This window comes from Ptychodera flava, chromosome 6 (assembly GCF_041260155.1).
Source record: "Ptychodera flava strain L36383 chromosome 6, AS_Pfla_20210202, whole genome shotgun sequence".
Taxonomy (NCBI): Eukaryota; Metazoa; Hemichordata; class Enteropneusta; family Ptychoderidae; genus Ptychodera; species Ptychodera flava.
The window spans coordinates 15494319-15607579 of NC_091933.1; the positions used below are offsets into that span (position 1 = coordinate 15494319).

The 113261-nt window shown below is 38.1% G+C and overlaps 2 protein-coding genes across 8 annotated transcripts; both read right to left on the reverse strand.

Annotated features, from left to right (window-relative positions):
• Positions 1-18299: 18299 nt before the first annotated feature.
• Positions 18300-19100, reverse strand: LOC139134214 (uncharacterized). The gene has a single exon (XM_070701127.1). The coding sequence runs from the start codon at positions 19098-19100 to the stop codon at positions 18300-18302; it is 801 nt and encodes a 266-aa protein (XP_070557228.1).
• Positions 19101-45794: 26694 nt separating this feature from the next.
• LOC139134953 (calcium-dependent secretion activator 1-like) lies at positions 45795-110430 on the reverse strand. 7 transcript variants are annotated; one of them, XM_070702061.1, is made up of 28 exons: positions 109508-110408; positions 82213-82293; positions 80612-80766; positions 79873-79966; positions 78941-79062; positions 78329-78440; positions 76516-76652; positions 76122-76188; positions 75737-75845; positions 75007-75207; positions 74368-74504; positions 73732-73919; positions 73433-73534; positions 73027-73090; positions 72297-72420; positions 70340-70363; positions 68759-68868; positions 68305-68322; positions 63232-63255; positions 61652-61808; positions 60802-60943; positions 59922-60077; positions 58749-58899; positions 58301-58375; positions 57598-57681; positions 56998-57105; positions 55866-55970; positions 45795-50100 (listed from the first exon to the last, which is right to left on the reverse strand). In XM_070702061.1, the coding sequence occupies exons 1-28, from the start codon at positions 110291-110293 to the stop codon at positions 49939-49941; spliced, it is 3795 nt and encodes a 1264-aa protein (XP_070558162.1). In that variant the 5' UTR covers positions 110294-110408; the 3' UTR covers positions 45795-49938. The 7 variants fall into 7 exon arrangements, with proteins under 7 accessions (XP_070558162.1, XP_070558165.1, XP_070558163.1 ...); XM_070702064.1 differs by lacking the exon at positions 70340-70363; XM_070702062.1 differs by lacking the exon at positions 68305-68322.
• Between the last annotated feature and the right edge of the window lie 2831 nt (positions 110431-113261).

A 113261-nucleotide genomic window follows, 5' to 3' on the forward strand; every position in this document is an offset into this window, starting at 1 on the left:
TGTCCAAAGGGTTGGAAGGATTTAGGAAAACAAGCACAGATTCCTTTCTCTCTGAGTATTTATCAGCAAAAGATTTCAAAGAAATAGTCGAATTATCAGAATGCATCAATGACAAACTTTCTCACGCTTTTCAAGAAGATTCATCAAACATGTGGTGTATTTTAAAATCATGTATGAAACGCAATAATGTTACTTCAAATAGTATTACTCTTAATGAATGGTATGATTATTTTAAGAATTTGTATATAGAGTGCATGAATACTGATTGTAGTGATGTTAATTTTCTTCAAACCGTAGAGGGCGCTTTATCAAATGTTGATCCCTAACACTATGCAGATGAAGTTTTAAACAGTCCGATTACTGAAGATGAAATATTGTCAAGTTTAAAAAGGCTTAAATCAGGAAAAGCACCAGGAATAGATGGAATTCCTGGAGAATTTCATAAATTTCCATCTGCTGTTATCACTCCGTTTCTCCTTGTTTTATTTAATTTCATTTTTGAATCGGGAAAAATTTCCAATTGAGTGGGCTATTGGTGTAGTTATCCCACTATTTTAAAAAGGAGATAAAAATGATTTAAATAACCATAAGGGGATTTCACTGCTGAATATTTTTGGGAAGATTTTTACTTCATTCTGAATGAGAGGTTATCTCTGTGGGTTGACATAAATAATGTAAGGTCTGATTGCCAAGCAGGCTTTCGCAAAAACCACAGTACCATCGACAACATTTTTACCCTTCACGGAATGATTGAAAAGTGCCTTTGTGTTCCAGGTGGCAAACTTTATTGTCTTTTTGTAGATTTCTCGAAAGCTTCAATAGGGTAGATCATTCATTGCTGCTGTATAAACTTTCACTTCTCGGCGTTGCAGGCAAAATGTTTGCCATTTTACAATCCATGTATTCAGATGTGAAATCATGTGTTAAATCAGGATCAAGTAGATCAGATTACTTTGATTGTCCCGTTGGAATCAGACAGGGCTGTATGTTGAGTCCAATTTTGTTTACATTTTTCATTGAAGAGTTAAATGTTATGCTTGTTAACTCAGGTAATATAGGAATTCAACTGACGCAAGACATTTATAATTTATTTGCTTTATTATATGCTGATGATATCGCCATTTTTGCTGATACAATTGTGAATTTACAGCGGTTAATAGATATTTTAGATTTGTTTTGTAAAAAATGGTCGATGAAAGTTAACATCCAGAAAACCAAAGTTATGGTGTTTCGTAAAGGTGGCCATAGTGCCTGCCTAGAGAAATGGTTTTTAAACGGTCATTCTATTGAAGTAGTAAGTTATTACAAATATTTGGGGTTATTACTTTCATCCAGAAATACTTGGGGTAAAGCCGTAGCTACACTAGCTGACCAAGCAAACAAGGCATTGACTGTCTTGTATAGTGCCAGTAAACGGCTTAATGGGTTTCATTTCAAATACACATTAAGTTGTTTGACTGGATGATTTTACCAATTTTGCTTAACGGATCTGAAATATGGGGGCACCAGTATTTTGGAAAAATGGAAAAATTCAACGAAAGTGGTGTTGAGCTTTTCTTGGGTTGCCATCCAGTGCAGTAAGTTAGGCAGTAGCCTAATCGGAGAATGTGGCCGGTTACCTGTTTTTGTTTCTAGTCTTCAACGTTGTATAAAATATTGGTTAAAGTTAATTGAGTTACCCGCAAATAGATTGCCCAGTCAAGCTTATGCAATGCTACGAAACTTAGATTCACTTGGCAGACAAACTTGGGCATCGTCAGTAAAAAACACATTCTCTATTCGTATGGGTTTGGGTATGTTTGGCTAACACAAGAAGTTGGGGACAAAGATGTTTTTCTTCAACAATTTATGTTCAGAGTCTGTGATGTAGTCAAACAACAGTGGTGGGAAAATCTTTCAAAAAAGCCAAAAATGCGTACATATGTGTATTTTAAAAGTGCCTTGGAGCCAGAGAGATATTTATTGATGAAATGTAATTTTAAAGTACGTCAAACCTTTTCATGTTTTCGTTGTTCGTGCCTTCCTCTAAGCATAGAAGAAGGTAGACGAGATGGTATCGAATGTAAGAGTAGATTTTGTAAAGTTTGTAGAATGAATAGGGTTGAAGATGAATTTCATTTCTTGCTTGAATGTCCTGTTTACGCTGAGTTACGCAGTTAATACATTCCTCAAGAATTTTTGTTCAGCCAAACTTATGTAAATTTTATCGTCTTTTAAGGAAAAAAGACGAAACTTACCCAGTAATTTATGTTTATATAGTTACAAAGGTTTTCAGTTACGACAGCAATTCGTATGATTTTTGTTTGTTTATTTAAATTTTGCCAACCAATTTCGTTAAGTACTGTAACTTCTCTGTATGGAGGCCTAGAAATGCAAATAAATAGTAGTATGTTCTAAATATAGAATTCCTGCTTCCACAAATTCCTGGTAAAAACACAGAATGTTTGCCAATCAAAATGTCATTATTGTTCCACAGAAGAGTTCTTAGGGAATTCAAATTATTTTCACTTTGTGGTGTTTTCAAAATCAACTCTTCCCGTGCTTTAAGATGTTGTAAAAGAAACCTGTGATTTTCAATCGTAGTAAATCAACTTGAAAATAACATTCCAGTAACAACTTTAAACGTCCAAATGGCTTCAGTACTCTAGTAAAAAACAGTTTTCCATGGGTGGTTATTTTGTTCAATAAATACCTTCTGTGTGTACGACAATCTTACCTGGACCTTTCCAAAGATATTGAAATAACATTCTGTTAATTTCTTTCAGCTTATTTTTAGGAATCTAAGTTATGCTCATAATATACTGAAATTTGGATAGAAAAACATTGTTTATACTTTTCTCATAGACAACCATGTATAGCGAATTGACATTGTCGATGAAATCAAAGCATCAACTTTTCTGTGCACACAAGCACTTTTTACCTGCCACTTCAACTTTAGTATTATTAATTTCCTACACTGCATCATTACTATTCCACTCTTACCAGCTTATGGGGTATAAATTTCATAGCTTATTCGATATGCAAAAGCATGCAGTTCATATGGTGATTTGCGGAGAGACATGGCAATCTCTCTATTCAAACGGGTTTTTTGGCAGGTATCACAAGCTCGTAGATAAGTAGGACATCGCTCTTCGACAAATGATCACTGATGGCATCAGTGAAATTGGTCATTAGTTAGTGAACACTACCTATTTGACTTATGGATTTATATATAGCGGGTATCACATGTGGGACGAAACACCTGACATCACTTCTTGGTCTTTGCGAGAGATCCATGACTTTCTCTCACGAACTGGACTTTGTTGTGATTACCGGTGCTTTGCTGTCTGTTCTGTGCAGTTTTTATTGTCTATGTTTATGATAATTGACTATGTATTAGAATTTTGCCCAAGTGTTATTGGATTATGGATGGGTATGATTGTGATTATTTTTCAAGCTAAATTCATTTACATGAATTATCAAACATATATAAATGTACAGATATAGCTTCTTTTTATGGGGAAAATGTTAATAGTTCCATAGACTCCAATGTATTATGATTTGATAATTTTGAACGAAGCATTATATCGGCCACATTTTACCATTTTACCAACTTTTAGTTGCGCAAAAATGGTGATCCTCCCCAAAAAGGCATGCGTGAAATTTCGCGACCCTTCAAAAATTGCTTGAAACACGATTGCAAATAAATCACGACCCACCTGTAATTTCTGGCCCATCCCTTTGACCAGGGGGGAGGGATTTCACAATTGTAGCAAGTCTGAATGGGGGCTTACGCATTGGGAGTTTATTGTTGGGACCATTTGAAAAAAACGTCAGAACTTTTTTGGATTTGCCCACCCTGCCCCCTCCAGAGGTGTTTGTGAAAGCAGCTTAAAGCTTTCTACAGGCCATTTCCTCGTAAATAGACATGTATTCACCAATGCACTCCTTCAGTTTCTCCGGGAGTTCTGTCACATCGACGTCAGAGTCGGACGAATGTACAAAACAGGAACTGTGACGGCCTTACCATACACGTGCTTGAACGCAGGAGATTTCGTATGTTCTGGAAAGATTTCGGTGTTTCCCGAATTCCAGTTGAGGAAGTATTCCCCGAACAGCAACCCCGTCGCCTCGCAGTACTTGTTTATAATCTCCCTAGGTGAATTGACCAAATCTTGCGAATCTATCACGATTGGTCGTTGATGGAGTTCCTCAGTGACGTACTTGTAGAGTTGGAGCAGGGGTACCATGTTATTGATGGCAATACAGGCGTCACCTAAGATATCGTTATCATTTTCTGTTGGAAAAAACGCCTTCGTAGTCTTGAATGCAGAGAGAAGTGCAGCTTTCGGATTCCGAACAATAAATGTGTGGATATAACCGCGGGATATACTTATAATGAGCTCTGCCCCCAAGAGCGTGTGCACAATCTTTAACAAATACGGCACTTTTATCAGGGTATAATTTTTCAAGCTCGACTTTGATGTCTATATACCTATTTCCTGGTAAAGGAGGGCCCCTCATAAACCTCTTGTGGCACTGACGTTCCTCGCCTAAAAAATAAGCACGAGCAAATGGTTCATGGATAATGTGGATGCTCTTATCTGACGCAATTGCCAGTTCGAATGCAGTCGATCTTGACCTTGGATGACACCATAAGGCAACGCGAGTGACACCTGTCTCCGACATCTTTCAGCGAGAAAAGAAGGCGATCGGACGAAGTTCTCAACAAAATGCTTTCAGTTCGTCAATGCAGTCCCAGCGCACTGGTACAGATTTCTTGTCTCCGGGCAACAAGGTTCTTCTGGAAACAACAAAGCAAAGAACCGTGATGCGGGAGTTCGTTCTCCACAATGTCTCAAAATACCTGCGGAAATAGATGTAATCAAAGGCGAACTGAAAGAATGGAAGAAACCATACCTAAAATGAACGAAATGCATCACAACTATAAAAAAGGTAGTTCAATTCGTCACTGGGTCTCAGTAAACAAGAACTCAAAGGCAATATCTGTAAACCGACAATTTCATCTCTGTAGAGGTAAGACTGATCAAACTTTGTAAAACTTTGTAAAACTTGAAATGCATTCAAAAATGCATTCAAACTTAACGTATCCAAATGAATGGTGAGTCTTGTAGTCTTACGAACTTAACAGAGGAACACGACAGTAAAGGGAAACTTACCTTTGAGAACAACGCCTAATTGTACACCCTATGTTATTTGTGGAGTGAATGGATGAAATGGAATGGCGATGCAAAGGTTCCCTAGGAGAGTGGAAATGGAGAAAAGAAGGCCCCCGGGAATGGAAATAATTTACAAGCAAATTACAGTTATTTAACGAAAAAGGAGGAGTGTTGGATGATGAATTGGTGTGCGACTAAATGACGATTTCCGGGTGCGGAGAGAGAGAGAGAGAGAGAGAGAGAGAGAGAGAGAGAGAGAGAGAGAGACTTAAGGATGTACGATCGGAAAAAGTAAAAGTAATGTCAATTTTTTCAAATGGGGATTTTTGAATACCTACATATGTGAATAGTCCAAAGTGGGAAAAAAACATGGGGTCACCGCGCTTGTTTTTTTACAAAATGACATTAAAATTCACGGTTTTTCACAAAATCACTAAAAATCAATAAAACAGGTCATCATTTCATATTTATATCATGATTGCATTTTTAACGTTTACACTGTAAAAGAATAAAGAAATTATAAACCTAAGCTAGTGTGAAGATTTTACTTACATTTAAATTGATTAAAAAGTCATATTTATTTTTTAACCAAAATTGCAACATATATGCCCCAAATTTTAGGAATGGGAGAGGGTAATTTATTAATTATTGATAGTTTCTACTAATGTCAATTTTCTCAAACTTTGCCAAATACTAGCTCTTTTTGTGAATTTTTTAAAACCACATTTTGTTTAGTAGGTCACCGAGCTCGATTTTTCACAATTTTGCAAAATCTAACTAGGATTTACAGGTTCTAGCGATAAACCGTACTCTCTCGAGTTTGTCGCGCGAGGGCGCTCTTCAATTGCTGCTGACCTGCAGTGGCTACCTGGGGCTACTGCAGTGGCCTTGTCCTGGCATGGTTATGATTCAAGCCTACCTGTAAACTTTAATGAGAGGGAAATGACAGAACAAAGCAAAGACTTTTAGGTTCTTCTACTTTTTAGAGTCAATAGGGCCTATATAATACAGCATACCAATCGCGTAATATTTATTGCCGTGACGCTTATCGGTGGGGATTAGGTTGACTTCGATGCAGTCTAAGTAGACTAAGTTGTCACACACTATGTGGAGCCAGGAGCTGAGGCCGTGAACTTGACGTTTCTCCAATACACGATGACAATCGTAAAGGCAAGCCCGCAACTGACACAAGTGTCAAGATTTTCGGCTAGTTCACTCAAATCGACAATGCAACGGCCATTCTTCCATTCTCGGTAGGTCTAGTGTACTAGCGACACTATCGTTGGAATTAGGCCTAGGCCTATAACCACGACCTGCTCTTGTATAGCGAATCAGACGTCACACTTCTGACTTACGCTGTACAGGCTACGGTCATGTTGCATTTTTTTTTTATCTCTTTGCTGAATTCTCGTTCCTTCCAGCGTGTTTTGAGGGCACGCTGAACATTTTCTCTGACGTGATTTTCCTTTACCTGCAGACGACATTTTGAACAACGCAAAAAACGTTCGGAACGTCACTATGCGCGCATGGTTACTATTTCTGCGCGGAAATCGGCGCAGTACGCTTATATTTTTCCGATCGTACATCCTTAAAATTAGTGGAATTACTATCCATCTATACGGATGTTGGGTTTTTTAGATAGTTCCTTTGCGGGTGCTCTTGGTTTATACGTCCCTACAGATACCTCAGATTTGAAAGTGAAAGGCTTGGAGTGAGTGGTCGTGTTGATTGCACTCTGGGACAAAGGCAGGTTTGTGTTTGCGAATTGTGAATAAAACATATACACTCACATGGCATAATATTAGATAGTCCTTGAAACAGCGCATGTGCGGCACGAGACCTTCCCGCCTCATATCACTCAGACCATCCACAATAAGCCTTTTTATGCGATCACTTTTATCAAACATCCTTTTTTCTTTGGAAAACAATAAGTAATCTTCTTGCAATTCAACTTCAGGTCGAAATTTAACTCAACGAATCATGTAAATTGATAGATGATTTCAGGGTGTTGAAAACATGGTCGAGATAGAAACACTGACAAAACATCAAACTGTCATAACCGTAGACTGATTAAAAGACCTTGGATTGGTTTGCGTTTGGTCACATGAACATTTTCAGCGAACGGGAACCATTCTTACCAATTCGACTAAGCTGTATAACACTAACCGCTCCACAGAGTATGCACTCAGCTGAAATCATGGTATTGTATCGATGTATTAGAGTCATATCCAAGAAAGTTGATTCACATCAAAAACGTCGATTGGAAAAATACGCGAGTCTGTCCCATTGTGTCAGTCTTTAATCGAAATATTTTTATCGCCGATTACTAAAATTAACGCCCTTTGTTCCTTATTCTGTCAGTCGATCCCAATATTTTCATGCAATAGTCTGAGCTAAATTTGATTGATATATGCGGGCCTCAATGCAGTGATCACTAGCTCTCGACCAACGTACGCTGACCTGTTCCCGATACACAAATACATGTCATTGACTGGGTGACAGTCAGGAGTGGAGGAATTGTGGGCTGGGTGTTCAGCGAAACAGGATGTTATTCAGAAAGATAAAACGATGTTTCTTAAGTGTCCGTGCGGCCTTGCCAAGTAATACAGACTGAAGCATGATAGGACACACTTAATTTTCTCTTTTGGAGGCTGGGGAAACATTCAATAAGAGGAAATCGAACGTTGTACTTTAATCAATTTGTGTTTATTAAGTTTGAGGGGAACTTTCAACTCAACAAAATTTCTACAACTTAATTGATAGCTGCATTATTCACCACAAGTTTATACCGAGGCATTGCGGAATAAGTGTGAAAGCAAAATCTCTGCTAAGATTTAATATTTTTGTGTGAACAACCTTATATTGATACTTACATCGATAAACGATAAAAATTAAAGGTAATGAACAAATGAAAAATCCTGCAAAGAAGAGTTGACAGACGGGTATCCAGGTTCATGGTATATAGCCGACATGCATTTGAAAGTAATAAACAAGCACAGAAAAATGAACATTAATGCAACAAAGCTGCATTTTCTCGGTGAAATTTTCATCGTTAGTAAATAAAATGTTAAATGTCTTCATTCAATCTATGAAAAGAACATTTTTAGGAACTAACCACGAAAACAGACTATGATGACGACACCAGTCAACCTTACAACCTGTCGATGACACATACCCAGTGTAGCCTCATTTATTTATTTATTTATTTATTTCCATGTTTATCTATATGTGTATATATGTATTTATTATGAATTTATGTATGTATGTATGTATGTATGTATGTATGTATGTATATATGTATGTATGTATGTATGTATGTATATATGTATTTATTATGAATTTTCATTTGTTCATTTATTATTTTTTTATTTTATTTATTTATTTATTTATTATTTATTTATTTATTTATTTATTCATTATTTATTTATTACATAGTTATAAAGAGCAACTGAATCTATGCGTATTGCATTCTGCTATTGATAAGATTACAGTGCGATGGGGGTGTACACGTAAGCAAAGAAGACGAGACAATTTTATAAATATAGGTGCATCCGCCACAATACCAACTCCCAAAAAAGATGGAGGCTGAAGGCAAGGATAACGAAAACGGCATTCTAATTCTTCAAGAAGGAAAAGAAACTACTCAAACAACGCAGGCAAATCCACCTTCGAAGGAAGGTCGACCGATCTCTTCAGAGCTGATTTTGGAAACATCGAGATATATGCATTAGAGTATCTTTATTGTAGTGACGTGTAAAGGGCCTAGGGGGAATTGAGAAAAACTTCGATGGCTAATCTTAACCGTGTAAGCACAGACGAACGCAAGTCGTGTTAAAAACAAATAAAAAAATTAGTTCCTATAATTGTGATAGATGTTTGTTGAGGCAATTTAGAAACACAGGAGGTGCTTTTAAAATATACTATGAGAGAATGATACAGTATAGAAGTGGTAACTTTGTTAGCCCTTTTGTAAAGCGTATGGTCAAGGGGGCTGCCGGAACGGAGAGAGTGTCCCTTCCAAGATTACCTAAAAACGGATTGCACCGGGTTTATTCATCTAGCTATTATGTCAGCTATAGAACATGTCATCTTCTGACAATCACAAAGATTTTCATGCAATCGTGAACTTGAAAAAGAAATTACACTGAGATTAATCGTCGAAAGTTGTTCTTCCTTAAGCCTCCCGATAGACTATACTACCGACACTTCGAGCCCCTGTGCTGTAGAGTACAGTTTGGTACGATTGACTTGTAACGGAAGTGTCTAAACAGAATTGCTAAATGAGTCTTGGGATTCCATTTTGTAATTACTACTACGCGGCAGTCCCAATTACGATGTCTCTAGTAATTTTTTGCTCACGTGTTCACACACGTGTTCATATATCGCAGCGATGTCTGTCTGTCTGTGTGTCTATGTGTCTGTGTGTCTGTCTGTGTGCTCGATATCTCAAAAACGGCTGATCCGATCAGAATCAAATCTGGTACATAGATTTAGTTTGCAAATGGCAAGAACTGATCAGTTTTTGATGGATGTGGCTTGCTTACTTTTTGCTCATTTACATAATTAATGATTTTAGAAAAGACGGATATATATTGACAACGACTGCACACAATTTCATGAGATTTGCTACAGATGTTGATCACGTCAAGATATATCGGCTGTGAAAGATATTAAGGGGTGGCATAAAAGATAATGGATAATTTGCATATTAAATAAACTTTCCTAATTAGGGATATATATCTGATTTGACTTGATCAAAATTGACAAAACTTGGTATGTATATTGAAGTTACTATCATTTAACATTATTGAAAGTCATTAATCGTTTTTACGTCATCAAACTCTTAATTTGCATATTTAATGAACTTTTGAAATTAGGGGTATTTATTTTGAATTGACTTGACCAAAGTTGATGAAACTTGCTATGTACATTAAAGATACTATAATATAACATTGTTGAAAGTCATTAAGCATTTTTACTTCAGCCAAATTCTTATTTGCATATTTAATAAACTTTACTAATTAGATATATATCTGAAATGACTTGACCCAAGTTGATGAAACTTGCTATGTACATTGAAGATACTATGATATAACATTATTGAAATTGAAAATCATTAAGTAGTTTTACTTCAGCAATTCTTTATTCACATAATTAATGAACTTCACTAATTAGGGATATATATCTGAATTTACTTGACCGAAGTTGATGAATCTTGCTACATGTATTGACGATACTATAAAACAACATTATTGAAAGTCATTAAACCTTTTTACTTCAGCCAATCCTAGTTTGCATATTTAACGAATTCTTCCTAATTAGGGATATTTATCTGTATTGACCAGACCAAATTTGACGAAACTTGCTATGTACATTAAGATACTGCACATGTTGATTTGTTGAATTTGGAGGACACATTTTCCAACAGTGTATAGGAATTCCTATGGGCACTAACTGTGCTCCCTTACTTGCCGACTTATTTCTGTTCTCATACGAGGCAGAATTTATTCAATATTATATATGCATGTGTATATATTATATCAGAATTTAACATTCATGCTGTAAGTGCGACTATTTTTCGCCTACCAACTTTCACTATTGTACACATTTGGGATAAAAATAGTGCATTTTACGTTGAGGCAACACTAAATAGCACGACTCGAGAAAATACGCAAGTGTGAAATCTGCTATATCAATTATCGAAATGCTCTGCATCATAGTCGACATAGCATCCACGACACTCAAACCTAAAACGACTGTTTGTTTTTTGTTTTTTCAAAGTACGGCAAACTGCCTGTCCTCTATCCGCAACCTCAACACACGCTTTCATGGTGACAGTGAATCCACACTCGATAATAGTACCGGAGTATGGTCTTTGACAACTCGTATTGAACGTTTATCATTGTTAAAATGGTTCTGAGAAAGTGTGGACCGCTGAACGTTCTGGTATGAACGTGTTAGCTCAGTTTGAAAATAATTGTCTTCTAAATTGACCTTCTCTTTCAGGGGTTTGTAATGGACATTGTCATACCAGTCAAGATTTCATCTAAAGGACTTAAGGACATAATCATTTCTAATATTTATGAATCTACAAACCAATTGCTTCAAGTTCTTATTATAAATGTGCTAATAGTTATATAGTTTGATGATTTTTTTGCGATTTTTGTTTTTGTCCTACATGTCAATGAAAAGAGAGGTCTTCATCCCCTTCGAGTTAACAAACATTGGTATCAACCATTTTATGCCTGACATAATGGAGACTTTTGACGAGTCGTGTACTCTGTATCCTTGAAGTCAGCTACTTCACCGAATGTGCCGATGATAGTTTACAGTTTTCTACTGGCCATTTCCTCATAAATAGGCATGTATTCACGAATGCACTGTTTCAGTTTCTCCGGAAGTTCTGTCACATCGACGTCAGAGTCGGACGAATGTACAAAACAGGAACTGTCGACGGCCTTTCCGAACATGTGCTTGAATGCAGGAGTCTTCGTATGTTCTGGAAAGATTTCGGTGTTTCCCGGTTCCCAGTTGAGGAAGGATTCCCTAAACAGCAACCCTGTCGCTTCGCAGTACTTGTTTATAATCTCTCTCGGTGAATTGACCAAATCTTGCGAATCTATCACGATTGGTCGTTGATGGAGTTCTTCGGTGACGTACTTGTAGAGTTCAAAGAAGGGTACCATGTTACAGACATCGATACAGGCGTCAACTAATATGTCGCGATTATTTTCTGTTGGGAACATCTTCTTGGCAGTTCTAAATGCGGAAAGTACTGCAGCTTTTGGATTCCGAACAATAAATGTGTGGATATAACCGCGCGGGATATATTTATAATGAGCTCTGCCCCCAAGAGCGTGCGCACCATCTTTTACAAATACAGCACTTTTATCGGGATATAATTTTTCCAGTATCACTCTTATATCCTTGTACCTATATCCTGGTAAAGGAGGGCCCCTTATATACTTCTCGTGGCACAGACGTTCCTCGCCTGCAAAATAAGCACGAGCAAATGGTTCATGGATAATCTGGATGCTTTTGTCGGACGCAATTGCCAGTTCGAATGCAGTCGATCTTGACCCTGGATGACACCATAAGACAACGCGAGTAACGCCACTATCTGACATATTATTGCGAGGAGAGAAGGCGACCTTCTGGAAGTAACAAAGCAAAGAATCGCGAGAAAGTGGCGTTTTTATTTTTAACTGCGGACAATAAAATCGAAACGACGTAGGATGTTCGCCTGTACAGCAGTTGTTTCTCTCAAATGTTTCAAATTACCTGCTCAAAAAGATGTCATAAAAGGGGACTATATCCTGGAGCTCAAACCTCTAAATTTGATAAAATCCAGACGTTTCGGCGGCTCAGTGGTTGCCTTCTCCAGAGTGATATCTAGGAATAGGGTAAAAACAATCAATCAAAAGAGTAAAAACAGATGTGGCTACACAATGTTTTTACAAGGTGAAACCATAAAGACACAAAATTAAAAGAATGAAAGGTACCATAGCCAAGAGTAACGCAATGTTGAGTGGAATTACCGGAAACAAGAAATATGGAAAATGCAATTCGGAATGTGTAGTATGGCGCCTTAAAAAGTCAAACTTTGTAATTTTGGAAATTTGAAAACACTCACTGTTTTCCGATGTATTAACATACACAGCCGGTTGATCTCACGATCTTTCAGCTAGGCTTGCCAACGTCGCCATCTACGACTTTCTCAGTCTTCTCACAAGACGGCACAGTGGTCTTTGATAAGACAGGACTTTTGTGTTTGTGTTCACAAGCAACATCCGATTTAGCGTTGGATGATCTAAAGATAAAAATATTTCACAACAAACAGTCTCAGCAATTGCTATGAATACTGATAGTTTTCGCTGATGCCGCAGGGACAATTTTGAGCACAGTCGCACAATTAAAGTTTATCAAGATCACAAAATAGCGATCATCGGCAGCGTTTTAAAAATGTGACTCTCTCTAAAAACAATAGCAGAATCACCAGTTTAATTTTTTAACTTGTTCATTTAAATTTGCAGTTATAACGGCGACAACTTTTGCAAACCCGCAGGGAAGAAAAGGTCGTTTTTGACCCACAGATGTTCTGATCATTGATTGACTTGAAAAAGTTTCAAATATGGACACGGCATAATGACTGCAGTTATAGCGGTTCCACCTATAAATGAAATGCATACTTTCAAGATCACTATGTCTGAGCTTTCCGAATCTGTAGTATAAAAACGGGAGACAGATTTTCTAACATCTTAAAGTTGCACAAGCACACTATAATATGACCGCTTGATAAACAATGATCCAACACTGACTAGGCAGAGAGAGTAATGATTTGTGTCACAATATACTTGAAAGTGTATGTTGTATAATGAAGTTTCATTACTTGAATAACATTTAAGGGCCGGTTGACCGAAATGGCACACTTTATTTAGGTGAGGACATCCCTCAGTACAGAAGAAATGGGGAGGGGTGGTTTACAAGCATTCATGACCTGTGATGTACAGTGATGCAATGGATTTTTTTGAAATGCATATCAAATTTTGAGTATTCCATGTGAATAGAAAACTTAAAGTAAATAAAGGAATTTTTTTCAAGTTTACTTTTGTCTACGTGTTTTCCCCCATTTATGTGTCATGTCTACACTCATAAAATAATATACTGTGTACCAGAAGAAATCGTTGAAAATAGTGTCAATGACACTGTGCTCCCATTTTATAGTAATACTCAGTACTAGTACACACATGACACTGCAGTCCTACAGAATAATTACTAAGAAAATTCCACTGCAAGCCTGAGTGCAAATTACTCTTATACCCCAGCAATATAAAATGCTCCACCGCGTAATGACCTTTGCACCTACTTTGAAATTGATGGGATAGACAGTTTCAAAGAAGAGTTTGGACCAAAAATGGCAAAATTGCCCCAAAATACAAATATGCAAATTTCACCATGATTTCAATGGATCCTATTTTTGTCATCCATAGGAGTCTGTAAACTATATTTTATATCTTAAAACAATAGGAACATTGGTTTTAGATAAGTTTTTAAAAAATGGAAAAAATAAAGAGAAAAATCATTAAAAACAGAAAACAGCCACGACTAAACTCGTGTGGCCTACGGCACTTAATAACCTAGTATGACAATGATTAGATGGGCTGTTCCTGAGTCCTTGATTTTTGACTATTTACATTGTACGTCATTTGAACGTTTGAGATTGCTGACATGTTCATTCAAACAACGACACATCTTCACATATCAAAAATCAGCTTGACACATGGAGCTGTTCTCAAGATTTTGCTGTGGACGGACATAAATACATACATGTACATACATATATATGGTACATACATACATACCTACATACATACATACATACATACATACATACATACATACATACATACATACATACATACATACATACATACATACATACATACAGACAGACAGACTGACTGACTGACAGACTGACAGACAGACTGACTGACAGACAGACAGACATCTCACATACAGACATTTTTCAACCATATAACCTCCCAGTTGCCATATATGTATGCCAAATTGGAGCTAAAAACGGGAATGTGGCGCTAAGCATTACATAATTTGTGCTAACGTTTTTCAAATCAAATTTATAAATTTAATTAAAATTTTGAAAGGCTAGGGAGAGCATAGCATGACACAACAAAATAAATGTTCGGTACTCTGATAAAATACCCTAAAAAGTGTATATTACACTGTCCTGAGAAAACAATGTAAATTACTGCACCCTCAGAAACAACTTACACTATACCTGTACAAACTGAATTATGTGAGATACATGTATCTTTATTACAAATCAACTAGTATAGGCTCTGATAAAACAGTACTCAGTAATAAAATAACAAACTGCATGTACAGATAAAACAAAATACTTTTAAACATATACAAAAACAACAGGGAACAAAAATATATACTTTGTCGACTTTGAACGTTATTATATCTTCAGGTATACCTTACAAGCAATTAAAAAATGGAAATTTCAGTTTCCTGATAACAGGAAAACACGTCAAAACCATGCTCACTGTCTTCAAGTAAACAGGTAAAAGCCGAAATATTTTATGACAATTAAGTGAACTGAGCGGTGGTAATACACAACCAAACCAAACAAACAAAACTAAACAATATCGGTAAAAGTGAAAACCATTCTAGTAACACAAGATGCTTGAACATGTGCAAACACAAACAGAAAACAATAAGTTCACACTGAAGACATAGGCAACAAATGACAAATGGTGCCAGCTACGCTGGTTTTGACCTCAGCCATGCCGATATTCGAACTCTTCAAGAAGGGAAAGAAACTACTCCAACAACGCAGGCAAATCCGTCTTCGAAGGAAGGTCGACCGATCTCTTCGGAGCTGATTTTGGAGACATCGAGATATATGCATTAGAGTATCTCCATTGTAGTGACATGTAAAGGGGGGAATTGAGAAAAACTTCGATGGCTAATCCTAACCATGGAAGGCACAGGAAAAGGCAAGTGGGGTTAAAAACAGTTTTAAAAAATGGTTCCTATAGGCCTAATTGTGATAGATGTTTGTGGAGGCAATTTAGAAACACAGGAGGTGCTTTGAAAATATACTATGAGAGAATGATACAGTATAGAAGTAGTATGTTATTACAGTATATTTTTATTTATCCTGTTGGAAAGAATTTGCTCAAAGGGGCTGCCGGAACAGAGAGTGTCCAATCCAGATTACCTGATAACGGATTGCACCGATTTATTGATCTAGCTATTATGCCAGCTATAGAACATGTCATTTTCTGACAATCATAAAGATTGCCATGTAATCGTGGACTTTAAAACAGAAGTGACACTGAAATTTGTACTACCTTTAGCCTCCCGATAGACTACACTAGCGACATTTCGCACTCCTGTGCTGTAGAGTAGATTATGGTACAGATTGGTACGATTGACGTGTCATGGCAGTGTCTAAACAGAATAGTTACATTGTAAATGTGTCTTGGGATTCCATTTCGTAATTACTACTAGGCGGGAATAAGAGATTCTCACATTCCTGGCCGCTGGGAGTGCGGGATCGACAGTGTGGGATAAATCGATCCCACACTCTCAGAAACCGTCCCACACTCTGCAGTAAATATTACACGAGCTCTGATTGGATGATAAACAGTCTGTTTTGTTCCACGCGCAAAATGTTATCCAATGGCACGACGAGTAACAGACGGACCAGAACTACAAAGTAAGCAGGTCAAAGTACAGTGGCAGACGACAGAGTTGTCACGAGTTTTGATAATATTGTACGTGTCCAATATGAATTTAACGCATTTTGTGGTCATGTGAGAAAAAGAATCTCACACACCAAGGACCTGGGATCAGATTTCTCACACTCGTTGGGGATATTTTGTCTCACACTCGCCTGCGGCTCGTGTGAGACAAAATATCCCCAACTCGTGTGAGAAATCTGATCCCAGGTCCTTGGGGGTGCGAGATTCTATTATTCTCACAAAATGCGTTAAATTCATATTGGACACGTACAATATTATCAAAACTCGTGACAACTCTGTCGTCTGCCACTGTACTTTGACCTGCTTACTTTGTAGTTCTAGTCAATGTGTTACTCGTCGTACCATTGGATAACATTTTGCGCGTGGAACAAAACAGACTGTTTATCATCCAATCAGAATTCGTGTAATATTTACTGCAGAGTGTGGGACGGTTTCTGAAAGTGTGGGATCGATTTTTCCCACACTGTCGATTCCGCACTCCCATCGGCCAGGAATGTGAGAATTTCAATTCTGATGTCTACAGCAATTTTGTAATATTTTAGTGTAACTATATCTTGTAAATTTATCAATGCTTTCAGATTTAATTTGTAAATCCCATTTAACTGAATTCTTCTATACTTCATCAAGGGAATACATTTTTACTTTTACTTTAAACTTTCGATAATGTTGTGCAGAGTATTGCTTTGTTCACAAACAGTGCCGAAATGAACCGCCCTTCTACTAAGTGTTAATAATTATGTGCTGATAAATATCGCCTATATTGCAGATGATACATGCATGATTTTGGTGGCATCCTGGCACCTATTCAAAACGCTTCGATCTGTTCAATGTACCGACAGTTTTGTCGGTCTTGTACTCATTTTGTCTCTTACGTCATTCTCCGAATTTTACAATGAAGTTTAGGTAAACCTTTTCTTTTTCAACCTGTATACAAAGCTGTCATTTCGTATGGTGGATGAGAACTGAAACAACAACTTAACATTTTTATTCGACATCAAAGGCTTTATGGTGATCACTCAACACCGCCATGTTGAAATAGAAACTGGATAGTCGGATCGTATTTCACAACACTTTAGCGTAAAGAATTTTGATAAAACTTAGACACTCTGTACAAACATTCATGCTGTAAGTGAGACTGCTTTTCGCCAACCAACTTTCACTATTGTACACATTTTGGATAAAAATAGTGCATTTTACGTTGAGGCAACACTAAATAGCACAACTCGGTGAATATGCGAGTGTGAAATCTGTCATTTCAATTTTTAAAATGCTCTGCATCATAGTCGACATAGCATCCACGACACTCTTTTTCAAAGTACGGCAAACTGCCTGTCCTCTATCCGCAACCTCAACACACGCTTTCATGGTGACAGTGAATCCACACTCGATAACAATACCGGAGTATGGTCTTTGACTACTCGTATTGAACGTTTATTAAAATGATTGTTAAAATGGTTCTGAAAAAGTGTAGACCTCTAAACGTTCTGGTATGAACGTGTTAGCACAGTTTGAAAATAATTGTCTTCCAAATTGACCTTCTCTTTCATGGGTTTGTAATGGACATTGTTATACCAGTCAAGATTTTATCTAAAGGACGTAAGGACATAAGATCTACAAACAATTGCTTCAAGTTCTTATTATAAATGTGCTTATAGTTATATAGTTTGATGATTTTTTTGCGATTTTTCGTTTTTGTCCTACATGTCAATGAAAAGAGAGGTCTTCATCCCCTTCGAGTAAACAAACATTGGTATCAACCATTTTATACCTGACATAATGGAGACTTTTGACGAGTCGTGCACTCTGTATCCTTGAAGTCCACTACTTCACGGAATGTGCCGATGATAGTCTACAGTTTTCTACTGGCCATTTCCTCGTAAATAGGCATGTATTCACGAATGCACTGTTTCAGTTTCTCCGGGAGTTCTGTCACATCGATGTCAGAGTCGAACGAATGCACAAAACAGGAACTGTCGACGGCCTTTCCGAACACGTGCTTGAATGCAGGAGTCTTCGTATGTTCTGGAAAGATTTCGGTGTTTCCCGGTTCCCAGTTGAGGAAGGATTCCCTAAACAGCAACCCTGTCGCTTCGCAGTACTTGGTTATAATCTCTCTCGGTGAATTGACCAAATCTTGCGAATCTATCACGATTGGTCGTTGATGGAGTTCTTCGGTGACGTACTTGTAGAGTTCAAAGAAGGGTACCATGTTACAGACATCGATACAGGCGTCAACTAATATGTCGCGATTATTTTCTGTTGGGAACATCTTCTTGGCAGTTCTAAATGCGGAAAGTACTGCAGCTTTTGGATTCCGAACAATAAATGTGTGGATATAACCGTGCGGGATATATTTATAATGAGCTCTGCCCCCAAGAGCGTACGCACCATCTTTTACAAATACGGCACTTTTATCGGGGTATGATTTTTCCAGTATCACTCTTATGTCCTTGTACCTATATCCTGGTAAAGGAGGGCCCCTTATATACTTCTCGTGGCACAGACGTTCCTCGCCTGCAAAATAAGCACGAGCAAATGGTTCATGGATAATCTGGATGCTTTTGTCGGACGCAATTGCCAGTTCGAATGCAGTCGATCTTGACCCTGGATGACACCATAAGACAACGCGAGTAACGCCACTATCTGACATATTATTGCGAGGAGAGAAGGCGACCTTCTGGAAGCAACAAAGCAAAGAAATGCGAGAAGGTTGCGTTTCTATTTTTACTGCGAACAATAAAATCTAAACGACGTAGGATGTTCGCCTGTACTGCAGTTCTTTCTCTCAAATGTCTCCTGTCTGAAATTACCTGCTCAAATAGATGTAATAAAGGGGACTATATCCTGGAGCTCAAACCTCTAAATTTGATAAAATCCAGACGTTTCGGCGGGTCAGTGGTTGCCTTCTCCAGAGTGATATCTAGGAATAGGGTAAAAACAATCAATCAAAAGAGTAAAAACAGATGTGACTACACGATGTTTTTACAAAGTGAAACCATACAAGACATAAAACTAAAAGAGAGAAAGATACCATAGCCAAAGTAACGCAATGTTGAGTGGAATTATCGGAAACAAGGAATATGGGAAATGAAATACAGAATGTGTAGTATGGCGCCTTAAAAAGTCAAACTTTGTAATTTTGGAAATTTGAAAACACTCGCTGTTTTCCGATGTATTAACATACACAGCCGTTTGATCTCGCGATCTCGCAGCTAGGCTTGCCAACGTCGCCATCTACGACTTTCTCAGTCTTCTCACAAGACGGTACAGTGGTCTTTGATAATACAGGACTTTTGTGTTTGTGTTCACCAGTAACGTCCCAATGGATGGTAGCAGCGGACTAAGGGAAGCGGACAGTTACAGATAATGTTGGTCGATAGTATCCTCAGCTGGGAAAGAAAGTCGGGGTAAAACGGCAACTGATATGAAATCTTAGGAAATAAGGATACCGCCGAGAAGAGATCAAAGACGTACCGCAAAGTCAAAGTGGTCGTTTGTGCATGGAGGCGAGATTCAATGGTATTAAAGTTTAATAGCCTGAAATTTTAGTTGGACGCCTGTCTCATACATATGCATCCATGCGAACACACACAACACTATAGCTCTGCATGGCAGGGCTATGTTACCGGCGTTATACGGCCTCCCACCACATAACGCCGGTAGCCTAACACACAGCCCTGCCATGCAGAGCTAACACAACACCAGCAAACCCTACCAATGGCATGTACCTTGACGTAATGGTGGGGCAACTGGCTCACTGACAATTGATCGTACTATATGGAGAAAAATCATGCGGCATGTAAAATACTGATTTCAAGAGTTTACGATCATAATGATACTTTTCATGAATTGACATAGTGGAAGTTTGGAAGTTTAGTTTCGCAAGTACACACACCCTCGTCAAAACCATGCTGTGAAAGGTTTGAAATAAGTTCGCACAGGTCTTGTGCTAGCTGTGGAAACGTAGCTATCTGTTGGCGGGGTAGCGTGCGTCGCTATGCGGGTCATCAAAAGGTCAACCCAGCCATGGATAGCTGCGGGCCAACTAGGAGCGAAAATGGGTCTATTACGACACAACTTAGGGACTGGTCAGTTTCTTCAGCCTGGGGGGGGGGGCCGTGGGTTCATGGGGGGTCACCCTGTTTTTGACTTGGTGATAGGGGGGGTCACCATGTTTTTGAAATGCCCAATAGGGGGGGTCAGTGTGTTTTTGAATTTTGACACAGGCTCATTATTGCCTAAAATGCTAGTGTAAGCCAAAATTTCATCATTCAGTTGTATATTTCGGCGCGCCCTTCGGGCGCGTAACTTTAATAATCAGTCGTATTTTTCAGCACGCCAACTTTAAAATATCAAGCATACTTACATCAGAGATATCTGTATGTTCAATATTTTTCAGTGTGCTCTTCAAGCTCATTACTTTAATATATCAGACATTTTTTAGCATGCCCTTCAGGTGCATGACTTTAATATACAAGGCATATATATCAGAGATATCAGGATGTTTCATATTTTTCGGCGCGCCCTTCGGGCGCCATGCTATAATAAATCAGAGATATCTTGATGTTTGCTAAGTGAAAGTGTACCATTATGAAATCTGCATTTCATATGAAAAGGATGACAAATTCCTGATACTTTTCTGTTCTCTCTATGAGAATTCAGTATGAGAAAGCAACATGCACAAATATTTCACAATATATATTTGATACAGTGACTTATTTTAGAGATAGAAAAATGACAAGATATCTTTCCTTCTCATTGAGGCAATTATTTTCCTTTGTGTCACAGGTTTTCTATAGAAAGATGCTTTTTATGAACAAAATAACAAGTTAAAAAAAGGCAGTTTTTGTCATTATTAGCTGTTATGGTTTCAATGTTACAAGAAAAGGTCTTCTCAGACACTGTACACATCAGATTTGGCTAAAAAAGCTCTCTATGGCTCCTCAGGAGATTTATTGGATGGTTGGCAAGCCTTAACACCTATCATAGTTTTTGATTCACTGCTTTTTCCTCTTGATATTAATGATTGATATCCATTTCTGTACAACAGTTCAGGACATCTGGTTAAGCATAGAAAGTGTGAAATACATTCACAGCTCATTCAAAATACAGCTCATTCAAAATATACTGTATTCAAACTTTAAGATTGACACTTTGAAATTCCTATCTTACAACTGACATGTCAACAATTTCATTAAAACATAGAATGACTATTTAAAATATAAATATATGTAAAATGTAAAATATAATATATATATATATATATATATATATATATATATATATATATATATATATATATATATATATATATATATATATATATATATATATATATGTCCACCTTTTGTTTTACCTATGTTGCGCGCCAGGGGGGGGGTCACCCTGTTTTCAAAAAAATGGAATGGGGGGGGTCAACCTGTTTTCAAAATTTGGAATAGGGGGGTCAGCCACTTTTTGACGACGGCAAAAAATAATCCACCGCCCCCCCCCCCAAGGGCCGAAGAAACTGACCAGTCCCTTATGTCGGAACTTTGATAAACCAAAGTGAGTGTTATTCAATAAAATGACCTATACCTGCCTGAACTCTAATTATTGCTCATTCCCTAACTCCTTTTGTGAACAAAATCTCTGGTTCGTTTACGTAATTCGGCTAATTTTCGGAGGAGTACTCAAGATTTTCACTCTGACCAGTCGTCACGCTATTCACGTTCCAATGCGCGACGTCCTTAGGGAGCATTCTTTATTTACGGGGAGGGGGGTTGGTGGAATTTGAGCGACAAATGAAACGTAAAAAGCGACCCCCTCCAAATCAAATTTCTAAAATTTGACCCCCCCTCAATTCATCAATTGTAAAATGGACCCTCCCCCCCCCCCCCCCCCCCCCATGAAAAAAAAAATTCATCAGATTTGATTCATTAACCCTTCGCACCCTGTGGCCCCGGGCTGAAAAAGTTTCCTCACATACTAGAGAATCAACATTTTTTGTGAAATGCCAAAATCAAATTTTTTGCACACACATGAACTTGTAATCGCTCTAGTCTAATCAAGTACACTAATATCAATAATCAAGAGTACATAAATATACAGATTTACCTAGTTTTATATTGGAAAAAAATTATTCATAGTTTCCATATAGACAAGATAGTGAATCAACATTTCGGTGACATTCCAAAATCAAATTTCTTGCACAAACATCCACTTGTTACCACCCTAGTCTAATCAAGTAAATTAATATCAATAATCAAGCGTACATAAATACACAGATTTAACTAGTTTTATATTGGAAAAAAATTATTCATAGTTTCCTCTGACAAGATAGTGAATTAACAATTCGGTGAAATTCCAAAATCAAATTTCTTGCCCACACATGCACTGATAACTACCCTAGTCTTATCAAGTACATTAATATCAATAATCAAGAGTCTAAAAATACACAGATTTAGCTAGTTTTGTATTTAAAAGAAATTATTCATAGCTTCTCATAGATTATGTATGGAGGACCTGTGTATTTTCTATTTTGCCTGGGAGTTCTTGTGTGTTATCACTGTATACCTAGGGAGTCCAAGACGGGAACTTTCCAGAGAGTGTTTTACGTTGCATGCTGCACTGGCACTGGAAGGTTTGAGTGTCAGCGTGTGCTTTTTAAGTCAGATATTTCTCTATTTTGAGTCTTACTCAAGTCAGCAGATATGTAAAGAAACCGATGAGTGGCAGAGATCGAATTTTATGCGGATCGGACTGTTTATTTAAACCCTACGCCATCCTCTACTTTAGTCGATGGAACGAACATTGCTCACACAAGTGAAAGCCGTGCTGTATATTTGCAATATACGCACTGCACGCTGAGATGATAATATCACCACAAGTTGAAAGCTGATCTTTCTGCAGCAAATTGTGTGTTAACTGTGAACTTTATTCCGTTTATGAGTTCAGTCAGATGTCTGAGATTGTCATGAGAACATTATTTATGACCGTTCCACTGAACTTTTGTCGACGCGTGGATAGCAGAGGAAGACTTCAGATTAGTTCGGCATGTCCCGACCGGAAGTGTAAACAAAGATCTAAGATGGCTGCTCCCATGGTAGCTGAACTGGACGCTGCTTAGCAGTGAATTGCGTGTGTTGTCGCCGACTTTCATGTGCAGACATTACACGGGACTTACAATTGTGCTCATCATCGAACATTAGTTAAAGTCGCGTGTGAACTATTTGTGTTTCCCAGCCGCGTGGTGGTAAAGTCTGAGGTACCTCTGCGGTAACGTTAAGTTTTCCATAGAAATTGTTAAGCATTTAGCAGTTTAGAAAGGGTTTGAACAGAGTTTTTGTTCTGAAAGTGTGACTCCTGCCGTCGGAGGACGATCAGTACAGTTACTGTTACCATGGAGTAATATTTATAGTTTTGAAGTACGGTTTTACTATTTTATATGTAGACCCCGATATTTGACACAATATAGTAATATACAGAAGTTGTTTGTTACATTATGACTGTGTGTTGGTTCCTCATTTCATGCCCCATGCTGTGTAGCCCTGCGTACAGGTGTGTGCACGTGTGTTCCCAGCATTATATGGCCTCTACCAAAGCCCTGCAATGGTCTTTGAACAGACTTGAGGTCTCTGCGGCCTGGATCTGGACCGCAATGAAGACTAAACGGTCTTTTTGGCCGAAATTCTGCTCTATTGGGGCAAAATCCCAGAAAAGATGCGATTGACTTCTCCTAACGTCCAAAGCCACTCATTTTCTGAAACATAACATACTCGACAAGTTGTTTACCCATGGAGACCCCCATTTGAATCTCGCTGCAGAGACCCCAGTTATCTCCACAGACCGTTGCAGGGCTGTGGTGGAGGCCGTATATGCCAGGAACACACAGACCTGTACTCAGGACTACATGCTTTGTTGCTGCTCTAGAGAGGTTAACGCCAGTCTCGGACTTGTTGCCCCTGCTAGAGAAATAAATTTGGCTGAGCTTCGGTCGGTTATTATCTGCTGTCTCGAAACATCGGTTACACAAGCAACATTGCGGTGAAATTCCAAAGTCAATTTTGTTCTCCATAACTCAATACAAACCTTTGTAAAATTTGACCCCCCCCCCTTCAATCATTGATTGTAAAATTTGACCCCCCCCCTCTAAAAGCGGTTTTGTAAAAGTCAACCCCCCCTGATTTCCACCAATCTCCCCTCCCCGTAAATAACGAATGCTCCCTTATTAGCATATCAATAAAAGTCAAAGTACGCTGCTGAAGTGAAAATCTTAAGTGCTCCTTTGAAAATCAGCCGAATTATTGAATTACACTCACTTTGGTATATTTTGCCGTTCAAAGTTCCAACATAAGTTTTGTCGTCGTAATAGACCCATTTTCGCTCGCAGTTGGCCCACAACTATCCGTGGTGGGGTTGACCTTTGATGACCTGCATAGCAACGCACGCTACCCCGCCAACAGATAGCTGGTTTCCACAGCTAACCAGGTGCCAACTTAGCACCATCATAAAGGGGAAATAAGTAAGTTCGAAAGTTGGCACATGCCCCCGCCTACTTAGCTGTGTTAAAGGTTGGAAGTAAGTAAGTTCGCATGTTGGCACAGGGTCCCCACCGACGTATAGCTGTGTGAAAGGTTGGGAGTCGGTAAGTTCGCAAGTTAATATGTCACCCCTTGAATTCACAGCTTTGTAGAGCCATCAAAATTTTATTTGAGCGTTGAAAGCTTTAGGTAAGGACTGAAAGTTGACTGGCGAGGCCTGAAACCTTTACATTCTGCATATTATTAGCATATCATTGAGTTTTTTCAAATTGACCAAAGCTGCGGTACATGTATGCTTCACATTCCGGATTCCATTTTCCATGTTGCCGGTAATTCCACTCTACGAAAAAACTTTATGTATCCAAATGAAGGGTGGGTCTTGCGAACTTTACAGAGGAACAAGACAGAAATGGGAAACCTACCTTTGAAAACAACGCCTGATTGTATACCTTACTGTTGTTTACAATGCTGTTGTTACTTCCGTATTCGTATGCGTTTTCGTATGCGTATTGGTATGGAGTCACTGACTGAAATTGGTATTTTCAGCCCAGGTTTCAGCCGTGAAATGTACAGAATTACAAAAAGTTTAAATATTATGAAAATATAGTTCATTATGTCATCTGCCAAATTTGTTAAATTTACATAAGTTTCCTTATGTAGACTTTAAAGAATTTTGTTTACCTCATATTTAAAACCGGTAGGGACCTGGTATTCTCACATTCCTGGCCACTGGGAGTGTGGGGATGTGAGTGTGGGATCGACGCTGTGGGAAAAATTGATCCCACACTCGAGTGTGGGATGGATGAAACAGTTAAACAATGTTTCCAGTGTGGATTTAACGCATTTTGTGGTCATGTAAGAAAGAGAATCTCACACACCAAGGACCTTTGATCAGATTTCTCACATGAGTTGGGGATATTTCGGCGAGTGTGAAACAAAATATCCCCAACTCGTGTGAAGAAATTTTAATCTGATCCCAGGTCCTTGTGGGTGTGAGATTCTATCAAGGTATGTGCAAAGGAGCTGCCCTGGTGGGTGTGAGGCACTGCAAAGCGGTGACAGTGGAAAGCCATGATGAACGGGGACAGGACAACCATCCAAATGAAAAAAAAATGTGAAAAATACTTGAATAGTAGTTGCTTTTGTGTTTGTTTGTGTTGGTTAGGGTTAGGGTTAGGGTAAGGGTTCAAAAATAGTAGTTGTTAGCTCTCTTTTTTTCACACTGTAGGAATTGTTATCAATTTCAGGAACAAAATATAAAGTTCATGAGTTGAAAACTGGCTACTAAAACGTCCAAACTGAGGAAAGCCTCGCATGCCCATGGAAGTTCCAAAATTTGATGCTTTGCATTGTGCTTGTTATTTTACTGATCTAGCGTGGCTGGGATAGTATAGCCATCCATAAATACAGAAGGAGTGAGAAATTCAGATTGAACTTATCTTGAATTTACAATTTTGCAATAATGAATGAACAGTGAACATTATGCAACATTATACTTATTTTAGTAAATTATGACAGAGCTACACTGGAGCGGGTAACAAAAGACCATTGAATTTAATATGGTTCTGGTTTTTAGGAATACCAAATAATAATAATCATATGTGCTTGCCCACAATAGTCAAGTAATGCAATGCTGCAAGTTGCAGTTGCGTATTCCTTTCAATAAAAAAAATCAAGTCCGGACATACATTTATGCTCAAATTAAATTTGATATCACAAGGAGGGGAAATGACCTGTAGAATTGTGTAAGAATTAAAGATTCCTGTTCTGTTACCAAAGTGTCAAAACTGCAGTACAATGAATAAATTGTTTTATACAGGAAAGTTTCGTCAACATATTTTTCATTGTCTCCCATCTTTTATATATGTTTTATGTCACACACTTAGCATATTTGCATAGGGATAGCCATATTTGGCAATCCTACCTATTTAGACTTCCAGGAGTTTTCCCAGTCAGTGCTGGACAACATTTTTATACTAGCTTCTCATCAGCTATCTTACGTTTGAAAATGACAAATAACACGATTGAACTAATTTGGGATAATTGGATTTTCATATTTTTAAAATTTCTCAAATGTGTTAGGTGCCAGATAGTTGAATGTTGCTATATTACAAATTACTCATAAAACAAGTTCTGTAATGTATAAAGAAAGCAGATGAGATTACATTTGTAGATTAAATCGACATTACTTTACCATCCAATTATCCCAAATTAGTTCCAATTTAGTTAAATGCTAAATGCTACCACTATAACGGGATTTTATACTTGTAGGTGACAAATACATATTCCATGTACAATACAATACAATACTTAACAAAACTTCATCGCTCAAAAATGTGGTAAAGCGAAAATTACAAAGTTCCAAGTTAAGACAAAGTTGTATGTGCTGCGACTGGGGGAGAAATTATCAGAAATACATTTCACACGACGTAGTTTATCTTTCAGAATAAAGATATGAGTATTAGTAACGTAGAAACAGACGGACCGATGATTTCGTGCATTACTGAACATTCTTTGTCGTTATGATGATCACTTTTATACAGATAAAGATAGATGGATAGATAGATAACAATATTTATAGAGCGCCTAGTATCCATCAGGAATGCTCACTGGCGCTGAACAGAATTAATCAAAATAAGCTCTCTTAAATAGGTAGGTTTTGCGTTTAGACTTAGAGTTTTCCGATATCAGTTTTATACAAACAAATTACCTTTAAACTCGTCAAATTGGGCGGGTCAGTTAAATTTCCATTATCGGTACTATTAAACGATGTAAACAGAATTGTGAAGTTGATTGTTGTGATAGAAGTTAACACGAAAACGAATACGAATACGAAAATGATGTTTGTTTAAAAAGTCTCTCCTCCAAAGACGACTGGCCGTTTGTTTTTAAAATCTTTTTCTAATGATAGTAACGACATTTTTCGACTTAGGGTCTAAAAAAGATTGGATTTTTTTCAACTTACATTCTCAAAATATGGTGTTATACATATTATCATAAAAGTAATTTAAGTTCTATTAAGACAGAACTTTTATATAAGGTTCGAAATTTGGACGAAAATTAAAAAAAATTGTCAGTGACTCCAATACAAATACGAAAACGAATACAAAAATAACTTCAGCATCGCAATTGTTTTTGTTGAGGGATGCAAAGGTTCCCTAGGAGAATGAAAACTGAGAAAAGAAGGCCCTCCGGGAGTGGAAACAAGCAAATTCCAGTTATTTGACGAAAAAGGAAGAGTTTGGGAATTCGACCGACTCAATGATAAATTAAGAGTACGGGAGAGAGAGAGAGAGAGAGAGAGAGAGAGAGAGAGAGAGAGAGAGAGAGAGAGAGAGAGAGAGAGAGAGAGAGAGAGAGAGAGAGGCTTCTTTCCTATTAATCATGCCGTGGTGGATGAGTTGATAGAGGGTTAAATGTGAGTGTATGTTTTTTATCCCCCATTTGCAACTACCAACCTACCTTTGTCCCAGAACGTAATTACTACTAATACAATCATACACTACTATTCACTTTCAAATCGGAGGCATCTGGAGAAGGGTCCGCTGACCTCCCTCCGAGCTCAGACATTATCTCCGTCCTGTGGCGGAGCAGGTCAAAAATTTGCATAGTTCATTGCGCATGCGAGGTAGACATTAGCAACATGACGATCTATGTAAGACGCAGTCTTGGCAATCTGACAAGCCAATTAAAACTGTGTGGGGACTCTTGTACTAACACAAATAAATGTTAGTCACTGTCCAATCGGCCCGGTCTACGATTTCCGGCCAAACAGTCTACAAAAAGTCAGAAGCCATCTCGTCGCCAGTCATTGGCAACACCCGATAGAGGACGCTACGGACTGAGATAGATTTAAAATTTCTTATCAAGGACATAGTTTTAACGATAGTGCTGTTTGCTTCGAGCTGGGACATTTTAAAAGTTTCGTCATATGCACAGCGTGTTGGATATTGCATTTTGTTGGAAACTCAGCGTTTTTTCTTAAATGTTGACTATAGATGGAGACTCCAGCATATTGGACGATACTACGGACTAATCTTGATTGGTTATTTCTTGACGTGGACGGAATTTTAATCTTCCTCCAGTTTGCTCCGAGCTGAGACATTTTGATAATTAAGACACATAGCGTGTCGGATATTCCGGCAAAGTGATGACATTTTTCGTAAGCATGGACTTAAGATATTATTAATATTATTAATCTTTATTTAAACTCGATAACTCCATAGATGAAACACCTCTTTTCATGGAGGTCGAATAGACAAAAGAAAATCATATTACAGCACCAACTTGAAAACACGAAAAACACAGAAGTATAAATATAAAAAAAACTAATATGAAGAAGCATCAGACAAGTAAATAGAATACCGAAAGTTGTTACAAGATTTCTTAAAGCTATGATTGATTTGGGGAGATTGTTATATTCATCCACACCCGCAACAGACAAAGTGTTTTGATAAAGAAGTGTACGTGCTTTGGGAACTTTAAGGAGGTTCTGATTGGAAGAACGAAGTGATCTGGAAGGGATATAATTATTGAACATACTGGCTACATAATCAGGGGTTAGATTGTGAGTTGCTCTGTAAATTTGGGCCAAGATATAGTCCTTAGATTATTGTAGATGCAACCAAACGTGAGTGGTTGGTCATTTTTTGGCGTGGACGGAGTTTTAACGTTAGTGCAGTATGCTCTGAGCTGAAACATTATAACCGTTTCGTCATATACACAGCGTATAGGATCATGCACATTGCTGCCAGTGATTGACTTTTCGTATCCATGGCCTTAAGATAGAGTTATGAGCTTATAGGAGGATACAACGAACTGAGATAGATTTTAAATTTCAAAGCCTGGATGTAGTTTTCATCTGCATTTTGCTCCGAGTTGAGACATTTTAAAAGTCTCGTCATATAGGCCTACACAGCGTATTGGATATTGCAGTTTGTTAGAAACTTAGCGTTTTTTCTTTAAAATATTGACTATAGATAGAGTGTCGAGCAAAATGGAGGATGCTACGAACTGAGATAGATTTGAATTTTCTTATCATGGAAATATTTTTAACGTTAGTGCAGTTTGCTCCGAGCTGAGACATTTTAAAAGTTTCGTCATATACACAGCGTATTGGATATTGGGGTCTGTTGGAAACTCGGCGTTTTTTCTTAAATGTTGACTATAGATGGAGACTCGAGCATATTGGAGGATGCGACGGACTGAGATTGATTGGTAATTTCTTGACATGGACGGAGTTTTACATTAGTGCAGTTTGCTCCGAGCTGAGACATTTTGATAATTTATGTATTACACATAGCATGTCGGATATTGTGGCAAAGTGATTAAATTTTTCGTAAGCATGGACTTTAGATATAGTCCTGAGATTATTGTGGATGCAACCGAAGGTGCATTGGGTGATTTGTCAATTTTTTTGGCCTGGACGGAGTTTTAACAGTTTTAACGTTAGTGCAGTATGCTCCGAGCTGAGACATTATAACCGTTTCGTCATATACACAGCGTATTGGATCTTGCACATTGCTGCAATAATGGTTGACTTTTCGTATCACTGGCCTTTAGAGAGAGTTGTGAGCTTATTAGAGGATATAACGGACTCAGATAGATTTTAAATTTCGAAGCCTGGAAGTAGTTTTATCTGCAGTTTGCTCCGACTCAGGAGCTGAGACATTTTAAACTCGTCCTAGACCTATACAGTGTATGGATTTTGCAGTTTGTTGGAAACTTAGCATTTTTCTTAAATGTTGACTATAGATAGGGTGCCAAGCATATTGGATGGTGCTACTTACTGACTCGGAGATAGATTAGTAATTTCTTAACATGGATGGAGTTTTAACGTTGGTGCAGTTTGTTCCGAGATGAGACATTTTGACCGTTTCGTATATGCATAGCGTATTGCATGTTGTAGATTACTGCAAATAATTGACTTTTCGTATCCGTGGACTTTAGATAGTCCTGAATTTATTGTTTTTGTACTATTCATATCGTGTCGGATATTGCAGATTGCTGCAAATTGAATGACTTTTCGTATTCGTGGAATTTCATAGAGTCCGGAGTTTATTAAATGATGCTGCAGACCGAGATAGAATGGTAATTTCGTAGCCTGTACGGAGTTTTAACGTTACTGCAATTTTGCTCCGAGCTGAGACATTTTGACCGTTCCTCATATACACTGCGTATTGCATGTTGCAGATTGCTGCAAACAATTGACTTTTCGTATCCGTGGACTTTCGATAGAGTCCTGAATTTATTGTAGATGCAACGGACTGAGATAGACTGGTCATTTCTTAGCCTGGACAGAGTTTTAACGTAAGTGCATTTTGCTCCGAGCTGAGACTTTAATAATTTTTGTACCTATACATAGTGTGTCGGATATTGCAGATTGCTGCAAAGTGAAAGATTTTTCGTAACGGTGGACATAAAATAGAGTCCTGAGTATATTAGAGAATGCTACGGACTGGGATATATTAGTAATTCCCTAACCCGGACAGAGTTTTAATGTTAGCGCAGTTTGCTCCGAGCTGAGACTTTGATAATTTTGTACCTACACATAGTGTGTCGGATATTGCAGATGGCTGCAAAGTGAATGACTTTTCGTATCTGTGGATTTTGATAGAGTCCTGAGTGTATTGGAGGATGCTACAGACTGAGATAGAATGGTAATTTCGTAGTCTGCAATTTGCTCCGTGCTGAGACATTCTGACCGTTTCCTCGTACACATTGAGTATTGCATATTACAGATTGCTGCAAACTATTGACTTTACGTATCCATGGACTGTAGATAGAGTTTTGAGTTTATTGTGTATGCAAAGGACTGAAATAGATTTGAAATTTGTTAACATTGTCAGAGTTTTTACCTTAGTGCAGTTTGCTCCGAGCTGAGACAATTGATAATTTTGTACTATACACACAGGGTACTCAGGAGCCATTAATGTTAATAAAGAAATATGAAAAATATTATTATTAATAAAGAAATATTACAAAATATGAAATTAATATTAATAATGAAAATATGAAAATTGTAATCATCGTCATCATCATCATCATCATCATCATCATTCAGCATCATTGGCAGTGTTGAATTCTAAACAAAGTTCGCCCGCCTCAACTAAAGTACGAGTTATAATAAGGAAGAGTACTGCATATTGAAGAATGATTGGAATTTAGATGATTTCGTCCTTTCTTAACAAAATAGGAGTTTAACGTTATAGTGCAGGTTACTCAGTTCTTAGACAATTAGATAATTTTGTTACACGCATAGCTGGTGCGGTCAGATAGTACAGATTGCTGCAAACTATTTTCGTGTCACAACTACACGCTACTGTAATCTTTTCAATTCATGGAGGGTATTCTTGTGTCAACTTTTTTATCTCATAATTCGACGAGCAGCATCGGAAAGTTGTATCTATATTTGCGTCACACTACTACCTTGTACAATAGAGAGAATGAAATGAAAGCCGTGGAGGAGTTTTTTTTTAATCTTCGAACACTTCCTTGACAAGTGTTCACAAAATAACTTCGGAAATTGCGAAAGTGACCTCTATTCGCAAATACTGTTAACTTTTAGAAATCTCGTGATGTTTTCGTTGTAAATATTTGCTTAATTGCCATGGAGATAATTTTGACCCTCTTATCAAAATTGAAAATTAAGCTTGTGAACTTCATAATGTGTCTGTCTGCCGAGCTTTAATAAAATATTAAAACTTTTTACAGCGGAAAATATGTGTTTAGCAACACCTCTAATATGGCTTTCAGCTGGCGTTTCCTGTCCTGTCAAAATGTTAGTCTTTTTCGTTTTATGTAAGCTTTGGAAACCACAAAATAATAATAATAATAATAATAATAATAATAATAATAATAATAATAATAATACAGGAAATCAGTACGGAAGAATTTCCTCTCTGCCTTTTGACCGTAACGTACAACTTTTAAAATATCACTGATTAGGTATTTGGTTGTAGGAAAATAAATAAATTCCTTTCAGGGGAAAGTTTTCTATTTGGCGACAGGGTTTTTCCTCAGCTTCCTAAAGGGTTGGTAAAGTAAAACAGAATTACAGTCAACTCGCACTTTTTCCAACCCGCCCAGAACCAACTCGCCCGATTCAAACTCGCCCGATACCACCTCGCCCGATTCCAACTCGCCCGATACCAACTCGCCCGTTGTTTTGAGATAGGGTGTTGTAGATTCCATGTACGCTAACCCGATGGCCCGAGGCCAGCTATTTTCATGTCATGCCAGGCCAGTAACTCGTGAAAGACGGTCCTGCTGTTCCTAAAGAAGTGAGCCAGTACGCAGTAACTATCCCTATACGTAAAGAAGCCGAACGAAATTTATTCTTTCAAGAGATTTGCAAAACGTGAAATTCGCAAATAAAAAGTTTTCCGTGTTGGCACATATTTCAAGCCGCACCTGAGCTTCTCTATGTTATAAATATGCGTACCAGTTGCTGCGAAAACGAGCCCTGCCACTCCTTGACATGTTCTTCCACTCCAATGACCAAGCTACCCGAGTGACAAAGGCTACGGATTCGCAGCAAGCGTACCAGTAACTCTGCATGGCAGGGCTGTGTGTTACCGGCGTTATACGGCCTCCGTACAGCCCCGCCATGCAGAGCTAGCGTACCAGGTACCATGGAGGTGTACCTCCATGCAGCCTGCAGGTAGTCATATAATATCGGGCGAGTTGGAATCGGGCGAGTTGGTTCTGGGCGGGTTGGAAAAAGTGCGAGTTGACTGGTACCCAGTAAAACAAGTTCTTTTACAAGGTAAAGCGAAAAAATCTTGTAGATTATATTGGCAATGTCTACTTAGCATGTGCAATGAACTATGCAAATTGTAGGACCTGCTCCGTCACAGAACGGAGATAATGCCTGAGCTCGGAGGGAGGTCAGCGGATACTTATGGGAGGGGATCTGTGGGCAAACTCATAAACCTAGGCCTAGTCGAGCCTAGCCTGGCCGAACCCTGTAAGTTGGCAGTTAAAGACAGACTCACCTCCTCCCTCACGCAGCGTCCACAAAACCCCCAATCTTTAACACTGTCACACTGAGCAACAACAGGTGCATACATATATTAGGGAGCCGTCATTTTGTACGCCCGGGGGGTCGGAGGAATGTGAGGGGGTCACTCAAATATTGAAAACTTCAAGGGGGTTGCTCAAAATGTTGAGAGGAAGAAGGGGTTTACCCAATTTTTGTGCGAAATAAATTGAAACACCTCTCAGATTACACCAGACTGCACCATTACACACATCAATTTCTCAATTTTTTCACAGAATCTAGGACAAAACTGAACTGTTGTGAATTCATCCTTTTTTAACCAAAGAAGCATATATTTTCGTTGACTTCAGTGCATAATCTAGCAGGGTACATCAGGATTTGATAGGTCTTTACGAATGCTATATTTTTGTAAATTTTACAAATATATGTATTGCTCTTTAACTTTTCTAAGTGGGGGTCAGTCAAAATTCTGAGTTAGAGAGGGGGTTACTCATATTCACCATGGTTGGCGGGACGGGGGGGGGGGAATGTTACCCGAATTTCGGAGTTTCCGATGAAATTCCTCCGACCCCCAGGACGTAAATAATGATGGCTCCCTCATAAGCAGCTCAGTTGCGCTCGGATTTCAACCGACCTGCCTTTGACTTCACTGCTCTAATAGTCTAATTACTGGCCAGGTTAAAGGTGGCGCAAGGTCTAATTATTCTGCCAGAGAAAGTATCAGAGTATCGCGTTTGGCCTCGCGAATCAAGGCTGTAGAATTGTGAATGGGGTCATCTTCAAAGAGGGAGTGCCACTACAGCTTGTAGTACAAGATGACGGAAAATCATACAAGTAATCCTCGCGTTAAGAGCTCAGGACGCTCAAACTAGACATTCACACTGGTCGATGATGGGGCACTGGTCGGTGCCTGCGTCTTCGAGAAATCGCGCTGTAATATAAGCTTAGATCCGATGTCATGAAACAATTGATTTGCTGCTCTGTTCCTAATCGTGAGTCCGTGTTCGCGTCCTTAGCGAATGGTTCTGTCGGCATTTTTCCAGTACACAGACGTGTTTGCGACGTGAAGGCAGCGATCTCAATATATGTTATCAATCCAGGGAGAAACTGAGCGTTTTCATCGTAGTACAATACATTTGGATATTCACGAAACCGTGAAGGTTGCGGACACTGAGTCTGATCACTAGGAATCAATAAATGCGTGTAGATATATGTTAGTGTTCAGTCTGTGCTATCTGCAGGCGTACGTAATGCAATGGCCAACTGGAAATTAATAGTCTAAAATATGATAATTTTTTCATAATTATTAAAATAATAAATCGTAATTATGAAATATTGATATCACATAACCGAGTTCGTATTTCATCCAGGTTGCGCTTCCTTTATGAGGAGGAGAACTCGATAAAAACGCTCTATGTGTATGAGTTGTGTATGACATAAGCGGCCGGCCGGCGCGCATGCCCGGCCAGGCCGTCCTATATACTAGGAGTATATAAAAAGGGAAGGTGGCCAGCTTACACAGTAAATTCTCTCTACACGGCTTTGAAAACTGTCTATTTTACTTGCTCCTACCGTTTAAATCGCTGTATCTACTCTGCATTGCTGATGGTTGATAAGCTGGCCATCAAATCTGCCTTGTTTGGCCTTTCGTAATTGTCGCCTTGTGAAACTATCGCTCTCCAAATGGTGTGAAAAGTCCGAAAATGCAGTTTCTCAGAGGCTTGATCCCTGGTTCATAGCAACATCAGTCAAACTCACCTGGAGTTCGTTGCCGTTGACTTATTATCAGGGACCGTGTTATCATAAATCATAAAGGCTGACATCACAGACCTCCTAACCAATGAGTGCTTACCAACCCGGCTCTGACTAATGACCTTGACGGCTGTATTCTGAGGTCAACGATAGGGAATTGCACCAAAGTCCGTCCCCAGGTGTCTTGTCTCAGGACAAGGTTCTTCTTGCTATGGTTTATTTTATTTTAATACGTTTGACTACGATATATATTGCCAATAAAGATTTATACTACTAACCTTCTTTGCAGGTTTGGTGTCTTTGTCTTATGTTAGCGCTGGTTTTGTAACGATTTCGTTTTTCGTAATTGTCCTTTGACAATCTTTAGCGAAGTTTTGTCACAGTGTTGCGTCTATTATCTGACCAGTTTGATTGCCTAATTCGCAAGGCAAGCAAGGGTAGTAATTTAGTCTATTATCTGATGATTGATTGTGCCTTATTTGTCATGATAAGTAAGGGTAAATTACTAATCTGTGGACGCTGTCACCAGATTATCACCGGATTAACTTTGACAAAGTCAACAACGAGCGCACCAGCAAGTTATAACAGGAGCCCTCCTGTTATACCTTGCTGGTGCGTTCAACAACGTACTAGTTCAAGAAATCCTACATGGCCATGGGTCATTTAAAGTCGTTAGAACAATATACTGTGGTTCAACTACACTAACAAGTGTTGCCGCAATAGAATGTATGAAGAAAGGGCTAAAATGAATAGGTATAATTCACGGCAAAAGGGGGTGCTGCTTGACTAACTAACAAAGGTTGTTGTAGAATGAGTGAAGTTGGGTGCCAAATGATAAAAGACCTCACAGGACAATAAAATTTGCATAGAGTGTATATGTCTTTCACATTTTCAGAAATGGAATGTTTTTCACTAGCTAGTCCAGTGTTCAACATTTGTCCAGATCATGTACCAGACGGCAGGGCTGGTAACGTTCAAAAGTTACCTGTCCTTCCACAAAATTGCCAGCCCCGATTTTTTTTTATCTTTTCGCCTTAGCCTCGGATCATAAAGTTTCTATTATTTTGCAAATTACACGGTAACGTTATACTTTGCAAATCAATTACTGAAATACAGAAACTGCGGGCGATCAAGTCATTTTGAAATCTACGCCAGACACAAAAAATTTCAAAAGTCACTGCTATCAGCAGCATCCAAATCAGAAAAATTGGAATCGTAGTCCGAGTCAGCGCCTATAGCAGCTGCATAGATAGTAGCAGAACTGTTGTTTGTGGGGAAAGAAAATCTACAGACTTCCCTTCCACCACATCTAGCAGTTCTGCAACAGTCCGTTCCTCCATCGCCTGCGCCATGTCTTAGGCCTTTCTCCGGTACCTCTCCATGAAACTGGGCTTTCTATGGTGGTAGGCTTAATTCCAATGACAGATATTCGATTGCAGGAGCTGGGTAAAACACAGAAATTGAGGAAGAATGCATCTAAATCATAATTAACATAGACATAGTTGAGCTCTTGAGTCTATTCTGGTACTAGGTCTTGGTAACTTTCATCTGTGAAAATCCCCTTTCACACGCCAAACGACCAATAGAGCAAATGTACATTTGTGTATCACGAAGTGGCTAGGGTCAGATTGACCGGAATTCTCATACAGTAGTAATTTGGATGAACGAGAATTCAAGCTTTGAAAAGAAAAGCATACGGTGAAAAATCAAACCAAAAGCAATACATTCTGACAAAAAACATTGAATGTTGTATTTTTAATATCAATATTATTCCATCAATTGATTTTTCTGACAAGTCCCTGAAATGCTTAGCTTGGCTGATCGCCGGGGTCGCCGCGATGGTAGTCCATGTACCGTACAGGCATGCACCTCCATGGTACAAGTAAGCCTGACCTATTTTCAACCTCATGATGCCCTTAAACGTAGACGATGGGACAAGTTGCTGTGTAGTCTCTGATGCTCGTCGCAGACTTCAAGTCGGAACTAGTCTGACCACCGGGCTGGTAAGATAGAATTTTTACCAGCCCGACGTCATTTTTACCTGCCCCGGGCAGGCGGGCAGGCAGTATTCGATCCCTGGTTGATCACTGGTCTCTTGGCCTTAAGTGCTAATGGTATTCTTGCAGTAAATGGAGCGAAACGAACAGTCTATTGACAGTTATTTCAGTCTTTCAAAGATACCCTCTGACGTCACTTTTGTTCATTCTGTGGGAACTAGTGAACACCTATTACCTACTGTGGACGAAACTCCGCGCCGTGTTAAAAAAATCGCCGCGCTGTGTTAAAAGCTCCGCGCTGTGTTAATTTGTGTCCGCGCTGCGTAAAAATCGCCGCGCTGTCTGGAATTTCTCTCTACTGTTTGAAATTTCTCCGCACTTTTCAAATTTCTCAGCGAAGAGACAATTCTCTCTTCTGTTTAACATTTAACATTTTATTAGTACTCAACATACACTATTAGAGAGTGTTGTAAGGTACAGTACTCTTAGTACAAAGCGGGAAAATTTTGCTAAGCTAAATACCAGACAAAATTATTCAGAGATACGAAATTTATTCTTTCAAGAGATTTGCAAAACGTGAAATTCGCAAATAAAAACTGAACAGACTGATCGGTACTGCATCTAGGCGAAAGACCTTACCTCACCTTTTCTCGCGAGAGTAGTGGCGCTATTCAATATGCTCCCCATTTGCTTTCGGTTCGTGATCTCCTTGTGGCCATAAAAGAGTTATTGTTTAGCGTATGTCGAGGTAAAATGGATTTCCAGGACACCACGACATTGCACTTTTATATGACATCGGACATTTAGCAACTAGACAACACAGTATCGAAATTAGAATTGTTTGGTCAGATATGTGAGTTGGTGAAATCTCCAATATAAGATATTTACCCACAGTTTTAGACAAGTCTAGGCTCGTATAATTTAAGTTAGTCGGACTACGGAAATCAGGCTTGGCCAGACAGCGGGGCCAGATCTGTAAGGTATAGTGAAATCCCAGATATACATCTAATATTTACCCGCAATCTGACAAGTATGGTATCGTCGAGTATCGAAATAAGAGTCGGATTGAGGAAGTCGGGCTTGTCAAGATCTGTGAGGTGGTAAAATCTCTGATATATATTGGATGTTTACCCGTGATTTGAAAGTCAAGAATCGACCAGACGACATTAGAGTCCCGAAATCGCCGATGAACATCGACAATTTTATATATACCAGACGTGCCCGAGACACAAAGCAAATTATTCCAGTATCGATATTAGAGTCCCAATTTCCAGTAAATATGAAGTAAATATCTGTGATTTCACAGATCCGGCGTGTCGAGACGCAAGGCAAAGTCCTTATAGAATTGTCTAGTATCGATTATTAGAGTCCCAAAAATCGCCAATATGTTACATGTAACAGTGTTGTCCTTAGAAGCCGGGTGCCGGGTAAATAACCCGCCTGTTGTGTATTTTTTTCCCCGGCTACTTTTCACATATTCATTAAATTATTTTCATAGACCCATTAATTTCGAGATCGCACTGCTAGCTGTTTGACGGCACACGTACGATTAGAGGTTTCGCCTTTTTGGCCTTTCCCCACTTTGAACTGCACAAACACAAAACAGTTTCTAAATACCTTTGTGGCTTGTTGAGCCCGATCTTTTACTTGTTAAATAGTGTGATTGGCTGATGGACAACTATGGTGTTGTCTTTGTTACGAACATCGTGATTGGTTTGATTAGTATGAAGGTCATCTTAAATCATCTTTAACGATGGCGACAAAAGGAAATGTGGCGTCGGCCACTGGCACCTTGCCGATGGAATATTTTTTCCCTAAGAAAGCCCGTTCAAAAGCTATACTTGATTTAGTTTATGTATGACAACCGTCAATTTCGCTGAATTTGTCAGAGAGAGGCGCCGGAAAGATGCGATGTTGATTGCCGATTCGAAGTTCACGAGACTGGCAAGCTAGTTTTCCGTCCCCGCGCTGGCTGCCAACGTCACTATACGAGTATGATAATCTTCTCAAAAGATCAAGTTATTCTAAGAGCAATACCGACGCATTTTCTAGATTTAAAAAAATGAGCTAGAACTGATTGGAATTATCACAGTAAAGAAATAATGGGAACATCTGATAAATATATATCAATTAAGTTTCAAGGAGTGGGACAAAACTTATAAGATTAAGCTTTTATCCGACATTCATTTTTTGACCTGGTCCCTGTAAGTTAATTAACTCTTTTCTGATTGAGTTGAATATCATAGAAAGCAACGTTAATTAACATAGACAGTTATACAGGTAGGCCAGATGGTGAGTACTTATTAGTATTTACTTAACGTATATTGTACTTATCATATATTCTTTCTGATTATAATTTTAGCATTTTTTGAATGAGTCCAGTGTTCTGATTTAGTTATTTGTACATTTCTCTCAAACATTAGATGACATAGTTCTATCAAGCATTAAACAGCCTGATTCCTCTTCTAATGTCAAATGTCACCTAAGATGCCACCAGAGAATACCATTTCCACTCCAAAATTTCATGTTTCACCTTGCGAGAGGGGGGCAACCCCCTTTCGCGCTCTTCCCTCCTCGTTCGCTACGTTCACTCGCCGCTCAGTTGCTTCGCTCCCTCGCAGTCCAGCCGTCTACTTTCTTAAATTACTTGGCTACTTTTAGATACAAGGACAACACTGTATGTATCAGCTTGAGGTAAAATATCGGCAATTTCGCAAATCTGGTGTGCTGCAACAGAAGGCAAATCATTCTTGTGTCATCTAATATCGATATTAGACCCAATAATAGATTATTATGTATGACAGAAATATTTTGGACGCTAATCTTCGAAACGAGGAAGTAAATGTCCGATATTTAAACATTGTGCAAAATCGCGCCTTCATTGTGATTTGAACTTGATGGCCATTTGCCTTGGTCGCCTGTAAAGATTACATTTTTGTGATTCGTCTTTTAACGTGGGTTTCGACACTTCGGTATTTTTTCTCTTCATCACTTGCCCAAATTTTTTACAGTATTCCCTTTCTTGGATTTGATGATAGTCATCTTCCCTCAAAGAGGAGAGGCCAGAATCATTTTGAAAGAGTGAACTATTGTAGTGACTCGATTTGCGTGTGATCTCCTGTGTTTAGTGCCAAAATTTATCCATTCCTGATCGGAGTTCTTGACTCTTAGCTTTTTCGTGTTGAGACATATTTCAACTTCAAGCCCTAGCTTGTGCTCGTTAGAAATATTAGTTGTAAAAGCTGTTTTAAGAAATACAAACGTTTATGTGTTTGTGTTTAACCTTTCACTGATTTCATATGTTTTTGGCACTGAGATCAGTTGCCCAAACTTTTGGTTTTGAATGTCATCATCATTTGCTTTCCTTTCATTAAATTAAAAGGCACAAAAAAGTTTGATGTTAGGATGTTGAAGTGGTGTCTTTTTATTTTTTTAATAAAATGTTCTAGGCCCCCTGAGAGCGGTTCAGGGCAAGTGACTTTTTAAAGTTGCTGGCACGCTTGGCCAGTAGAGATTTTGCGTGAGTTTCACACACTGAGATGTTCAACATGCAGGTCAATGTCACAAAATTAGCTGTGTTGATTTGAGAATAGCTCAGCCTTTGTTGAATATTTAAACAATATGCAGAAAAATCCTTTCGGATTGCTTGCTGTTAGGGAGCGTTCCGTTATTATGGCCGGGGTGGGCCGTCAAAATCCAGGGGAGGTCACCTCAAATTTGAAAACTGCAAAAGGGGGGGGGGGGTCGTGTATTTTTCAAACAGCTTAGAGGGGGGGGGGGTCACTTAATTTTCTTAAGTATCCGTCCCGTCAAAAAGCAGTTTCAGTGTTCAGAAATATTCTGGGAGATGAAAATGATTCGTTGCATTATTTCATTCTCTGAAGTTATTCAACTGTAAATCTGAACAAAAGTATAATTATCTGCCACATGAACATCTTGAATTGACAACTCTGAAGCTTGTCTTATTGTAAATCAAGCTCACTGCAGTCAGACTGCACTGAGGGCAATGAACAGTTATTTCTGTCAAATCCCTTTGAGGAGTAATTTCAAAATTATAGCAAGTCAGAAGGGGAAATCTGACTATTAACACCTTATGGGTTTGTAAGGAAGGTCATTTGAAAAAATCTAGGCGGTTCTTTTTTTATTCTATGGCACCATATCCCCCCGAGGTGTTTGTGTGTGCAGCTTTACTCAACCAATATGGGGGTCATGAAATTTTTGTCATCTTGAAAGGGGGTCATCAATTTTTTGGTACAATGGGTAGGGGGTTTCACTTATTTTGACTGGTGCACAGGAAGAATTTGCCGGCCCACCCCGGCCATAATAACTGAACGCTCCCTTAGCACTTTGGTTTCCAAGCATTCCAAGAAATTTGCTGTTTTATATGAACTTGTTAAAGGTACAGGTTTTTTATCGACTTTGTCTCTGAGCAAATTGACTAACTATGCACAGATTTCAAAGGAGAATGCACGACATTCACATAATAAGTCAATGTCAACAACCACCAATGCAACAACCAGGGATTAAAGACTGCCCCTTCTAGTATAAGTTTTTAAATGGAAAAAGTCCCTCCCCCTTTTACCTCTTCCTGAAGTACACAGCGCGGACATTTTTGAACAGCGCGGCGATTTTTACACAGCGCGGACATTATTTCAACACAGCGCGGCGATTTTTGAACAGCGCGGACATTTTTTTAACACAGCGCGGCGATTTTTACACAGCGCGGACACAAATTTAACACAGCGCGGCGATTTTTACACAGCGCGGATACAAATTTAACACAGCGCGGAGCTTTTAGCACAGCGCGGCGATTTTTTTAACACAGCGCGGAGAATTGTCGTTTTCGTCCACGGTAATTACTTGGTCATAAAGGCAAGGCCCATAGCGCGAGAAGGGTCCGTTTATTACTCATAGGGTTCGTGTGTTACACCATAGGGGCCTCAGGCTTATGATGATGGTGATTAAAATATTTAAAAAATGAAGAAAAATAAAAATATATTTGGATTCAGTAAAATTGTTGTTGTTGTTGTTGATATTATTATTACTGTTGTTGTTGTTGATAGTATTTGCAGAAAGGAACAAAGTATGCGCTGCAAAATTCAAGACAGCCTGACTATACACAATCATGCGCTGCAAAATTCAATACAGCCTATACACAAGGGGTGTCTCTTCATTTTCACACACTTTTTTCCATCGCCAAAAATGCACCTAGCAAGCATCGAATGTGGTAAAATTCTACGTAGGGTCAAAGCACATTAGTCCTTCTCAATCATACTCAAACATTTTTTACCTCTTACCTTGTCGACAAATCAGTAGGTTTTTCAGCGCACCTTGTCGTCTCTTACATTCCAGATTTAAAAGACCACGCGTTAGATAAGTCACGTGGGCGCATTTCAAATCGAACCAATAGCAGAGCTGAGCCCGTACTGAACGAATGGGCCCAGCGTGAAAACCCAGAAGTGAAGCAAGTTTCTCACATCTTTAAAAAGAACTTTCTCTCTGTAGGTGACACTGCCTGCGTGTGTCCGCACACGTCCAGTTCACCCATAGCGAGTGAAGGTTTTTAACATCGCTGAACATGCATACAATCCCTCATCCCTTTCCATGACATGGTAAGGCTGCGTTCACAATTAACGATTGGGGTAGGAGGGTGGGGGCGGGAGGAATCGCGATTGAAATCTTTATTTTTTCAGATCACCCCTCAATACCCTCTAAAAGAATTTCAAATCCCCCCTCTTTAGGATCAAAATTTTTCAAGTCCCCACACCATCACAAGCCCGTATATCAGGAAAGGGTGTGCTCATAGAAAAAATAAACAGGTATCGCGCCGTTCCGCTCGCAGATGTTCAACACTACCTGTTCTTAACAGTTTGTAAAGTCCCATTCCTAAATTCTTAAATCGATTAATTTTTATACTTTTTGGATTTGTCGGTCTAAGCCAACTTGATTTAATCCAACTCTGGCCAGGTCAATTGCTCCTGCTGAAGAGCACATAAAATGACGATCATGAGAGAGTAGGCAAATTGTGAATTCTGGCTAATTGCCATATTATAAAAAACTGAGCACAGTGACCTACCAAAATTTTGTTTCAAAAGCACAAGACATATATGGATTAGATGCTATTCAAAATTAACAATACTGGGAGGTTAAATTATTCCATCAAATAAATGTTTTAATACCTGAAATTTTGGGAATAATAATGGCAAATTTGGTTAAAATATAAATAATTCCATCTAGTTACATATTTTCTCATTTAGTCTTTACTGTTCAAAATTTTTGTATTATTTAATGATGAGAATGTGAAAATTTATTACCTCTTCAAATCTATGCACTCGCGATATGCTGTGAACTGGTCAAAATCTGGTGGTATACCGTCGCTGGGAGTGCTTTATTGCTTAAATATACAATCATAAATGTGGATGTAAAAGCAACAAAAAGGGGCTGATATCGCCATGTGTAGTAATGAAAACAATTGATGTAAAAAGTGTGACTGGTTTTTTAAATAAAGGAATAATGATGAACATGGCACATATATGAATACTTGAAGCAAATTTCAGAACATGCTGTAGATATTTTTTGTGGTTTGGATGGTTGAACTAGTGCACAAAAAATTTGAAGCCCATTCGAGAAGCGTTTCAGAGAAGCTGTGAATATGCTAGATAAAAGAACTTTTTGAATTATTAATAAATGTCAAGGGTATCAGACAAGAAATTCTGAGAAACATGTGAAAACAAAAATTTTGACCATAAATGGCAAATTTTCCAAAATTTCAACAAATCTAAAATACTTCACCCCTATGGACCTACTTGCATACCAAATATCAAAGCTGTCTGATCTGCAATTTTGAAGATCTTAAAGGTGTCATAAGTTCAATATATCATATTTAGTTCATCTGTAGGAACCTTTATACCAAATATCAAAGTTATCAGATGAGTCTTTTTTGAGAAATGTTTTTTGACCATAAATGGCAAAAATTGTCCAAAAATCTTAATTTGAATATATAATATCATATTTTGATCATCCCTATGAACCTGTATACCAAATATCAAAGCTGTCAGACAAGCGATTTTGATGAAATAAATTTTTGACCAAAAATGAGAGAAAATTTCATTAAAAATACAAATTTGCATATTTCATCACAATTTGAACAAATCTAAGTTGGGTCATCCCTATGAACCTGTATACCAAATATCAAAGCTGTCAGACAAGCGATTTTGATGAAATAAATTTTTGACCAAAAATGAGAGAAAATTTCATTAAAAATACAAATTTGCATACTTCATCACAATTTGAACAAATCTAAGTTGGGTCATCTCTAGGGAACTATAAACCGAATATCAAAGTTATCTGACCAGCGGCTATGAAGAAGATTTTTTACCAAACACGCCTGTTTTTTGAGCTAATTTGCATATTTTCAACAATATCAAAAAAACAAGAAAACAAGTTTCTCATAATCATATTTTGCACCTAATCAAGAAATATCAAATCTGTAAGTACTGCGGTTCTAGATATATTTGATTGGACATACATACATACATACATACAGACTGACACCGGACGGATACCCATCCCAATAGCTTCTATACACCATAGTCTATAGTAGCTAAAAATGGGTATTCATTTTTCATTGAATTACCTACAAAAACTTGGAATCCGAATATGTCAAAAGTAAAAGTGAACCAAACAATTTTTAAGTCCCCCCACAGGCAGAGCAAAAGTTTCAAGTCCCCCCTCTACTCCCCCTGGAATTCCTCCAGCCCCGTTTTCTGTGAACGCAGCCTAATACCTTCAAATTCTGGGTATTTAGTACACATTGACAGTTCCCTCTCACTACATTTCTTTCTGAAATTTAATGGTCATATCTGAACTCTCAAACATCGTATTCATTCCAAAACATTTCACTTCTGCTCTGAAATATCACACAATTCATTTGTCCGGAGCAATGACATTTTCAACCAGTAGTTTTCGGTAGTTGTGTTGTGTGTAAAAGTTACTATAACACAACAAAGGGTGCACTAGGGGCCCTGGGAGGAGTGATCTGGAGAAATAAGACGAGAAATGAACCAGTCGCATTTGTTTCTCTATGACATTTATTTAATATTGCACATAGTAAATAATGCATCATATCCACTTTGTCTAGTTGTGATATCACATGCAACATGCTGCCGATCAGAATTAAAGATGAAAGTCAATATTGGTAAAATATTGACCTGGGGGTATAGATATGATGAAAAACCAAAACAACAGTGAGTCATCAGTCAGTAATTCTTCAATTATTGAGTTATAATGCATATCTTTCAACTGAGATAGAAAACTGACCAATATGGAATAGGTAATACAATTTTTTTCAATACCCTAACTCTGGCTTTATACAACATGAAAGGACGCTAAGGACACCCATCATCGGATTCAGGGTCAACCATAGGGAGAGATACCTGCCCCTCAGAAAGAAAGAGAAAAAAACCCTGACACACCCTATGGGTGAAATGGTACGTGCGGTTTTTCAGACTACCGTAGGTACTGGCTGACTAAACGAGTCAAGTACACTGCTGAACTGTGAAACGCAAAGCTGGAATCCAAGAGGTTCGTGTAGAATTAGCTTCCTGAGGAAATATTCCTTGGTTCATTCCTTGGGGAAGGTTTAAACACTAGGAGATCGCATTCCAAGAAAAAACATACTGCTTGTATTCCTACTTAACCTCTTAAATGTACTAATATATATTGCTACTTGATAGACTATTTGAAGTCGACCTATGACCTATCACCTCTGATTTTCATGATCTGCAGTGCCTATCTAGTTGTTGTCAACTGAAGATACACACACTTGATTGGATTAAAAGCAATGCACAGTGTGCAGAAAGTCCTTACACTGATCATCAAGACTTACAACTAATAATAAAGCATTGGGACAGACAATATACTGCGCTCAGAAACGATGAATCAGTGGGCAAAAAAACTGATCATGCATAAATTATACATCTCAAAGTTCTCACTCTGTTCATCTACAAAACAATAGAAATTTCCAGTGAATCAAGAATCTATCTTCCCGTATGAATAATCACAAAAAAACAGTAGAGATTGCATATCTATGAAATGGCTATACAATTCTGAAGAAATCAAAGAACTCGAGCAAAGACAAGAGTTCCAGAGGGCGCCCTTTGTCAGCCCTCTGGAACTAATAAAACACACCCTACATAAAAGCAAGCTCACATAAGTCACTTTTTTGTTAAAATTATGTCTGCAATGTACAGTAAAGCGGTTTCACACTTAATCAATTATTCTGTTGCACAGGTTATAACTCAACCTCAAAATTGCATTCCTTTTTATTTCTATTTTCACAAACACTGAAAACAGCACTCTCATTATCTTGATATATACTTTTTTTACAGAAAACATGATTTCATTCATTCTGTACAGATTTTGAAATACAATTTTATATTTAACAAATGTTCAATTTTGATATCTAGGTTAAAATTGTCAAAGTACAAGCAATGCTAGCCATAGCTGTCACACACAACACACAATGTTTGAGATGTCCCTAAGACTTATGCAGAACCACCATTCAAAGGAACAAAAGAAATAACATTTGTAAATTGAGCTCATCCGTACATACTGCTTGATTCTTGCTACAGTTTTAATATGCAACGAAGTTTCCTAACACCCATGTAAACATCTGTATGCTATTGGTTGGCTACTGAATGGTCATTTGCAATTGGATAAGACCCTACCAAATAACCTTTGAACTGAATTGATCTGTGAGATGATTGGCCAGCCACAACGCCGCCACCAACTTAACCCTTCCACCACTGTGGTTTGGCCGCGACCCATTGCTATCAACTGTGGACTTTGGACCTGCTTACTGGGAAGTAGGGGGTGAACAGGTTAGAAAAAGCACAGCCATTCACCGATGACTGAACTCGTGATATCAGTGTGCCTTCAACTAAACTCTAGTTAATAAGCTGGGATGCACATGTTGGTTTCATACTCACAGGCTAGATTCTTCATGAAAACTAGCTAATCAATGTAGACAGACCTTAGAATCGTGAAAAGTGGTTGGAAAAGACACCTTAAATAAACTATCTGACAGATATCATCCATTTCACAAGAAGACCTTGCTAAACTGAAGTAGTCAGATTTACACTCTTCACTAACACTCCCTTCAAATGTCTACATTTTACTGTAATATTAAAGATACACTAGCAGAGAGAAGGTACTGCCTAGGTTTGGGGTCAGGCCATTGCCTAAAATTCTGAAAGCAAGGAAGGAGGGAAGAAAGGAATCTGATGGAGCCAGCCAAATTCTATCACTTCAACCTATGAAAAGGACAAAAACGAGCTGACACTGTCCCTGTCAGTCATCCCTGCAGCCATGTTTATCACAGACATTGAAATCTACTACATGCTACCATCTACTTTCATTGAGATTTTTTTTAAAAACACAAATGCTATGGAGACCCCTTGCTTTCTGTTACACGGTGAACATACCAAAAATAACATTGTTTTTCAATTTATCCGTAGTTCAGTGTGCCTGGTATTTAAGACTTACACTTTCCCAATTACAGCCGTAAAAAATGTGATACAAATGCTGATGACATGTCAGTGCTGTCAAAGAAACACCCTAGTTTGTAAAATTTTCTGCGGTAAATGAAGCAAATGTTTTTTTTTATCCAACCTTTCAAAATCTTGTTGAAACATCATGTACGGAGATCCCACAATTATTTTAGATCAAGGGTCAGTTTTTAGGCTGCCTTGTCAAACATGGATGCCAATTGCTTTGGAACTCTTCAACATGCACATTACAAGAGACATGACACTGAATTTTTCACCAAAGATTTGAAAGTTTAGATCACTCCTTTCTGGCTTTACTCTCACAATTTTAATCAAATAAATTTCTTCCTTAATTCTAGGAATAAGTCTGGGTGTTTTTTACAAACTCAATGTGATGATTAATGATGGATTTCCTTCAAGACCAGAATCAAAACGGCATTCTACTTCTGTGGATTGAACGCAGAAATCTCCTCTTTGCAAAACATCGGAAATTCACATGAAATCATAAAGTGGATCACGGATTTCACTGACACGACTGACGATTACCCATGATGCCCTTGTTGACCTTTAACCTCTGAGTGGACATTCTCATCGTCCTTGCCATTAGGAGTATGGTAAGACAATGCTACTTGTGTGTTCATGAATATGAATGAAGTATGCCTGTGTCGTGCTCATCGAGAATTGTAAAGGCCCCATGTACCAAATCAAAACGTGATCTACGGTCTTCCCAATTACCTTCTAATATACAGCATGCTTTTTGCATAACAATTATATCTACACGATTGTGTGAATGTCGATCTACACTGAAATCTACCCTACATGTGAAAGGCCTTGGATGGCACGTGTTCAAATACCATGATAAAGATGTCACATGTTCTACTATCCACAGAAGCCTGGGTGGAAACTAGGTACCTGTACATGTTATGAATAGACCTAATATATGTTTTGTTGAAAAACACAGGCCTGTAGACTTGCTACATGCGACATTGTAAAAATGCCGGGTCAGTCTAACTCAATGATAGTCTTCACCATTGGCATAAATGACTGACTGATTCTCCCAACCCAGTCTATTTGCAACCGACCAGAAAACTGAAACAAAAATCACCCTCTCCTTCAAAAAAGAAATGCACAGAGAGGACTTTGCTTAGCTGATCATGCCTGTGCTACATGGTCAATGTCATTGTGTCTTGGATAGGATAAAACCTCCTGTGTATTCTTCTGAGAGAGACTTTCACATTTTGTAAAGGATGGTCATACATGATTTTGTTTTTTCACATGATTTGTACGCACGATTCCCTGACCCCAATAGTTACAACGACTACACATGAATGTTGATTCTACGGTAAAAATTATAACATGCAAATCCCCTATACTACTAAAGATTACAGCTTGCATTTTCTCTTGATTAAATCCGTCAGCTAGTACATGAATTTATTTTCTCCGACGAGATGACTTGACAACAATGCATAATCTTACATCTATCTACAAAATCCATAAATAAGTACTCTTATTGTTGCCAAGCTTTCCAGAAAGTATCTTGTCACTAAACAATATACAGATTCTTTCCACAATGTGTTGGTGCAGAGTTTTGCATTTTCTTGTCCTTTTTTCGATCTCCTTCCACACAAAAGACTGACTGGCCCATGATAGCGAGCACGTTCTGTGCACCTCACTGTTCACTGTCACTGTCATTGTCAATGTGCATACGATCCAGATTGTGTGTCACTGAGGCTGTGGCTTCTTCCACTTGAAGTCTGTTCTTGACGGTCTGGTAAGTTTTGCTGTTCAGTTTGTCCATCACCCCGTGAAGTTCAAAGTCAGTGTACATTTTCTGAGAGGGAGAAAACACAACAAAAAGCAAATTTACAGAACTTGTACAATCAAGCTTGGAATGGATGTCTATAATTCAGAGCTCTCAATGGAAAAAAAATCTTACAGGAGTTCACAATGAACATCCATAGCAATTTTGACTGGTAGCCACAACTGGCACACTGTACCGTTTGTTCTTATTCATCAGTTTTGGTGTAGAATGCGCCGGGGACAGATTTGAAGTTTATACACTAATTTCTGCTATGTAGAAATACTGTAGAATGCGCCGGGGACAGATTTGTAGTTTATACCTTAACTAATTTCTGCTACGTAGAAATACTCACCCAGTTACTATCGGGATATAACCCTTGGGGCTCCATTTATGCAAGATTAAAAACTTGAACTTCCTGTCTAGACTTCCTGTGACGTAGGTCACCAGACTCCCTAAGTTACTCAGTTATACTCTGTAAGCGACTGTCCACCCTCGTTAGAGTACGCCAGTTAGGAAGTGACAATTTCCCCAAACTACTAGAAGAACCGCCAGGTGCAAAACAACCAGAAAAACGGTTAACCAGGTATTGAGGGGGTGCAATACACCCATTAACCACAAAATCAGCGTAACACACTCCCCCAGGTTATACAAAACACCAAGTGGTGTTGGGAATCACGTGTATGGTGTAGCTCCGCCCACAAACTCCTTTACTAATTATGTAGATTGTACATTGGGTTTGTCATTAGTTAGTCGTGTCATTCATTGATTCTAATGATTATTCATACTACACTGTATATATGGACCTGTGATAGTAGTAATAAAGGATAGGATTTGAACTTGGTCATACTAAGACACAATACAAAGCTGTCTCCGGCCTATTCTGTCTCTCTCTAAACCGAACCTATCCCCAAGTGTGTACCCCACAAGTGGGGAGGCGGGTGGGTGTGCTGGGTGAGTATTTCTACATAGCAGTTATTAGTTTAGGTATAAACTACAATTCTGCTTATTTGAAATACTCACCCAGTTACTATCAGGAAAAACACAGAATCCAACAGACCTTAGGAGGCTTTATTAGCCTCTTTGGCAAATTCAGCGAGCTTGCCAGCGAATAGAGCCTTAGGATCCAAGGGCACGACACGGGCCCTGGCTTTAAGCTCGTCATTTAATTGGACCGAAGGGCGATTTAGAAACGCATCACGCTCCAATAACTGTAGCATAGCATGACTACGAACGGAAAACTCGAGTCCATGCACGAGGGTGTTTCCAACGGCTCGAGTCAAATCCAAAAATTGGTCTTGGTGATCAGTGGAATCGGCAATACGTACAAATTGAGCAACGAGCCAGTCCAAATGAGAGAGCGTCCTTACTGTCGCGTTGACAGACTGACCCACTACTTGCAATAAAGCGCGGTCAATCGTGACAGATTTAAACGAGCCAGCTTGATTATCCACCTTACCGGCGTCTGCATCCAACTTAGGGAGGCCAGCTGTGAATAATGAGTCATGCGTCTTATGTCTTTTATTGCGCATGAGGTGGGACGCTGCCGGTAACTTACCAATAGGTAATGGCAGAGTGTTAGCATTGTTTCCCGCAATCTCGTTCTGAACTTTCGTTATTGCAGTTTTAAGCGCGAGAGAGTTAGGCAAAGAACGAGGTTTGGTCTGTTTCTCTGTTGGGTTGACATACGACAACACGTGAGATTCAGGCCGAGGTGGCGGGGGAGGTGGAGGACACTCCTCCCCAAATGTCTTATAGATATACCCGTAACAACGACGGAAATAACTGTCTGATGTCTTTTCAACGGTATCCTCGACATAACACTGCGATTCCTCTGCGTGCCCTTCCCCTTGAGTTGACCTAGCATCGCTGGCAACTGATTGGGATGCGGCTGCGCCGGACTCGTGACCATCCAATTCGCCATCCTCAGAGGGAGCGTGGACGGACACACTGTCAAGGTCGACGCCAATATTGCGAGAGTGCGTCGTTGGCGGTAAGCCATCCTCATCGCTTGACGCTTGGGTCGAATGGCGCTTATGAGCGTCATGAGATTGAGACTTGCTCTTTCTTGCAACAGTGGGCACCACCTGAGAACCGGTTCTAACCGCTGAAGGTTGCCCCACTGTGCTAGGCCGCCCTGTATGCGTCGACCTGGTGGGCCCGTCACAAGGGGCACCAGGACGACTCACGTTAGCATGGGACGTATGCACGCGTTTAACACCACGACGTCCCTTGCCAGCGGAAACCGACTTATGCGTCGAGCAAGAGGCAGTCCGTTGGCCTGTCGAAGACGAGCGGTTCTGCACTGGTGTAGGCCCCGCGGGGCAAGTGCGTTCAACAGGAAGCCCTGTACCCACGCTAGGGCCCGGTTGTTGAAACCCTGGCTGTGTAACATTCATCCCGACTGGGTGATGGTACGGTAGCTGTTGCCCAGGGACAACTGGGTTAAAGTAATTCCAACCTGGAGGCTGGTAATATGTGCCCGGTTGGAAAAAGGGGGGATAATTTCCATATGGCTGAAAAGTGCCGGTTTGTTGGAAATTCCCTTGGCAAGGGCCTTGATTTTGACCATTAGGGGCAAACATCCAACCTTGGTACTGTGTAGAATATTGGTTGATGTTAGGATGGCCCATCTGATCCCTCGGTTGGGCACAGTATGATTGGCCTGCCCCACCCTGTTGTGGTAAAAGTCCTTGGTTCACTTGAGTAACGTACATATGACCAGGGACCCCACCTACTGTAGCCTGGTTGAAATTAGGATGACCTAATTGTGGTCCAACTGGTGCTATCCCGCTCTGTTGCCGGATTGGTCCTTGGACAACCTGGTTAGTATGCATAAGTCCAGGACCCCCAGCACCGGAAGCGGCTTGCCCAGAGACAGGCTGTGTGGTCTCGCTTGGCGCGAAAACAGCCTGGCTAGAACCCGCGGTAGAAATCAATTGCGTTGTTTCACCGGGATTAACCATGCCTTCGGTAACATTCAATGACGAACGGACATCACTTACCTGTTGTGGGTCGGACAAAGCCTCCGTTGTCTTAGGAGGTCGTCCACCCTGAACGGAGCTAATTTCTGTGTTGGTGTCACCAGCCGTATGAGCACGGTGCATTCCAACCAAAACTCGCGATATAGAAACTGACGGGTCAGCCCCGGGGATGTCCGGGGTGACATCGTCGAGCGAGGGGGCGAAATTAGACCATTCATCCTGTGTCCAAGTCAAACAAATGTCACAAGGTTGACTCCTTGTGCAGTCTGGACAACGGAAACACAAATCATGTCCGTCCTGCAGTGAGAACTGCTGCTTACAATCACGGTCCCTCTTTGGTGGAGGGACTGTGTTACAATCACACGTTCGATAGGAGAAAGCCATGACAGAAATCGGAACGAGTGTGACGCAAGGAACAATAAAGAATTTTCAAGGAACACTGAAAATAGGAACGCTAGAAAACATAGACTGTACAACCACTCGGACGTGAAATAAATGCCGATGAAACAGTACAGTACAGAGTGTCTAAGCTATATACGGAACACGTGGCGTAACACAATAGCCCAAAGGCGGACACGTGAAAAACGTTCAAGAACTCGTTGAAAAGCAAAATTAGCAGAAAAGGCTAACGGAAAACAACGAATAAGGTACCCCAAAGGCAAATTGTCACTTCGCTGTCGATCCTGAGCGGAATATTGCAGCCACGGCGAAGACAAAACTTGCGGGATGCGTACGGAGCTGTCGTAGATAGTCGTGCAAGAGTAACTTAGGGAGTCCGGTGACTACGTCACAGGAAATCTAGGCAGGAAGTTCAAGTTTTTAATCTTGCATAAATACAGCCCCAAGGGTTATTTCCCGATAGTAACTGGGTGAGTATTTCAAATAAGCAGAAAATCAGTCTCTCAATTTTTTTACAATTCATTTATATTTCTGATCTACAACTTGTGTTGGCTGATTTTGAAGCTCTTGGAGAAAGTAACTTTCCCTATCTTATTTCTGTGATTTCAAAAAATTGTATTTTTTTCCCATAGAGTTAACACAAGGATAGTAGCCGTTTTGAATATCAAATATCCATAACTTTAGGGTAATTTGTTTCTCTGGTATGAAAATTTGTATGATGACCCCTGACTTTTATTTGTTGACTGCAAAGGAGGATTGTATAAAGTTTTGCTTGGGACAGTTTGTGAAAAAGTTGGGGTCTTTCACTATCAAGGCACATACTACACTAAATAATTGAGTAAAAGCATTGTAGAAACAATATACATGACTCGCAGGAATTCAAGTGAACCCACATGCTTTATAATAATTATAATAATATTTTTTATTGCTTGCTTGTAAATATAGGATTTACATCACATTTGTGGCAATAAAAGTGTGATACAAAAATAAGTTAAAATTTTCTTCAATAAAGATAAAGTATTACAGTATAATAATAGTAGCTAATAATAAATATAACTAGGTATTTCTTTGTTTATATAAAGTAAAAATATAATCTGCAAGTTGTTCATTAAAAGATAAATCTTGTTTTGTTAGTAGAGAAATAAGCTGATTTTCAGTATTGTCATTTGGGAAATTGATTTTACTGAAAAAGTTCTTTCTTTGGACTTTGTATTTCTGACAGACTAATAAAAAGTGTGTTTCATCTTCAATACTGTTGGTGTTACACTGATTGCAGTATCTTTCAGTAATTGGGGTTTTTGGAACAGTGTGTCTCCCTTTTTCAATTGCTAGATCATGATTGCTAATGCGAAGTTTGGTGAGTAATTTTCTTTTCTCACCTTGTAACTGTGTTAAGTAGGGTTCTAATCTAAAATTACGTTTTATTTTGGCATACATTCTTAGTTTACTATTTTCATCAGTGATCAAATTTTTCCAAAAGACTTCATCATTGTTTGTTAAATTTGTTTTCATTAATCCAGTTATAACTTTGTGGTGTTTAAGTGATGGAGCTTTATCAAGGAGAAAGTCCATTCCATTGTCTTTAATTAAAGCACTTAATTACCATTTGCTCCAGAAAAGCTTCTTTAGCAAGATTACAATGTGGCAGTTGTACGATATGAAGCCAGTGTTTAACAATGTTAAGTTTTATCTCAAGTAGAAGTGGGAATTGTCCTAGTTCACCCCTCACACAGCGGCATTACAAGCTTGTCTATTACACTGTAAAATGTTCTTACAAAATTTGAGATGAATTATAAGATGCTCTTCATTGAAAACATAATTCAGCCATTTCTTCATACAGCCATGGTTTAGTCTAATGAAATTACACGGCACACTGTAATTGATTTTTTTTAAGTTTTTTTTTTGATTGAATCCTTTACCAAACAGGTGGAAGTGAAGGTCAACTTACAGGGTGAGGTGTCCACTCACTGCCCATTAACCAATGAGGCAGTGAGGATTGTGAAAGTGCACTGATGAGTGGTCAAACACCATGTTGAAGTCTTTTGACTCACTGCCTTCAAATAGTGCACCCACTTACTCTATCTGTACCTGCACTTCCAACTCCACCATCCAGCCATCGCACATCTATAGCTTTACACTGTGCACCACAATGCCTCAACAGCGCCTCCACATATTATACCCAATCACATTACAGCAGAATATCTTTGTACAATGGAACATGCTTGTCGAAGGCCAGTTTAAAAACATGAAATCAGAATCTCACATCTGAGTCTTCCAGTGATAATTTGAACAAGTCCACATTGCTACTAGTCCACATTGCTACTAGATAGTTCACCACATATTCGAATTTGCGGAGCTAACCTGCTGGCTTTGATTGTGATATCTACAGAGGAGGACATAAGTCAATGAACTCACTTTGAAAATCTTGAGTATTGTGTTAAGTTGATGGATGTGCAGTTGAAGATCAAGTCTGTCTGACAGCCAATCACAAAGCAGATTCATGTTCTGGGTGTACCATTCCTAGAATCCAATTTGAAAATTAGTATAAATTTGTAACATTTCAATTAGTAGGGATAATTGTGCATCACTGTCTCCGATGAGGCATTATTGTACATGTACACAGAGATGGTACAAGACCACCTACAATGACACTCACTACAGGCTCTGTGTCTCTGTATTACATGAATCACATGTATGCTCTGAAATCGGAAAGAAAGAGACTTTCTGAAATTATTCCAAGAGGCCAATCAGCGGATGCTTAGACTGGAGATATCACATTGGCACCCGAAACACCATAATTCTCTGATACAAATGAATGACAGGGCATATAAAAGTCACATGATCCTTGAAACTGTCCTCAGTTAAATGTTGATATCTTCAAGCATTTGAACAAAAGGACTGTAAGGTTCCTTTGTACGACCTGGTTTGGAAAACGAATCGTTAAACATTCTTGGATGTTAAGGTGACAAATTTTTAAACAGCAACACTTTGGTACAATCCACTGCACCTTTCTTTGAGCTATATTACACCTATTAACTCTGTGTGACACAGGAGAAGTACAGGATTTCTGAATTTCCCGTTTGGGTTATAGTAAAAATTTATATTCTTTAACCTGAGTGGACAGTATTGCTGGTGGATATTTACTTGTCCCCGAGTCTGTCTGATAGCTCAGTAAAAAGCTTCGTGCTTTTCCGATTACTATATGTGTGTGTACTGTGTCTGTGTGTCGTCTGCTCCACGCACACCGTGTTGCTCGGTCGCGCACAGAATTGCAACATCTAAGTCGGTTACTGTGACCAACTCTTTTGGGTTGGAAGCAGTGGCCGACTGGTTTTGTGTGAGGCCTATCAGCTAGGCGATGTTGCCGTGAGTGTGTGGGGGTTCGAATCCCGTTTGGGTTATAGTAAAAATTTATTTTAATCAATGCATCGAGTGTGATGGTGAATGCATGGATGTCCATAGAGTGGCTGTACCTTTGCGCTTGACAGAATGATAATGGAAGGGTTGAATATTTTTTCCCTTGACCAAGAAGGATAATATTACTTACATCGTACAGCGCGGAAACAAACTGTTCATCGTGGACTCTCTCTCGGATTTCATCTAGGTTGTTACGAATGAACATGACGTAGTTGTCGGCCGACTCCATGCCTGGACTCTGTGTGGTGGAGATTGGAACAGAATTTGTGAACACTGGGAATATCATTGAAGCGAGGTTACGCATTACAGATTATGCTTCTGATCCATGGATACATGGGTGTCAGCAATGACAATACATGTACATGTATATCGTGACATAGAGACCAGCTCAAAGTATTTGCAGATAAATTTAAGAAATGACATATAGATTAGCATTGCAAAAACTTTGTAGACAAACACATTTGTCTATGACAAACCGATCAATTACATTACTTTTATCAAAGTCAAAGCTATAAACTGAGAATAAGAATATTTGTGTATATTATATTCTCTATTGGCATAACCTATCCATACACAAACATCGTTTCACACAAAGCCATACCTAGTGATCTTCTTGAACCATAGCATAAACTTTTTCCTTTTTGCATACCCTGTTCAATACTGCAGAACCTGGGATTACTGACTGCGTTTTGTGTTTTGAAATGCAAAGCTGTGTCTACACTGCACTTACCGTGAAAGACAGAATGGACGCCATGAATGTGCCTTCATCGTACCTGGCAAGTTTGTTGAGTATGCCACGGAGAACATTGACCAGCTGTGTGTCCGTGTATGTGTGTGTGTGTGTGTGTGTGTGTGTGTGTGTGTGTGTGTGTGTGTTTGTAGGGTACATAAAGATGGAAGATTACTTAAAGACTTCACAGAAAATTCCCAGACAGCCAGTACTATAAACATCAAAAGATAGGACAAAGATTTGAAAGTACGCATTTTTACAAAGCCAAAATAATGCACATTAGGACAAAACCGGGCTGCTTTTCACAAATGTAAGTACATACACGCAGTCACAGGCAAGACAAATTGCAATCATCAAATCAAACTTCTGGATGATTAATTTTGAGCTACCTCAGAGGCTGGGGTATGAAAATTAGGTGGAATAAATTTTTATAAAAAGGACCAGTAATTAATTTACGAACAAATTATGAGGCTTATTCCTTTCATCGCCATGATTTTGCCCAAACCCATTGTCACCAACGGTATGTGTGGACCTGTTTGGTGAACTGGTTTACCATGTAACTTTTCTGCAAACAGTCCATTTCATAATAAATTGACCAGGCTGTGTTCAGACTCACGGACAACAAGATGAAGTGGAAAATCAAATGCATGTCACATAATCAGCAAACACAGATTGTATGATAACAGATGTGGACTTTGCCTACCTTGTTGACAATTTCTTTGACAACTTTGGAAAATGCAGACTGTATGACATCGTCCATTGTAGTGTGGTATTGCCGCTGTGTGTCAAGATGAAAAGATAGAGAAAGTTAACAAGAAGAAAGTTTTCTACATTTCTATACCTCATCCAGTTGCCATGGTTACATCATGGTGGAGAAAAAACTCCTCCAGTGAACAGTTGGGGAGAATTCACATTTTTATCAATCTGTCGATGCATAATGAAGTGAAATACTTTACATAATGAGTAATTTGCATATGAATAATTTACATAATGAAGTGTAATTGGTGTACATCAATATATTCTTTTCTCACATGCTGTCTGTTACTACAACACTATGGTGTGCATAAATGCAATAAAGGTTCCATTTTGGTAAAGCAGAGGTGAAAACTGTCATAATTAAACGAGACATGAAAGAAGCTTGACTGGCTTACCCCTTCAAGATCAGCTGAGGGTGGACAGAGTTTCATGCACTGTTGCTTTGCATCGCTGACAACATTGATCATGACACACATCTCACTGGGCACTCGGTAATCCGTCGTAGCACGACCTTTCTTGATGTACACTTCAAATGACTTCAGAGTCCTGTCAGTGAAAGACAATAGACATTTAGACTCTGGCTTAATGAATTTTTAATAGTACAAGATTGTTTCTTTAGAGAAGAATTAAATCATTTTTATACCAAAAGTGACAGAACAGTGATTAAGACAGCTGTGCAATCAATGTTGATCAATTAAAGTGTCTGCATGCAATTAAGATGAATAATCCCTGGGACTCATAAGACTACACAGTATATAATGTGTTTATACAATGTAACCACATACAAGATTACGTATTGTACTTCACTGCCCAATCTTTAACAAGTCAATGGGACTGCTTTAAGTATAACCATATACAGACTTTTTCTGACATGTACTGATTAAGGTAGAATGCACCTCGGGGATACATATATGGACTCTCAAACTTTTACAATTCTTTTCTGATCTACCACTTGTGGGGGTTCATTTTAAAGCTCTTGGCGTAAGAACACTTTTCATTTTCATAATTTTTTGAAATTCGAAAATTTTATTTTTCTCCTCAGAGTTGACATACGGATGGCAGGGATTTTGAATTTTAATTATCCGTAAATCTTGGGTTATTTGATTCTCTAGTACGAAAATTTGCACGGTGACCCCTGATTTTTATGCTTGATTTTGATAGAGAATGGTTGAAAGATTCCTTTAAGGCAGGTTTGAGCAAAACTTTCAAGTCTTTCACTTTCAAGGCGCATACTACCTTGAAAGAATGTAGACCAACATCAAACAGCACTGTTCTCCTCAGTGCTTTTACATCATTGGAAGAAATTAGTTATATAATAATACAGTGGGGTATGACACCTGCCAACCGAACAGAAAACGTTTTTGTTTGCCTTTTTTGCAGTTTGGCTACCTGTTGTATCAATAATATGTCAGGGGTTAACGGTATACTGTCACCTGTTCCAATTTTGCCACAGTTACCATGGAAAGAGAAAATCTAACCAATCACAAATTTTTAGCCGGTGGCTGCTTTTTGACCATATATGGGCATATTTAGATTACAGGTGACAGTGTACCTTTAACATGACCTACCTATTGACACATGACTCAATCATATCAGCTGCCATCAGTTTCAGCCTGTGGTCCAAATGTTTGGCAAACACTTCCTCTGGCCAGTGGAGGTCACGGATGAATGTTTGTAAGGCGTCCAATTTCCAAAAAAGATCCTCTGACGTGGCTGTTCCATTCCTAGGAAAACAATGAGGACATCGCTAGATCACACTTTGTGATTGAAAATGCCATTAGACTACCCACATCAATGATATCATTTGATCACATTTAGTGATTGAAAATGTCATTAGACTACCCACATCAATGACATCATTTGATCACATTTAGTGATTGAAAATGTCATTAGACTACCAATATCAACAACATCATTAGACTACACTACCTACTTATACCTCGATGACATTATAATGTCATAGCATTGCAGTAACACTAGTGTTTGATATCACTTATCATTGAATCACACTTTATCACCGGCACTATGTCAGTGATGGAACTCATCAAATAAATGTCATTATCCCAACACCAACCACACTAATGTTGATATCACTCACCCAAACCAAAGTATTGGGATCTATCATTGGACCACACAATATCAATGACAACATTGTTGATCTATACCACTTAATGACACTGTCATTTGGGAACACCGAGTGCCCACATCATAACTGAATCAAACTTTGTCAGAGATACTGTAGAGCCACGTCATATAAATGACACTACCATAAGATTGCATCACATTAATGGAACAACATGTCAAAATATCTCAATGAAACTATCATTGGGCAATACTGTATCAATGATACTAACCACAAATTATACCATTGATACGTAAATATCTATCAATGAAACTATCACTGGGTAACTCTAGTGAGAGACAAAGACTGTTTTTTAGCAGACTTACTCTTTGGGCTCCCACCGCTCTTTTTCAAATCCCCTGTGAATGGACTGAGCCACTGAGGATTCCATCAAATCCACATAGCGGATCACATGAGGGGCAAACACCTCCCGCAGGTGATTATGGAATCTTCCACCATTCAAATTATCTGCAAAGAGAGTAAACATGAAAAGTAAATTAATTTCTTCTTTAATCTGCCACTGGGACAGATATTCAGACAATCAAAATTTTTACAATTCTCTTTCAGTCTACCACTTGTGGTAGTTCATTTTGAAACTCATGGAGTGAGTAAGTTTTTCATTATCTTAGATTTTTGGAAATTGAAATTTTCATTTTTTCCCGTATAGTAAACATGGGTATAGTGGCCATTTTGAACTTCAAATATTGGTAATTTTTAGGTAATTTGTTTCTCCAGTACCATAATTTGCACAGTGACCTCTGATTTTTATGCTTGATTTCCAAGGGGAATGGTTACAAGTTTATTTGAGGAAAAGTTTGGGCAAAAGTTCAAGTCTTTTAATTTTGATGGTCGTACTACCTTGACAAGTTAACATATCTGCCTATTTAAACTGTATGAGAAATTTCAAAAATGATATATTAATGGATGTTTATTGTTTTAGCAACCATTGATAACATGAGTTTTAAATCTACAAAGTTGTCAGCAACACCGGGTTCAGTATTTCTGGTGAAAAAATGTGAAATAGCTAACATGTAATAAGTATAACCACTGTTCATGCAAAATTGCAATGTGTCAATAATACAATGCATATTTCTATTGCTAAGCAGGAAAGTGTATTGCTCGGAAGAATTCGGCATGCGATACAAAGACATGTGACAGGAAAGAAGCAGTGCTTACTGTCATTCCGGAGGTAATCATTGAGAAGCTGGAAAAGCGGGAAACTATTCCAAGTATCCGGAGGTTGCATTTCCAATACTGCATCCATGTCGACGGCGAACAGCGACCAGAAGATTTCTGAATGCTCTACTAGCAAGTCACTGAACCATGCAAAGGCCTGTGTATGCAAATTACCATGTACAAGAAAAGGGACAGGGAAAGAAGAATGATAAACAAAAGAAGATTACTTATTGGCCTGGTGGTGGCAGTTTCAGTTTCTCTTCTGCTAGAGGCAAAAGACAAAGAAGTTAGAGGATATTAAAATAATTTGCAAATACAATTGGCATCTAACAATACACATGCAAGCCTGTTCTCCATTACGATAAATTTCTATGCAGGACAGACTTTAAGTTTTTATAATCTCTTTTTTCACATGTTAATAAATCGTCTTTTATGTACTCTTGCGTACATCATTTTTGCTACATGCTAATTGAACCTAATAAACTTCACATTTCTTCCAAGTTCCCACTTTTCACTTGCACTGAAAATGCAGGTAATTACAGGAAATTATCATACAAACCCGTAAAGGTGGATATCTACATTAATGATAACTTTACAGTTGATGAAAACGGAAAAAATTATTTTTGCACATATAATTATTTATTTACTTCGGGTACATTTTCCAAAGCCCTTTCATTGTAGCCAGTAATCCATCGCCTTTTTTCGTGTTTTTCCATCGCAAACTTTGTGAAAAATGCGGAATTTAGAAATTTCCACAAACAGTACCAGAAGAATGTTTCTTTTATAGATGTAATCATGTTTCCTCTTTTACCAAGACATTATGTGACATTTACGTCACACCAAAAAACTATCTACTTGATAATTCAAACAGGCAATGTAAGGGCTTTGATGTGCTTCTTCTCTTATCACCATTATGTTTTAAAAATTTCTGCTAAAAGCTCTAAATCTTCAACAGTTAATCAAATTACACATCTTTCATTACTAAACAAAGAAAGTTGAAATTGCCAAGTGTTGGCATATGCAGATATGTACGTACAGTGGGTGTGTTTTAGTAAAAAAATGAAATAAAAGAGTCAGTGGTGAGAGTGAGTCATTTTTAGTACAAAATCCAATTCTTGAACCTTCTCACCCCCATCTCCCTATGATGTGGAATCACCCATAGGTGAGTGAACGACTGGATTGCATGAAACATTGAAGGGATTATGGGGGTGACTAGGTTTGTGTATAAATATCGAAGAGTAGAAGAGTGCCTTAAATCCTCCAAAACTAGGTGAAGATTGCATGCCTTGGGTTTTGACAAAAACACACAACATGCCATAAAAAGCAGTCTGCATGCCTGTAGAAAATCTGCCGGTCAAAAATTGCAAATCGAAATGAAAAAATACCAAAAAAAAGTCTTCCATAAAAAAAGACAAGAAAATAAAAACTGCATGCTAGCATTGAACTAAAGATAAAAAATTATGAAAAAAAAATCAACATCCAAACTTGTTTCACTCAAGAAACTATTCAAGAAAAATTATAAAAATGATGTGAGAAAAAACAATCTCCTTGGCAACTGGCAAAAGTTGGGAAACGGATACCTGTAGGTCATTGTCTTCATTGCGCTGCATAGAAAAATTTGGGCCACACAAGAAGATAAAACAGAGGAAGGAAGAGAGAAGACACAAAATGAATGGTTGATGAGCTAAGGTGTCTGAACTCCCTAGGTGACCATTTATTACTTGTTTCCATAAACGAAATCCATCAAGTGGGGGTATACTGATATATACCTGGTTCATAAGCAAATGTAGATCAAAAATAGTCCCGTTTTCATACTTAACAGACTTGATTATGAGTTGATCAAAAGTTTACTTGATTCTGCAGGGATTCAAGTTTGAAAAGAAGGGCTAAATTGTTGTGGTCTTGCTAACAAAAAGTGCAATGGAAATTCATGGAAATCATGTATTTATAAAAAAAGAGAGGTAATGGCCTCCAGAAGAATCAGAGAGAAAAAAAAACAGTGCACTAGGGAGTCCTGAACACCACATTTGATGAAACAGGGAGTTCATACAAAGCATGAAAACAGAAGCAAGCTCATATCAGTCTATGGATCAAGTAATCATTTGCATGAATCACTGACCATGAAGAACAAATAGTGTGAGATGTTCCAGGCTATAAACAAAGTGAATTTACACTGTTGTTATCAAGTGTTTCCTTTACTTTCCAGCTATGCTGGAGCATCAACTCCGATCTAGACACATCAATGCATGGTGTTTTCATTGATAGTAAGTTTGGGACCCTCTGGCTCAGTTTGCTTGGAACTAAGACTGATTTTCCAAAGATCATTTCTCATCCGCAATCAGTCAAATAAATTTATGACTCTCTCATCCATAAACACTAGTGATTAATGAGCAAACTGTTGCTATGTGTACAGTTTTGATTGTAAATGGATTGCATGATAGCTGAACATACAGTATATGCAGAGCATTCAGGACTACATGTACATTGGGTTGCTACCCCCTTTAATCTTTACAAAGTGGATTGTTCCACTTCTTCATGATGCCATGGCAATGCAGGACCTCTGACAAGTTGAGTTCATAGGGGCACATTAACCCTTTCACCCCCAGTTCCCTGTGTACAGGTCCAACTTTACCATAGAATACAATTGATTTGGGACAAACCATGGTGGTGAAAAGGTTAAGGCTTGCATGTGTAGGAAGGGGAGGAACTTCAGCTTGTAAAATTTCTTTCTCTGAACATGGAAGTCTTGATTAACCATGTCATTATCCTTAAAGTGCTCCTGATGAATCTGGAAATGGGTGGATCATTAAGGCTTACATACAATCCATTCACAAAATTAATTTCAGTTGGTAAGGAACAGTTCTTTAGGCCTCAAAAAATTTAGGTTTCTTGTTTTTTTCCGCCCATAACTTTCACAAAAAGTTACGTAAGTGATGTGTTTTTTAACTTTTTGAATTCAAAAGATCAAATTTCTGATGCGAAAGGAAAAACAGAAATGTTTACAGCAACAGTAATTCTGGCACACAGGAAGATGATGACAATAAGTTAACTGTTCAGAACTGTACACAGCAAGTATACGATCCCACAGATTATGACATTTTCTAAGTCTAGAAGAATCATTTTTTATCTAAGGTATTTTTCAAGCTAAACTTGAGAGAAAATCTCACGCTTCTAGTCTAGATCAATGTAGGCATGACGATGAGAAATAAAGCCTTTCTTTTATGCTTTCCTGAAACAAGTGATATCCATAATGCGATGACCTCTGAAAATCACGTGTACTTTAAAATTCAAGAAACGATTTTTGAAGTTAAAGAATACATGTGTCGGAAAATATTATGAGGAAAAAAGGCAGGTAAGAAATTCCAAATGATACAGTTATTGAAGAGATCTCGGAGTGAAAATTTGTAACTTAAAGACTGATATAAGCTTCACATGAAAAACAGGCATCACACATGCATTTCTGTACTGACTACTACAACATGAAATACAATGGAGATGAGTATAGATACATCACACTGATGAGCTGTTCTTGGTGAGGTGGGTGCACATGGGGACAGGGTATGGCACAGACAGGAGGTATGGCTTGGGTTGTCCAAGGTTTGGGGACAAGGTTTTAGGTTGAAGAAACTGTTGATTGCCACTGTGGCGATACTGAAATGAATGAGCAATACTCAATATGGAAATACTGTCACTCAAAAAATGTGAAGTACTCCTTGACGGGAAAGTAAAAATTGAGTGGAAAAAAGACATTTATGGTTTTGAACAGGACAGGAAAAAATCTACGCTACACATGAAAAAAGAAATAGAGACCACAACATTTTAATTGACACCACAAGACAAACGCACAAACATATCGACTGAAGCATGAAGGGAAGCGAACAACTTTCACAAGTGCGAAAAAAGCTCATGCACACAAATTGGCGTGTTGCATGCAAAGGACAGCAGTGCAGTTTTGACAGAAACTGGTGAGGTGCTGGCAGGCAATGGGATGATTTGGGCACAGACTGATACGGTATCATGTTGACTTGTGTGTCCTCTCTGATGATTGGACATTGACTGATATGTAAATGACGTGGATGTGGCATTTCTTGATTGGTCAAGGTACAGACTGACAGGGGAAATAATTGGGAGGCCAAGGTGATATGGATATGAAGAGGACCTATCCCCTGATGGTTGGGTAAAGATTGACATGGACTAGAGACGTAGATGGCACATAATATTCAGTGATCAGGCAAAGTGATATTATAACGGCTATGAGTCTTTCCTGTTATTTTTGAAGAAGATTTTAAAGAACTGATGGGCTGAGTCTTTTCATTTGACTTTGTACAGGTTGCATGTCAATCGGGAGGTTTCCAATTATGTGATTGGACAAATACTGATATGGTAATGAGCTGGGATGTGTCCTTGAGGGTGATGGACCACTCACTGAAATGGAAACAACTGGGGGAATGGGGAGGGGTTTCTGGAGGGGAATGTGAAGTTAAAGCAGGAAGTACAATTGGGATTTGTATGCAAGGAGTTGGTCTATTTTAAAAAGGCAAATACTCTTTTACAACCCATTTCCTTTCACCCACCCACAATCTAGCAAAACCCAGAACCATACCATTATCCTGAGAAAGGAAGGGGTCAATCCATCATTTGATTGTACTGGTTGCCTTCACCCATGGTTTACTTTTGTTTTTGTCATAATGTATTTCAGTGTAGTATGCACTTCAACTTAACATAAAGAATGACTGTAAAATGACCATGTTAAAAACAGAGACAAACTAGTGCACTTTGTTTTCACTGCAAAATTGGAGTGGAATTCCATAGTAAGGCAAACTTAATGAGAGTCTATATTTGATGCAAAACACAGTTAGAATTTAAGAAAGATTTTGTTTCACTACATTGAGTTCTATGCATAGAGAACTGCTATGATATCTGGTAGCTACAATGCGTTGAAGAATTCTGTAGGAGTTATCTTACAAAGTTTAAAAGTATCGGCAGAAAAAACATACACACTTTTAATAATATAGTAAGATACCATGGCAGTTTATAGCAGAACTGACGTTTTCTTTATTGTTGGTAAGAAAGTAAGAGGAGATTGTTGAACGTGAGAAAAACTCTTGGGTGACGCCTGTATGTGGATTTTCTCTCAAAACAGACTTCAATGACAGTATAAAGGATCTTTATGTCCTTGTTCTCCTTGGCAGGACAGTGGGCAATCTTCGTTTACTGATTTGTCATATTATATCAATTGACTCGACCTGATTTTGTACCAACAGAAAAGAAATATCAAGGCATTGTCTTGTACTGTCAGTGAGCTGTTTTAAGAGTATCAAGATGCAAAGTGTATCATTGGAAATTGAGAAAGAGAGGCAGGAATGGTTTGCACTGGTCATTGGTGGACATCTGACGATAAACTGGTCAAATAGAAACACAGAACAAATGAGAGAGTTTTGTCAAAACATCCCTAGTAATTGTACCCTTCACATTTCAGATTTTAACAGTCTCATTCATCCACTGTTACCTCACACCAGTGTGCGCTCTCCAAGCTAATTTGACACACTAAAGACTCAAGAGTGGGTACACTTGCATAATTGAACAATAATGGACCCAATTTTTAAAAAAAATCAAAACAATTTGGTTTCCTAAGGGGGCCATCCCATCGCGTTGAGAATCAACTTGAAACCCCTAGAATTGTGCTGATCTGTAAAACTTATCCTTTGCGGGCCCAGTATTTGCCAGTCTCGCCCAATATTCTGTTTTAGTGCAAGAAAATCTTACATATTACAACACAGGTTGGTATTGGGCTGACTCATGGAAGTCTGTGGAAATTCCTTTATTGACCGACCAAAAGAGTTCTGAAAACTTGAAGTGTATGGCAGAGGGCACACTGACTCATGGAAGTCTGTGGAAATTCCTTTATTGACCGACCAAAAGAGTTCTGAAAACTTGAAGTGTATGGCAGAGGGCACACTGACTCACATTTCTTGTTGCTCAAACATATCACTGGATCAAATCAAGGCTATCAATTTAACAAAACCAGTTGCAGATGACGACAATTTTTCTTTGCAATATTCTTCAAGGTAGAAAAGAGAAATAGCAATGAGACAGAGATTTAGATACACACCGAAAGTGACTTGCCTGAGAAGAGTTTGAGATAGACAAACACTGACAAAGAGAATGCAATAGAGCAATTGTGTAGGATATACTGTGGCTAAAATATTTTGTGATATTGAAATGGAGTATCTGAATGTGTCAGTGCACCTGATAGTCTCGGTGCACCTGATAGTTTCCTATCGAGAGGCTGTGTTCTGAAATATCTTGTGGGATGTTATGCCACAAAAAGATGTGTGAGTTTGACTGGACTGATTGATATTGCAAAGAGCCAGGGTGACCTGCAAAATGTTCTAACACAACACCCTCCATCCCAAATTTGTCCTCGTTTTTGTGATTTTTTTCCACCAATGACTCCTTGCGGAAGTGTGAGAATGGAAAGAGTAGCTTTGTGATTGAACGATGGCATTGGTGTGTGACTGTGAGAGAGAGAGCTACAGTAGAAGGGAACACGACATAAACACAGCTAACACAGCAAGATAGAGATGGAAAAAAAAGACAATTAGAAAGGGATATACACACACACACAAACTGTGAATGAATGAATGGCTTACTTTGGGCTTTTTGTAGAGCTGTAGAGAGAGAGAGTATTTTTGAGATGGTATGAACACATTCCAGTTTAATAATCATTGTATCATCTCTTTCATTTTCAATTTTTAATTTTTTTTTTTAATTGCAGGTGGGTGACATAGACTACACTAGGAATAAACTATTATTACGGAAACCAACTAGTTACATTGTTTTTTGTCTACTTTTTTGTCTGTAAGAGAAATTTATGAAAACATCCTTTGGAAGAGATTAGAGATATCGGTGAACGGTAGTTAAGTTTGACTGTTGTGATAAGCTGTAAAGCGTAAAAAGGGGGAACAAACACAAAAATCAGTGCACAGAGAGAGAGAGACAAAAATATATATGCATGCTTTGTCAGAGGGTTGAATGTAGATTGCAGTGATAGCTAGACTACAGACAGATTGTTTGGTTGGATAATTGGTGATATTGAAAGCTCACCTCAGCATGATGTTCTTCATTCTGCTGCAAGACATCGATGCAGAGCTCGGCCAGGTGCATCAGCTCCTCAAGTTTCCGCTGAGGTGTCAGGTGTTCCGACGAGAGCATGTCTGATTTCAGTGGAAGTGACAATACACAGCAGGGTGTTAAAAGAAGTGAAAGTGCTTATTTTCAAAATAACTACTAACGGTAATACACACACATACATACACGCCCCTAATGCATGAGCAACAGCACTTGCTTTCTACTTGCATGTACATGTACTTGTGCAGACTGAACTAGGACTCATCTGTGTGAATTTCAACAATTCATCTACAACCTGGCATATCTACTGGGCTGTGAGGGCAATGTTTAGCAAAACTAACACCATTGTGAAATTGGAAAAAAACCCACAAAAACACACTTCACCATCGAAAGGCAAAATTAGTCCCATAAAACAGTGTGAAGGGAAACACCTATTTACTGGACAACCTAGTCGTAATCTAATATGCTGTTAATTTGGGAAAACGGCTCAAATATCCACTAAGCGACAAACCATCTACTTCTATGAAATGCATGGGTGGATACTTGTCTCCAAATACAAATTTGAACTATCAAAATCTAAAAAGTAGTGATCTAGTACCAGCAGATTGGAATATAAAAAATATCTAAGTGCTACAGTAGGTGCATGCAGTTTGCCACCAAAATATCAACAAGCATAAGCTTTGACATAGCTAAAGGCTGTTTTCACGTTTCAAAAACAATAACAAAATCATTCCAAGTCTTGCCACTATTCCACACAACCTAGAAGTTACAGATACATAATGTATAATATGCTATGCAAATTTTTATCATACATTACCAAAATCTACATTTGTTTACAACAACACTTTTTTTTTACATATGTACACATGTAGAATTTATTTGTGTAAATACGCATCACATGTATAGGTATGTGCATATGTACATCAGAAGAATGTGGGTATGTCTATGTTATATATATACAGGTATGTAAGTCTGTATGATATGTGTGTATATGATGTATGTGAGTAAATGTATGGATTGAATAAATATGCATGAGTTGTGCATACCGGTATGTTTCAAGAAAGTATTTACTAGTAAATATGGAATCTGGACGTAGCTGCTTAAATCTAGCGCTTACATATGAACATTTGTACAAAAAAATAAATGCCTTATCTCGGCACATAACAAGTGAAATGCATACTGCCGTTGTTGGCAAAAAAAACTGCAACACTACCACGCTGTTGTAGACTGGAAACTGCAACGGTGTCACATATAACAAGCTAATTTTACGTGAAGTTTGACAGGAGGACAACTCAGGGGAACACTGGGCAGTGGGGTGATCGGTGTGAGAGTCAAGCATTTATATTGTGTGTGAGTGGGTTGTTTTACAGTGCAAGTAAACACGAAGACATTGCTGCTCTCCAACAACGATATCACTACCCAGTGAAATAGAGGAATCCTAGTGCAAGTTGACGTGCACAAAACATACATATACACAAATACATAAAGTTAAAGGGTCTAGTTCAAAGGTCACAGACATTTGGGATTTACATCCATTGATAGATATGAAATGATCACCTTTCTTGAACTCCTCAGTGCTCCCTAGTTTGGTGCGCAAGCATGAAGGGAAAAAATGATCAAACATACAGGACGCAGTTATCAGGGTGAGGGTGAAAATTATAAGTTGGGGTGAAAATGATGAGGTTTGGGGGTTACGAGGTAATTAAATAAGAGTAGGGGGGAATACAGAAACAGCACACTCAGTCAATATCAGAGTTGTAATAAATCCATGGACTTGGCACCAATAATGCATGGTAAAACAAATTTTATAATAAGATTTGCCTGTGATTATGATGGTACCAGATAAACTGCATTTCAATGAGACGTGTTCAATATGTTGGCTTCAAGATATGCATATTACAAATTTGGTAGTGGATTGAAAATGTGAGGAAATAAAAACATGTCTTGAGACGCTGTAGTGGTCAATCATGAAAACAACATTTCGATAACTACTGAATTTGGTTGTGGAATGAAATGTCGGGAACAAAGTGGCAAATTTTGAAGAGTAACTATAGTATTATTTTTTATGCACTTTTTGAGATACCAATTATCATCAAATATAGCAATACTGCATACGGCAAAAAATGTCAAATATGTAAATATGAATTCTCTTTGTGAAATAGCCATGTATAGAAATAACTGTAAACAGCAGACAAATAATGGGTGTTAGAAATCCAAATCAGATATTAGACACAGATGTTAATACCACACATGTCAATACCATTGATGACAAAGCCTATCTTATTGCATAGCTTTTCCACTTGAAACCATGTTTCTTAACCCTTTCACCCCTAGTTCCCTGTGTACAGGTCCAACTTTACCATAGAAAACAATGGATTTGGGTCAAACTATGGTGGTGAAAGGGTTAAAAGAGTGAACGGGATTGCAAGAACTCTATAAAAAAGTCAGTAAAAAGCTATTTGAAGTACAATCTATGTTAACTCCATCCTGAGGGCATTGATGAAATCGTGAAAATATGCTTAAGAAATAAAAACGGAAAAATATCACAAATTTAAATTGCAATGTAATAAATTGCGATACGTTATATGATAATCAAGTATATGCAGGTATACACTATGGAAATATGTCTACTTCAATACAATAAGTGTAGTACCATATATGGTAATACTATTACATGGCAATACCATATATGGTAATATTGTGGCATTTTACTTCTCAGGGTATAAATTGAGAAGATGAAAATCAGTCACACACAGAAAAAGAGTAAAAAAAGAATATGATAGTTTAAGTAAATGAGTAATTTTTACATGTGCAGAGTTGTGATTCCCGAATAAAATGTGACAGCAAGATTGCACGATGAAAACCGAGACGTGGATTACAGCAAGAATTTTTACCTTATGGTTATCAGCTTGTATCTAAAGTTCATTATCATTGGATGAGGGGGGAAGAACATAAATTGCAACAAAAAATCAAAATTGTGACAAAAATGGAAGAGAAAACAAATCAAATTGCTATTCACAAAGACCTAATGGGCAACAATGACTGTTTCACATCATTTATCGGAATAGTCTACTTACATCCAAGCAAAATCAAAATTTGCTGGATTTCTCATAACTCAGGGTTCAGTAGGAATACAAATCAACTAATCTACAGTTATTACTTGAACAGCATAAAAAAGGTGGAGGAGTGGATGGTAATAATGGAATAATAAGAAGAGACTAAAACCATTTTTATGAATTGTATTTAACAACAAACAATTTTAATACTTTCTTTTCAGTTCCACAAAGTGTTACTAAAGCCTGTAAATATACAGTTCAAATTCAAGTTCATATAACCAACAACAAAGCTAATTATAAATAAATACCCAGCATAAGCAGGTAACTTCTACTGGAGTAGAATGGAGTTTCAAATTGAAAACTTCCTCTAAAAGTATTAAAAACTACCAGTCCCTACATCAATTACGTTCAAAAAGAAAAGAAAGTATCAGAATTCAAGTTAAATGCTGACAACATACCTTCAATCTTGGCATACGATGAGACTCTTTCGTAGTTGACCAGTGCTGCATTCTGCAGACACTTTCTGATAGTTGTGTACACTTCCTCCTGTGGTGCTGGTGTCACGATATCCTTCATCAACACCTGTGAAGGGTTCATAGTTCAAAGGTTACACTTGGTAGGTGTCATCACTCTGAGGCTACCTGCCACAGAGTGGTCTCATAGCTTCCTACCTTCACTCTATATATAATGTACAGGCAGCCTTGTTAGCTACCTGCCACAGTTCACCAACGATTACTTTTTCTTCTACTCTGTGTAACCCACCTTCCCACTGTATTCCCAGTCACTTCAAATCACCTTGAGCTAAGTCCAGCTGCATCCGTCACTGGTATAATAACTTGACTGACTTGGGGATATTTAAAGTTGAAAGCCTGGCTGGCAGATGGTAAAGCAACAATGAACACTGTACAAACCAGAATTCTGTGAGAACGTAATTAGGACTATCTTTTCGCTTGCACAAAAATTGGTAGGGATCAAAGAGCTTGACAAAACTCTGGGATTCTGGGTGAGAACAAACCCTTTTGCCATTGAGAGTGAGGTTAGGGGTGTATTACAAGACTTTGGGAGATTGGGATTGAGATGGACAGTACAGATAAACAGATGTAGATAATAAATGATGTGGCTGACAATGGGCTAGATCAAGCCACAGGGATATGAAATGATGACCCCATGACATTGATCATCACTCACCCTTTCTAATAGTGACAATGTTGCTTTGAGAGCTCCTTCAGGTCTACCAAATGGAAAGCAATACCTGAAAAATACAACAATCACAAATTAACAAAGCTGGATTGGGCAAGTTAAACTTGTCAATACCATTTTTTATTTCTGCAATAAAATATATGCTGACATTAAGTGGCTATCTGTTGCATTATGATCACATTCATTTTGCCTTTTGCTGACACCATAGACAAATGAGAAACAACTGTCTATGGTGACACACAGAACAGATCAATGGAAGCCTTCTTTAGGAATTCCATCCCGAAGTTTCTAAAGAAACATGTATCAACTACAACAATAGGTATGAAACAAAATAATTCAAATGTAGGCTGAATTAACTGTATTCCTTTTCTAGAATGATTCAAAAGTTTTTTACCTGAAGTTTGTGATTTGGTATTCCAAGAGACAGCGTAGTCTATCTTTGATTTCTTCAAACTTATCTTTCTCTTCTTGGCTCACTGTTCCAATTCCATCAGGCCTATAGACATCATCAGGTCACAATAAATTATACAGTCAAATAACACTACGCAAAAAATTAAGTACTGTGTGCCTGTTTATGTCTGTGTGTTTGTGTGTGTGTGTGTGTGAGAGAGAGAGAGAGAGAGAGAGAGAGAGAGAGAGAGAGAGAGAGAGAGAGAGAGAGAGAGAGAGAGAGAGAGAAACAGCTGTTCTTACCTGTTACCGTGTATATGTGAGGCACAGAAGGCAAAGCTATAGTGGATCAAAGTTGGGTCTATCATGGTACCAGCCTCCGCTCTGTCCAACAGATCACTCAGATAACTGAGGTGGCGATGGCATCCCCTCACACCATACCTTGCACAGTATTCATCCAGAACAAAAACCTGGCCAGGACTGAACCAACCCTGCAAAGGAGACAACATATATGAATTATTAATTTGACATTATTATTTGACATTATTTTTCAGATTGGTCTCCTTCACTAGGAGATACTCAATGGTAAATATGACCTTTATCTTTGGATCAGTGCATTCTGAGACACAGAAATACAGCATGAACGCTGTGCTAATCAACCTGCATTCATTTCAGCACAATCTGTACAAATACAATAACAGACTTGTACAGCGACAAAAAAAGAGAATAAACCAAATGAATTGGTAATGAACTTGCACACATGCTAGACTGTAAGTATGGGTGGCAACTTCATATGTCAGAACAAAGAAAGGCCCATTTTATGCAGTCCACAATACAATAACATTATCCTCATTTCATTGCAAGTTTGCATTCAGATAATCTGAAATGTGAGTTATTATTAAGAAAATAATGATATTTTGAGAAGTCGCTGCTACCTACCAGACAGGAGTATGAATCATTGAGTCTGTGATCTAGTGTTAACCTTTGCAAGATCTCAAACAGGTTGGCATGTTTAAATTTGCACGGGTCTGCCGCAATGAACTCATCCATTCCATGCTTTCTGGCTCTGTCCGCATCTGTCAAAATTCAACCAAGAAATTGTAAAGACACATGTATGATGGCCAAGAAGCTGATAAAGTAGACGCACACTGATCTGTCTACAGCTACAGCTGACTGCATATACTATAATCATGAAAATGGTCATCACCGTAGAAAATGGTTTTACTTTGTTTGCATAAATAAAAGTCACAACTTTCTCAAGAATAGGTATACATTCATCCACCCTGAATCATATCCATTCAAATATCTTCTTTATTTCTCGCAATTTCAACTTTCTTGAGTGAGTTGAGGAAGGTGCTAGGTCTTTTCTTTTTGGGTTGCACAACAATGGATGCTACTATGGCATCTCACTCATTTTACTATGTGGACGTAAGCACAAACATTACCATTATTCTAGGATCATTTACCTTGTTCCCTGGCAAGAACACTACAGGCGTGTACTAGTATTCTGAATGATTAACACCAATACCCAAACCCCTGCCTTCCCATGACCTGTGACCTTTGAACCAGATAGCTTACCTCCTTGCATTCTGGAGATGATAGTATTGCTTTTACTGGCTGTCGTCACCATTTGCGTTGGTGGCACCGGTTTATGTGACTGGCCTGTGGCCCGATAGAGGGCTTGAACCCACAGCTGTCGCTCAACCTCTTCTTCACAGGCAAATATGATGCTGTCGCCCTCTCTCACAGCATTGAAGAAATGTTTGCCACCTTCTAGGTCTGTGCAAATGAAAGTTGTGGTGAAAACTGTTCAATTGATGAAAGTACCAGATATGAAGTATGCTTTCTGACTGATAACATTTTTCTACTATTTGAGTCCATTTAGGAATTTCTGAATACTTCTAAGTGTCAGTTTTACATAAGTACATGCAATATGTAATCTCTCTTCCTATAAGAAAACTTTATTGATGCACATGGTACACGAGCCAAAGGGATATTTATTACAACATTACCTGTCTGAATTGAACAATTAAATAAACATGACACCTGCCAATACCTAATTCTAAGATACAACACTTTGAATTCCATTATCTACAAAGCTCCTCTTCACAACTGAACTCACAACCTCTACATGCTACCTTTTTCCAAATTGCAAAAATACCTGGTTTCATCACAGCACAGCTTCTTTGCATTATATACCGTACTTGAAGCTTGCTGTTCACATTGAAGCACACCGGGATGATAACGGTATCAGAGGTTGAAAGTGCAAGGGTCAAAGGTTAAAAGTGTACAGTTTTAAACTCCATACCTGTCACTGGATCTGTGTAATCGACGGTGTAACCGTCAATCTGCATCATTTCATGCGGATCTGCCTTCTTTTCACGGTAACTACACATGGCAAATGTGTACTGGCTTACCTGCAAGTACACAACATATATATTACTCCTTCTCAACATTTTGTAGTGTTTTTTCTGCTTGTAAGACAAGACTGATTCGTTACAAAAGATCTTTTTTTGTGTGTGTACGTATGACTTCTTCCTGTGAGTAACCAGCCCTTCTTACATTTATTTCTACCAAAAATACACATTCAAAGCAACAAAGCAAGCTGGAAATATTTCCAATCTTTGCCTTGTTACTATTCATCACACTAATGTTATCTCTTCGAACTGAAAAGTTTTCAGTGATAAACTTACTTGCACCAGTACAAAGAAACGTTTCTTCCATTTCTTCCATACTGTCTTGCCCAGAGCAAAAACCCACCTGTTCACAAACAGTCATCAGAATGCAAGAAAATTAGTTCCAATTTCGGATATTTGCCACGGAGATGCAACTTACTGACGTTGTATTAAGATTTTTGTGGAATTTAACATCACACTTAACATTTGGATATGTGATATAAATTCTATTAATTTCTGTGATATTGTTAAATTGACAAATAACATCCCTCAGGGTCAGATGTATGTCATTTTTAAGCCTTCCAAACCCAGATTTTTGTAGCAGTTTGTGCTGTATCACAGATTTTCAAGAAAGCAACAATATCTTCTGATAGGCCTTCTGGAAACTACAGTAAACAGTGTCCTAACTCACCCACAGTACTTCATATTTTGTGGTTTGTCCATTCTGATGGCGATCTTGATCTTGATGTTATCAATGACATGCTTAGGCGTTGTCATCTTGTGCCATTCTGGTGTCTTGGGGCTGTTTGGTGTGGGCCGAATCACAACCTGTCGCATAAAATTCAAATGTAGAGTGTGTTAGGTACAAAACGGGGCAAAGGACACATAATGAGTCACCAAAGATAATAGTAAAAACTTTCAATGCAAACATCACACTCTTTGACAAGCTGCAGGACAAATCTCAATAAATACTCTAATTTTGTTGGGGAAAAATTGGTTCACGCTTTTGTCACATCGAAGTTAGATTATTGTAACAGTCTACTTTTTGGCCTACCTGCATATAAATTGAGCAAGCTTCAACACATTCAGAACTCTGCTGCTCGTTTGGTAACTGGACGGAAGATGGGCCGTCACATTGTTATGACATCTATACTCAAGGAGTTACATTGGCTCCCGGTAGAGGAACGAATCCGTTTTAAAATTCTTTGTTTGGTTTTTAAAATTGTCCATCAAGATGAATTCGTTCCAAATTACTTATCAGAACTAGTAACAATTGATATCCCAGTAAATAATACCAGAAGGAGTGTCGGTGTAAGATTGAATCCCTTTTCTGTCAAAGATCACGGGAAACAACTTTCTAGAACATATGGTGACAGAGCTTTTAGCGTGTATGCCCCTAAACTGTGGAATAGTTTGCCACCCGAACTTAGAATGATAAAGAAGTTCGCTCTTTTTAAGAAGTCTCTTAAAACCATTATTTTTCGTCAATGCTACTGTTGACTTGGATATAATTTTTACCTGCATGTTTTATAGTTTTTATTTTTTATCATTTTTAGTGAAATTTTTCAAATTCTTTCTTTGCTGTTTTTAGGTAGGATCCTTTAGTCTAGATTTTAGCTTGCTTGATTTTATCGATTGTTTTTAATTACACTCTTTCCTCTGTGAGTTATTTTGTATTTTCTGCATTTATTTTAGTTCTTCCAGTAATTTTCTGTAATGTACAGACCACTGAGACAAGGTGTGTAGTGGTCTTTAAACAATAAATTATTATTATTATTATTATTATTATTAAATTTTTGATCTACGAAAAATTCGCACTCTTCACGCAGTATTTCAGTTCTTACAAAATTCTTAAACAGGCCAATCAGAAACAATTCTCTCACAGTTCATCTCCAGCCTGAGAAACAATGAATTAACTGGTTTCACTTCACAATTCTAAACATTATTTTAACATTCAAAACATACTATAAAATACCACTGGACATGAAGTACACACTGAATTGCTTACTTCACCAAGGATACACCCACTTACTTGCTTACCTTGCCGATACATCCACTGACTTGCTTACCTTGCCGATACACACACTGACTTGCTTACCTTGCCGATACACACACTGACTTGCTTACCTTGCCAATACACAAACTGACTTGCTTACCTTGCCAATACACACACTGACTTGCATACCTTGCCAATACACACACTGACTTGCCTACCTTGCCGATACACCCACTGACTTGCTTACCTTGCCAATACACACACTGACTTGCATACCTTGCCGATACACCCACTGACTTGCTTACCTTGCCAATACACACACTGACTTGCTTACCTTGCCAATACACACACTGACTTGCTTACCTTGCCAATACACACACTGACTTGCATACCTTGTCGATACACCCACTGACTTGCCTACCTTGCCGATACACACACTGACTTGCTTACCTTGCCAATACACACACTGACTTGCATACCTTGCCGATACACTCACTAACTTGCTTACCTTGCCAAGCAGAGTATCATCTATGCTGAGTACTCCAGTACTCTCCGTGTAGAGTTTGACTTTGACAACTGGAAGTGGATGAGTAGTTGTGAAATCACCCTGTGTATCCCAACTACAAATGACAGAAAAAAAAAACATCGGAAAAAATCCATGATTAGGAAACAGTGAACCAAAGTCTCACAAAGCACACTGAATTCGATATGCATAAATGTCTGAATTTTCCACACGACGCTCATTTCTTGGGACAAAAATAATTTGGTCACCACTGATTTTGCGATCACAGATGCAGATATGCTATGGGATTTGAACAAATCTGGATAAGTCATCCTGCCAACCCATTTACAAAATATCAACGCCTCTTGACCACTGGTTTTTGATATGATGTCACATGATAATTTGACAGATGAAGACCAAGTGTAAGCATTAGCCTTCAGTTGACCAAATCCATGGCCAAAGATTGAAATATTGACAATATGGCTTAATAATGAGAATCAAAAACATCTCTTTAAAGACTGGATAGTGATATTTTCAAAGGTAAAATGCAAAAAGATCCAGTTAATGAGCCTTTAACCTTTACCCAATATAAAGCAGATGGAAAATGGTGAGACTCACCATGGCTTACTGGCCTCAGCTTGATCTGTTTGTAACTTTTCTCCACCGTCCACTTCCATTGTACAGTACACTATCCTGTTACCGGACAGTGATCGCAACCCTTGAACTTCCATCACAACAACCTGAACACAGATAGTAACAGAACTAATGAGATGAATGTAGACGTGAAAAAGCCTTATAATGATTTCAGGAACATGTGAATAGTCTCTGTATTTTTTTTTCTAACAGCAATATCCTCTCTGAAATTACAGAAGACAAACCAACCCACAAATAAAATACATAATATATTAAAGGGTTAGCATTTTATAGCAGCTGTAAGTTTTGATGATTTTTTTCTAGTTTTACTCACCAAAGCATGTTGAAACACCAGCCACATGTATTTAGCTTGTCAACAAACGTTTATCTGTCTAAAATGTACTGTTACAGTTTACATTTGAATTCTAGTCCGGACCAGAGTTCACTTTTCAACAATGCACTTTACACATGCACAGGCTGGGTTGACAAGTTGAATACTGTGATATCTCAACATGCTGCAGGGAGTAGAACATGAACCTGTAGATGACATTTGTAACAAAATAGTGGAAAAAACATCAAAAGTTACAGCTACTGGTCCTTTAACATGTGTGTACATTGCTTTGAAAAAATGATCTCAGTACATGTGATATGATGGGAATACACAAAAAGAGCACTAAACATATTCACTTCAGTATAACAGAACATATCTGCAGAATTATGGTTTGACAATAATATCTATGGCCCTTGGTCATTAGCTTGTGCTTTTCCTCACAGCAGTCACAATATGTTGGATACGTTAACGTTCTACCAAAGAAAAATCCAGTTTGAGAAAAAACATTAACTGCTACATACTCCATGCTGACATGGCTAGATGTTTAACATGTTAGTCAGTGAGTGTCTTGCTTTCTTCATCTTACCTCTAATGTGAATGACAAGACTACATCAGATTTAGACAAAGTTGGTTCAGAATCTTCAGTGACTTCCATCATGGACACGGCTGTGTTCTGTGCCCTGTTAGTGTTAACAAAGTTACAGCCATGCATTCGGTGTCAGAACACACTGTCAGCAGCTGTTTTACTGCATTGCTAATCTTACTGTCTACTGATACGTGTTAATGTCATGACTGCAGTTGAGATGGTCTAAGTTAACAGATATCATGTTCATATTTTTGAATATGTGATTATGCCATAAAATGAATTATCACTGTATTTTCAAACTTGAGTAAAGTAGAAGCATTTTCTAGGATAGGCCATGCAATGTATCGTTGTATGTTATTCTGATAATCTGTTTTTTCCATTCTCTCTTTTGCAATTTTGTTGCGTTGGTGCAATCACATGCAAAATGCAATCACAGAGAAACCTCAAAATACATCATCTGCCGACATGCTTGTGCATGCTAGTAAACGAGATTATAGATAAATCAAAACAGTAACATTGTTGTAAAACAAGAGGAAAATACATATCACATGAACAAATGTTCAGAAAATTGATGGCAGTTTGTGATTGTAAGCAAAATGAAAGGTACATGAAAATGAAATAAAATGAAAGGTGACTTTTCATTGCATGAAGTATTAAACTAAACAATATTTATAGGAAGTATCTTCAATAAACAAAAGGTAGAGAATGACATTGCAAGAATAAGCTTCAGATAGTCTACCTCTTTAGTTTCTGTATTGAATACTTGGAGTCAGTGTTGCCCTTGGAAACCGGTAAACTCTCTAGATTTGCCATCAGTAAATTAACAGCTGATCTCAGCTCTTCTATGTACATCCCCTCCATCTCCTTGACGATGAACTTGGGACCTTGCCGCGTCTGTATGTACACGATGTTTCAAAAAGAAATGAATGACAGTATACAACAAAAAAATAATAAGCCAAAGTATATATGAATTGGAAAGATCTCTAATTTGGCTCATGGAAAGATTTGAGTGAAAAGGCTGAACCTGTGAGGGCTACATTGACAAATATTGATGCTTCTCCAAGACTTGGCTTCTGCTTATTTTATACAGTTTGGGGAAGTACAAATTACAGTGAAAAAAGATCTGAAAGCTGCGCTTCAAATTTTTGCGGTAAAAAATGTACAAAGAAAAGAAGATACAACCACAAGAATACCTGTGATATCATAAATTGCCCTTCATCAGCCAGAATGAAGGTATGCCAGTATTAATAACAAACAATCACTGCATTTATTGTCATCTGGCATTCATGTTTCTATTCGCATTCTTTAAAATTTTTACTTTCTGTAATTTTGATTAACATGTGCATCAAGACTAACAAATAGTAAATGAAACAAACGTCAAACTCTCAGAGTTTAATAGAGGATGTGCCTTGGAGGATACAGATATATGGACTCTCAAATTTTTACAATACTTTTCTGGTTGACCGCTTGTTGGAACTCATTTTAAGGCTCTTTGAATGAATAAAGTTTTCACCATCTTATTTTTTGTGAAAAGAAAAAAACCCATTAATTTCTACCCATAGAGTTAACCCAGGGATAGTGGCCATTTTGTGTTAAAATGTGGGTACATTTATGGTAATTTGTTTCCATATTTCAAAAAATATTGCATGGCGGCCATTTTCGAATTTCAAATATTGCTAAATTTAAGATAATTTGTTTCCACACTTCAAAAACATTTGCATGGTGACCCCCTCGGTTTCATTTTTGATTTTGATAGAGAACTGTTGAAAGATTCCTTGAGGAGAGTTTTAGCAAAAGTTTATGTCTTTCAATTTCGAGGCGCACACTACCTTAAACACCGATGAAGATAGTTTTAACCCATTCACTTGATTTTCCCAAAGTATCAGTCCATGTGGACCATACATGTAGCAAACAGCATTGAAAATGCCTGAGCAAAATTGTGCAAGTATTTAAAGATACCTCTGGCAAGCTGAAAGTATCAAGTGTCGCTATTACCGAGTAAAAGAGCAAAAGAAAGAACTAGGTTCTCAAAGCCCCTGGCTAAGTTAGTGAGTATCTTATTCTCATCCTCTCCTACAGATTAATGTACCCTTGATGGTCTGCAAAGTGAGAACATAGCCAGGCATTGCACAGTATCGCTTGCAGTCATAGGCACAATTTGGTTGTGGTCAGCTAAATTATTGAAGGCACATGTAGAGGCTGAATGATAGAACTACACGGCATAGTCAATGAGGTGCTGTGTGAATTGTCTGTACAGACTGTGCAACTACCGATCTTATCAGGTAGCGTCATTATCTGTCAGTCTCTGTGACACTTTCAAGGCGCTATCTCTCAACTCACCCTTGCAATTCTCTCTGCTTGCTGCAGTCTGCCATCTAACTCTCTTCTAATCTGCGCTGCCTGCTCATCAGCATTGTCCAGCTGGAATTGAAAACATACAGTCACACATAATGATAAGTATGACTTCAAATTTTTTCTGAAACCTACCATGTGATAATTTTCATTTGTGTCTTTATTTCGGTGCAGCAAATTTTTTTTGTTCCACTTTGACAAACACATTTAGTTTGCCATAAATTTCCCATTGCACGAAATCATATCACAAATCATATTGTACAATTGTTTACTCATCTTACATGACACTGTCGTGTTCCTTTACATGCAAAGACATATAAGCAAATATCAGCAGCTAGTGTAATGAAAGAACAATTAAAATTTTTGGTCACTTAGAATTGGTTCATGCCAAAAAATAGACCACTTTTGCACATGGCTGAGTCTGACAAGTGTCAGAAACACTTAGCTAAAGATTGTAATTTTTGAACTCCCTGTGTTTTACTTTGGCCAAAAATGATAGAGAAATGAGAAATTCACGGACGATAAGTGAAATTGACTACATATATTTATCTGTGATTGGTAACGTCAGTTTCATTTAGACCAACCTAGTTGAGGTCACACTTGAAACCCATGCAGTCAATATCAAAGCATGTGCATGGATATCCTAATTTACAGAAAGTGATTTTGTTATTAAAAGTGACAGAATTATCTTTACATATGTGGAAGAATCTTCAAGAGTCACAACTCAGATGAAAGTGACTGAGACTGCTACAAATTAAAGGCGCATGAAATGAAACCCTTGCTATTTATAAATCATCCTATTTATATTCAAAGTTCTGCCACATATACAGTACCTGTGCTATACAGTACAGAGGCAGCCTGTCACTGCAATATTAGTATGGTACAGCGCCCTCTACTGGCCATTAATTGCACAATATCAAAACTCTTTCTGGGTCTGAAGCATAGATTCTTCTGAAATGCATGTATCTGGTGTAAAGTACTTTGTTCTTATTACTTGAAGGGCAGAAGGTTAAAATTAATGACTATATTCGCTTACTTCTTTAAAGGGCAACAGCCGATTTACAGAGATTGATCATCTGTGTTCAAAATGCTGATGAATCCATCTGGCCCACTAAATCACTTGTGCCAGCCGTTAAAATAAATGGTTCTACAATTTAATGCGCAGTTTTACTGAATCTGGAACTCTTTTTGTCATTGTGCATCATCACTGACTTATCACGTCTCTAAGTCTTTGTTGGCCACTATTGCACTTACATTTTACATGGCTGGTCACCCATTCAGTTACATTTACTTAAACCATACCAGGGGCCCCCACTTCTCACGTTTTTATTTATTTGCTTGTTTTTCAATTTCATATCTGTCATCTGAGAAGTAATTCATGCTGTTCTGATTGCTGCCACATGTGAAATGTTGGTTGTAGGGTTGCCGTGCTGGCCATCCTATGAGTTTAAGTACAAATGCCGGAAAGAAGTAAATTTTCTGGTGACAGATAATTCAGGGTGTCCAAACAAGCAGCATAACATTATAATATGGCACTAATAAAAAAGTGAACTATCAAGTTTTATGACAGAAAGATAACAACTTACAGTCAGAAAGTCAAGGGTTGATGTGCCCCAGTTTATTTTAAGTGCTTGAAATATTTCTGAGCATGGACTGGTTTTGCTCAATAGCTAACACAAACATACTCACATATGCCATGCAGCCAATAACCAACTAGCCAATAGCATCACACCACAAATACTGGACCTGCTGACTTTAATAACGGAAAAAATTCACGACAATCTGTCCAATGCTTCATGCAAACAGTAGTCTTACAACTGTTGACCACCTGCTTGCTACCTGAAGCCAGTTTTATCTGTAAACAGTTGGCTTTGCAGACTAAACTGATGTTTTCTACCAAACCACATATGCCATTTTCTCTGTAGTTCAAAGAGGTTTTTTCTCAAGAGTTTTGTAAACTTTTTGTATTTCAGGAGTGCTCTGAAAGTGAGCCACACAGGTCATAGATGGGACTGTTACTGTACAGATGATTTTCAATGACCACTGAATGAGCAGATGGTCTGTGAAATCACAGTAGCCACAGAAACTAAACCAGACTCAATGCAGCCCCTTGTCATTTCTTGCTGATTACAGACAGATATCTTGATGACTTAGCAAGACACACCCCAGTTTCCCCTGATTTTAACATCCTTTGCAGTGTTTCTGATTTGACCTCTCCAGTTGCCATGGAAACCAGATATTGAAAGAAAGCGAGACCTTTGCATATGCTTTGTGAACAATAGAGGTAAACGTAGGTATTACAGGAAATGACAAATATCGGGTAAATGCAATTTTGCATCATGCCGGAAATGAACGGTGCGTGATGTTCTATTCCTCATGCTTTCGACAATTCATGCATATTTCACAACAAAGGATCCAGCATTGATAAAAGCACGCCTTGGCAAATGCATGTACTGTACATTTATCTTAAGAAGCCTGTGCATGATGGATTGTTTTACACTAAAACCACAAAAGGGGGCAATGAGACACCTTTTAACATGGCTCTCCATACTCACACAAAAAGCAAAACGTCAGCAGCTTCCATTTAACCATCGACACTCAAGTGTCTATGACTTAGCCTATCATGTGCCATGCCCAAATACAACCTTGCTCATAGACCCTAGAGAAACACTTGCTCTAGGTTCTATGCCTTGCCCTGTAAGCTGAGCTACGAACCTTTAGAAACTTTTGGATCAATTCAAGCAGCGAGACAGATACTCCTGAAGATTGAGGACTAAACATAACATTAACACTTGATTGCTGAGGCATTCTGGGGCTATGCCAAATCATTACTCTTCCGGTTTATGCACTACTTCGGTGTTGGCTGCTGTGAAAAGAGAAAATTCATTCATGGAATGGAGCTGCAAAATGTTACACCTGTAAAAGGCAATCATGTTATTGCCACAGAGTGTTTTATGGGTAGGATTAATTTTTAAGGTCAGCTACCGCTACTGCTATGCATGAGTTGCTTCAGCTACACACTCAACTCACTTCACAGCTAATGTTATTCAGAACTGCTTTTCCAGACTGGAAACTCTCCGACACAATGCTGTTTGAGACAGAAGATTGAAGAGACTGGAATCGCACACGGCCTGCAAACGAGATCTCCTCGAAGTTGTCATTCTGTACACACAATCATGGAGTCTTGGAGGCATTGGTTTGATTGAAAGCCAAGCACAGTACAAATGTTATACATATACAGATGGCAAAGCGTTCATGTCATAATTAATTATCACAATGATTCTACATTATAAGTGGTTATTTGTCCGCCCTATGTAAAATTGCCTAAAAATAATGCAGTTCATACTCACATCCATGCAGTGAAATTTTATTCAAACAGAAATATTTATGAGAACCAGAAATAAACAATGGATACGGCATATATGAAACGGTGTCTCTTTAACTGTTCAACATGATAATGTACATCAATTAAACACAAGTGAGGAGCAGACTGATTGTTCTGCGATCCATTATACCCATATAGGCGCTCTTGCAGCTTATATTTGTAATATGCACATAAATATAGCCGGCATATCCAGTGAGGGCAATCTGCTGGGATTAATTTGATTAGTGTTATATCAACTTACATGGGCGCTTCCAAGCAGCATACACAAATGGGAAATCTGATAGGCCTGGCCTTTTAAAGCAAAACACCTCATATCAACACTGAAAATCAACACTATTTTCCTTTTGAGTTTGCCGACTACATTTGAATTGCTTTTGATAGGTGTACATAGCTACACTACAGCTAACCTCAGGTTCACCTTTGACTTTTGACCCCTAACCACTGTCCTTCCAATAGTGACTGAAAAGACAGAATTTGAGTTTTGCCGAGGTAATGTAGTGCAAATAAGAAAACTGTATTTAATATATGTTGTGAAATATAATAATGTCAGCTGAAACCAGGAGAATCTCTTTTGTCTGTAACACCTTCAAGCAATAAAAAAGAGATGGGATATTACATTTTACTGATGTTATTATCAATATTTCATTATTTGATAACATTAACAAGATCAAAACTTTCAACCATGAGTGTTCAGTACACAAATAATTCCGGTAATGGTAAATACAAGGATTAAGTACAGATATAATGCAATTGATACAAACAGTGAAATTTAACCAATTTCAGCATGTATCTTGAAAATATTACCCAAACAAATGGTAGGCATTTGATGCGAGCAACTAGATTACCCATCTACAAATTCTGATTTGTCAGGCTTAAGGTGAAGTACTACGAATTAAGTCAAAATTAAGTTGTGGTGTCATTTTCTTGAAACTTTGCACAAATATTCTTGGAAGTTGTGCAAGTGCAAAAATAAAATAAAAAATGGGGTCACCACGCTCGTTTCCATGGAAACGGACGTTAAAATGGCGTCGTTAGAAATAAATAAAATGATATAATTCACTTAAACTAAGAAAGCAATTATAAAAAGCTTAGCAAATGAGTTAATTTTAATAAATACCAAGACTTAAGATCCATATCTATTGAATGTCTAGTTTTCATGATGTTTGTAAAGCAATTTTTACATAAGTATCAATTACAGAATGACGATATCGAAATTATATCACTACATAATTTTTCGAACTTTCTTCCTGTCGCTTTGAATGGTGTCATTTTGACCAAACTTGGCGAATAAAATCCTGACATAATACCATTTAGTTTACACTTTTAATAAAAGGGTGTCACCATGCTACTTTTTACAATATCTCCAGGTGAATGGGTAGATGCGCCATGTAAATGGAGAGAAATGTTAAAATTTCGCTCATATTGAATAAAAACCAGCTTCCTAGGGGGTCAAAATATGACAAGGTTATAGGTCACATGTATTTCTAAGAGACTGGGTCAAAAAATTAGGTAAAAGCGCAATTTCAACAATGACAGGTGATGTTAAATATATGCGCTACAAAGTAACCCATTTGCGGCTGGCTTTAGGTAAATCTGCGCAGAAACGTTCTAAAGCGTGTGCGCGTCCGAATTCGTCGCCCTTTACCTTAAATTTCTGTTGTTACTTTTGTAATAGCATACACCTGGAAGTTTCCATGACTTGGCAGTTGGTTGTCGCTTTGAAAAGCCGAAATGTTCCCTAATTCAGCTTAATTAAGTGACTTACTTAGCTAAATTAAGCCAATATTGACATCATTCATCGTCCGTGCTTACATCCAATCCATCAAGCATTCACTATTCAAAAAAGTCGCAACATCTTCTGGTGTAGACAAGCATTATCTGCGTTTAATATGAAAAACTCTACCTAAAGAAATCCATGTTCTGTATTAATATTATATGACCTACAAGATATGGTTATAATCGTTCAACTGGCCGTATCTTGTTATTCAATACCAGACTCAGGATCATGGGTTCTCTTCTTGAAAAATATCCACAAACTCTGTAAGTTGCCTAACTTTCAGTCAGGCTAATATATTGCAAGAGTACCTTCCATGACAAACTGTCCGCGACGGTTCCTGAAATGATTTCATCATCACCTAACCAAGACATCAAAAATTTCAAGAACAATTTTCCAAAAAAAAATGATTTTTGTGATATTGAACTGCCATAAATGCATATACGGACCACTACACTGTAAAAAATTGGACAGAATAATTCAAGACTCAAACTAAATTCAACACAACAGTTCCCAAACATGAGACTAGGTTTGCCGTTTTCAATGAAACCCCATGGTTGGCCCCCATTTATCAGTTCATAGCCTGAGTCTCACCAGCACTGTGCGCGCACCGCTGCTGAAATACTCTCTCCTATGTTATTGGCACATTCTCTATTCTTGGCTTGTTACTATACAAACACTTTGATTGACACACGCATTGACGTCACTGGGAGTTTCTCAGTTTATCATTAATGACTGTGAAATCCTTGGGTCTCGCTGAAGGAGAAAGGTTATTTTTTCCAGTCACTGAGGAATCTACGCTTTAGCTGCAAGCGATGAAATGAATACAATTTTTGCATCAATTTTTTTTTTCTTTCTCCGATATTTGATTACAAGATGGCTGCCTGTTTTGTAACTGATGGAAGATGAGTGTCTTTTCATTGTTTTTAGCTCAACAGAAACAATGAATGTAGGCACAACAGGGGGGAAATTGCATTTTAAAAATGAAAATCAATACTCGGGCTCATTTATTTTGATCTCATTGATTGCAAAAGGTAAAAATAATTTATTCAGATATGACAAGACAATGATCAGAGATTCCCAACTACAAAAAAACCTGAAAATTTAATTAACAATTTTTTGAATTTTGGTCACATCTGCTTGAATAATTTTTATCCATTTACGCATTAAGCTTTGGTGACCAAAATATTGGCTTTCAGTATATTTGAAAGCATGCTCGGTCCCAATTATGCACTGCAGGTAGCGCGTTGTGTCCTTTATGACAGATGGTTATTTTTTCAAAAAAATTACACCAATGCTCTGCATGCATCTATGGATTTTCATTGTCAGATAAATTGAAACTTCAGAGTATGGAGCTGTTATGATCGCAGTACATTAGAGATGCGATAATTGGAAACCAACCTGTGTGGGCAAGGTTATTGCATAAAACCACTGGCAATGTTGGACTGAGATCAATGGAGAAATGTTGACGAGAAGATTTCGATAATGTTCAATACAAGCACACAAATTATCCATTGCTTTCCCTCCATGATACTATTGGCTGAGTTTGGTTTTTTGAAAGTGGCTGACAAAATGAGGAGTGAGCACCCTAAGCAAATAGTTCACAAATTTAATAAAATATCATTTTTGAGAATGTTTGACCATCAAAATATCCGTAATAAATACACCTCTTATATGCATGCGATGGAAGCTTTTAGAATGCTGAAAATTATACCACTACAGTGTAATTAACTTGATAGGTGATTCTTAATAAATTCAGACTACAAATACATGAAAACAGACATGTTCTGTGATATTAGAATTGTGAAAGGAGGTAGATATACAATCCTCACTGAATATTTCGCTACGGTCATTCAGTGAATTATTTCAAATGAAATTGCTATTTAAAAAAAGTGAAAGAACTAAGACATATATAATACATTGTCATTTTTATGATAAAAATAGAATTGAAAGACTGCTTCTGAGGTTATAGAGAATCATATGCAGGACTAGATGAACACTTGAAGTTGCTGATGGAACTGAAGCAGACTGGAGGCCAAGCACTCACTCTCCACGGCAGAATTTCTAGTACACTGACAACACAACATTATTGATACAATTGATTAATAACAGAATATAATTAATCTAATATTTAAATTACATCGCCTCTTAATAATGGACAGAGATGCATATTCTTGAGAAAATATATGCTGACGACGTAAAATATTTACAATATTTCTTTTCTGTAAAATATTCCCAAGTGTAATTCTCTGGATGAGTTTATAGCCTGGATACACTTCTCTTCAATGGTCGCTGCTTAAAAATTAGGCCAAAGTAAGTAAATTCTTTGTTTTGCGTCCGCGCGAGCCTAGGTTTTGGAGATTTTTCAGAAAAAAAACACAAACTTTCCCTTCAAAATTTCGCCGTTGGTGGCGCTATTTTGTCGCAAAAACAAGTCGTGGCTTTTAACTTTGCGACGCAACACTCCTTTACGGCAGTCAGATTTCACTAATGGACCATGCGGTGACGTAAAACAGTACTCTCTATACATTTACTCCTGTCGATACTCTCAGCCTCACGCCGGGCCTCACGTTCCCGCTGTCTGTTGTGGCTTTGCCTGTTGTAGCTTTGTCGTCACGATAAAAAAATGGATGAAAGCAGGGAAATAATCGAAGTTAAAAAACAGGAAACCTTTGCACGGCAACTTGAAGGCATGGTCATTGCGAGCAATCGGGACTTGAACAGAGAGAGATTCAATCGATTGGACTTGGGCACCACGACTCAGAGAGTATGGAAGACGGAAAAATCGGAAAGTGTTTAGGCCTATCCTAGTTAATTGGTCTTTTAGGTTTGCCAAAAATGTGGTTAACTCGTCCATTTTAACTTGAAACAAAAAATAAACCAGTGATCAGTCCTGTAAACGAAAGGCCTTTACATGCTTTTTTGTTCAGTTTGGGTATGGGAAAGTGTATTAGAATCCCTCTGTGAAAGTTCGTAGCTGCTCTTGAAGGATGTCACACTTTCTGCATTAATGACATCGGCTGGTAATTTATTCCAGGTGTCCACAACTCTTGCTGAAAAAGTACTTTCTTGTGTTAAGTCGAACGGTTAGTTTATGAAGTTTCGGACAGTGTCCTTAAGTTCTCGAGTCGGCTGCTAACTCAAGTGAAAGGTCACAGTGGTCTTGGCCTTTGATAACTAATTCTAGAGTTGAATCATGTCGCCGAGAATTCTTCTTTGTTCAAGTATTATTGTCGCCGCGAATTCTTCTTCGTTCAAGTGTTATTAAACGAAGCTGTTTAAGTCTATTTTGATAATTGTATAGTGTTGGAGTTTAGGTATTATTTGACAATTTTTTTTTATTTGATCGACAATGATCGTTTGATGAGATCAACATTGTGTTTGCTTTTTTGCAAACTTATTACATTTGCTTCACGGTTTCAAGCTAGTAGATCGCCAAAGTCATTTTTTTCAGTTGTACGTCCCAGCAAAATATTGTTCATTGAGTATTTATTGAAGGGGTTGTTGTAGCCAATATGCGTCCGCCAGTGTTCACTCATTTTTTGTAGCTTGTCCAAATCAGCTTGTAGAATTTCAGGATCACTACAATTTCGCAAGGGATGATATGTCTTGGTATTTTCAGTAAATTTTTGAGCTCAGAACTAATTCAGCGCCAGTATGATTGATGTAGTTTAGAAAGAGTATTGGTCCAAGAACTGAACCCTTTGGACACCACTTGTGACGTATTCTCCATTCAGATGATGCTCCATTTATGACTACTCGCTGTTTTGTATTTGATAATCATGCTTTGACCCATTGTAGAATATTTCCATTTATGCCGTGATACTTCATCTTTTCAATCAATCTGGTGTGTGGTACTTTGAAAGTACAAGGAATATAGATGTGAAGCTTCCACCTAAATTTGGGTTTGATGAGTCTGTGTGTGGAGACTGACAATTGCGAAATGATTTCTTTTATTTGAGGGAAAGGAAAGGTGCTGGTTTTACGAATGGTCCCGAGGAAGCTACAGGGAATACTTTCGTCAATTATATCACCAAATTCTTCAATCTTCTCTCTGATGCCCCATCTGTCTAAAATTGAATGCAGAGGCTACAAGTTACCATTTCTGTTTGGTGTTTTCTTTCAAAACAGACACCTTTCAGCAAAACTATGACATTCCATCAGAGCATAGACATTACAAGAAACTTGAAAAAACGTACAAGAACTTGAGGACAAAAGACCGCTACTGTATACTGTTATAGTGTACCAATTCCTCAAACTGTCCAGATTTAAGTAATTTGATGAGGCTGTCAAGTTGCTGTGCAATGGTATTGACATGTGGACACTTTGAGTGCACAAGAAAGAAATCTAAAACTAATAAGAGACAAGCAAACGTCAAAGAATGACTTTTATTTTGATCCATTTGTTATGAAAATGCATACAGTGATCATACAGTGTGTCACACTGTGACAGGAGTGTTCATGTGGTTTGAGAAAAATTGTCCGATAAAGGCAAAAAGATTTTGTGTTAAATTTTCTGTGTGTGTTTTTTAGCCGCTTACCCGCGTACCTTTTAGGATTTTGAGTGGACGCAAAACAAAGAATTTACTTACTTTGGCCTTAGCTATTCCTCAGGTGAGAGTTTGAGAATTGAATGTGAGCATGCATGGATTTATCAGTCAAAGATCAACTGCAGACTGCCATAAATTTATTCACTGAATTTTACATTTTTATGTTCTCCTAATCGTTCGGCTCAATAGCTGGAGGAGGGATTTTCCATCACTAGAATTTAGTCTGTAGTAACACTGGCATGAGTTTTGATATTCATGAATTATTGATGGAAAAGCTGGCTCAGGCTTGCAGGTGTGATGCGATAAAAATTCTCTAATCATTCGGGAACTTTGAAGAAACTGAATAAATTGTGAAGAAAAAATTGGCATTTCATGATTGTAGATCACATAATGCTACTTATAAGTTATCCTTCATTACTGAAAATTGAAAGAGAAAATATGAAAATAAACCTTGGTGAAAATTTAATGAATTGTACGGAAAAAAATCAGTATTCACGCTTGTAGATCACATACTGCTTCCTATAGGCTCTCCATAATTACTTATAGAAAACATGTGAAAATGTGTGACAAGTTTTCAATTGTTGAATTGAATTCTTACTTCCTTCCGTTGAAGTGTCAAGCTAATCTTTGTCGCTATTTGAGTATTAGTATTCTTAATTAACATTCATGTTACAAACTTCATGCCTGAAATGAGGTTTGTGCTCACAACCGTATGAACACATTTGCTGTACATTGGAAACACAGAGCTCATCTCTGTGCAGCTATCTTGTACGATATATCAATGGACAAGCTGAACCTATTGGAATCTACATGTACATATTCATTGAAAATTGCTGGAAAAAAGTTGGTTTCAAAGAGGAGTACAAAATCAGGCTAACTTACACCATTCACTGCATAGGAAAAAAAATATTCTATTTATATCAGGCTAAACAGACAGATTGATATTTTCAATCAGTTATAAGTACTTTGACGATACATGACAGACAAACTCAACAAAGTCCTCAGGCATTCTCCTGTCACCCTGGTCGTCATGGAAACTATCTCAACAAGACAAGTTGGATTGAAAATCAGAGAGGAAAATAAATCGGTACTTGTTGGAAGTGTGATTGCTGTATGGATCTGCCTTTTTTAAACAGATTTATATATATGTAATGGGTTGGATAAAACTATAGAGTGAAAAAGACTGTGATTCATTCACGGTATGGACAATTTTTACAAATTCAAAAAAGCAAAATCCATCTGACGGCAGACCTTTGACATCTATTCTGTAAGGTCGCAGAGGTTTACTATTGAGAATAATTTCGCTGAACAGCAATATGACAGCATATTTTGCCAATGCTCATGGATGTGTGTCAATATTTGTATGAAGTAGGTCTGCAATTTATACAGGTTATGCAACACAATTTTCTCACCCACATTATCTTCACTATAGATTGGCATAGAATTCTTCTGCCATATTGTTAGTTATTGTTACGATTGTTACAATTGAAACAGAATTCAATGCCAGAAAACCAACCATTGTTCAAAACACACATTTACGACCTGAACATATTTCACTAGCAGTAACACGACACCTATAGCACCATTGTGTGCATTGGGGCTTTCATTGTGTTCGAAAACTGTTTTCATTCTGTTTGCATATTGTAGGAACAGGCTTCCCACAGAAAAATCATAAATTATCACAGCTGTTGCCATGGCAACAAATGGATGCAAAGTGACATTGATTATTTTGCCTGATCATACTCTGCTCTGTATGTAACATGTAATATTTACATGCAAATTCAGGAGAGTGGAAATATATTGTCCCCTTGATATGGTGCGTACAATTTCACAATTTAATTTTTAGAAATTTACAATATCATAAACCTAATCAAAATGCTAGCTGGACTTGATGCCACATTTTGCATGTTGAATATTTCCTTTCGCCAGAGAGTAGAAAACGTAAAAATTTTACTGGTATCTGTCGCACATCGGCATTTTTGAAAGTCAATTGATTTGAAAATCCCTATTGCAGGCCTCCTAGCCATCATGTGACAGGGATGATTTCCCAGGGTGCACTCTGTCACAATCTGTTTGAATTATTAACAGCGAAATGCCAGGCACTGAGACTCTGCTGCTGATATGACTGTTATTATCCAGAGACGGCTCAAAAACTGGGAATGGAAATTTACATGAAGCTCTCTAATGAAGACTATTCTTGTGGTACATAAAGAGGAAATTACGTTTATTTTCTTCTATCATCACTATCCAGACGATTAAAATGACACGTCCTGTCACCACAGTCCTTTAGGCAACATCTTTCACAATGGATGATTTCAAAGTAAATGAATCAACAGTTCCTTTCGGCCACAGTGTGGGACGAAAGCAGGATGATGTAGTTAATCGATTTGTCAATTTTGTCATGAATGCACTATGATTATGAGTCTAAAAGAGAGATCTGTGATTGGCAGAAATACATCATGAATGGCACAAACAAACAGAATTACGGGACATTCAATCCAAAATAATGGACAGGATATGAGATGCTGCGGATAAATACATATATTATTGACTGACATCAGCAAAATTTTCAAATGTGAAGGCTGATTTTTTTTAGTGCCACATCGGAAATGAGATGTGGCTATCATCTGATTCATTTCAGCTGTCAATCAGGAAAACTTTAGACCCTCACGATTCAAGTCAATAATTTTGATATCACCATGGTTACTGACAGCTTTTGAATGCAGGGTAATGGCCTATTATACAAACTGCATGTGTAAAATGATGCTGTTTGTTATCTCTGGAGGATGCTACATACTGAAAAACAATCAACCGCAGACTGATAAAGTTCAAAGGCCATTGCCAAAGACAAAAGGTCATTCACCTTAGAAGCCAAGCAAAAGAACAGAGAGAGACAGCAATTTCAGTGAAAGAAAGGATTTCAAAGAGAAAGATTCATCAAATCCTACATGATTTTCATAAATTTTTCAAGATGATAAATAAATGATAAAACGTCCACTCCAAGTTCCCCTCACCGATAGGCAGTCACCATGTTGTATTTTACAACCGCACTCAGTCACAGACGGAAGCGTACTGTATACACTTATACACTGTACACATTCATATTGACCTGTTCTTTCATACATCACTGATGTCAAATATGTCGGCATGGTACGTGTAAATGTTTGTACTGAGGGGAAGGGCCTCTAAAAATCAACTACCCAATACTGAGCAATTTTATATCATGGTACACATCCATTATCATTATCAATGTAAATATGATTGTGCAGATACTAAAGGGAAGTGGTCTAATGTAGAAATTGTTTGCCTTTTCAATATGATGCAGTGCTGGCAGAATATGATGTGGAAGCAGAACAAAGACCGCTATGATTGTGTCAATGCTAACCATGCTGCATCCTTTTTCAGTGTATGACTGAAACTTATGAACACAATGCAAGTTGGTAAGCTACTTGTAACGCAGTTTGAAAATGTCAAATTTTGAAAAGACTTTAATAAAATTACAAATATTTTTTGCAATAATATTGAGCATTATTTTTTCGTATTTACATTATACAACCATAAGGGATGGATTATATATATTTAAAGTTTGCCTGTCATATGTAAATCTACTTCAGAAAACTCAAGAGGGACAGAGAATTTCATATACTGACCAGGTAAAAGTTGTGATGAGAAAAGCTGAACCTTCTCAGATGAAATAAAATCACTTTCATGAAATGAAATGAAATGACAAGAAACATGCAAATACATTATGGCTGCTCATCAAATACACATTTTGGAAAGAAAAAACATTTTGACAAATATCATGGTGATGATGACTCATATGTGAATTACATTTTTTGCAGATAGGATTGTGCAGTCTAGTTGCTCCAACTGACAGACCGATACATACAATTATCCTTTTCAGGTCCAGTCCTTTGAAATCGCCGACAAATTCAAGATATGTCAGAGATCACTTGACACACACACATACGGTACAACTGTAGCATACACTAACACTATCAGGTCAACTCAATAAAATGACAATTTTTAGGTCTGATCAAGACAAGTTGGTGAAAATAAAGTTGATCATGTAAGATATATGTATGTTGAGGGGGGTCTTACAAGTAACACTGCCAAGCGTTTTCAGATACACTTTATGCTGTGTGTTAATGCTTCACTGGTTTTACGATCACCTTGATCAGACAGTGACAGATGAACTTGACAGTGGCAGGAAAAGGGATGTAATACAAATGAAACGTACTCCTATATGCAGAACACAAAGAATTATTATAACTGTGAATTGAAATCCACAACTATTCCATATTACAAGTTACCATATACATGTGATGACAGCACAATGGGAGTGTTTGGGCTGCCTGAGCCATTTGCAATCATTACAGAAACAGCCACCGATAACTCATACTTCATGAAGGTGAGAAATACTGATGACAGCGAATATCAAACACTCCCAGTAGATCATTTTTAATGACCATAGCTTCAAAGGTTTGTACATCACAACATGGACACGGCTAATTTATCAACGCAGAGAACCAATACACTATAGCATATAGGACCGATATACTATAGCACAGAATTCAAAGTATAAATGAGATAATTTATAGCCAGTACTGCCAATTTGGAGAGCTTGGAAAAGATGACAACTCAGATTATGTTAATTTGCATAATATTTTGATATTTTACAGGCTGCTGTGCGTTAAATTACCAATTTATAATTTTAAGAAAACTTGATATTTAGTATTTTTATATTACCTGCCATGCAATAATTATAATTGTCAACATCAACCCAAAATCACCTGAGTAGCACTTATGGAAAATTATCCTGTACTGTCGTAATAATGAAGTCATTGTTTTCTCTCATTTGTAGGTCTGTTAATGAATTCATCTCATTGTTGGTTAGAATGTGTTGCCCTGCATGCTACCACTTTATTGATTTAACCCCTGCGTGCCTGTTTTAGCCCTTTTAGTGCCAAAGTAAGTTTTTGTCGCCTTTGTTAAATAGAACCCAGATAATTGTTTTCAGGTCCATAAATCTGTTTTACATTTTCCCAATTTTTTTTTAATGAAAAACTGTACACTATGAAAAGTGCTGTCCATTTTGTACAAAATTATCAAAAGAGTTATAGAAAAATTAATAGAAATTGGTAAATTAATTGCTGGATTAAAAATTTTAGTGGGAAAAATTACAGAATTCAATGGTTTAACATTTCTTTGTTGCATCCTGTCACTGGCTATTGGACAAAGTTCATCCTGATTCAAATTGAACAAAAAGTTGTGGATTCATTCAGTAATTTACTCTGAGTGCAAGTTTTGATTCCCGCTCATAATTCATGCACAGCCCGCCTTGCAGTCAAGTCATCTAGTTATTTGAACTACGGTATGCAGGCAGACCTAAGACAAGGATCAACTTAAATACTAGTATATCCTGTAGGCTATAAACCCGGAATGCGAACAGACAGCAGTTGTTTCAACTAAAACCACACGAGTAAACAAACACAGAAATATGGAAGACATATTTATCATGCGCCATTTCTTCTTGTATTTGTTTGTTGTGCCACCCTGTTTTACATGTTGTTTCATGGAATACTGCATTGGTTTATGTATCTGTCCTGTCATTTATCCCGTAGGAGACTAGCTTTGAAATTGTAGGATGGATATTCACTAGTCTCACACTTTATTTGGTATTCAGCATGTGCATCAAATCATACTGAAAGCACACCTGATCTTCTGAGATTGATCATATCTTGGGAACATGATTGCATGCAACTTATCCTGCAGGCAAAGTCTGAGAGTACTTAGACTGAGTGTATTTCAGACAGCATTTTTCACTTTTGTGTTAAACAGAAAGGAATATAGCCCAGTGAAGTCGCCTGTTAATTCAATTGATGACAATTCATAGTACGGCTAGAGTCAAATATACATAACATCGAGATTAGAGTTGCTTTCTCAGTTTGAAAAATGACACAGCATGTATCAGCAAAGGTTAGGGAGCGTTCAGTTTTTACGGCTGGGGGGGGGCCGGCAAATCTTGTCGCCGGCGTTCAAAAAAATATAGACCCCCCCTGCATTTTTCGTGAAAAAAAGATGACCCCCCCCTTTGTCAGACTAAAAAATTGATGACCCCCCCCCCCCCTCCGCGCTTAAAAATAACTAAAACCCATATGTCAAATTTACCCGCATGGTTTGGATTTGAACTCCGGTACGCGGCGCACTTTATTCGTGTAGCAGAGATGCCAGTGTACAAACTTCTCAGCCACATCCATTGAAACGTCTGTTAATTAGAACGACTGTAAGGCAATTTTTAACTTCATTTCCATAGACAACTCATGTCCATGGACATTGTATAAAGTGAACTTTATTGGAGGGGTTCGCCAAAGGCAGCCCTCCGGTTAAGAGGGTCATGGGCCATTACGTAAAGTCAACTTTATTCTAGTGGGCCACCAAAGGTGGCTGCCGGTAAAGAGGGTCGATCATGGCTATTGCATAAAGTAGACTTTACTGGACAGGGCCGCTGAAGGCGCACGGCCATTAAGATTGCAGTGGGGTATTACATAAAGTCAATTTATTTGAGTGGGCCGCCGCAGGCGGCCCGCCGGTAAAGAGAGTTGATCATGGCCATTGCATGAAGTAAACCTTATTGGAGTGGGCCGCCAAAGGCGTCTGCCCGTTAAGAGGGTCATGGGTAATACATAATGTATATTTATTGTAGTGGGCCGCCGAAGGCGGCCCGCCGGTAAAGAGGGTCGATCATGGCAATGGCATAAAGTGAACTTTATTGTTGGTATTATGTTTTTGAAAATGTGGTGACCCCCCCCTTTCCTACCAGTGAAAAAGCGATGACCCCCCCTTTTGCGGATTCCAAAATTTTGATGACCCCCCCTGGATTTTGCCGGCCCCCCCCCGGCCGTAAAAACTGAACGGTACCTTAGCTTAGGCAATACTTCTGACTGTTACCACACAGTTCAATGGTTGGGATGGTGGAATATGATTTCCACGAGCAAAGTTGTGGTTTAATGATTTTGTGGCAGAGTACTACAAATGAAGGAAATTTCCTGGAGAAGAATTTGTGCGTGTCTTTCCAATGAAAGCCTTAACAAAAAAGTATGTAAATGCAAACAGAAAATTCACTTAATTGGGCCTATTAATATTATAGCAATGAGTATATCCAATGGCACGTTATATCAACGTACATATCCCATAATATGTTATAGCTCAGAACATATATCCCATAATACACTCTGTCAGCCATCAGAATTATCAAAACCCTTGAGTGTTCACACTGATGCTGATATTATCAGCTGGCACTGCAGGGATATCATGATATGAACACCATCTCTCTGTCAGTGTTGCCTTCTCATGGTAAATAATTTAACAGCCTGCTAATTACATTTTAATTATAGATCAATTGATGGCTCTACTTCTTTAATATTTGGCCAATCGTCCTTAGCAAGACCTAATATTCAAGAAAGACCCAAGAAATAAATGCAGCGTGTGTCTCCTTCCAGATCAGTTTAGATCAGTGCTTCATCTTAATTGATAAATATTAGATCTTTTTTGTAAAGGGAATAAGCCCATTATTGCTGTAAACATGGCCACTATTGCTGTCATTATCGGTACCATCACAGCCTTCTAGTTCTGCATGATTGTCATTCCTGAGATCACACAAGGTACTATCATTGTATACATCATACCCTATAGGATCATTTGCATCAGTGTTTCTGTTGCTTTCTTGTCCTCCAATGCCTTTCCCTTCTCCATTTCTTATCATATCATCAACACCACCATCATCACCATCCTCATCAACATCTTCCTCCTCCTCCTCCTCCTCTTCATCATCATCATCATCATCATCATCATCATCATCATAAAATGCGACAGCTATCGCATATGATGATATTTTCTTATTTATAAGTACCTGCTCAAAAATTTACATTGTCAAAGGCTTCTAAAAACATGGATATGACTTGTTGGATACATGACATTACTCATGCTGTGTCCGTAAATTAATAAGTTTGAAAATTGAATACCTCAATATTTTAATTCACGCAATACACTGCAGATAAATGTGAATTTCATTGAAAGACTGGATAGCTGTAGTCAAGTCTTCATAGTGCTATCATGCCAACAGTGCCAAGACAAATGGCACCTGGTTGCCATGGAAACATACCATATCATTGGCGTTCTTCAGAAAACGTACAAAACTACTCAATGAAAACATGTTATATCCAATTTAATATGAAAGGCTTGGAAAGCAAAATATCTGATATTCGGCAAATTGAAACCATACTCTATTATTTCAGCTGTACCAGTGTTCAAATTAGTGATTTCTTCAAAGATTTTTGTAGCTTATTGCAATAAGTAAATTCTGGAGCCCCTAATCAAGTTTGTCAAGCTTACAGCATCAAGTCACTTGATTTACATCATGTCTACACAAAGAAATTTAACTTAGCTTTGTTATGTTGTAAACTGAGGGTATTACGATTTTGTAACTGAATGCTGTACAGCCTAGGCACTGACAGATTACAATATTGGCATGCAGACAGTACTAAGCAAAGACAGTAAACTGACAGAGTTAGTGAGAAACAGATTCTGTGGACATTTCAAAGACAACACTATAAACATTGGGATTGCGCTTGCCTTAATATTATGATTAATGATGATGGCTAGTAGATGTTTATTTTGAACCTTATTACAAGTAAATTATTATCCAAAGGAGAGCTGGGCCAGGCATTTTGGTGGTTTTATGGGTGATGTGTAGCAGTACAGAATGCATTGATCACATGTGGCACAACAGAATATAATGATCATGTGTGGCGGTACAGAATGTAGTACGGTGATGTGTTGCAGAATAAAATATAGGTAATGTGTGACAACACAGGATATACAGGTAATGTATGGCAGTACAGTATTTATGGATGATGTATGGCAGTATAGAATGCAGAGTTGATGAATACAGAATGTAGACTTGATGTATGGCAGTACAGAATGTAGACTTGATGTATGGCAGTACAGAATGTAGAGTTGATGTGTGGCAGTACAGAATGTAGAGTTGATGTATACAGAATGTACCGGTAGAGTTGATGTAATTGTAAGGCAGTACAGAATGTACAGTTGATGTGTGGCAGTACAGAATGTATAGTGTATGTAAGGCAGTACAGAATGTAGAGTTGATATGTAGCAGTACAGAATGTAGAGTTGATGTGTGGCAGTACAAAACGTAAAGTTGATGTGTGGCCGTACAGAATGTGCAGTTGATGTGTGGCAGTACAGAATGTAGAGTTGATGTGTGGGCCGCACAGAATGTACAGTTGATGTATGGCAGTACAGCATGTACAGTTGATGTGAGTCAGTACAGAATGTACAGTTGATGTGTGGCAGTACAGAATGTACAGTTGATGTGAGTCAGTACAGAATATACAGTTGATGTGTGGCAATACAGAATGTACAGTTGATATGTGGCAGTACAGAATGTACAGTTTATATGTGGCTGTACAGAATATACAGTGGATGTGTGGCAATACAGAATGCATAGTTAATGTGTGGCCGTACAGAATGCACAGTTGATGTGTGGCTGTACAGAATGTATAGTTGATGTGAGTCAGTACAGAATGTACAGTTTATATGTGGCAGTACAGAATGTACAGTTTATATGTGGCTGTACAGAATGTACAGTTTATATGTGGCTGTACAGAATATACAGTTGATGTGTGGCAATACAGAATGTACAGTTGATGTGTGGCCGTACAGAATGCACAGTTGATGTGTGGCAATACAGAATGCACAGTTGATGTGTGGCCGTACAGAATGCACAGTTGATGTGTGGCAGTACATAATGTACAGTTGGTGTGTGGCAGTACTCAATACACAGGTGATGTGCGGCAGAACAGGATATACACCTGATATGTGGCAGAACGGAATGCATTAATGCGTGGTTAAACAAAGTAAAGTATTCAGCTGACTTGTTGTTTACAAAAGTATTCTGTGAAATATGGAAAAATCATCAAAGCATCACATGTCAACAGAACTGAATGTATTGGTATGTCTGGAAGGACACGATGTACTGATGACATTACGCAGAACAAATTTCCAACAATCACTCAATATCAATTGTTTGCACGGCTAGTGTTAGCATAGATAACACAATCTGTTGTTTCCAGGCTAACATAAACTGTATTTTGTCATTCCATTTACATATGTATTTACTCAGGCTTTCCTGGATATAAACATGTTCACAGACACAAATGTTCAAAAACCATCTACGCCTGGGTGCACACATGTGTATACAGTACATAAATTAATTATAGCTCCCAAACAAATTTGCAAAGAATGTGCAAAACTCTTACCATACATGTACAACTATCTTTCTTTCCCATGGCTGAAGATCGCGTCATGTTATAGAGGATAATAAATTGTATGGAATGTTATAAAATATCAACTGAATATATCAAGAGGAAAACTTCATTGCTTGATTTCTATTTGTCTCAATAGTATGAGGAGCTATGTTGAAAATGTGAATTTTCAGATATGTTGTCAAAATGATGAAGCGAAGACAGCTGTGATTTGAAATGGCAATTTGTAATCGTTTTCATTCATTCAGAGAAATATAGCAATGAAATGTCTCTGAAAAAGCATCCCCTTGTCTAGTCTATTGGGCCTAGGTTCAAACTGCAGTGGCAATGCTGTCCACATATCAGATCAGTTGTAACTTGTGACAAGCTATTGGTGGTAATGCAAGCCCACACACAGGAAGTACTCACTCAGATAAGAAGCCATTTTAGAACTCAAAGTTGTCACTCAAACAACCACACACTCACAGAAGATACTCTCTTGATTCTGTAAACTATGAAACGCTGCAGTAAACTATCCCTACAAACTCTGAACTGAATCAGTTTCAATAATATGTTTGTTCACTATCACATGCAATACAAAATTGAGTGCTGCCATCAAATTTACACAGTAAAAATTCTCATTTCTGCTTTATTCTATGGAACACAGGATCCAGTCAGACTGTATTTAATACCATGCAGTAATTCATTCTAGCATTTGTACACTGTTCCTTTCGAGGGCCCGCTGTGTAAATCCCCGGTGGTTTTTAGTTTAAAATGAACATACAGATACTACACTAGTACCCAAGATTGGTCAGGGATGTCTGTAACTGATGTGAAGTGCACAAATATGTACTCCATGAGGTCAACCATCTTGAATTCATCAAAGGTAGAAAAAGGTCAAGGGTTTCAATAGATGTCGTATCAACAAATCTTACGTCTAAAAACTTCCCAGCCCGGAAGTGTCAAACCAGACAAAGGTCAGCATTTCATTGTAAGGGATGCCTTAGCAGGAAACAGTTCGATTTTTTTACTAAACCACATAAAAAAGACCATCCCTGACTTCAGCTGTATGATTCCTAAATTTTATTTGTTCTGAACGTTACACTTTCAAGTATTTCCGTTAAAGTTACAATAATGTGACATCATAGGTATGCGTAATCTTCCTTTTTTCTGAGAAAAGAGGCGTGTTAATTTCCTCCATGTTCAAATACTTGACATTCATATTACTACTACTGCTACAACTACTGTATTACTTCAGTGTTTCCACAACCTTGACCCTGTGTCAGAGCATCAAGGCTAGTTTTACACGTGCAGTAATAATTTTTTGTAACTGATGAGATGAATTCTCTCCTGTCTTTTCTCTTTCCAGTCATGCCTGTATCTTTGAGTTTGTGTTGACATTGTGCACAACTATGTCTACAGACGATGGGAAGAAGCAAAGCAGGAACATTGTGAAGTTGAAGGGACGGAGCAACGTTCTCTACATTGAATTTACCTTTCAGTTGATGTACTTTGTTGAAATCATATCAACCAAACATACACCTGTTTTATAATAAAAAGAGTTTGTACCTAACCATACATGTATCTGCCACCATTTTTGAACAAATCATACCAGGCAAAAGTGTTTTGAGCTGAAGTCAGGTTGTGTTTCACTCTACTCAGAGGAGAATCCTTTTCATATCACAATATGCGGATATGACTTTTAACAAGAACCTATCATTGCATTGATGTAGAAACATCAAAGCGTTTATGAAACTTTAATGAATAACCATGAATCAGCAGTACTGCCGTTGACAGACACAAAAAAGTAGAACAAGTTACAGATAAACCACTTACAGTATCAGGTATCTGGCACATGAATGTACAACATAACACATCAGTAGCAAATGTACCGGACATGATTTGCTTGTGACACGACCCTGATCTGAGGTGACAACACAGGGGTCATCAGGTCATTGGATATCAACCAGTATGTGAACTCTTGTAACTTGAACATTGCACCAGTTTTACGGAAAGTTTTGTGGACATAGTATTCAAATAATTATGAGAATTGTACCTAAGTAGTACAAAGCATGCTTTGAATTTGTTTAAAAGTCTCTCCTTTTTTGCCGCCTGCATAACAAAGATTGGGAGGAAATATTGTACAGAAACACTTTGCATGATGGGAAAATTTCAACTTGACACACCTGTTGGTTGAAAAATTGTTTCAGATAAAAATCAAATGAGGACAGCGTTATCTTTGTTATGAACACATGTAATTCTTTTGACAGGATTGGTAAAAATGTGGCCCCCCCCCTTAAAAAAAAATAACTTGCATGCTGTCTTTAAGTAGACTATCAGTAGAAAGGCAAGGAATTTGGTAGATGATATGTTCTTCCATCTTTTGGAAACATGCACTGAAGGTCCACCTCAACATTTGAGCTTCTAGTATGTATTAGACACAATGCCTAAAAAGATCTGGTTTGTTGGGACCTGCAATCTCCTTATATTCAAATGTAGGTTACCATGTGTCACTTGACTGAAAAAAATTCAAAATACATGTGTGGTCAAGTCTAGCCAAATCAGAATGATCTTATTTCACATGATACAATATTTCAAATGCTGAAACTGTTAAAGTCTTACCAAGCACTGGTGTAGTGATAAGAATATCAGAATTTTTTTCATTTTCATCCGCAAACACAGACTTGCAAAAAGATTAACTGTCAACCCATGGATTATCAAGATATTATACAGCAGAGATGTAAAAGCAATCACAGAATCAGCAAGGTGTTACTGTGAATCTGGATAGATGATTTACCCAAATACCCTGCGTAACACTGTATGCAGTTATATTAAACAGAAAAAATTTACTGTGAAGAATGTTACAGTAAATTTGCAACAGCTGTGGATAATAACGCTGGAGACAGAAGTAAACACAACCACATGGGGTTATGGTAAGTCTGCCATGCACTCTGCAGCAGTCTGTGACCTCGTTCACCTTCTGAGGTTTTATTTACAGGGAAAGTAGCATTAAAATGCTTTGCCTTGTAAATCTACTGTATGCAAAGGGTCATATTTTGATTGTGGCTAAACAAGAAGGGGAGGGGAATGAGATAGTGTTTAGTTTTAAAAGAAATGGGGCAGCCAGGGGTAATTTTTTTCCTTTGCTCTTGTTGAGCCCAAGGAATTCTACTTGACATCTGTCAGAATATCAAATGATCATTTAATCTACCAGAAAAATGCAGTGATGAACGATGTGTGGGATACATGAAAACCATTTATTGAGTAGTGTGGGGAGTATTAGGGTTCTATGGTTGTTGAGAGAGACAGACAAGGAATGTGCAGATGATGACATTATACAAACTTAGTCCTATGTGTATGTCGCCAGTGCCTGGTTGTTGGCTATGCTGCCTCCGAGGTGGTGTAACCAATAGCTGAGCATTTGCAAACATACATGTATGGCTAACACAAACTAAGACTTATCGTTCTCTTCCACATTCAAATCAAATCCTACAATGACTTCCTGATTTACAGAGAAGCGTTTAATTTTTCAAAAAGGAACACTGGTTTCTATTCATAATTTCTAAACTAATTTAATAACCCATTTCAACTACAATGACTGTATTCACCATCAGGCTAAATCATTAATCATATTGCGACTACTCCACGGGTACTAACAATGAAATGTTTGTGTGACATCAAAACAAATGAGCACTGGTAAGATATCCTTGTTCACACAAAAACATATGACTAGCACCTTGCCAGGGCTAAAATAATTCTTTTTGAGGAATAGATTTGGTCTATGCGCACACTTCACCATTTGAAGTAAGTGACTGTCTTAAGGCTGGCATAATTACAATGGTAACAGCACCTATGATCGCTGACTGCCATGATTTGGATAGTGTATCATTGTAAGGACTTGTCTCAACTGGGAGCAAGGTTGGTATAATAACGCTCATATCCATACATAGTTATAGGCTGGCTCAAATTTTTATACGTACGACCTAAAGCCACCTCAGTGCCCGGCCCAACATGGTGTGTCCAGTGCACACTGATCATTTGGAAGACATAAAACCAACACCTATTCGGGTCTTTGACAAATTGTCAAGCATGAACCCCCCCCCCCCCCCCCCCCCCCAACTGATATGATGATGAGGTGATAGTCGTGTAAATTGTATCAATACATCCAGTTTCAAACCAGTGTTTTGATGTTTACGGAGCTCTACTGAAAACATACAGATTCCATATCACTGACTAATCATGTAACATAAACATTGTCAGTATATGATGCTCCGCACAGTTATATTCAGAATATCAATGATGACCTTGCAAGCTGACACTCCATCATGTGGATGCTGACATCCACTTTGCTATCGAAAGCACTGTGGAGTGTGTGACCTGACACTACTGACTGTTGGACACTACATGCCGCTCATGTTATGCAACAATGCGGAATGTAAAGCACCCAGTCGTCTCATCCTAGCAGACATTCAGGGCTGGGAGACCTATTGTGTTGGCATTTATGCTGACACTGCAGCCCATGCCCTGCTTTGTCAGTTTGGTGACCCAGATAGTTTACCCTTTGACTGGAGTTTGACCTAAAGCTTTCTGCCTTATGGTGACAGTGAACCAAGTTGGTAGCAATGGTGACAGTGAACAAACTTGGTAGCGACAGAATGCCAACAGAAAGATCCTCCATTCGTTCTTCTGTGACAGCTTACACTGTCAGGCAACAGTAAAGCACATCCCTAAAATATCAATGAATTTAGATCTGCGTGGCAAGGCTGTGTGTTACCAGTGTTATATGTGGTGGGAGGCCGTGTAACGCCGGTATGACACAGCCCTGCCACGCAGAGCTACAATGAATTGAGTTTCCTTATTTTTTTCACTGAAATTATGGAAGCTACCTTCTGCACAGTGTATTAGTAGGATTTGGTCAACAGTGTTTGACGATTGATACTCACTACTCAGCTCACCATGATGAGTCAATAAAACATGCAAGAATTATACTGTTTTAGAGAGGTGTATAAAATTTATGAACACTGAAATGAGATTGCAGATTCCGTTTTATTGTAAAATTGTATATAGATATTAATTATGTAAAATTATATAACCTTAAACTTTCAATTATATTTCTCTCTCAATGGGCCGTGGAGACTAAAAAATAAAAAGCAATATTGATACACAGATGCCATGTGATTTTAGTTCTGGACAATAATTAAATGTCCTATTGTTTGTTTTAGGTAATTTGCATATCAGGGAGCACAATGAGATTGATTTATGTATATTTCTGTTTAAACAATTATTTAATGATAAAAGACTTGAGTCATGGATTTAATATTTCATCGCAATGCCTTCAACATGCTTGGCAGTCTCTAATTAATGACTTTTCATTTAGATGTGGCACCTAAAAATCATGCACTGTCATTTTCGGAAAGAATGGGTCCATTTTTCTCAGACAAATATAGGTGAATACGCAATATAGAGAAAACCATCAGTTCACAAAATACAGAGTTCAAAGATGCTTGGCTAATCTTGAGATACTATATAATTTTAAATACAAGGACCACGTCTAATAGTTTGACATTCTGCCATGTTTTTTCTCTCATCAAATTCACTTACTCATGACAATGTGTGCATTAAAATTAAGCTACACCAACAGGAAGTCAAGAACTCTCCATTCATGCTGGTGAATCACTAATTTTTCTGTTACTGAATACAACAGTTGGCACTCCATGTGTGTGTGACTTGCCCTCACCATAGCAAAAAACAGGTACGATAATATGGACTCCTTGAATGGCGAACTACGAGGGACCTGTGAGGCACACAGTCATATACACACTTACATAACTGCCAGGTCTGTTAACTTCATCTAATGTATTGACTCAATTAGTTTACCAACTCATAATTCACCTTTATAAAGTACCAGAAGACAAATAGAGCTTAGTGAAATACAGATCAAAAAAGAATTTTTTCCATTTGTCCATTAAATTCAAAGCTGATATGATTGGAAAATATTGTCAGCTGGCGAGATGTTAAAAATACCTTGCATGGGCCATAAAGTCATCGATAATATTTTCTCTGTCTATTTCATGTCAGTACCATTTTTATGGGTTTTCCTCCAGTGACGTTAATACTATTGATTGAACACACCATTAATCCAAAGCAATGATGACGTAATCTCTACTAACGGTATTCATGTCGCTCATTTTTCTTCATTCTTATCTGTTCTTTTGCTAGCCAAGTTCAAGGCCCAAGATAATGATATGATTTCTGCTGGCAAAGTTATTTATCTGGAATGACACTCCACAAGGTCTCTGGGAACTAAACTGACTGGAAAATACATTGTTGAATGGGTTGAACTGCATGATGTAGTCTCACTTTTCATGGTTGTTGATGTACATGAAAGATCAGCACATATCACCACTCAGCATCCGGCTGTTTAGTGCCAGATTATTTATCATTGGCTATAGTCTCTAATTTACTATGCCATTTTGTCCTTACTATCACCGAATATTCTGCATTTTTTCTCATATCTTTATTGATTTCCTGAACATAACAGAACTCACGAGATAACACAACATCAATTCATGCCATGATGATTTGGTTCTGAGATAGCCAGTTGTTCATTTAAAAAAGTATTTCTCCATACCACCAAAAACTATGGACCATGTAAATTTGACCGAAATATTTAATAATCACCATCCATACATTATATTAACTTTGTGATCCCCCTCCTCCACCTTAAAATTGAAATGTTATATATGGGTATAGTGATACGAGATGACTGTCTGTTAAATTGAATTCAATTGTGATTGATCACCAAAGTAATCTGACATCATTTTAAAGGGTCGGCACTTAATTTGGCAGTCTAAGACAAATTAAATTATGCGTGCTTCTACTCTCTGTTTATCTCATTTCATGTCCATCTTTCTCTCTCTCTTTTCCCCATCTTACAATGTTTAGAGGGACTGTGGTTTGATGCTCAGTATTTTCAGTCGTGTATATCTATGTGTTGCCAGTGGATGGTTATGAGTGTGTAATGCCAGTGGTCAATGGGCGCCACACACAAACATTAGAAATATTAATAAAAATGTTGGGGTCAAGAATATAATTTGTTTATCATATCTATATTTACTTCTACATCCCTGAATCGCAGGAAATACACATAGGTACACAAAAGAATCCTAGCAGTAGGTAAGATTTGTTGTAATTCATTGAAGTGCATGCACGTGCAACAACCAAAAACAAACAAAATATCGCATACCAACCTGACAGGCGTTGTACAAAAGTTGGTGCTCGAACTTTTTCACGCCTAATATATTCTGAAACATTTCATAGAGTTGTTCCTTGCTTAAGATGAGCTCCGATGCAGCTGTGGCTGCAAGCCTCTGTGGTTGTTTCCTAGGATCTTCCTCACCCCTGTAAATAGCATCGAACTTTGCCATCCATGAACTCAGTACGGTTTCTTTGCTGAGACCATCAATTTCGGGCAAACTCCTAACTCTCTTCTCAATATTATTTTTGAAGACCTCCCTAAAATCATTGGAGGAACAACCTCCGCTTTGCACCATCATAGTTACACGATCACTTTTCAAGAACACCTCGAAATAGCTTTGAACGGCGTTGCAGAAGGCCTCATCGGCGACAATTTGCGTTTCACCGTTTATAAAAGCACGAAATCTTTCTTTGATGGTTTCCAGTTGCTGTTTGGTAACTTTGGTCTGGCGCCTTGCCATGTCAGTCGGTTGTTTTGCATTGAATGGGTAAGCAATACATCGCGCTACAAACACATATAATTGTAATCTTTTCTTCCTGTCTTCTTCTTCCCTTTCCAGTCTTTCGGCTTCCTCACGTTCCTTTTCGCTGATAACCGAGGGACTCGGACTGGCCGGGCGGGCAATGCTCGGACCCCGCGGCTGTGCTTGCAACGAATCGTTGCTTGAAGCACTGGTTCGGATTGTACCTGTTTGGCTGGGTACCGACAGGGTGTCTGCCGTCTCGTCTTCGAGCGTTTCATTTTCAGAATCTTCCTCACTTGACGATGGATCTAACATGTTCCCTCACTTGGACAGCCAACCTAGCGTGGAAAGGTCTCCGATCTTAAAATCTGTCGATTTAGAAAAATCGGCAACCTGCCGATATAGTAAGACCCAGAAACAATATTTTGAATATGACTGGGCATGCGCTAACTGCAAATTACACGGAATCTTGGGAAAAGTGGGAGGGACGTCAAGGTAATACGCGGAGAGTTCAGAACGAACGCGAATGTGTGAATTCTGCACATAAATTCAATGTTACATTTGTTACCTATTCACAATAATGCAAATGTGTGTATATATATTCGATAATATAAATGTAATTAACACAAAATGAGCCATTCTTGACAAATGTAGCGAGAAACAAGTATAAATAGCCAATGACAGCTAAAAAATAACCCAAACCCTTCTAGGTTGAAATTACGTACTAGTGAACTTACAATTTTGGCATGCAAAATTTTTGTATAATCTCATCACCACAGTTGATAAGAATCATGTTTATGACGATTACAATGTGAAAGAATAAAGGAAAATAACCATTGGCTTTTGCAAATGTAATCGAGAATTTGCTATTGAGGTAGACATGGTAATGTTCCACAATAGTCACACGATCCAAAATCCACTGCAACTCCGATATACAAGATGAACTATTACCATTTGGTCTGCCCAGAGTATATATTTTTGAAATAAAGTTTTATTCTAGTAATCAAAAAGAAGAAAATTTACATATGATTGAAAGACATGTATGCATAGTCTTACATAAACTGTATCAGTATGAAATTTTGGATAACTGAATAGATACAGCATCATAATGAGGGAGATAATTTGCATGAGTAGTATAAAAGAACAATACTTATTACAAGGACATGTTTTGAATAGTATGGCATTCATCAACTGTTTACTAGAATGGCTATATCGGGGATCTAAAATCAATATAGAAAGGTTTTCCAAACTCCAAGGCAAAGCTGATCTACCACCATCTTACTGTAAGTCAGCACCGAGTTTCTGCAAGGTCTGATATCATCTGTTCTCTATCACTACCCCTACCCTGTGAAAACATCCCATTGTAAAGGTCAACTACTCAAGGAATGAAATAATTCAATGAAAGAGTAGCTATAGTGCTATCAGTAGGAATTCTGAGAGAATTGCAAAAAAGAAAATATATGATGGCATATTACCTGAGATTGTTAGAATGCTACCAATAAAGATAGTAAATCCATTTTTCTTTGAGAGAAAGTGTATATGAATGCCCCATCCTTTATAGTAATATAAATCTCAAGGAGTGCAGCATGTGTACTGTTATGCTCACATTTTAGAAATTTACTATGGGTAAATATCTACAGGTAATCATGGTGAGATCTACCAAACTCATCACTGCCATTTCAACATCACATAGTATTTATGAAACAGTCACAATCTTGGAATTTCTGGGCCCTCTACAGCTGCATGTCCTGGAGTAAACTCACCTACAAACAATCATTCATACAGGTAAAGATTGGCCAAAAAAATTACAGGATCTATACCCATGGAACTACTACTTGTTTAAAATGATTTGTTGACAGTTTGTATCTATGAGAAGTTTAATCACTATTTTTTTAATAACTTTCAAATGAGTTTTCGTTTTAATACAGTGGGCCTAGAATACCCTGGAGAAGGAACCATACATTGTTCAGTACCACCCTCACTGGATACATTCAGAACATTGATGAGACAATCATATAGTGGTGTATAGGTCATTGGTGATATGTATACACACACACATATATATATTGCATAAATACTTACACACACAGATACACTGGCATTACTTTCTCCATTGTTTGTTTTAAAAGACTATCAATTCATGCAACGGCCAGAAGCTTCTGTAGAATACCAATGTTGTCAGAGGCACCCTACTAAATCCCTTATTCTCACATAGACACCTGTGAAGTGCTAGTAACACTTTGTCAGTCTTCTGTTCCATTGACATTTGATCAGCTAAATTTCCTGTAAGGTATATCTATAGAGGGCCTATACTAGTAAATGGCTTTCTCAACTGTTAAATGCCCAATGCAGTTTAAGTGACCATCTCTCTTGAATTAGTGTACATTTTATGTCACATTGTGGCATCAACTAAAACAAAAAGATTGTGACTGAACCATCAAACTCTGACTTTATTGTAAAGAGTTACTTGACAAGTGTTTTGCCTTTGGCTCTGACCATTAAACCTTAACTGAGAATACTTCAGTGTTTATTCTTATATATATCATACTGTACATTGCGTCTTAGTACATAACATATAGTAGTACCATCACAGCAAAACTTTGCATATAGCTCTGAACTTGAAAGTTCTTGACAAAATGGCCACTAATGATGGCCATTTTGCTCCCTGGCTTTACCACCAGCCAACTATGTGCACCAAAGTATACTGATCGTGTAGTACAGGTATGTATGACTAGGTTTGGAAATGAAAAATTTCAGAACAAAATGACCTGGTTGACAGCCATGTTGGATCTTGTCAACAAAGTGATTTGCACATTTGAGGTTTTTTAGAGTCCTTTTGTCCAGTGGTGTCCAATAATGAAATTCACTTGGAGCATCTTCGAGAAATCTCTCGACTGCCTGGCACCTCAAATGATAACCATGAAAATGCCTGAAGCATTATTATTCTTGTGGTAAATTTGAAGGATGTAAGTGAAGGCACATATAGCTCCAGATGGACTCAAAGCCCAGTTTCCCACTTTTAGTGATGTTAAACTGAAATGAACACTTCACCAGAGAGCTGATCAGAAATCCAATGCGACAATTGCTACAAAACTGATATATGTAGAAAAGACTTCATATATTTACATGTAAAAATTTCATAGCTTACAATGATTTCTCATGGGCAACAGGAGAAAAGGTTCTATCTATATGTCATATTGTAGAGGCTTCTCAGTATTCCACTCACTATCCACAATTTGTGCAGGGGGTGGGGGAGGCATTTTGCCTTCATCAGAGCAGACAA

Bases quoted from the DNA above. Each gene is read 5' to 3' on its own strand.
- LOC139134214 (XM_070701127.1), bottom strand. From the start codon at position 19,100: ATGTCAGATAGTGGCGTTACTCGCGTTGTCTTATGGTGTCATCCAGGG.
- LOC139134953 (XM_070702061.1), bottom strand. From the start codon at position 110,293: ATGTTAGATCCATCGTCAAGTGAGGAAGATTCTGAAAATGAAACGCTC. The intron at 78,441-78,940 runs GTGAGTCTCACC...TGTCATTTGTAG, and splicing joins GCTGAGGCCAGTAAGCCATG to TTGGGATACACAGGGTGATT. The intron at 60,078-60,801 runs GTAAGTCTGCTA...TTGTTTTCCTAG, and splicing joins GAGCGGTGGGAGCCCAAAGA to GAATGGAACAGCCACGTCAG.